The sequence below is a fragment of the Clarias gariepinus genome, chromosome 13, assembly GCF_024256425.1.
Source record: "Clarias gariepinus isolate MV-2021 ecotype Netherlands chromosome 13, CGAR_prim_01v2, whole genome shotgun sequence".
Taxonomy (NCBI): domain Eukaryota; kingdom Metazoa; phylum Chordata; class Actinopteri; order Siluriformes; family Clariidae; genus Clarias; species Clarias gariepinus.
Genome location: NC_071112.1, coordinates 15,146,038 through 15,257,533, shown reverse-complemented (window position 1 = coordinate 15,257,533; position 111,496 = coordinate 15,146,038). Strand labels below are relative to the sequence as shown.

Sequence of the window (111,496 nt, the reverse complement as noted above, 5' to 3'; positions counted from 1 at the left end):
AGAAGCTTTTCAAAGCTCATAGTGCATATATTGCATTACTTACAAAAACCTACCGCTTAAATCAGTGTTTCAAAAATGGCCGCATTTGTATTCAGCTCCAGGTACAATAAACAAAGCTGACATTTAGTAATTGATGAAGCGCAGAGCACGCCTGGGGTTTTTAAAGGAGGTGATAAATAGTGTCGGGAGAGGCTGTCTTACCTCCTTAACTCTGATTCTGAATGTGCCTACCACCCTTGCATTACACCATCTCATATTTTATTTCTTTCATTCACTTCAATCTTTGTTTTGCTGAGCAAAGACAGGACATCTTACCCAGGCATCAATATTTATGTGTAGCCTTTGTTAATGTAATGCGCTAGCCACAAATGTTACAAGCTGAAGTACTTACTGAAATTAAATGTGTAGATCCACAGCTGAAAAGTTAATAATGTCTGACTAGTTGCAGGAACACTGCGACATTATTAGATAAAGTTATATTAGATATTTTGTTGGCCACATCTGAAGCCCAATCTGTGAGATACATTGAGATGACCTTTAGAGCTAATTTGGAATTATGGATTTAATTACTAGGCTATGGACCATTTGATGACACTAGATTCTCCAGAGCTAGAAGGTCGCCATAACAATTGATACTGGCTACCATTGTTTGTGTGTGTGTATGTGTGTATGTGTTTGAGAGAGAGAGAGAGAGAGAGAGAGAGAGAGAGAATGTGATTTTGATTTGGCACCAGCAAACAGTCAGTTGCGGTCAGCCCTAATAATTATCATATAATCAACATTATAAATAATAAACATAATACTTTTATGATTTAGACTCAAATCTATTTTGCCTTTCTCCTCTTTGAATGCATAGATGCAAAAGCCTTGATTTAGTTTAGTGGGAGCATCAAGTTTGGCAAGTCACATATTTCCAATGTTATATCTACAGTAATACACTGACTTAAAAAAATCTACTTTTTGTAAACTGTACTTAAAAAAATACTAATTATGGTAATTAATCGTAATATGCCATTTAAAAATTCAAGAGCTAGTATTCAGTGTAATTATTTTGTAGTGCAAATAATATGAATTCTCAGATATATCCTGTCAATTCATTTGAGAACAGATGAGGTGCATAGTGCAGCCACTTTGCATTTTCAGTGAAAAAATGTACTGTTAATTTTTGTACCCAGCAAAGCTTACAGAAAAAGAGGGGCACTGAAGGAAGATGAGCTCTTATAACTAAGAGAAACAAAAAAGACTACTATTAGCCAGGCTTAACAAGCACAAACATCATTAGCAAATTTATTAATAAAGCAATTCAATACTTGACAGTAACAGATGTCAAGAAAAAAAATGATTTAAATGATTATATGCTATATTGGTTAATATGTTTTTTTTTCTTTTTGAAGTCACATAATATGCTTATGTTATCACAGTAGAAAAAAATCCATTGATAGGATAATCTGGTCATTCACTACATTTAGCTAGTCAGCCATATTGCCACATCATTTTTCTGAGCGTACACCTGATCAACTGAAGCAACCATGGATCATAACACTGCTTCCAGAAGTTTGTACAGTTGGCACTTATTCATGATGGCTGCATCAATTCATGTGCTTCCTTTCTTACCCTGATGCTCTGGAATATGATTAATCTGGACTCATCAGATCACATGACCATTTTCCATTCCTCCAGAGTCCAGTCTTTATGCTCCCTAGAAAATTAAAGCCCTTTTTTCTAAAAAGCCTTACTGTTATGTCCGAATTTTGTAAGTTCTCACTGCATCGTGCACATGCACTGTGTGGACACACCTTTTTCATGGGCTATCTTTGGACATCAGGCTGTAACTCTGCTCTTATCAGGTGAGTGTGACATGATAACAGTGAGAAAAAGTGATTATTTTGGCAACCTACTATCTTACTTATCCAATTTCTTCCTCTTGGGCATGGTGTGCAGCAATTTTATTTCTTCTATGGCGTGCTGCCAGATTCAGGTCCTTAAGCGCATTATCAGCTTCCAGCCACGAAATCTTCAGTATAGGCACTACCCCTTTGTTAGGGTACACCTCTGTTTGTTGTGGTTTCTAAAAGTTGCATTAGTATATGGGGCTAAACCATAAACATGTGGAGCTCTTTATGTTTTCCACATCTTCCCAGCTGGTACTGAAGAGGACCACTGCTACGCTATTATTTCAGACGGTGTTTTCATCCCAGCACTGGATAAGATGTATTCGCATAAGGAGTAGTTGCAGCACTAATATTTTCATTTATGTACAATTTTATTTTTTCTCATTTAAAGGTGTTCTCTGTTGGACCTGGTGGACCTGGCCAGTGAAACCATTCCTAAAAGAAGCTGATTCGTAAAAGAATATGCTTTTTATTTTTGAACAAGGAGTCAACATTGGGTCAGTGGGCTCCCGTCAGCAGATGATGTGGAAATATAGAATCTAGCCTCTGATTGTGCAGTTCCAGCCACCAGCCTTCCTTGCTTTTGTACTGTATAGGCATTCTCTGTGCAAACATAATTTTCTGTACGGCTTAGCTAGAGACTGACTGTGGTTTTAAAATCTGTTGATCTTGAAACCTAGTATCAGGCATCAGATTTTGTTCATAGAATAGTACATGAATAAAGAATGAATAAAGATTATGATTTAAGACACAATGTTGGTTTGAGGATGCTGTTATGTCTTAAACAAAAGCAAATAAAAAAAAGCCACAAAAATTACAGTTTATGTTTTTTTGTTTTGTTTACTTTTTATGGTTCTTTAAAGTTCCTAAAATGTTTCTATAACTTGCATATTAATATACATAAACATATGACTATGATTAAATATTTATTACGTTAAGATATAACTGAATTAGGTAGCATTTAGGGGCAGTGTGAAGTTTTCTGTCTCTGTTGTGATCTGTATTTGATCCCCTGTATAAGAACCCCCCCCCCGCCCCCCCCCCACACACACACACTTCTTTTAACATACAGCTTGGCTGAATCACATCTAATTGATTGCAAGACCAGCTCCATAATTATGATTTTTTTTATTTAATAAAAATGAAAGGTTAATCAGTCTCTTCAAAATGTTGCTGCATTGAAAATAATAACTCATTCAGAGCCTTGAATTTCTTTAGTCTCATAAGAAAAATGCAAGTAAATATCAACCAAAGGAAACAAAAACAATCACCACATTTAATATATTCTTAATGTAGCTGTTCGTGATGCTTATTTCCTATTTGAGTGGCGTATTCAAGTAAATTCTGTGATATTTTATTTTTCTTAAATTGCTTTTTGCCAGGATTTGACAAGGAATATTAAGCAATGTAAATATAAAAATTCTATGTGCTAATAATGGTTTAATGCAGCCCACTGTTCACACAGCAAACACTGAGTCAGAAGGAAACAAGGAGGCTCTAAAATGTAATTAAACGTTCAGTTCTAATCTTCACAGGATTGATAGATGCTATGAATAGCTCTGGGAGGAAACTGTGGCTCACTTCTTCTATCTTCTTCTCTTCTAATGCTGATGAAGAAATTATCATAGTAGCAGTATCACTATCGAACAAGGTTAAATTCATATAGTTTCTAGAAATCATATCTTTTTTTACACACATTGTCAGAACTTGACCTTACTGAAACACTGGTTTGTTTTTCCAACAAACACACTGTCCTGAGTAGTGTTTTTATAGTATATAACTAAAAGCTATTGCCGGTATTCAATTTGCAACAGATAATTAGAAAACAAGCTTCATCAAGAATAGCTAAAAACTAAACTTCTTCATCTAGTATTTTGTATGACCTCCATGATTTGTAAGGACTGCACCAAGTCTTTTAGGCATGAAATGAACAAGTTGGTAACAAATTGCAACATTTATCCTTCTCAATTCTTTAAGAACTTACTTTTTTAGTTGCTGGATAGAGACTGATGCTTAACTTGTCACTTCAGAATACACCATAGGTGTTCGATTGGATTCAGATCAGGAGACATACTTTGCCAATGAATTACTTTCACCCTGTTCTTCTTCAGAAATGCAACAGTGGCCGTAGATGTGTGTTTTGGAACATAGACATGTTGGGAAAGTGCATGGCGATCAAGGGCACAAAGTGATGGTAACATCTTATCTTTCAATATAGAGCAGTACATCTGTGAATTCCATCCTGATTTCATCAATGAAATGCAGCTCCCCAACGCCAGCATCACTCATGCAACTCCTCACCTTTGCAAAACCATACAGTTCCAAAAACATTTATCTTGACCTCATCCCTCCAGGGTACCAGTAGTCTTCTTTTTTAGCATGGGCCCTGTCAAATTATAAAGCTTTTTTTCTGCCTGGCCTTCAGGAGAGGCTTCCTTCACGGACAACACCCATGCATGCCATTCCTCTGCAGTGTATACTGTATTGTGACATTTGAAAACAATCACCCCAGTTTGACTTTCTACTTTTTTAGCTAACTGCAGTTAACTTGCATGGTGATGTACTTCAACACTTCTCATCAGAAGACGCTCCTGCCGAGGTGTTAACTTCCGTGGATGGCCTGGATGTCTCTGTTAGATGTTTTTTGGTCTTTTTTTTCACTTTTGCTACAGTATTCTGACTGAAAAGTAAAGCTTTCCTGATATTCTTTTAACCATCACCTGTCTTGCGTAAAGAAATTATTGTCCATCTTAGTCCATCTCTTGTGACATTTCTCTTCCATGTTGACAGCATGATATGGGAATGGGTATTCTTTGCAAAGTGACACCCTTGGAAAATAAGTATTTAGTCACCTACAAACAAGCAAGATTTCGGGCTCTCACAAACCTGTAACTTTATCTTTAAGTGGCTTTGGAGGAGAAAGAATGCTGAGTTGCATCCAAAGAACATCATACCTACTGTGAAGCATGGGGGTGAAAACATCATGCTTTGGGGCTGTTTTTCTGCAAAGGGGCCAAGACGACTGATCCATGTAAAGGAAAGAAAGAATGGAGCCATGTATCGTAAGATTTTGAGTGAAAACCTCCTTTCATCAGCAAAGGCATTAATGATGAAACGTGGCTGGGTCTTTCAGCATGACAATTATCCAAACCACACGGCTGACTGAATATTTTTTTAACCCACTGTAGTGCTTAGCATAAACGAGTACACTGCTTTCATTCTTTGTGGCATAGATTCAACAAGGTTCCTGGAAATATTCCTTAGTGATTTTGGTCCATATTAACATGATAGTGAAATGTTGGCTTGCATACATTTTTGTTCCCCAGTTTAATGCTGTTAATGTATACTGTACCTTCTGTCCCCAGAGCATTGTTGTAGTACTCAATTTGCAGCACATTTTGAGGTCAAATTGAAAAAGGTATTAGAATGTATCATATGTCACATGAACATGCATTTTAAATGAAACTGCAGAAAACACCCACTGTACTGTTATCTAGTAAATGTTTCTTGTGGGTACGATGGTGATAAGCAGCCTGGGGACGGGATAAGCTTCCATGGCAGAGTGAATTAATGAGAAAACATTTGGAAACGCCCCAATTTGTCATGTTACATGAGGAAAGTCACTGCTGCCTGAAATTAAATGTATTCTCATTAAGATGCTCTTGTTAATACAAGCATGCACAATGTGCAGCTACAGAAATCTACTGGCCCATGAAAGCAGGTCATTATCTATAAATGTTTAAGCAGGTAAGTAAAAAATACTTATAAAGCACATTTACAACAGCTTTTGTTAATGAAAGTCCTGTACAAGTTACTGTTCAAATCTTTAGCCAGTAACATATGTGGACATAAAGTCAGAAGTTTACATTGTTACCTAAGTAACAATTTCTGATATTTATTCTTAGTAAACATTCTCTGTTCTATGTCAGTTAGGACCACTACTTTGCGGATATAATCAGGTCCATAAACTTTGGAATAAAGATGAGTTCTTTTGGCATTTGGCCTCTGTACACCACACATTGAATTTGAAATGAAACCCTTAAGAAGTAAGCGAACCATTCAGGAAGTATAGCTATTTTCATGTACGCACCATTTTGGCTGCTCATTAATAATAAATAATAAATAATAAAACAAACATAATTATATACTTAAGGATTGCCTTTAATGCTAAAATGCAAATCATTTGCAGTCAAAGACTGCCCAAAGTCTGGAACCCATGGACATGACCAAATGTTGAATTTTCTCCCTCAAGATGCTTTAAAAGGCTTTTACTAAAGGCCTACAGTTTTATCTTCAGTAAGTAAAAAGCATGCTCTATTTGGTTAAAAGCAGGTGACTGACTTGACCAATGAAGAATATCTAATGTACTTTCTTTGCCTTAGATAGCTTTCACTGTATGTGTTAACTCATTATCCATCTGCAATATAAAGTGGCATCTTATCATGGTTGCTGCATTTACCTCCAGAATTCATCCTGCTAGTTTTATCAGCAATCAGGTCATCAAAAAAAAAAAAAAAACACACCAGTGAATCAGTTCCACTGGTAGCCATACATACTTATGCCATACCGTTACTGTCGCCATCTTTGACAAATGATGTGACATATGCTTTTGATCATGAGCTGTTCCTTCTTTTCTCTGTACTTTTATCCTCCCATCATTTTTGTACAAGTATGTAGCAAAGTCTAGTCTGGCCTTTCTGTTCTTGAGCATTGCTAGGGGTTTGAACCTTGCGGTGTGATGTATATTAACATTTAAAAAACTGTCTCTTGTAGACTTTGACACTGACACATCTACCTACTCATGAGTGTTTTTGGCTTAACTAGATGTTTTATTTGTCTTCCATAGTATTTGAGGGATTTTGCTGTTGCAGAGCTTTCCAGTTAATTTATTTTTCAAGAATGTTCCAAACTATTGTATTGGCCAATCTCAATAGTTTTGCTATCTCTCTGATGGGTTTACTTTGTTTTAGTTTTTGTCAAAATAATGATGGCCTTCTTCATTTGCATAGGCATCTCATGTTGAAAGCTTAAATGAACAGCTGCCAAATGCAAATATAACACTCAGAGCCTCCAGACCTTTTATCTGCTTGATTAAATAGCTTCTCAGCTATTTGTTCCATTATTTATGAGCCTCACAAATGGGTGTGTGTATGTAAATATCTGTAAATACTGAATGGTAAATGGCACACTCCTTGAATTAAAGCTGAAAATCTTGACTTCGCTCACGTTTTGAGTGGTTCATTTAAAATACAATGTGTAAATAGAGCAAATAGGCCAAAAGCCAAAACAAAATTTACAAAACAAAATGTAAGTTAGGTTGTGCATGACTGTAGACACTTTTATATATTTTTCATACAGTATCTTTACTGTTGTCTAGAATTTATTTGTACTTTTTTTCACCAAAGTACACGTCTCCTCCCTGAGCAGTATGATGGCTGCATAGTTCTATGGATTTTAATACTTGCATACTACTCTTAGTAAAATTATATTGGTATCTTTAGGCATTTGGAAATTGTTTCGAAGTATAAAGTATGGAGGCCCACATTTTTTTTACTGCGGCGTTCCCATGATGTAAAAGAGTCATTGAGTTTGAAGATAGGCCTTAAAAAACATCAAGAGGTAAACCTCCAGTTGACTCAAACCATGTCAACTAGCCTATCAGATACTTGATTACATGATTTAGTTTTTTATGAAATTTTCCATTCTGTTTAAAGGCACGGTCAACTGAGTGTATGTAAACGTTTGACCCCCTGGAATTGTTAATCTGGTGAAATATAAGCAAATTAATCAATTTGTAAAAAAAAATGTTGAAAAACTACTTTTGTCATCCATAAAGTAAACTAAAATTAAGGAACACTGGGAATAATTAAAAAGAAACCCTCATCATCATTTTTATTAGAATTCAAATATAATAATAAACAATGTACAGGCAAATCTTTAACTATTAGAAAGGCGGCACATTTTGTGCTGAATGAAGAATGAAGCAATCATGATTTGATTGCAGTGGAGATTTTTAGCTTTAATTCATGGGGTTTAACAAGAATATTGCATTAACCCTTTAGGAATTATAGCCATTCATTAAACAGTTTGTCCATTTTTAAAGGCTCAGAAGTAACTGGACAAAGTAGCGTAATCATAAATATTGCAATTAATACTAATTTAATACTTGAATGCAAAATGTGCATCCAATAACAGGTTGAAGTCTGGAACCCACACACATATCATCAAATGCTATTTCTTTTCTTGATATGCTTTGCAGGGCTTTATGTTGTTTGTGGGTATTTCTGCCCAGGCTAGTAAATCCTTCTGTTTAGTTTGTCCTTATTAAGTGATGAAGACTAGCATGAGGTCATAAAGGTCCTTTAGGTAAACTGCCCGTATTTAAATTCAGGAATGCTTCTCTTGCTTGTTAACTTTGACTTTAATACAACTACCTTCTACAAAATGCTCTTGACTTGGATGAATGTTGTGAAGGGGTAATTCTGCAATTATCTACTTTATGTATTTTCTGGCCCTTAAAGCTTTTTGGTGTTGCTGAGCTCACCAGTGCATTATTCTTTCAACCAAATTGTTGATTAGGTCACTTTTAAAGTTTCTGCTCTCTTCAATTCTTCAAATGTTCTATTTCCCTAAATTTGTGACAAAATATATAAGAAATAGGCTACAACTTCCCATCAAAATGATTATCACTTAATTGTCCAAAATAGACAGATTTTGTATAAAGAAAATACTTAATTCCTTAATAATCAATGCAATTTCTTTAAAACCGTTAAATAAAGCTAAAAGTCTGCCCTTCAATCATATTTCATAATCAAATCATATTCATTTGTGGTCACTGTTAACTGTTATATTGGTTTTCATGACTGTTATTTTAAAGAATATTTTCTTTAAGTAGACCTTCTTAATGGTCTTCTTGTGTGAGTGCTGTTCATTAAATGTCACCATATTTTATTCATGTGTTGTAGGCATTGGAAGTGACAGTGCAGCGTGTAACTCTAATTAGCTTTGTTACGGCGTAATGGGCTTGGACAGGTCTGGTCACAGATACTCCTTTTCTTTTAAACAGCACAGCTGCTGAGGCAAAAATACCATCAAAACTGTTATCAATTCCACAGGCAGAGACATGAATTAAGGTGTGACAGCTGGTCAACCATTAACACATTTAAACATGCAAAGACACACTTACAATCACATTGAAGTGACATCAAAAGTTCAATATCAAATTTTCATACTGTAAATCTAATGTTTTACCTGGGTTTTATAGCTCACTCAACTATTTAATGGATTACATGTAAATGTTTCTGCAGGTTGTATATTGAGCTATGATGCTGACACTACTCTGTAAAAACCCCAACTAGATAAATGTTGAATGAATTAATATTGTATTGTTGGCCCAACTTTATACAGTGGTATAAAGACTCCAGGTAACATTGTGTTAAAAACTTTGGAGAGAAAAACTGAATAAACTAAAAATATCAAGATGAGTCAGCAATTTCCCCTCACTGATTTAGAAGACTCCTCCCCTTCCCCACCAGATTGATGTTATCAAACTGCACTAAAGGGGTGAAGATGGCTGTTTTGTGGATTCTTAACTTTGGGTTATAAGCTAAAAATAAGCTGATCAGTTTAAATGTAACCAGTGATATTATTATTTTAGGTTGAACCCCACATAACTCTCTCCTTGTCTTTCTGTACGGAAGAACTCGCTGCCTAGCGTACAAAGAATTCTTTGTCTAATTCTTTTTTTGGTCAGCCAAATACACTTCCTGTTCGGTAATTGGATAGTAAATCACAGTTCAACCTGCACTGCTACAAGAGAAGCTCGACAAGATGTGGGTCGATACCTCCACAACTTCCCGGATTACTACTGTACCTATCTGACAGTTGGACCACAGTTTGTAAGGCTGTGGGGTTGCATGTCTGAAAAAGAGGTCAGCAGTACCGGAGCACTGCAGGGGACAGTACTTTCTGCTTTTTTTTTAACTTTATACACTTCGGCCTTTCAGTAGATCTCTGAAACCTGCCATTTGAAAAAAGTTTTCAGATGACTCTGCGGTTGTGGGTGTGTTAATGGTGGTCAGGAATCAGGGTACAGAGGCCTAGTGGAGAGTTTTGGGAATTGGTGCAAGAGGAACCACCTCATCCTGAATGTAAGCAAAACCAAGGAGATGGGTTTTGGTTACATTCTTGGTCTCAGGAGGATCAAGTCTACACCAAGCACAGTTTACATTCTGGGTGAGGAGATGGGGATGGTGGAGAACTACAGATACAGTATCTTGGAGTTCACATATATATAATAATTATACAATGTGATTTTCTGGATTTTATTTTTCCCCCCTTTTTTGTCTCTCATAGTTGAGGTATACCTATAATGAAAATTACAGGCCTCTCCCATCTTTTTAATTCTTACTTATACAAAAAATAACATTACAATGAACCATGCATTCAAATACTGTATTAGGAGCTCATGTTCATAACAACCCCTTAAAAATAACTAAAAATAACAGTTGCCTCAAATGCCAAATCATCCAGATAAATGCCTTTATTTAATTGCAACTCCATTTAGTAATGCATTAACATCTCATTGTTAGCTTTCAAACAGCTCTGTCAGAGCCCATTTCCATCATTTCACGCTGGCTTTTAGACTGTAAATATGTGCCTCATGCAGAATACATTTATCAGGCATTGTTCCAGGTAAAGGTTTGTTAATGTCAGATGCATTTTGCCGTTGCATTAACTTGTGTTCTGTTCTGTTCTTCCTCACAGATATACCTAGCAGACTGTAACTTAGCCCACTAACATCATGCTTTTTACACATGGGCAGACTGCTGTGCAGATATTATTTGGATGGTGGAGCATTCTCATGTGATGAGTTGATACAAGTGTAGCCGGTTGTGTTGTGTAGCCCAATTGAGTAAAAATAAAATAATTAAATAAAAATATCAGGTTAATGATGAACCAGTGGGCAGAGCCACAGTCAGTAAATTATATACTTACGTATGTATATAAGAATGGGAAGTTTTTATTATACTAAATGGACCATGAAAATTAGATGACTTTAACAGAGTGAACTGATTGTATACACACGGCTCACTACAGACACTTTGTGTCCATGCATGTGCTATGACTAAGCCACCCAGGCACTTCCACCTACACATTTGATCATGCTGACTATACTGACATCATTCATTTTACAGTCACGGAGGAATCTCAGCTTCTGTGCACTTTCTGCTCATACAGTGGAATCAGTTCCTTTATTAACCAGCAATGAGGGCTATTGCAATATCACAGCAATAAAACTGACACCTATTGTGGTTAAACAACTTTTAGTATTTTTCCAAGCTGCATCTGTACCGCTTTTTCATGGTGTTTCAAGTCTCTCTGTAGATTCTCTTAACTTTCAACAAAAGCGACAAATATATGCTAATCCAAAAGACAAATAAAGAATACAAAACCCCCAAAAAGTTAGGAAACTGTCACGGTTACTGTGACAGTTTCCTAAACTGTCTTAGTTTAACCCCTTGCCTTAGCGTAGCTCTTGTTTAGTTAAGCTATTGTACTGTTTAGATCCTGTTTTGCTTAGCCTTTGGTTTCTCTTGGACCCCGTGTTGCTGTCCCTTTTTTACCTTATGTGAGTGTTTTTTCTGTCTTCCTTTATTAAAAGACCTTTTCCCACCTGATCACCTCTTTCGCTATATGTTTCTCAAAGCCCACACACAGCACCCGTTACAGAATGCCAGACCCAAAAAGTAGTATAGCGGAGGGGCCTCCCCTGGAATTGTTTTTTTTTTGGGGGGGGCGGGCTATAATCGTGACGTCGGGGCAAGCATGGTGGCCGGCTTGCCTTCCAACAGAACAGCGTGGAGCACGCAGGGACGATGCCCTGCAGTGCTCAGCAGCGAGAGACTGGAGAGGGCGAGCGAGCAACGCAGCACGACTGGAGAGGCTCAAGGTTGGCTATACGACGCGTGCCCCCACAGACACAGGACGACGGAACCAGGGGTAAGGAAAAACCCCAGTCGGTGTGCTGGCAAAAGGGGCACGGCGTGGAGCACCAACAGCAGAAGCGAGTGCTCCAACAGCTGGCTGGAGAGCTCATCCAGCAGGTCAATGCATGCCGGGCAAGCAACGATCATGATAGCATGCAAACCCTGCTGGAGTTGGGTGCACGGCTCCAGGACCAGCTCGTTTAGCTTGACCGTTCAGGTCCAGAATCTCCAGTCAGCCTCAGAAGAGGCTCCAGAGAGCCCGGTGGAGGGCTGCAGTAACCCCGACAAGTATGAGCCTAATCCACCTCTGTCCAGCTTCGGCAACCTTCCTCCTCTGCCCTACTTCGCCGACCTCGACGACGGCGAACCTTAGCCCGACGTCGACATTAAACTCCCGTATCTGCCCTGCCTCGTTGACGCCGAGCTGCCGCCTCCGCCGCTTGACCTCGATGACGAGGTGCTCCTCGCCCCGCCGACCGGCTTCGGCGACGACCCAGCTCCAGTGCTCCTCGCTCCGCCGACCGGACTTGGCGACGACCCAGTTCCTGTGCTCCTCGCTCCGCCGACCGGATTCGGCGATGACCCAGCCCCAATGCCCGCCCTGCCGCCCTGATCTTCTGCTGCAACCTTTCAGTCGGGTGGGCCGACACCGGACCTTGGGGAGGTTGCCCTGGACCACCATTTGGCGCTCTGGGGTAGCGCCTTTGCAGGAGGGGTTAATGTCACGGTTAGCCACCAGAGGGCGCCATGCTCCCGGACTCCATTTTGTTTTCTTTTGTGTTTCCTTGTCCTTGAACTCCATTTCTCCAGAGTGCACCTCGGTCAGGTGATGGGAGCACACCTGAACCGAGGTAAGCTAATTAGTTTAGTCTCTCAGTTTAGTTTCCTTTGTCTGGCATCTGTTGTGTTAGCTTGCTGTCAAGTTAAGTGGGTGTTATGTTTCCATGCTCTTGGTGTCATGCCACTCCCCTAGCTCCTGGTTTGTGTTCTTGGTTTAGTTTTGTTTATGTACTGTCATGTTTTGTTCCTAGTTTGTGATGTTATCGCCTAGCCTGTGCTTAGCCTAGCCTGGGTTTTGCCTAGCCATGTGTTAGCAGCTAGCTATGTGTGTCTCCAAGTCATGTCTAGCACTTAATCTTGTTTAACCCCTTGCCTTGGTTTAACCCCTTGCCTTGGTTTAACCCCTTGCCTTGGTTTAAGTCCTTGCCTTAGCGTAGCTCTTGTTTAGTTATTGTACTGTTTAGATCCTGTTTTGCTTAGCCTTTGGTTTCTCTTGGACCCCATGTTGCTGTCCCTTATTTACCTTATGTGAGTGTTTGTTCTGTCTTTTCCCACCTGATCACCTCTTTGCTATATGTTACTCAAAGCCCACACACAGCACCCGTTACTGAAACTGGCATAAATTTCAAAAAGTTTATCTTTAATAATGAAAGGTAAAAAACAAAAGATAATTTATGAGATAGAGTATGGCAAGAATAATAGTGTGGGTTACAGTGACCAGCTAAGATCAAGTGTGTTCATAATTAAGCAATGAGGATCCTAATCATTAATCTGGCACATAACTGCTCATAATGTCCCCTCTACTTAACATTTTGATTTCATTTATGGCACAGGTTTAACTTTAGGCAAATACAGAAGAATTGGCAATGTTTAATTACATTCTGTGTGTTCATAGTCAAGCAATAATGATCCTAAGTCTCTGTCAAGACAACCTATGACAATCCCTACACATAAATATTTTCTACACAAGAAATAATTAGCTACCATATATTGTTATGGTGACTCTTTTCCTGTTCCTTGTAACTTTATTTTCCTGCCACAATGGCATTCAAACCCCCAAATGAAATGCACAGCATCCAGCATTTCAATAGTGACTTCACTTCCTGCCTTTCATGGCCATTTCCTTAAGGAAGCATCTGGCACCGGCTCACAGAAAAGATAATCAGTAAGAATATACAGAATACAGTTTCTATTCGATATATAACATTGCTTTATGTATCATGAGATGTATTTTACAAGCATACTGAAGTCAATCAACATTCATGTGAAACTGTTTATGTTAAGTACATGATGTGATCTGAACATTACTGGTGCAGTTGACAGAACTCTAGCGTAACAAATCCTCTGGTCTCCACAGTCCATCCTGTTTCAGATAGGCATACCGGGTGTTTTAAATGTGAATTCTTCTAAATATCCTCTTAAGGAAAAGCAGTAAAATCATCTGTTTCTTTGTTGAAGTCAAGGCTTATCTGACCTCTGGCAGTGCACACTATTTGATCCTTTCAGTTCGCTCTTTTTTTTATTTCATCCTTCATTTTTCTGTAGGTGTGTGTCTGTGGGAGCAAGTCATAAAAGCTTTGTTTAGGTGACCAGCTAATTTCTTTTAGCTTTGCTATTGTTTTGCTTCAGCACCACCTCCACCCATGAGGAAGTGGAGAGCTCTATCAAGATCCAAACACATTTCCTGTGCGTGTTGTCTTGGGTGGACCTCATAAGTTGGCTAAGAAAACTGGTTGTTAGGTAATGAGTCAGTCAGAGCTTGGACACTGAAAGCGTCCACTGCAGATGAACAGACGGCAGAAAGGGAACCATGGACTATCTGTCTGGATTATGTTTTGTTAACTTTTTGACGGTTGTCTTCGGCATTCCGGATTCTACTCAGCGCTACTCTGTAAACTTGGACAACCATACATTTCATGAGGCTGAGAAATTATGTGGAAGGGATGGCTTTCTGGCTAACATACCAGATCAGGAAGCAATTGTAAAGATTCTTAAACTCATTGAGCACAAAGGAGACAGAAAGTCTACTCTCTTCTGGATTGGACTAAAAAAGGAAAAGGAAAAGTGTGTTCAGGAAAATCTTCCACTTAAGGGTTTCTACTGGACTATAGATAACAGCACTGAATATGCTCTTAATAAATGGAAAGAAGAAACAAGTGCTACTTGCACAAATGCACTTTGTGGACTTCTTTCTGTAGAGTATGGAGGCTCTACCATAGACAGCTGGGGATTAACTGCTAAGCCCTGCAGTAAGCCATTTCCCTATATTTGCAAACATAAAGGAGTAAATGTCACTGCATGTCCTTCTCGACCAAATATATTAGGGCACTATGACATTATGCAAAAAGAGAATGATCCTTATACACTTAAGATTTCTTGCAGTGGCACAGACAGTTACACGCTGACCTGTTCAAGGGACACTGGTCAATGGAAACTGGTAGGTGGAACAGAGACAGACATACACAAACTTTGTCTTGCATGTGAAAATGTCTACAAAAACAATCGTGATGGAAAGTGTAAGAATGTAGATGAATGTCAGCAATCCAATAACTGTAAATTCCATTGCTTCAATACAGAAGGCTCATACACCTGTATGTGTGCGGACGAGATGAAAAAAATTTACTCGCAATTATGCAAGAAATCAAACACCACCCTTTTCAGGTCAACCACTGACGCTACTAACCATGTCCAGGAAAAAACAACTTCCTCTTTCATGGACAAGAAACCTCTTCCTTCATCTCAACCAGCTGTTGACAATACTACTGAAAGTGGGGTTACTATTGATGAAAGCACTGGAGACCTGCCAAATATAATCATCCCTCTAATTATAGCTTTGCTGATCTTTGTGGTACTGGTTGTGATTATTGTGGCTATCGTGAAATTCTTCCTCATAAGAAGGGCGAGGAAACGAGCAAAGAAAAGAGCAGCCTTGAAAGAATCTGTTGCTCTGAATGGAGCAGACTCGATGGAAAAAGTAAATGAATAATCTGCTTGGCAAATATTTTGACTGAAATGTCTCATTTTAAGACAGACACATCTTTCCGTTCACATTTTCTCTGTATCTCTACAGTTTCTATCCATATCTCAACATACTAGCTGAATAGCTATTATAAATAGCTGCTTTAGTGTATGAATAAGTGTGTGTGTGTGTGTTGTGTGTGTGTGTGTTCCTTACTCAGCCCCAGTATTACCAGGCTTTAGAATCACAGCCACCCTTACTAGGATTAAATGACTGACGAAGATGAACAAATTAACAAAAGGAAATATTGTAAAAGAACTCAGTGGCAGAACCTGAAAGGTGCTAAATATGTATATTCAATGTCATTTTTGTATATTATGTTATATTACCAGTTCTGTTTAATGATTACTTTTATTTTTTTAATCTGAAAATCATGATTTTATTTTTTGTTGACATTTTATATGATAGGTGTAATTTGCAGGAGATTTGAGCTGTGAATGAATGTTTGTATAGAAGTTCTTAGGTCTTGCAATGGTGATTACATTTTTTTAAGTTTGAAATTTTACAGAATAAACACGCTAGAGAAATGCCACAAATAAGCTGACATACTCTTTTTCCTGCATATATTTGCATTATGGCACAGCAGGCAAAAAATGAACAAAATTAAACAGACCTTGCAGATTCATGCACGGGCTACTGGCACTACCACAAATTGTATTAACCCCCAGTGTGCATGCAGACTAACCATCAGGTCACCTCTTAAGAGGTCTTCAGGTTGTCTTCAAGCAGACTTTGGAATAAGGAATTTAGGAAATTTGTCCTGAAGGTATCTGGTGTGTTAACAATTTTGTGGCTTTAATGGGTTCTGAAGATGTCATCAGTAGGCCTTTACTCCTGATGATGTCCTGCTGTCCTACCTTTGCCTATTGAGATCTGCAGGAAACACATCCACTATGAATGTCATACTAAGCATTACGTTTTGAGATTGTTTTGGTATAGCATTTACTTTGTGACAAGAGAGCCTCTGCAACTTTTAACAAGATCCAACAGAAAAAAGAGAATGGCTTCAAGAAACCTGTGATCTAGCATGCATAAAATAACTGCAAATTACTTATCATTATTCATTATTAGTGTTTTAATAGAAATGTTCCAGTTTTGAGAATCACATGTTTCAAACACCAGGCTGAAATTTACATGAGTTTAAAATCTAATACAGTCACAAGATTTCAGGGTCAACATCAGTATGTCTACAGGAATAAGCCTGGTTTAGGAATAAGACTGACAGCGTCAAAAAGATTCATAATCGAATTCTAATAAATAAATGAATGAATGAAGAATAAATAAATAAATAAATACTGTGGCTCAGTTGTTAGCACTGTCACCTCACACCCCTGGGTTGTGGGTTTGAATCTCACCGCTTGGCATGGAGTTTGCCTGTTCTCCCAGAGCTTTGATTTCCTCCTGGTATTCCTGGTTCTCCTCACAGTCCGAAAGCATGAGCTGTAGGCTGCTTGGTGATCCCAAATTGCCTGTAGTGAGTGATCGTGTGTGTGTGCACCTGTGCCCTGTGATGGGTTGGCACCCCATCCAGGATGCAATTTGTCCCTGAGTTCCCTGGGATAGGCTCCCGTCCCAAGCAACCCTACACATGATAAGCAGTATATGTACAAAATAAAATAAACAAACCAAGAAACAAACAAATATTGACTCGACATACATTCCACTGACCATGGCAACGACATTTGTGTGTGTGTGTGTGTGTGTGTGTTAACCGTTCAAGTCACCAAATTGCTACAGTGTTGTAGTTCTGGACGTGCACGTGCCGTTCCTGTACGCGCTGTCCGACTCCATGTTGTCGGGCTGAAACTCGTCCACACTGTAACCCCGACTTTTCAGCGCAGTGGCATAGTAATCGATCGGCTCCTCGGCGGCGCTGTCCACCCACCTGAGGCATAAAATCCTCTGGAAGGAGCGTTTGAAATTGTCCGATAGGAAGCCGTAGAGGATGGGATTGGCGCAACTGTTGGCATAACCCAGAATCACTGCCAGCTGACTGAACGTGGCGTTGTGGCGCTCCTCGAACACGTTCACGAGCTGCACGACGTGAAATGGCATCCAGCAGATCACGAACACCGTGACAACCATCATGACCATCAGCGTGATCTTCCTCTCGGACTTTTTGCGCTGTTGCCAGCCCGCTTTCAGTGCCACCACTCTTAGCTTCGCTATGATCAGGACGTAGCACATGCATATGGCCAGCACGGGGAAAAGGAAGCCCATGAGAAAGGCGTAAATCACGAACACTGCCATCCACCGACGCTGCGGCTCGGGCATCTGCATGTTACAGGCGACCGAGCCGTCCGAGTTTGGGGTGGAAGTGGAAAATATGATAATGGGCAAAATGACCAGGATCGAAAACATCCACACGCCCAAGTTGACCATCTTGGCAATTGTAGGTCTCCTATACCGGGCCGCTTTAATGGGGTGCACTACGGCAATGTACCGGTCGATACTTAAAACGGTTAAGCAGTAGATGCTGGTGAACATATTGATGGCGTCCACGCTTAAAACCAGGCGGCACAAGAACGAGCCGAACGGCCAGTGGCGAAGCAGCGAGGATGTCACCAGGAAGGGCACACTGAGCATCAGAAGCTCGTCCGCAATGGCCAAGTTCAAAATGTAAATGTTTGTAGCAGTTTTCATCTTGGCATACCTGAAAATGACATAAATGACCATGGAGTTGCCACAGAGTCCGACCAGGCACACGACAGAGTAGATGAAGGAGATAAGGATCGCACTGCCGTGAGCTTCACCGTGCGTTTGGTTGCCAGATGAATTGGAGAAGAAGTCGTCTTCCAGGTGCGTCAGTGTGCTGTTGTCCAGCATGCTGATACTGAAGATAGTCTCCAGGTGCGGATGACAGCAGTGTGCGTGCGTGTGTGTGTCAGAGAGAGGGAAAGACCTCAGCGCATCTCTGGTCGCATTGTGTCTGAGTGCAGAAGGCGCATCTTCACTGTAGTCCTCTCTCGCCGCAGCGCGCGCGCACCAGCCCCAGCACCCGCCGCCGTGCAGAGAGAGTTCTTCTCTCCCCACACACACCGGCTCAGATCCCGACGTGACTCGCTGCAAAATGACGTTGATTTGGAAAACGACTCTCTCAGAACAATGCGTTACTTCTGACGTCAGACAACTTTCCTCCCATTGCTTTCTGGGGTTAATTAATGCCACTTGAAATAGTAGCTGCACCTCAAACTGGAGAGCTCACTCCCTGCGCAGGGCATCTTACTGCAAAAGCCTAACTAGTGCATTTAATAGCAAATGTGTTCAAACTGTTTTACATTGTATCCCACATTTTTTTTATCACTATTGCCCAGAGCCAAATCTGTATTGCTTGGAGTCTTATGTAGACTATTAATATAACATTTTAATGAAAATAAGTCACCAGTCATTTGATTTCAGATTTTAGGGATTGTACTGCCTTCACACACACACACACACACCATTCAGAAACGATTCCTTAAATTCAATTTGAGTTGTGTTGAATTAACGCTTAGAGTGTTAAAATAACACCCAGCAGTGTTTGTTTCAGTGGGCCACAAATAGACGCAAAGTGCTAAAGCAACACTTGGGATTTTACTGTAATTGTGCTGCATTGGAGCTGAAGTTGTATTTGAAACTCTGGTTACTGTAGATTTGAAACACGTGCCCATTTCTGGCACCATCTAGTGTTGGCGCACATACCAGATGAGCTCAAAGGTGTTTTGTCGCACTTAGATGAACAGGAAACAGATGCATGAATGTAAAGCAGGCTTTGAGAGTACAGATAGAGTATATCCAAGTAGTTTAAGACTTTCAACCCTAACATGTGTTAATCTTAGACTATTTTCTTTGGAAATGTTTGTGCAGCAAGAAATTATGCTCCATGTATGCTGTTAAAACATACATTTGTTTAAAATAACCAATCCTTAAAATGGTTTCTTGGATCTATAATAATAATAATAATAATAATAATAATAACGTCCTAACAGGTCATACAAAATAGGAATAAATACAATAGTCAGCTCTGGCTTCTAATGGTCACAATTGTTATTTACCATCCCTAGTTGGACTACAGAGGTTCCTAGATAATAAGAAAAAGAAAAAGAAGAAGAAGACCAATAAGCATCACTGCGGTTGGAAGCACACCTACATAAATATGTCTTTGTATGAAAAACCATTAAGATTTTCATTAACTGTAACTAAGGAGCCAAACATGTTTTAGTATGACAATGGCTTGTGTACAATGTGAGGTCCATCAAAAGTTTTGATGCCAACTGCACCCCAGACCTCCTAACTGAACATTAGTGCCTAACTCCATTAATGGACCTACTCAAGTGGTTAAATGATCAAATCCCCAGAGGTATGCTGAAAAATCTAGTGGAAAGCGTTCACAGAAAAGCGGAGGTTATTATGGCAGCAAAGCATGAGCTAAATCTGGATGTTCAGCATGCACATATGGGTAAGGTAGTGAAGTGTCTACAAACCTTTTACCATATGCTGTAGAATACTATACAGAATAAACTGAATCTGTCAAATAAATTGAAATTTCTTTAAATAGTGGTCAATAGATAAATACAAGTTTTGAATACAGTAGTTGAGATAGTATTCTCTATATAGTACAGTATTTTACTCAAATAATACAGTTATAAAAAAGAAAACAAAGCCTATACAGCACAGCCAATCTAAAACGAAAAATAATAACAAACAGTATGTACTGTGCTGGAGAGGCGTATTCCACTGTACAAATGCTTTTAAGGGTGCTACATTGTCTATATTTCTCAATGACCACACACAAGAGTATCATCATGCTGATGCTGAAGAGCTCATAAGATTATTATTCGGATTATATTCTACTCTTTTCATCATCAAAGAGTATGAGAGTGTATAATGGAGATAGAATGAATTACTACCATTGTCATATCTGAAAAGCTTTGTATCCCTGTTTGGTTGTTCCCTATTGAGATGTTTATGAAGTGAAATACATAACTGTGCTGTTAACTGCCCTCTTTCCCTAATTTGAGAGCAAGTGCTGTAGTGGAAAATAGCATGCTTTTCAAATCATGGAGAAGGACAAGAAGTATCATTTAAAGCACATTTGCCTTTCCAATTTCCATAAATTACCACCATCCTGACAGTACACTTACAAATGTGGCTTGCCATGAATCTTTAATTCAAGACTGTTTGTGTGTGTGTATAAAGAAAAGTAATACAGTATATCTAGTAAAAATGTTAAGATAAATGTCTCACTAATAATGTGTAGTTTATAATCAAAGCAAAATATTGTGGGTTTAAAAATGGTGGCGTGTGAAATGAGTATAAGGAGAACCGAACTATTCATACAGCACCACCTGTTTATTAATATTACTGGGTTAAATCATGCATATTACAGGGAAAATTCTTTGAAATAAAGTCATTTAAAGCAGTTCATGTTATGTCTCTGAACAAATGCTCTAGAAATCTAGCAATGTGTTTATTCTGTAACCATAGCAACCATCTGCCTCTTATTTTGCCCAGAAGAATAAGGAAGGTCTTGGTTACATGAGCTGCAACATGTTTTAATTTTATTTATAGTATTGTGTCCTATAAACAAGGTATTCTTAGAAGGTTAAGATTAATAAAACCCCAGTTAGAAAAAACAACAACCCACTAGTCGATCTCCCCAATAAACAGTATGTCCAATTAACACTTTTTAGCAAAGTTTCTTTGTATTATACACACAGAATATACACTCTTTATGTAGCATTTAGGAACACATTTCTCATGCCTCACATCATTCAGAGAAAACTGATTATTTAAATGATGTAAAGATAATTTGTAAATAAAGTTACATTTCCCTTATACATATATTTGAGACAACCTGTATATTATTAAAAGTGGCACAAAAAAATAAACAGGGGAAAAAAACAATAGAATCCTATGTACTATATTGCTCTTAAGTGCATCAAGTCAACTGTGAATGTTTGATTGGTCTGAAATATGAGATTATGGTAAAAATATTTTTTGTAACTCACTTTGTGTAAAAATCCTAAATACTTATTTGTGATACTTAAGGGAGTATTGCAGATATCACGTTATACTGAAGTAGACAAGAGATGATTGTGGGTTGAGTCAGATTTGTCCAGCTCATCCCTGGGCAATGTCTGAGTCATCACTGGAGTCCTGTTCAACAGTCTGTAAGTACTACTTGTATACCTGAGCCAATTTCATTCACCCATATCAGGAAAGAAGAAAAAAAAGAGCACTGCAGTATTCTTTTCTATATACATAATGTTCAGTCCAGTGACAACATTTGGTGCATGTGGCAGAGATCCAGATGATCCAAAACTATAGAACAACATCACCTGCCTGTGGCAGTGATGCCTACCTTCCACATGTGCTGAACAACTTTACCTGCTCAGTTTGAGGAGCAGAATATCCTGGTTGTGAATGTTGTGGTTTCAAAATTTCAAGCCTCTCAGAAAATGCCTCCCAACTTTCAACAAATTATTTAAAAAATTCCAAGGCAAAAAAAATCCCTATGTACACTTTGGGTTGAGAAGAAGCAAAACCAAATTTTATTAAAAGCAACCACATGCTGACCCACAAGACAAAATCAAAAATAAAAATAAAAGACCCTGAAAAAAAAATCTGAACTTGTCAGAAAGTAGTTTGTGACATGTCAATGCCCCAAAAAGTGCATCCACTTCCTTTTTCCAGCATGAATTTATATATCTAAAAAACACTTTGTTGCTTCTCCACTTTTTCTTTGCCTGAACCACTTTTATTAATTATTTTTCATATATATTATATTTATTTAGCTCCTCAATTATTATGTTATATACTGTACAGTACAAGCCCACTTTGTTCCTGACTTTTCTTCTCTCAATCTCATAATTATTCACATATGGGTTGTCTTCTCGAGCTAGGCCATGTCTTTTGCTAAGACCCAATTGTTTTTGATGGATGATGGTAAGATTCTCTTCTTGACCAGATTCTCTCTGGCATTCTATCAGATCACTTCATGTTGCTCCAATTTTTCTTCTAACCTTAATCAACAATGTATAAGTACTTTAGGTGTGTGATTTCTCTTTTATTACCCTGTGGTGTGCCTTTTATGCTTTATGAATTACTGGAGTATAACTAAGTCTACTAATCAGCAATGCTCAACATGAAAATGACATTTTGTTCTCTGGTTATGTTATCACCAGTTCTGATTCTATTATGTAATATGTGTATAGTATTTTGCATATTTAACTGTCAAGGTTAAAAGGTCAATAGGTCAGACATCATTATATTCTATTATACCCCTTAATATGCTTATGATATTATTATTATATTTACATTTAGGCATTTGGCAGACGCTCTTATCCAGAGGGACTTACATTTTTATCTCATTATACATCTGAGCAGTTGAGGGTTAAGGGCCTTGCTCAAGGGCCCAACAGTGGCAACTTGATGGTCGTGGGGTTTGAACCTGGGATCTTCCGAACCGTAGTCCAATGCCTTAACCACTGAGCTACCCCTGGCCCATCTTTGACCCATTATTATATCAAGAAATATCACTGCTAACTCTATTTTCTACTTCATGTCTTTTTTGGTCCTTAAACTGGTTCTTTTTGTTGAGAACTCTTTTACTTTACTATTATTCTGGAGGATGGTCCTAACAGGTTTACTTATTTTGCTGATCCTGAGCCCTATCAGTCTTAATCACCTTAATCCCATCTCACCTGTGCTTATGATAACATACATATTATTGATGAGTGATTCGATCATAATTTGTCTGCTGTAATTACATCATCTCACTCACGTTTGAAAAGGAGGAAGTTCGTCCATCTGTGAATCTGTTCCTGTTTTGTGCTCGGCCCCTCAGTTCTGAGAAGATGTCATCACTCACTCATTGTTCATACCTCTTAATCCTGTATACAAGGTCGCAGGGGGGCTTGGAGCCTATCCCAGGAAATTTAGGGCACGAGGCGGGGCTCACTCATTCACACACTACAAGCAATTTGGGAACGCCAATTAACCCAATTTGCATGTCTTTGGACTGTGGAAGGAAACTGGAGCACTTGGAGGAAACCCACTGAGCAAAGGGAGAACATGCATACTCCAAGCACGCAGAGGCGGGAATCGAACCTGGCCAAGAATCAAACCTGGAACCTGGTGGTGCAAGACGACAGCGCTAACCACTAAGTTATGGTGCCTTTCTGAGAAGATCCATCCCTATCAGCTTATATCATCATATAATGTTAGTAACTGCTTAATACTAGGTAAGTAAACACGGTTAGTAATATTAGTGCATGTTAAGACTCATTAGTCTCTTAGTATGTTATCTCTATCTCAGATTAACTGATATGCTTCTGCACCCTAGTTCCCTATTCCCTTACACTGCGGGTACCTACGCAAAGTTTTTCACGCTTGTTTGTGGATTGATCAAAATATATATGATATATAATTGAAGCATAATATAATTTTCAATACAATTTTCTACATTAAGGGAAACCAATTAGGTGCACAGCATCATCTCACAGAAGGCTGCTGGATCAGACTTCAACCCGAGAGTGCTCAGAGGATGTGCAGATAAGTTAAACATAATACTTCTTCAATGTCTTCCTGACCATACCAACATGCTTCAAGCACACCGTAACCATCGTCCCTCATCTGGCACTGAACAAAAAGAATGCATACATTTAAATGCTGTCCTAAGATTCAGTTCAACAAAACCATTCCTCAGCAACAGATTAAAAAGCTGAGCATCTCTACTTCCTGCAAAGGAAAAAAAATAATCACATTTCACTTTTAAGAACATCCTGAGCAGCTGTATACAGTACTTCCGGGTTCGGAAAATGCATCCTCTCCAAATGCAAGACCCTGAAGTGGATAGAGGTGGCAGCTGAGAAGATTATTAGGGTCTTTCATCCCTCCATCATGGCCATTTACACCACATGCTGCATCCACAAAGCTATCAGAACTGTGAATGACCACTCGTCACCACCATCACCACCCTCTTGCCTTTGTGAAATATGGTCCCGGAGCAATTAGGCCCACAGAGTCAGGCTGCATGATAGTTTCTTCCACCAAGCCATCAGGTCATATACAGGTGCTGGGCTGACACCAACCCACAAACGCACACCTGAACACTATTCTACCCCTTTCTCTTTTCACCATTTCACCTTTATCTACTACACTATTGTACACTTTATATATATATATATATATATATATATATATATATATATATATATATATAATTATAAAATTATATATATATAATTTTAATTTTCTCCAGATTTTTTCCCTATTTTTATTCATGTCTAATTCTTCCCTGTCACTAGGAGCTCCCACATTAAGCTACTACACCTCAGTCGGGAGGGCCAAAGATGATCACGTGTTTCCTCCGAACCACGTGACATGACTAACCTTTTTTTTTTTTTTTTACTGCTTGCTCACGCACCATTGGGAGCGGCGTAACACACTCGGAGGGCAGCGCTATCCGCTCCATCCGCTTGCAGACGCCCCTGGTTGGCTGTGAAGCCGTGATGAATGTGGGAGCACTAAGTACCTCTCATCCCTCCCCTGAGAGAGCTCGGCCAATCAGCTCTCCGGCTGCAAGAGGTTACAGGAACTTGCGATCTCCGGATGATAAGGTGAGCACTTTACCACTGCGCCACTCGGAGGCCTCTTGTACACTTATTTTAAAAAATGTTGCTAAAACATTGTAAAAAAAATACATGTATCGCGTGTGTTAGAAGAAATTGTACTGTCGTTCGCTGTTAGCAGGCATTTGCACATGTGCACTTTATGTAGTCCTATGTTCTAGAAAAATGTACTTTTGTTCAGACTCATGTTATTTTGTGTTGTTTTATGTAGGACCATGGGGGAACAATGTTTTAGTTCAATTTGTGTTGTATAAGCTGTACATGGTTAAAATGGCATCAGCTAAATTACCATAAACAATAACAGGTACACATGGATTTGCCTGTTCAAACTGACTGTAAAGGGGGGGGGGGGATGTCAAGAGAAAAAACAGCTCTCTGATAGTGTGACATGACCCTGCCATGAGCTGGTAGAGAAAGTGAGAATGAGCATGAAGTTGGTCTAAGGGCTGCACTACAAAGTAAAGCTAAAGATAGAGAAATCAACAGATATCAAGCTGCCAAACACAGCCATTTACTGATATTAGATTGTGCTAAGTGCCTAAAGTGGAGTTTAATAGACTGGCAACACATCCAGAGTGTAATACTGCCTCACACTCAGGCTCTGGCTTGAGCATTGCTTTGACTAGGATAAATTTGTTGCTGAAAACATCAGATTTAATATCTGATAGCATATTTAAAAAAATATATGAAAGTAATTTTACTCGGTTATTAGCTGACTGCCATGCTTTGGTTTTTTTTCTTTTAATGTGTCAAATTATACTTAACATTTGTTGATTAATTTTCTGAAAGGATTTTTTATCTCAAAATTTTTTACAATTATTTATTTTTTATTTATATTTATTCTTGCTTGCTATTTACAGTAGAACCTTGAACTGCGAGTAACTTTGTCTGCGAGTGTTTTGCAAGATGAGCTAAACGAGCGACACGTGATTACAACTGATCCAATGGTTCTTCTCTCTCACACACTACGGGATTATGGGTAATCATCTTCAATGCTCAGTCTCAGTGTGCCTGCATCACTTGTATAGTCAACATCCATGTGCATGTACTGTTTATTATAACATTGTAACCACATGTGTGTGTGCGCGCGTAAAGCAAAATCAAGTGTCATTAGAGAGGTTCCTTGTTAAAGATCCAGTTTCTCTGTCACAAAGCACTGATTCCGTTAGTGTGTGTGTGCACGTAAGTGTCATTAGAGCGGTTCCTTGTTAAAGAAGTTTTCCAACAGAGAAGTGCTTCCGTTAGTGTGTATGCATGTGTATTTGTGCGCGCATGCACGGGTGTGTGTGTGTGTGTCGTCCTACATAGTAGGCATCTCTCTCCTCTCGCCTTCACACATACACACACACACACACTAACGAAAACACGATTTTTTCAAATGTAAAGTGCAGGTTACATTTTTTTTCACTTTACATCAGTGATTCCATTAGCTTCATTAGAGATGTTCCTTGTTAAGGAGGTTACTTGACAGAGCAGTGTTTTCATTAGTTTGTGTGTGTGTTTGTGCAGAAATACTGCTCCGTCAGGATTTGTTTCAAAGGTAAAGTGCAGGTTTGTTTTATTTTTACTTTATATTTTGTATGAATTATTTTTATATGAATATTTTTAGGTTGTGGAATGAATAATCTGAGTTTTCATTATTTCTTATAGAGGAAATTTGCTTTGATATATGAGTGTTTTGATATACAAGCATGCTTCCAGAACGAATTATGCTCACAATCCAAGGTTTCACTGTAGCTCAAGTCGGACATTGAATAACGTTGCCAACCAAAGTTAACTTTAGCCTAAAATAAATGTAAAAGACTAATTTCAGTAGTTTGAAGTTTGTTTTACAGAACCCAATTGTATGCCTTCAACTAATAAACATGTGTCACTACTTTGAGGACCAACATGCACACATTCTGGGAAGAAAGTCAAACTGTATCAGAACTTCTATGCCAAACCGCTTCAAGATTTGACCCTGGGGCTTTGAGGTGATAATGATGCCCACTACCACACCATGCTATCATGGCTGGATAACATGGTTGATGAAATGCATGAATGGTTGCATAGTGGCCTAGTGGTTAGCAATGTGGCCTTGCAAATGCAGGGTTGAGAGTTTGATTTCTGTCTCGGGGGTATGTGCACAGTCCAATGTCCTGCTATTTCACTTCTTAGGCTTTGCTTACACATAACCAGGCCCCTACATGGTCTGCATATAAACCTTATCTGCATTGCACAAAGACCTGTGTCATATCACACAGACCACTACAAGTGTGAACTGTAATACGCTAAACTGCAATTGATACTCAAAACGAATTAGAAGTGATTTGATCAGTTTAATTAGAACTGTAAATGAATAGTCAGAGCAGTGCTCCACTATGTGCAGGGCAATTCATTTTGAATGTCTCTCAGGTTGAAATTGATGTTATCTCCCCATAAGTGACACATTTTTCATTGGCAGAATGTCTGCTCAAGGCATATATTAAAGGTCTAATAAATCTGATAAGGATGTTGATGTCTATCTTCTGCAGTAACAGAGCAAGATTTTAATTTTAAGCTTCCAAGATAGAATACCATGCTCATGTCAATGTACCAAGGTCCTTACATTTTAATCCGAGGATATAGCTTTTGTTTAAAAAAAAAACTGACCTTGCCTTCTACATACATATAAATCATGTACAGTCATGTTTAAAAGTTAGTACTCCCTCTCTTAAGCCCATGTGTTTTTGTGTAAAAAACATAATAAAAATAATCTGATTGTAGTGGGTATTTGCAAATACAACCTCAGATAAACAACATATACTGTACATTTTCTCCCCTGTGCAATTCTTTCTTTATCAAAAATGATGCCAAAAAGTTAAAAAAAAAAAAAACACATGAGCAATACTAATTACCCCCTTACTGCTTCCAAAAGATTTAAGAGGATTCACGTTGCAACTGGGTGCTGCTAATCATCAGCGCTTGTTAAATTAATCATCAGCAAATCTGCAGACCTATAAAAAAAAAAAAACAGAAGTTTTGGCAGTTTCTTGGACTGGAGCATTCAGGTGTGTATTAACCCAATGCCAAAAAAGAAAGACATAGGAAATGGTCTTTGAGACACAATTGTTGCTGCATATCAATCTGGAAAGTGTTCAGAAACCATTTCCAAACTATTTGGAGTTCATCATTCTACAGTGAGAAAGATTATTTGCAAGTGAAAAACAAAGCTTTTGTTATGTTTTTACACAAAACACATAAGCTTAAGAGCATTAGAAAGAAGGGGTACTTCAATAATTATATTTTATTAAAGTAAATTACCTATGAAAACAGTGATAGCCTTCCAATTGCTTCAAAAGATACAATAACATTATTTCTGTATACTTTGTGCCACATCATGTCCTTAATATGTTAAACCTAGTTCCAAAAACATGACAAAACGATCATTAAAACCTATTTTGCACTCCATATTGGTGGTGCACATATCAGACCGAGAAATATGTTTGCATTCTTAGATCCATACTGATTTCTTTCATTACTAAGCAATGAATTCAGGCAGACCAAGCAGGCTATTGAGAAATGCCTCCTAACATGCACCATGCATGCAGGTCATATTGAATTGTGCTGTTAGTCATTCTGATAGCAGGCTGATTATAGCTGCTCTATATCCATGTTGGAATTCTTGTGCCTTTGAAATGGTGATCAGTTGCTGACACTGAATGGATCGTGAATGCACTGAAGGCCGCACATTGCGAATAGATTATGTTCTTATTAGAATAACAAAATGCAGAGTTCGAAAAGAACATCACTATTAATCAAGTGTTATTCAAACAATTTGTATGCAGCATTCTAGGCCTCAGGCTCTGTAAGTCTTTTCACTGCATTTATAAGGGACTATGGGAAGCAATAAAAATTTGTAAAGAGAAGACAGAAGACACATTTAAATTGTTTTTAGCAGTTTCACAGTATCACAGTCACATCCTGCCTCCTGAGCATGTGGCGAATCTCTTCATTGTTCATTAACGCTGTTTCAAAGCATTTTTGAACACAGACATGTGTTTCCTAATACATCAGTTCTGCCGCCTCAAAATTGCAAGGTTTTGGATTCAATAATGAGCTTGTGTCTTAGCATATGAGTTTGCTGGTTTTCCGAAACATGTCCATACAGATGGTAGATGGTCTACAGCACAAACATATATTTACTGTATGTCAGTAACCAATTTTCTTTAAACACAGAGTGTATTTTTAATATTTATATATACTTTTATTATGTTTTGTATATATATTTATTTTTTATTATGATGTTTATCTGTATATAGTTTTTGAACTAACATTTTTAAGTTTTTGTAAAAGAGAGATTCTGGAAGCAACACAAGGAATCATTTTCAAGCATTAATTGGCCACTAATTTATCCGAAAATCGCGAGTTCGATTCTCTTGCAACCGGAGGTCTAGAAAGAGCTGATTGGCCGTACTCTTTCAGAGGGGAGTGATGAGAGGTCCTTATTACCGCCCTACAGCCAATCAGGGGCGTCTGAAAGCTCACGCAAGCGGAAGGAGTGGATAGCGCTGTCCTCCGAGTGTGTTACGCCGCTCCCAATGGTGCATGAGCAAGCAGTTCGAAAAGATGTGGTTGGCTGGCGTAATGTGGTTCGGAGGAAACAGTCCTCAGCCCTTCCGACTGAGGGGTAGTAGCCTTAATGTGTCTGTGTGGTTGGGGGTGTTTAGGACATGGCATGAGTTTGTCAAAACAATATCATGATAAAAGTGCTGCATAATGAAAGCTAAAGGCAATGCAAATTATTACAGGGTGCAACTTTAACATCAAATGGCATGGATAACATATTTACAGTTGTAAGAGACAGTCAAATCACTGTCTCTTGCTGACAATGATAGGAATGATAAAGGAATATTCAATGTGGATATGTTCCAGAATCCATTAAGTTAAGCTTTATTTTAAAACATATACAGTACATAGCATTATATATGCATACAGCATTTTAAATTACTTAGTAAATGTATAAAATGTCACAGTTATTCCATAAATGTTGTGTACCTTAATGTGTTTTTTCCTGATAGGATAAGAATGGGAGGGGCAGGCTGAGTGCTGCCACCAGGAAGTCAATGGCATTGGCAACATTCTACAGGAAATACTGGATGTCTGCCTGTTGGAACAAAAACAAGCCTAGAACTGCATTCTGGACAAAACAGTGTCCAACATAGAGTAAAGATTGCCAAAGTCCTCCATTAATGTATAGTAGCAAACAGCAATCATATCATAAAAGTTTGTGCAGAGAATCAAAGAGTGTATCCAAAGTTTCAGATATATTTTACCCCGTTATTATTTCTCTTTTGTGGCATATGGGATGAGGGCTTTGTTCTCTAGGGTCCAGGTTTGATTGCTCAATCAGGTTTATGTGAGTGTTTTCACCGTGCTTTGTGGGTTTCCTGTGGGTACTCCGGTTTCCTCCCACAGTCCAAAAACATGCAGATTAGAATAACTGGCATTTCCAAATTGCCCATAGTGTGTGAGTGAGCATGTGAGTGTGTGGACTGCCATCCAGGATGTACCCCGCCACCTGCCCCCCGCCCCACGACCCAGTATACAAGATAAAATGGTATAGATAATGAGACAATTAGACGATGAAGCAGATAATAAAGATATTTAGAGGCAGTTTGTTGTTAAACTCTGGAGGAGGATGCAGGCGACACGCCAGCAGTGAATCAGTTCCTTTATTGCTCTATGTTGCATATTGTATTCTAATGTTTGCCAGGTGATAAGATTAAAAATTATACTTTCATGAAGGAGATTTAGGTTTCATAGAGAGGTGTTTATGAAGCAGATTTACCAGGATTTCATTAGCACATTAAATTATGATTAGGATGATTTAAGGATTTATGTTGACGATAGAAATAAATTATTTGTCCCTGCTTATGATTATAACATTTTTCACGCCTAAAAATCAATTATATAAGGAGCAATAATATGTAGTAACAGCTTACTTTGTAATAAGCCCTGGCTTGGCATTTAGATCTTATTATGTACACTGCCCTTTTAGCATTACTTAATTTTTTTATAACATTATAAATCCTGTCCATCTGTATCTGCCACAAGATACTGATCACATAAAGTGCAGACTTTATAAATAACAAAACTGGAAAATGCTGCACATAATACAACACATATTTTAGCTACCATCCTTTAGAAAAGAAAAGCACCCGTAGAGTACACTTAGTTTCAGTCCAGTTTTTTATGTATAAACAAATCATTTGATACCATACTTTCAGAAACAGAGTGAAGATTATTTTAATTGGTTCTGTCATTTCTCACTTTGTATTCTGTGTCGAAACGTTCAAACCAAACTGATGTGTATAGATCACTGTGCATACAGGGTTCATGTATTTCTTGTCTGATGTACATCAGCACATAAAGTCTCATACTGTCTCATATAATTAATTAAGGTGACATGCACCTTCATCTGTGATAAGTGAGACAAAAAAAAGTAATTCAAAGTGATTGAAAGTCCACTGTCACAACTTTAAATCAAGCCCCACAACGAAGACACCATCCTGTTTAGATTGAACCAAATGAGAGAGAGTAATTTGGTATTCCCATTTTTGGTTGCTTACATTTACTATGCATCATCACTCAGAGAGACAATAATCACGTACTGTTCCAAGGATTTCAAAGAGAAATGTAGCCAACTAAAAAGACACTTGTCTTCCCCTCATAGCCTAAAGGAGTGCATTATACAGTTTCTGTATGGCTTCCCAACCCACCACAAAATAATTATCTACTTTATCCTCTTTCAGCTGCTAAAAATAAATCTGTAGCTTATCAGGCAATCTATGACCCAGCTTCTGCTGAATTCTTTTTATAAATGTATGGTGAGTTGTTGCTAATGCCTTCTCTCTCTTTCGCTCTCTCTCTCTCTCTCTCTCTCTCTCTCAGTAAAAAAAACCAGGCAAAAGATCAGCGTAGAACATAGCCATCAGTAAAGGAGTGACATGGCACTGAGTGGCACAAATGTTAAAAACAGGGTGCAGTTTAGTGTGCTGAGGCAATATCCATCCAAAGCAGCTATTTTCAATACCTTTAAAACCAGAACCACTGTGCAGTTCAGCAACACTTTCATTAGGACATGCACACAGATTTGACTTTGAAATTAATAAAAAATAAAAAATAAAGCAAAATGCATTTCAAAATAATGCAGTTTGTTGTTTAATTCCCTGTCACATATACTCAGCAAAAAAAGAAACGTCCCTTTTTTAGGACTGTGTATTTCAACAATAATGTATTTCAAGTAAAAATCCAAATAACTTTACAGATCTTCATTGTAAAGGGTTTAAACAATGTTTTCCATGCATGTTCAATTAACCACAATCAATTAATTAACATGCACCTGTGGAATGGTCGTTAAGACCTTAACAGCTTACAGAAAGTAGGCATTTAAGGTTTTAGTTCTAAAAAACGCAGGACACTAAAGAGACTTGTCTACCGACTGTGAAAAACACCCAAAGAAAGATGCTCAGGGTCCCTGCTCATCTGCGTGAACGTGCATTAGGCATGCTGCAGGGAGGCATGAGGACTGCTGATGTGGCTAGGGCAATAAATCGCCATGTCCGCACTGTGAGACGCCTAAGACAGCGCTACAGAGAGACAGGAAGGACAGCTGATCATCCTCGCAGTGGAAGACCACGTGTAACAACACCTGCACAGGATCGGTACATCCGAATATCACACCTGCGTGACAGGTACAGGATGGCCACAACAACTGCCCGAATCACACCAGGAACACACAATCCCTCCATCAGTGCTCAGACTGTCCGCAATAGGCAGTCCATGAGGAGGAGATGCACTGCAGTACTTCAAGCAGCTGGTGGCCACACCAGATACTGACTGGTACTTTTCATTTTGAGCCTCCCTTCATTCAGGGACACATTGTGAAACATTTTTAGTTTAAGTCTTATGGTGTTGACTCTTTTAGTGTTCATACAAATATTTACACATTAAGTTTACTGAAAATAAAATCTGTTTAAAGTCAGAGGCGGTTTCTTTTTTTGCTGAGTATATATAAATATTGGGCTCTTCTACTGCACAGTTTTAGCACACTTCCTTCACCTGATTAGCCATTTATGAAGTCTTTCAGGGACTGTGTGCCTAAAGTGCTAGAAACCCTGAAATTAAAGAGTCCTGAAATCTATTCTGCTCTACAGAGTATGACAAATCACTTTCCCCTGCATTGCACAGGCTTGCTAAATGCAATTACTGTATATAAAAATGTATGTGTCTCTGATGCCACCTAGTGACCTGATAGAACCCACACCACAGAGACAATAACTATTATAATAAAAAGAAATGACTTATTTTAGTATTTGTATTTTTTTATAAACATAATACAGGTCATTATTATTTAAAATTTGCTCAAAATAAGGTTTTCACAATATAATGGTTATAGATTACTGACCCTTCATGTACAGTATGTCCACCAGGGGTAGACAAAGTACTGAGAATTTATACTTAAGCAAATATAAAGCGCTTAATTATATAAATCTTACTCAAATACAAATTGGAAGTCAAATGCAGTCTAAATGTACCCAATAATTAAAAAAGCAACTTTTTAACTGAGGAAAATTAATTTATATGCTAAATCTGTACAATTAGTTTCTTTAAAATGTCGTTGTGCTTGAAAAAAAAAAACATCTTTTAATTTCAGCATATTTGTAATTTTTACAAGTAACAAAGATTTTTGACTTGCTGCCTATCCATGTTAGGTACTAATCTATGTTAGTCCAACCTAAAACAGCATACTTTGGTTACATAACTGCAGTAAATGTTATCAAATTAGCTAACCTTACCTCAACATGCTTTTACTAATTATATGGAGCTCATGCCTTCTATGAGGCCTCATTTTGCACTATTCTTTGGTTACTCTATCATATTGTAACGTTTTTCTGGCTAGAGGATTTCATGGCACCGCATGAAGGTTCTTTTCACACCCATGTGCCCTATCTTCTACATCCATCAGAAAAGCTTGTAGGAAAGTGGAATGTCCTGAAGTGTCTTGAAACTGGACTGCACAGCAAAACCTTCAGCAACGGATCAACTTACAGCAGATAACACAACATACGGTCATATACATTTTGACAGTACCCTGTATCATTTTAAGAATGTGTCTGTCATATTAAAGTAAATGATGTATCTTCTAAAATGATCTGTGGCAATTGAACCATCTGGTTTGTGTCTGCATTAGCTATAAACAATGTTTTTTAAATCTTTCTTTGGTAAAGGTGAAGATAGCAATTGTTTGCTCTGCACATTTCCTATGGTACCAAGTCTTGGCATCATGGATAATCTAGAAAGATCTCTGGAAAGATCTCTAATCTGGAAAGGGAAGTTGTAAAGCCTCAGGATTAGGCCAAAAAGTGGTGAAAATATTGCGTTGTGCATCTTAGTGTGAGACTGGATATCCAGGTACCTGAATGCTGGCCTCTGTTGGTAAAACTGAGAAGCTGCGATGTGCATCATTGACCTAACAGAACAAAGTGGTGCAGAAATACAGAAATGATGGGATCATATAATCTTTCACCAGTCACATGTACATTAGAACAATAAAGGGTACTGACTGCAAATTATTTAATGTACGTCCATGCTTTTACGTATGGATAGTGAAACTGAAGCACAGTGTGCTTCCAGAGAAACAGGATGTTTCATACTGAAATAACTCATCAGCTATGCAAACAAAGTGCTTCTGATGTTTTGGGCCATAAAGCCAGTTGGTATTGGAAATTTATATTCATTAATACTATCAAACTTCAGAGAGTTCGATCTGACAACTGCTGTTGTTGCTTTACTAGTCTCTGGACTATGGCTAAGCTGATGATTTATTTGTCTGTTTACACAAATTGACTGCTTCATAACTCCTAACCACTGTTTGAACTGGAGACAGGGCAGGGTGAAACTGCGCCTACCTCTGTGTGTGGGCTCATTGTGCAGGTCAGGCAGGAGAGGACCCGTCACCTCGTCCTGCTCCACTGACAGCAACAAATTTATCTATTTTCTTTGGCATGTCACAGATTTATCACCTCTATATGGCATGGATAAGCCTCAGTGACAGACCTGGAAGGTCATGCCAGAGTCATCGACCCTGCTTTCTCTGAAAAGAAGCATTCCTAAGCTGTGAATGGCAACTTCTAACCCATTCTCTATCCATCTAACTTAGAGGCAGTTTGCCCTCATTTAAAACCTCTCAGCTGCATCCAACAGTGAATTTTTCAATGACACTTTGCAAACTGAAAGAAGCTAGTCATTAAAAGGCACTCGTTTTAGAGATAATTTCTTGAGAAAGGGGAGTGGAGTCCAGTTCTTCAGTTGCAGGTAGTAAATCCTGGCATGATTTGAATGAGTAAATTACTGAGAGGAGAGTAAGTAAGGTTGCAGGCTCCAGGCTGACGGGGCACTTAGTTGAAGGGGGAGGTGAAGGGTAATTACTTGCTGTGTCAGTGCCTGTTAAATGGCCCCGAGGGAGATGATGACAACCTAATCATTACCTCAGGTGCCTAAAAATGAGACTTCATCTGAGCCAGAGGCCTCTCTATGCACTGTCAGTGGAGGGACAAGAAATATGACATACTGTTAAATGTAGAGTTATAAAGAACACATGGGTTTAAGCTATATGGTAAAGCACATAGAGTTTCTTGTTTTAATACCATTTTATCATTATTGCCAAAAACCAAATGATGCAGAAAAAAAAAGTAACTAAGGAAACCTAAAACTTTTTTAACCGGTCAATTTCAGATACTACTGGGGTACAAATAAGTGTTTTATGGGCACATTTGAAGGGTGAAATGTGTTAATACTATAGATAGAAGGATAAGCTTTTCAAACAAATTTAGTCTAGGATTCTCAAATAAAATAATTTAGAACATCATGAATTCACTAAACATTAAAATCACATACACATGCAATGGAATGGTGACTTAGTGGTTAGCATTGTCGCCTTGCACATCCAGGGTCCAGGGTTGACTCCTGCCTTGGGTTTGCTTGCATGGATTTTGCATGTTCTCCCCGTGCTTGCTGGGTTTCCTTCAGGTGCTCTGGAGGCTAAGTTTAGGTGTTCCCAAATTGGAACTGGTATGTGAGTGTACAGTATGTGTGTATGTCTGTGTGCCCGGCATTCAGGATGTACCCTGCCTCATGCCCTAAGTCTCCTGGGATAGGCTCTGTACACAGGATAAAGCGGTATAGATGATGATTGAGTGATTAACTTATACATATATAATTTTAAACATATTTTTAATAATAAAAAAGCTAATATAGAATGTTCAGAACATTTTAGTGGGAAAAAAGTATTGACATTCTTTAAGAAAATAAGCATATTAAACAGAAAATTTAACTCTCTGTAGGTTTTCACAATGTACATCTTTCTCCTAAAGTTGCAAACATCTGTAGATGTTTCCCCGATTTTCATCTCTGTTCTGTTTTTTTTTTTTATTTAATGTGAAACATTTTTATGGTTTGTCATGGTCTATGTTACTCTTAATGATGTTGTATTTCAATTTCTATTATTTAGAAACTTTTTAATTTTAAGTGAAATCTTATTTTTTTTTTAAAAAGGATAGATATAATGAAAAACGCACCCATCAAGCATGGTGCACACCATACAAGCCACCACAAGCAGTGTTATGATCTGGGGTTGCTTTATTTTGTCAGACGTAGGCTCAGCAGTTAGTTGAAGTTAGTTGGCTATCTGAATGTACTGAATGACCAGGTCATCCCTTTAATATATTTTTTCCTAGCTTGATGGTACAAGCTTATTTCAGTATGACAATGTAAAAACTAGTCTGATTTAAAATGTGATTTGTATAATTATAATTTTCACATGAGTTGCCACCACTGAGTGTTAACCTTAATCCCACAGAAAGTCTTGGAGGAGACTTTACAGAGAGGTTCAACTCTTACCTCATCAATACAAAATATTTGTGGAAAATTACTGCCACTCTGGGAAATAAATAAATGTTACGGGGTTGCATAACATTTTGAAAACTATGCAATGGTAAAAACATGACATAATCAAAAAAAATTACATTAGACTCTGGGACTTTTAGTTGGCATGGCATTTTTTTATGTTTGGAAATGTGCATTAGAATTAGAGTTTGACAAAATAAAACAAACTGCTGCGTTGCCTTTTGGCCCATTTTTTCTCTGACAATGGTCATTACCAATGTGATTATTAATATTTGAAATAACATAAGTATTTTTAGATATGTTTATTTTTATTTAAAGATGCACTTTAAGGCAGTAAACTGTGGTTTAGTGGTTAGCACTGTTGTCTTGCACTTCCTGGGTTCAATTCCTGCCTCGGGTCTGTGTGCATGGAGTTTACACGTTCGCCCCATATTCTGTAGGTTTCCTCTAGGTAATCTTGTTTTCTCCCACAGACACATATTAGACTAACCAAAATTGGGCATAGTCTGTGAATGTGTGTGTGAGTGTGTGTTTATGTGTGGGCCCATTGATGGGTTAGCACTCCATCCATGCCTTGTGCTTTAAGTGTCCTGGAATAGGGTCCAGGCCCCCCACAACCCTGTATACAGGACAAAGCAGTACAGATGATGATGTCAGTAGTAACTCAAAATATACCATGTAATATAAGTGGATTTTGCGTTTTGTATTCCACCAATCAAAATTTGACCCGTAGATATTTTGCTTTATTTAAATAACGAATATAATTTTAAAAAGTTCAGCAGTAAAGGTGAACATATATTAACTGATAAATTGCAAAGGGTAATTTATTCACACTAATTTCCAAACATTTAAGAATTCCAATAAATATAAAACCTTTTCAGTACTTAGGCCTACAGTTCCTGTAAGAAATATTTGGATCGTGTGATTTTCGCATGATTTTCTTCTCTTTTTAAGCGCTCCTAATTACCCCAGAAGCTGTAAAGAAAGAAGAAATCCATATTCCACTTTTTCTCTTTTAACATTATTAGCGTCTCTTGGGCTCCCTCTGGTGGTCAGAATAGTGACCGCTATTAAATAGGTGAACGGGGATGCAAATGTAATTTTTGAAAAGTTATGCTGATGAGGTCTTAAAGGATTTTGTTTTCTTCTGATGCATAATTGTATTGGTTGACACATTGCACATGATCTGTAAAGTAGTTTTACAATGTTATAGGTTTTGGAGTTTTTCGATCAATTAAATTTGGTACAAAATAATCAGTGAAAAGTTATCCATAATATAGCAAAAATAAGAGGCGTTTGTAGGCAGTGGTAGTGCTGTTTGCAGGACACTGGTTGTACTTTATAACTAGCATTGTTAGCTGTTGAAACAATTAAGCAAAAGAGAAAAGTTGTCAGTTTTAAAGATTTCCCATGTGGAGTTCTAGAAAGGAAAAGGAAAAGGGTGACAGAGCAAACAATTCCTTTATCTTTATTCCCTGGGTCCATGACCTATCCTGGGAACACAGGGAGCAAGACAGGTAAACTGGTAAACTCAAAGAAAATCCATGTGGCTATCCTGTGCCAATCATAGGAAGAATCACACGATCTAAATTCAACATACGTTTGACATTATGTGTTTGAGGTGAACCGCCCAAAGAATAAACAGAAACACCTGTCTTAAAGTCCTGCCAGCAGAAGGCAAGATAAAAGTAAGGCACGTATCAGCCTTCAGGATGTCCTTTTTAAATGCCTGGTACATGCAGTCAGGTACTAAACAGGACTTATTAACTAAATGTTTGCCCAATGCGTGTGAACGCAAGCAAAATATTAAATAATATTATTGTTAATATTTTTTAAACGTTCTATCAATACCCACATATCCTATGTAGTTATTTAAATAGATAGATAGATAGATAGATAGATAGATAGATAGATAGATAGATAGATGTTTATATATAGGGTTGGTGGGTGTAGGGTCTGTTCTCGTGCCATCAGCCATCTGTGACAAATACTCCCTCTGTAAACGCAGAATACTACCCTCGAGATGTGTCCGCCGTTTCAGTGGCAGTTTTTTTACAGGGTTGGGTTGCCGTCTCGACGCACGATTGTATCTGAGCAGTTGAGTTGGAGGTAAAGGACCTTCCTCGAGGGCCCAACAGTGACAGCCCGGCGCCACTGGTGCTTGAACCGGGGACTTTCTGATCAACAGTCCAACACCTTAACCACCGACATCATCTTTAGGATGCTTACAATTGCAGCATTTGATTATTTTGTGAATATAATCCAACCGTTCGTATAAGAATGAAATATTTAACATAATTTATGAGACATTGGGACACACCCAAGAATTTCCAGTGGCTCTCCATGTATATGGAAAACTGTTCATAATATATGCGCTTCTTCTTATGGTCACGTGATAGTATCAACGATGGTGCGACTACTGGCATCTTTAGAGGAAACATAAAACTACACATTGCAGCCATAATTCAATTCGCTTTAGTTTATTTTTTTAAAAGGCATAAAGTTCATATACATTTTAAGCCCCTCTGTATGTTTCATTAACGGTATACTGACCGCGTATGGTAACAACATTAATCAGTTACAGATAGTCTGCTGTTAGACTCATTTAGCGTTAATTTACATGCTCTATGGTATAGGTAGTTTTTTTGTGAGCCACCCACATTTTAACGTCGCGATTTAAACTGTTTTCCCAACGCCGGCGCAGGATACATAGGTAGGGTAATGCTCAAAAAATGCAACTAATCTACAGTCATAGCCTTGCGTAAACAATCATTTTTTAAACCTCTATGCACGAACTCGCGCTGCAAAAAGCTCTAGTCTCAAACCTTCAGAATTGTCCTGCAAAGGCATGTGTGTCATTAAATAGATTTTTAAAATAATTATTATTAACAATTGTTTTATTTATTGATGGAAATCTACAAATATGCTCCTTTTACTTTCGTTAATTGTAGCCTATATGATGCTGTCAAAATATGACGCATAGGCCTATACGTACTGTATAAACAAATGCAAAAACGTGTATACACTACATAAAATCATTTAACAAAAATGGCTTATGTTAACAATAATTGCAGTTTATAATAAATTAAATATTATGTATATGCAAATAAGACATAAAATGTCACTGTTTCAATTTGAACCACTTAATGAAGTCATTTAATACAAATTAATTACAGAAAACTGTTTTATTCACGGCTCACAGCTTTTTTTTTCGTTTTTAAACCTCTCTCTCTGCCTTAAAAAAACAACGTTTATCTCTGCTTCAATATTCCTTTCGTTTGGCCCCGTGAAAAATCGATTTGTGCTGCAATTACGTTAGAGATCACTCGGGGATAATCCGATGTTAGTGGCTGATCAGTGTTGTTATTCGCTCATTAACAGGTGTACAGTTAGAAGTGCACATGGATTTCTCCGTGCGCGTGCGGGTGGGGAGGGAGTGTGCTGCACGAGCTCTTTCAACTTTATCCTGTATAGGTCACGCGAAATTACCCTCAGTCACATAAAGCACTGAGCATAGTACTGAAGTGCATGTTTATTTTGTTCATTATTTTATTTATTATATACTATAACAAGATCGTTACATAAATGAAATACAGTACAGATGTTAATTAAAATAGTCTACATTCTTACGTTATAATTAATCTCATTTTGGTCTATGCTTATGCAGTTTCTGCTTTTTATTTCTCCTTCTAGAATTTATGTTGATGCATTTTATATTGTTATCAACTTAATCAACGATTTCTATCGAAACTGGGCAAGAACTGTTTTGGTCTAAGTGGAGAAAGAGGAATAGGCAAATGAGCGCGTGTCAGTGGGCTGTCCCGCTCTCTACGTAACAGCGAGGGGAAGATCTACCGCGCACTCAAGTCACCGCGCTCGCGACTGTTTCTCACTTTATCCAACAACGTCGCGCAAAAACCCGTCAGCACTGACTGCATGCACACCGTCTGCTCGAACAATCAGTGAACACCCAGGTCTGAGTCCTGCATGTTGACGACCTGCACATTTCCACCGTAATGCTGGGCGCAGTGAAAATGGAAGGACACGAAACTCCTGACTGGAGTAGCTATTACACTGATGCACAGGAGGTACGTGCGATTAGTATTGTGTGAACTGCGTATTTTAGTGTGGGTGATGAGAAATAGTTTTAAAACTTTAAATTTACAACAGTCATGCAAGAAATTGACAAAGGTCTACGGGGCAGTGGAGAATATAAGCGAGGGTTTTTTTCTTGACCACATGCTCAGGATTACTTGTATCCCTAAAAATTGCAATGTTGTTGATTAATCTGAAGGTAATGCTAGATGAGGTCGGCTGTCCCGCGTGGTGGCGGTAGTGTTCCCGCTGCGCATTACTGCTTAATGCAATCACTGGAAATGTGCTCGGCTGAAGTGTACTTAAATAGAATTTCAAGTAAATGTATATAGACATCCTGAAATATATAAAAATTTATATAGCTTTATATAAAAATCTGAAACTTATTTTAAACCTTTAAAAAATATTTGAAGCACATTTAAACATCACTGACTGAATAATACTAAATATTAAGTTTTTTATAATGAATTGTAAATAATGTATAATAATATAATCTTTTGAATAGTTTTGTTTATTTATTTATTTATTTACTTATTTTACTTAATACATTAAAAAAATTTTTTTTAAATAAAAATCCTGGTGTAGGCCTGGTAATGGTAGGCTATTTTTTCTGATACTTTTTTATTGGTCATCATGCTTGTTTAGTGTCAAGCTATTTTTCTTTTCCTTTTTTGTCTGTGTGAGGAAACAATATTCAGAGTATACGTAGACAAATATTGAATAATGTTCGTGTGAAATAGCCTATATAAGCGTTTGCGCTTGTGTTTTCGTCATACATGCGCTGATTTTTGTACAACCTGTGACAAATTAACAATCTCAAAATTGTCTACTAAATAATAGGATACTAATAATAATAATAATAATAATAATAATGTGTGCGTTTTGTTTTGTTTCAGGTGTATTCGCCCATGACGAACAGCAGCATGAATGCTGGATTGACTTCTATGAACAGTATGAACAGTTATATGAGTATGTCCACCACTGGGAATATGACTTCCAGTTCTTTTAACATGTCCTATGCGAACCCTGCTCTCGGCGCTGGACTAAGCCCAGGAACTATGGCGGGGATGCAGTCGAGCGCAAGCAGCGCAATGAACGGAATGGGCGGCGGGGTCTCGACCATGGGCACCGCGCTTAGTCCAACCAATATGAATGCAATTTCAGCTCAGCACACGTCTATGAACGCACTAAACCCGTACTCAAGCATCAGTCCCACTCTGAGCCCTATGACATACGGTCAGCCTAACCTTAACAGAGCACGGGACAACAAGACTTTCAGAAGAAGTTATCCGCACGCTAAGCCTCCTTACTCTTACATATCACTTATTACTATGGCTATCCAGCAGTCACCCAGCAAGATGCTCACGCTTAGTGAGATCTATCAGTGGATAATGGATCTTTTTCCATATTACCGTCAAAACCAACAAAGGTGGCAAAACTCCATCAGACATTCGCTGTCTTTCAATGACTGCTTTGTCAAAGTGTCTAGGTCACCAGATAAGCCGGGAAAAGGCTCTTACTGGACCCTGCATCCTGACTCTGGAAATATGTTTGAGAATGGCTGTTACCTCCGCAGACAGAAGCGTTTCAAATGTGATAAAAAGCTTGTCGGAAGTAAAGGGCCTGATGGAAGGAAGGAGCAGAACGGGTCAGGCTCGCCGTCAAGTGACAGCACAAACACAAAGACCGGGCCCGTGGACTCCAACTCAAAAAACAGCGCAAACCAGTCAAGTCCTCAGAGCTTGGACCACAGAAATGGCAGTAGCAACACTGAACTGAAGAGCAGTGGCCCACAGATAGGCCTCCACCCCGTGGCCAACTCAGCCACGGCTCTCTCCTCTCTCTCTTTGCCCCCACACTCTATGGCCCACGAGTCTCAGCTGCACCTAAAGGGAGACCCCCATTACTCTTTCAACCACCCGTTTTCCATCAATAATTTAATGTCCTCCTCGGAGCAACAACACAAACTGGACTTGAAAGCATATGAACAAGCGTTGCAATATTCATCTTATGGCTCAGGTATGTCTTCCAGCCTGCCTCTCGGCAGTGCTTCTATGGCCGGAAGAGCGAGCATGGACCCCTCGGCTTTAGAGGCGTCTTACTACCAAGGTGTGTATTCAAGGCCAGTTCTTAACACTTCTTAGTTTGGTCTTATAATTTACTGCACTCAACAATTGCGGACAGATAAACTTTATTTTATTTTTGCATGCACCCTGTGCATTAAGGACTGTTGCTTTAAAGTATAATAATGTGTAATGTAATGTGTATAATAAAATATTGTAAAGAGTTTCCTTGAATGAGTGTATTACCCACCTATAAATAATTGCTAGTGTATTTAAAACGAGTTTGAGCTTGTAAAATAATGTACTCCCCCAAACCAATATGTCCTATGTGTTACAATGTGTACAAATGAAGGTCAGTTATGGTCTTGTGGAATGTGTGCTGCAGCTAAAAAGCAAAGTTAACTGTCTGTTGCAGATGTATTTGGATGTTGTCATTTTACTTGTTCTCTTTTGGGTTTTTATTTACCTCGTTTGATGAAAACATTTTAATCCCAAACTTGTACTGAAATAAGTTAATCAAACGTGAAAATGAATTGCGAATAAAACATGGTATTTCCTAATTACGCCAGTTAGTGTTTCGTTGCATGTTTATGTTAAGAAGCTCCTGGATAATTTGGCAAAATATATTTGGAGCATTCGGAGACGCTGGGTTTATTATCTTGAGGGTTAAGGAAATTATGGGGGCATTTTTTAACCTTCATGTACCGTTTCATTTAAAAAATATATATTTAATTATTATTGTCTGTTTAATAGTTGTGTTTTATTTTTATTTTTATCCTTCTTCTTAAGGGTTCAGATACCAAGGCTCAGTTTTTTTTTCATTAGGAATATGCGGCAAATAATAGCAAGTGCAAGGACCATTTTTCACATCTCAAAATAGATTAGAATAAATATATAACTATAGTAAGTCAACATTATTTACAAACCAATAATCAAATTAAAATAAAATGACAGTATAGCTGTTAAAGCATTTCTTTAATTATGTTTTTGTACACAGAAGTGCATATTAGCCGAATCTGTGTGGTTTGACTTTGTGTTGGTAAAAGACCAAGAGAAAATCCAAGTCTAACACAAGCGCAGCCTCAAAGCTTCTCCTCATAAAAGCTCTGCTCGCTCTTTAAATGGGATTTTTTAACAATATCATAGGGAGGCCAATCATCTTTTTGTCAAGCGTAACCTACATGACGGGCGCGTGAACCTGAACAGATTTTACTTTGATCGTGGTATTTTGTAGTCTCGCATTTTGGCTGACTAACCATGAAATTAGTTTAATCATCGTGCAACAGACCCTGATGCGTAAACAGAGTGGAAATTTTGATTTACACGCCAAAATGAAGCGGAGAAAGCGGCATAGTGCTTCGTTACCGAACGAGAAATAGTTTACACATATAAACACCATAGTGATTTTTTTTAAGCCAGGGTTCAAGCATTTACTAATCATACATTTTTACATGTCAAAACAATCACTTACCCAGAGCACTTAAATTTAAAATACCCCGGTGTCTTTGTTGATAAACCAATCTTAAATTAAAGGTTATAAAGATATTAAGCCATTGCTGATAAGCTCCCGAGAGCCATAGAGATCTGAACTATACAAAATACTTTGAAGCAGAACAAGATAAAACCAGAACAATGGCGAAGAATGAAATTAAAGTGATGCGCTGTAATGGACCGATAAGACGGGATAATAGTGTTTCAAGTGGCTTAAAATTCTCAAATGGAATGGAATGAGTTAGATGAAAAAAGCGATTTTGCACATTTATAACATATGAAACAACTCCGGAATTATTTTTTTTAAGTGTGTAATTTAATTATATTAAGTACGGCCACATACATGTCACCAACCACTGCTTTCCTAATAACTCCAATAACTAAAGCAATGACAAGACAAACGTGTTCTAACAATCAACAGTCATTTTTGTACATTTCTTCATTTTAGGTCATTTAGATAATCTTTGTAATTGTTGTTGGCTCCCGACACTACGCAACCATATAACGTATTCAGCAAATTGTACATTTATTTCATACATGCATGTTGTTGTTATCAGACGAGGAAGATTAAATTAAGCGCTCGATTGCAGCTTGCTTCATTAAAATAAAATGTTCCATATAGTAAAATTTACATTTTACCTTTTTGAATCATATTTATTTAGGGGTTTTCTATGATAAAATATCAGTTGCCATAAATGTTTTTGCTGCATTAAATTTTGTTTCGATAAGAAGGGGAAAATAAATTGTGTTGTTTTCCCTAAACATTTCAGAAAAGCGCGTAAACAACACTTTTGAAAGTGTTTTTGAAGTGAAAAGTTACTCAACGCTCAATAAGCTTGACATAAAATGTTGTTTTTATTATAGCCCATGTTTGTGTTGTGGTCAACTGAGCAGACTCCAGCCTATATCCTGCTGCGACATTAAAACAAAATTGTCACTGAGACAATTTTTTTGAAGAAGATAAGCTTTGCTTTTATAGATTTTAGTTATTCCGTATTTCGAGCAAGATGCATTGTAAATTGTATAATAATAATAATTATTATTATTATAATAATAACCAATAATAATGATGATGATGATTATTATTATTATTATTAAAACAGGTAGTAGCAGTAGGCTAATAGTTTTATTATCCTTTATTTAAAATTTAATTTAAATTGCCATACTTTTCAAAATTTGTAATATTCAATTATTCCTATCTTTCTTCCTCCATACGCACTCGGTAAAGGAGATCAGGCTTTATTAATGCGTAACATATGTTATCAGCGGGCAGTGTTCAGGACGGAGAGTTCAGTACCGCCTTGTTTTCCAACTCATGTGGCATTTCTCGTTCCCCCATCAAAAGCTGTGGAGCTTTCTTCAGCCTTATGGACAAAAAATTGGGCGACAATGCGCAGGGCCCTTTCCTTCAGAAGCGACCATCAGCGGGTCTCCCCGTAGACCTTTCTTCTCCGTCTTTTCATTCTTAGTTTAGAAAGCCACTACAGGGCCAAGGCGCTTCTAATACCTTTTGATGGGGATTGAATTAATTATCTCCAATAACACAATTGTGCTTGGCCAACGAAAAGAGCAAAGCATTACCCCTCCAGAATCACACACAAAATGAAAGAAGCTTTCAAAGGCGAGGGAGAAGAGGGAGAGATCCTATCCGAAATCAGCTTTAGAAGCAGCTGGTTTTCCATTACATTTTATACTGGAGAAGTTTATTAGGGCTTTGTGGCCCCCTAATATGCATCAGCCATGTCAGGTTGGTGGTCTCCTCGCTGGCGTTTATAAGATCTGTATATTCAATGTCCATTGGTCAGGCAAAATTCACTAAATTATGTAATTGTATTTTTTTATGTAAAATTATAATTCATTTATTTTACTTCCACAGGCCATGTAAAAATATTACAAAAGTGTTTTAAACAGTGTTTAAGGCTAACGCTAAATTGCGTACGCAATGCAAAGGGCCTGTGCAAGTTTGAGAAGGGCATCAGTGACTCACAGCACATCATCATCAGATTCATCAGATTTCGTTGCGCACCTCCAAATAAAATGACACACACACACACACACACACACACACACACAAATACAGATTGTATTTGATCGTTTGTCCTACTGCAATTGAGCCAGTGTTTTAATTTCAGGTAAGTAATGGATGGCAGATTATAAGTGACCTGCGATGTCTGACTAAGAAGAGGAGGTGGGATTATAAAGAGAAAGGCTTGAAATATTTCGTGTCGTTATAGCAACGGGATCAGTCAGTCTTTTCTCTGAGGGTCATTCAGCATAGGCTGTCGAAACACGGTTTTAATTAAAGCGTATAAAAACTTGTTTTGTAGTCCGGTCATCATAATACCGATTTTTGGGAGGATAATCGGGATTGCGTTTAGTTCTACTCCAGTAAACACTGGCGCGATCCTGAGCACAGAGACCCAGCACTGTGCTCCTGTCTCACATCACTGCAGTATTCAAAATAAACACCGCAGGAAAAATGTTCTAAGTTTCTGTTTGCATCAAAGGAAAACGAAATTTTGGACAGTTTAGTAAGCTGAGAGGGAGAGCTGTAGTGGAGGGATGGGTGAGATCCGGAGCGGGAACTCGCGGCTTGCACGGAGTCTCCGAGCGCGCGCGTCCCAGCATCAGGAGAAAAGAGGAATAGGAGCTTCACACACCTCACTCGGGCCATGCAGCATGTTTCTGAGGACATAATCGATCATGCTCAAAAACACACACGAGCTCCTGCGACTCGGGCCACCTCAGATGAAGGACCGAGAGGACTGAGGAGGATCTTGTCAATATCAGGAATGTAAACCATCTCGACAGAATTGTTTAGTAAATCAGTTTTCGATAGGAGTCGAGGGATCTCTTTGGTCTGCATATCTTTGTTAATGATCACTATGGCCATGCAGAACAGAATCTGTTTATTTTTAAATGAACGAAAACTCAGCGTTTTTAGGTTATCAATAATATTAATTTTTATTCTCAAAAGTCTGGTCTAATAAAGAGTAGTCAGTGACAGTGGCTTCAGATACGCATCACATGTGCCATGTCTGTCTATAAGAGAGTTTATAATTAGCGCAACATGAACATACAAAAAAAGTGAGGCTAAACAAAAATTATTTCAATTATTATTATTATTATCATTACGTATGGGTTATAATTTACGTAGATAATTTACAACAGATCAGTAAAATCATATGTAACAGTGTTGTATAAACTCCACCAGGTATTTTAATTCAGCGTTTATCACGGATCGCATAAAAAAATGTCTGCTATATCTTTTAATAAAACTATGTACTATGTCTGCTAATAAAAAACGATAAGGGATCTACTCCTGTTTTAGTTTGACAAAAAATAAAACTGGCTGATTTGTTTTTAAGATAATGCCAATAACCTCATCTGACTAAAATTTATCATCACAAGGCTGAACTTGACACTCAAAAAACAATGTTTTCAATTGCATGAAATAAAACAACCAACCAAAAAAAAAGCACTATATTATATTATATAATATTATAAATCATTACATCATTCATTGTCTTGAAAACAAGGTCCCTTTATTTACTGGTACAGAAAAAATACCTTGGTACAGCTCATACAAATGGCATAAATGTAAATATTAACCCGAAAACCATTTATACACAAAACAGGCCAGAAAAAACATTTTTGATGACCTCATCTGTGATATGTATTCATTTTATCGCATTAAATATCCATGTCCATTAAACGTACCTAGATGCTCGGACACTGCTCAAATCAATACATTAAATAAAATAAACAATTCAAAACAAGGATTGGGATAAAATGGCTGACTAAAGCAGCATTAATCGCAGACTGTAACAGTGAAAAAGTGTATATGGAGGTTATGAGAAGGGAGTGAAGGGCTGAGGGTAAGAGAAAGCATCACTTCCAGCCCATGTTTGCCCACGAAGGGCTTCAGTTGTTTGCTCAGAGTTAAACACAGCAGCCTGGTCACCAGATGTGGCCGTCTGCTCCAGTTGCTCATCGACCAGTCAGATCACAGTACGGACACTGCCAGTGCCCACCTTCTTTCTCAAGACGTCTACCAACCGTTCTAGCCTGCAGTGAGAGAAAATGAGGAAAGAGACAGAGAGAATGATAGTGAGGGTAAAAGATGAAGAAAATCTAAACAGGCTTGATGTTCTTATATTCTTGATGTTTAAATAGTCTTCATTTCTGACCTCAGTAATAAAGGAGATTAGTCAGGTTAGTGCCATTACTGTTTCCTTTGGTTCAGCTGTCTTAACAATAAAAATATATATACTATGTTTACCAACAGAAAAAACTTGGAATTTCACAGGTTTTCCTATAGTGAATAATGTCCTAACTACAGGACATTCATAAAGTTTGTTCTAATTTCAATTAAACTGCTTTATTTGAGGTGTTTAGTGAGGGTGGTTCAAGTCTGCCCCTTAGGACAATAGGAGTTTGCCGAATGTTAAAATTACACAAGAGTTAAATTTCCAAATAACATGGCATTCACTAAAAAAACAATTCTGTGTTAAGTACATCAATCTTAATAAAAAAGCAATTTTGACATCAAATATTGGGCACAAGAACATAAAAAAATTATTAATTATATGTGGGAAACAAATACATATTTTCATGCAATAAGTTGTATTAGCAAAATTAATAAATATATTTTTCGGTAGAAAATAAACACTCTCAGAGGTCAGATGTCAGTTTCACATTTGTTAGTTCATAGGTTTTTAACAAAATATTCTTCAGTAAAAATAGCTTACAAATTTACTTATCAAGAAGCCAAATTCAGTACCTATAAAGATTTCTGCCAGGCAGACTAACGTCTAAACACAAGCAAAGTGTTAGTGTAGCAAACTAATAAAATTCGCAGTGTTTGAGCATGGCTACTCAGGTTGCTCTTGCTTATCGCAGAGCATATGGGAGTGGTCCGACTCTTGTATCTTTAGCAGAGTACACCTGTTTTCTCCACCCAAAAGATTTCAGCATCGTTCCAGGCACTGCCCCATGTACACGCACAGACAATTAAAACATAAACATGGAATGTAAAATCAACTTGGGATGGCACTAAACAGGACGAAAACAATAATATTCATAAAAAGTCACTTTGGCTAAAGGTGAAACCTGTACCAGATGCACAAATACAATAAATAAGTAGCAATAAAGAAACTAGATTTATTCCTTTTCATTACTGCTTTCCATCATACGCCATGTGCATACCTAACTAACGCTTTTGTCATGCACCCATCCTTTTTCTCACTTGGTGCAGTTTTTTCTAAATTAAATAAGCCTTTTTGTCATGTTTACAGAATTAGCAGGTCAGCAGCAGAATGTCCAAGGTTTGCTGGTATGATAGCTGGGATTTGGAAACACTGTTTACACCAAGTGGCCAATAAAACCCAAGCACACACGTTGGGCACAAGCCAAAAAAAAACTTAAATCCTCTTTAAGAATTCAGAGATGCAAAAACCAACAATTACAACTTCAAAAAAGCCTGAGCAAACAGTCACCTTGCATAAACACAAAACAACTCTGTATTGTCTGCAGAGTGAGAAAACGTATCCTGAAAATTGTGGAAAGTGTCCTATTTGGTAAATAAATTCTAATTTTGAGTTCCACAAACCTAAATTAAGAAGCCTTAACAGTAAGAGCTGAACTGTACAGTGGGTCAAGAGGGCATCACAAACTTCATTGAACATGAAAAGCAAGTAAAGCTGAGCTAGCTTATCGACGAAGCATACTGTAAATCAGACTCTGACAACAACAACAACAACAACAATAATAATAATAATAATAATTATTATTATTATTAATTTTAAAGCAAAAACGTATAAGAAAGCAAAAACAAAATATATAGCAATGAGGATTCAGTAGTTTTAGGTTAAGGATAAGAAGGTTGTGTGCTCAAATGCCAACATTTCTCAGATGCCAGTTTTAGCCTCTTAAGCTAAATGTTAAATTGTTCCACTTGAATGAATAAACGTAATGATCATTTAACTAAAAGAGATACATCCAAAACTAAAAATAATTTCCATACTAATAGGGTTACGAACAACTTAGGTTAAACTGTGGAGTGCTAAATTATTGGGACGGAGTTAAGAGATAGAACTCCTCCACACGCTCATCCCAGGCCTTTGTCCAATTCCTGCTCCTGTCAGACAGGAAAACATCATGATGTGTAGCCCATCCACTCTAGCATTCACAATGTTTTGTGCACACTGGGATGCTTTTCTTCTCACTACAGATGTAAAGAGTGTTTATATGAGTACTAGATCCTTCCTGGCAGCTCACACCAATATGGCTATTTTCCTCTCTGATCGTCTAGACATTTCCACCCACAAAAAGCTTGCTCACTCACTGTTTTCTGTTTTTCCACACCATTCTGTGTATTTTAAGAAACAGTTGTGTGTGAAACCCCAAGCAGAACAGCACCATCAGAAATATTCAAACTAGCAACTTTGGAACCAATAACCATGCCACGGTTAAAGACACAGGAATCACAGTTTTCCTCATATTCTGATGCTTGATGTAAATATTAAAGGTACCGCTTGACCTGTATTTGCATGATTTAATGCCATCTGACAGGCTGACTGGATAACTGCATAACTGAGCAGGTTTAAAGAAGTCCCTAATGAAGCAGAAGGTGAGTGTATTTTTATTTAGTCTTTTCCAATGAAATAACAAAACAACAAAAAGATACAAAAATAAATTATAAAAACGGTCACGGTCATTAATAATGCTGGTTAAGGTTATAAAATGATCTTCTATTTTGAGTCACTGGATTCTGACAAGATCTCAAGATATTCTCAGCATTTTCAGGATTGTGGTTTAATTATCATAACACAAACATCATATTGCTTATGCTTACACAGCAGCCTGATGAGACATGGCAGCCACAGCCCACTTATGGAGTAGCCAGTCGATGAAAAGGGTCTTTATACGTTTCTCATGGTCAAGTTTGATTCGGCCATCAGACTTTTAGCTCATCCCCTCCATCAATGGAGCCCGTCAGGCCAACACTCTGGTGCCACATTCTGGGTCTGAGCAGTGCTTCCTTCCCCAGCATATGTGCTGCCTCAGCCCCGCATTCTTGTCACCACCGTGCGATAAGGCCCACGTCAGAGCTGCTTCCTACAGCCGCCCAGACTTCACTGACTGCAGCATATCCATCAGCATGTCATCTAGCGCTCAGGTGTGAGCAGGTCATATCCCCCACCCTGAGCCACTGTCTGCCCTGCACACTTATGCTGCTGCTTCTGTCTGTCTCTGTTCCTCCTCACATCCTGTAAAATATGTAACTTTCTCCTTTCTCATAGCTGTACCCCCTCCCAGCCTCAGGCCTCTACTTTTGCCAACAAAACTATAGTTGGCGAATAAAAGTGGAGTCTGATCCAGAGTGTGGCCACTACAGAGCGTCTGGCAAAGAGAAGGCTTAAGCTGAGATGCTGGCACAGATTCAGAATTCAGTTAAATGAATAACATGACGGTTCTCAGAATGTGAGGAACTCGCTTGTTTCTGCTTCCAGTAATATGGCACAACACAGTGGTGAGACAGATGTTCTCTTTACAGCAGTAACTGTGATTCACACATAGTTGAACCTTGCACTGTGGACATGGCTGGGTCATTCCTCTAAATCAGTGTGTAAATGCAAACAGGCAAATAGTGTAGGCACCCACACTGGACTAAGCACTATGAAAGTAAAATACTCGGTAAAAGCACAAAATGCTCAATAAAGTCAGATAGCAGCCTGTACATCATAATTTAAACATGAACAGTTTTCTTATGGCACACACTAATAAAGCATTATAACATAAGCCATCTATATATACTAGGAAAAAAAAACATATTTTACCTATTGAAAAATTAACACAAGCTCTTCAGAAATCAAAAACCAACATTAGCGGTGGGCACGGCTGAGTATGTCAGGGGTCTAAAGTCTCACATTAGTGAGCAGAATGTGTGTGATGTTGCCACAGAGTAAAAGAGCCATTTCAGAGCCCCCCTGTTTAAACACAACGCAAAGTTCTCTCTTTTTCAGGCTTCTCATGCTGATGCTGGGTGATGGGGGTTCTCTTAGGGTTTTGAGCACCCCTCAGCTTTGCATCCCCACCCCCCAGTTCGTTAATTCATCGTGTAAATAGATCAGCAGTCCAAGCCATGTTTGCTTTTCGCGGGGAGCCCCGGTGTGAGAGAGAAGTGAGAGGAGTGAGAGAGAGAGAAAGGGAGAGAGAGAAAAAGAGATGGGTGTGTGTGTGTGGGGGGGGGGATTCACAGAGCAATTTCACAGAGGCTAGCTGTAGTCGTGTATGTTGACACCATAGCATTAGTGCAAGGCATTACAGTGGACTGCAAAATATGCATTTAAAAAAAATATTTCCCAATAAATCGCATTTTATAACCTTGATTAACTAAAGAACCCCGAAAACAGTATTTAACAAACAGCTGCTCAAAAAAGAATGAATAGAAATAAAAATAAACAGATGTGTTTTATAACAGTACCTCTAAAAGTATAATCCCAGGTCTATATTGTTTAATAGTTAGGGGTTTAAATAGCAGTTAGTTGACAATGATATAAGACAAAAACAAATAGAGTTCATAAAATGGATTACTTAAAAAAGAAAAGTAAATTTTCTGATATGGTGAAGCTTTAAGTAGAGAGACATTTGTGAAACATTTATTGAAGGACTCTCGTGTGTTGATGCTCCGTAAGCATGTTAGTATATTTTCTGCCTTTACGTGTACAGTACAGATGAGGGGACAAACTTGTGTTTCCACTTTTTCCATCAAAACAACAGGCATGGTGTGTGTGTGTGTTTTTTTTTTACTTCAAAAGGCAGAAGGAGAAATGCGGGTAAAGGAATGACAGTTCATAGCTTATATAACGCCAGTCATGACAGAAACTAACTTGTCTTGTAAATGTTCCAAAGCATTAAATTTTACAATAAATGGTTAAAAGTATGGTGAATAATTCTTTAACAAATTAATAACGTGTAAGAATTTCTGTGGTAACAAAGGAATAAAGAAAAGGCATCAGAACCAACCATCATTGTAAAGTAATCAATCTGCTTTTAGGTGTCAATTATCATGACCCAATGGTAGCTGTAATCTGTCTGTACTTAATGCATATATTTCACTGTTATATCACAAATGATTAAACTTATTCTGACCTTATCTGAACAAAGCCAAAATGTTATGGTTGTTCTATCGGTTGTACTCACTTGTGCACTTTTTCATTGGCCTCTCTTTCAGACTCCCGGGTCACTCGGAGTTGAGTCTGAGCGCTTTGTAGCTCTAAGGTGAGCTGCTGCACACGGCTCAGCAGATTCTGTGACCGGGGTGTGCTGTTGTCCTTAGCACAGGTGGGAGAGGACAAGCAAGGGGTCTCCTTCTTACTAGACTCATCTGTTCTGTCCTGCTGTGCGCTGAAACAAAAATCAAGCTCTAATGTAGAAGAATCACACTGATGCTTTAGAATATTCATTATTCATCTATAACTTACTCAAACACTTAGGATGCTGATAATCAGAGAAAAACGTAACCAGAAAGGGTTAAAACAATGGAAACTGTTGTACCAGTGATTGATGTACAGTTGTTAGCGACAGTCAGATAGACAGACTGAGTGGAAATAGACAAACAGAAACTGTTACAGGCCATGTTTTCATCCAAATACCAGTCTACCAGTAGAGTGCTACACTATATTTTCAAAAAATATCATCAAATAAGCACTGTTAAATTTATTTATCTGAGCACCAAGGGTTTGCCTATTGCATTTTTCACAGCAGCACATATTCCAGTGGCCAATATCATACTAAAGTTCCTCACACAAACACACAACTTGACCCATACAGTGAGATCATGCTCCTAGTTTATCTGCAGGTGAGAAATGGTAACTCTGTATAAACACTGTGAGCCAACTGACATATCTAATATTGAAACAGAAGGTCGGTACATGAGACAATATCTGGGGGTAATAATGCAGCAGAATGGCAATGGAATACATTATAGTTTAGCCTGCATCACTGTGCTAAAGCACTCGCACTCCGAATTTCACATAGGCAATTGTGAATGAGATATGAAGAAAAGAGAGAGGGAGGGGGGAGAAAGAAAGAGAGAGATAGAAAAATTGGCCTAGCTGACATAGCAATTCAATTTATATGAGGCTCTCTCAGGGAAAACACACCAACTTCGTGCTTGGACAGAGACTAATAATAGTTCATAAAACAGCTAAAACCCTTTGGACTCAGTACATTCTCCCTGCATTAAAAGTCACTAATCGTCCCTCAGTTGTTTGGAATAAATAACCGAAATGCAAGGAGTAGTTCAAAGGAAAAGATCATGCATGAAATAAGATGAATAGCCTGCTGATTTCACGTCAGGCATATAAATAACACGTGGTACCCCTGTCTGTTACAGGTCTTAGAGGTTTTTTATTATGCGTTATATGTCAATAATAACCTGGGCAGGTGGAAGACCCAAAGCAAACAAAAAACATCATCATATAATACACCTAATAATGGGACAGTCAGACAACAATATGACCTAAACCTTTTTTTTCTGCTTCTACTACAGAGGAGGGCTGCTTGTGGTTTTCCTGGCAGAATGAAGCTGGATTGATTGCCACAGATCTGTGTCATTTAGCCTCGACATTGTGTGTGTTTTTGCCTTAATGTCATATTACTCATTCTGTCCTCTTGTCCTTCTAATTAGTTTCAGAGAGGTTTCCATGTCATGCTTCTCCTTTCCTTTTTTTTTTTTTTTCAAAGCAAGAAGCAATCAATTCCGATGTGATATTGATAGCCAAGGAAGTGATGTAAAGTTGTGTGCTTTGTTTAATTAAATGCAAACATATTGGGTACGAAGGTCCAATGACAGTGACAAACAAGGGCAAAGAAGCAATGCCTACGATGGATTATCTTATCTTATCCTCCCCCCCAACTCTCACCCACAAACATGTACACTCAACTCAGTGTCCTCTCAAATCCAGCCCCCTTTCTGAGTACTTTATGAGAAGCCATTAAATGTAATTTAATAAATAATCCTGAAATGGTCCCAAACCTTTTTGGTTTAGTAGCACTACAAAATAGTAGCAGCACAAACAAAAACTGTTCACTTAGGACCAGACAAGACAAAAAAACAAAAAACAGACTGGGCTCTTATGCTCTCCTGCTTGGCACAGAGCTTCTACACGTTTTACATTCATCTTCAAAATGAAGCTTGTTTATTAATACCTATAGGAAATCTTCAGACAACCAATAGGATATACAAAAGTCTAAACATGAGGTGGTAAACTGCAAACAAGTAAAACAAAAAATAGCTTGGGATAGTACACCACATTTCAGTTCCTGAGAATTAATGTAGAAATCAGCAGGCCAGTTTATACAGCTCCTGTTTTGTTCTTATCTTTGATATGTCATTGTGTGCCTGTCTACACCTGCCCTGGGTTTAATGGCTTGTGTGTTGCTGTAGTTTCTATATGGACCAGCAGACATCAGGTCTAGCACTATGTAAAACATTAACCAGAATCATAAGATAACTAATCAAAGGGGCCGGATCCCAATGAACCTGCCTCTATGACTGTGAAAAGAGGTTAAATATTAACACCAGCGCAACATGGTATCAAAAAGAATATGTAAAATAGCCTTTCAACAGAGAAACACCTGCGGCAAACTTTCTACCCCAGAAAGGCAAGTGCAAGAAGAGTGAAAGAGACCTCTTAAAGTGCAGGTAACCCCAGCAACCTACACTACAACCACACCTCATTTTCACCCCCTCCTCATCAGCCGTATTTCCCCACCAACATCTCCTGGGTATAAGCCATGATGTTTTCTCATATAACCAATTTCAACTCACCACCACTACCAGTGGTCTCCCTCCACTATTATACAGCGACCGAGCGTTTTAGACAGGAAAAAGCAGGGGCACTGCTGTGAGTTTTGAATTAGCGTCCTGGTATTTTTCTCCTCGGTGAAGGTCGCTTGCTGAGAGGCATTCTAGAAAATCCACAAAATATATTTTGTTGCACAGAATGGAAAAGAAAACAAATCCAGACATATACTGAGACCCAAACCCTGTTTTTGTACTACAGTATGTCTCTGGCATACACAAAATGAAAATACTTCCCTTAGCAAAACTACCCAGGCTAGCAAAGCAGGTTGGTGTGTAATGATGTGTGAACACTATGCCATGTGTTTGAGCATTCTTAGATCCTTTCTTGAGATTTGGCATTCCTTTCAAATGGGGGAGGACATTAAAATAGACTGTTTAATGCCTAATTAAAAAAAAGGCCCATAATACAGAATCTGTATGGTGGCCAAATAATTCTAATGCCACAGCGTGTATGTAGTTGTGGCAGCTGAGCTAAGGTGTTGACAGGGAGGGGTGTTGCCCTCAGTGATGATGACTGATCTCAGGGGAGATGGACCGTATGGGGACCAGGGTGTTAATCCATGTCCAGCCCAGCTCTGACTCCCTCTGCTCCTGGATTACACTCAAACAAAGCACCTTATATTTACATAAAGCTTGACCTCCTCAACACAGCATGTCCAGTGACAATGCTTTAAACCAAACTGGCTGCACAAAATCACCTCAATGTTGTTCCTAACAGTAGAGTTTTGGGTAAAACAGATTGAGGTGCCAAAGCCCAAGGTTCACAGCACTGACATTCCATCTTGCGAGCACTCATCTATTCGCTGGCCTTTCATCTGACTTGGACTGTCTGTTATCCTAAAAGGCACAATGGAGCTGGCCAGGCAATCCTGAGAGCAAACATATCTTCTGGCCTTTGTTAGGTTTGGAGAATTCTCCCATTAAAGGTTCAGCCCCAAAGCCACATTGATAGGGAAAGGGAGCAGGATTGAACCCCGTCTCACACAATACAGATTGTGTGGGCGAATACAATGTCCGCCTTCTCATCTTCTAGCACTGATGGCGTACGGGAACTGCTAGAGGGTGTGCTTTAAATGCCATGAGCAGTCACATCTTTGCAAATGCATACACAGTGGGGAAAAAAAACAAAAACAAAAAAGGATCCTTGACTTAGAAGGATGTGTATCTTATTAGAACAGGATACAGCTTCCCAAACCAGAAGGACCAGTTCATGAGCCAAATGTCTTTATCCTTTTCAGACTTCAACTGACTGAAAGAAAAAAAAAAAAAAGAAAAAAAAGTACAGTATATGAAAGTACTTAGATGTAGTGAATCGGTGCCAAAACAATCTAAGAAAAGGAGCTAGTGGTCAATGCCATACAAAGTTCCAGGGTAAAGCAATAATAATCCCTGCCCTTTAAATTTCCACAGTCTGCAAAATAACATGGGAAAGCATCGCAATGGAAGCAAAATTGATCAGCAGAACATCTTCAAATTCACTTCACTTATTCGAATAGTGAATTTCCATGGCAATGATTAACCTTACCTATTTTCAGATTTTTTTCACACCAAGGCACACATTGATTATGAAAGCTAGTTTTAGTATTTATTATCTGTTTTTAGACTGTGCTGCTGAGCTGGCTCAATAAATGTTTCTTGCCTGCTTTAATAAGATGATCGGTGATGATAGGAGTTGGCATATAGAGTTCTTTATTAAGAAGTTAAAATGGAGAGCACTTCATGGGCAAACTCTTTCAGAGAGTGTGAAAAACCGAGGGAGGGCAAAAGAATGAGCTGGCAGCAGAGAGAGAGAGAGAGAGAGAGAGAGAGGCTGCACACGGAACAGTAAACAAACAAAAACCCAGAATAAAAGAGCAAAGTGTACAACAAGGAGAACTTATTGGTATATGTAGTTTGATATGTACATATATAGTTTTTTAAGTATTATATCCTGTTGATCTGACTTTAAAATCCAGTGTTAAAAATTCTATTTAGACTGAAAAAAAAACCCAGACATTACAAAGTTCTTAGGTTAAGCTTGGCTCTTATCTTATAACTTGTGTTTGTGGAATTAGCTGAGGTCTGCCAGATAACTAATGCAAACCAGGGCATGAAGTAAAGAAATCATGCTTGGAGCTGAGTGTTTGCTATTTGAGAACTGTAATATGTGTGGGAGTGGGGGGATGATTGCGTGTGTGTGGTGAGGATGGATGACCCACCTGTGGCACCTGCGCAGGGCCTGAAGCTCCTCCTCCAGTTTGTGCCCAAGTTCCACTGCCATATCCCTCTCTCTCTGCACAGCCTCCAGCTCTGCCTGAATCTACACACAGAGCAGTGTGGGTTTGTTTTAAAACTATACACAAGAATATCAAAGTAATGACATTATGAGATATTTATTAGTAAGCTAGTTGTTTTATCATAAAATGATAAAGTGACAATTCTTATTATTTACACCAGTTCGAAGCGTGATTGAAAATTTAATCCGTTTCTTTTAACCACCGTCAGTGTTGATAATGCCGCTTTATGGACTGTAATTCGATTACACACATGCACCTCTCTTATCTCAACTGCCAGTTTTAATTGCTCATTGAGAATTGACAGTGGAACTCAGCTGTGCTACCTCAGCTGCCAAACTCTTTCCCCATGTATCTCCCTCTCTCTCACACACACACACACACACTCATTCATTCTCTTCCTCTCATTCGCACACGGTGAGGAACTCACTCCAAGGGGGATCTAATTCACTCTATTGTCTTCCCATTCAGCACCTACTCAGAGACAGCATGTTGGGTGACACAGGCTGCAGGGGAGGCTGGGTAAACACTGTCCCCTGCTTAAACCTGACCAGTACTAAAGCTCCTGCTAATGACCAGCCGTTGAAACAGATCCATTGTTGGTCTCACCCTCCCAACAGCTGGGAGCGCAGGAACAGACAATGGAGGTTGTCTAAACAAACACAACAACCTGCCCTACTGTAAATGCCTGCGATTGACTATCTCTATGATGAGAGGAAGAGAGGGAGGGGAGTAAAAGAAAGGAAGATACAGAGCTTGAGACAAATGAAGTTGAAGAGGTCAAAAATACAACAACAAAAAAAGACCACTTAGAAAGGCTATGTTGCTGAATGACAGTGTTGTAAATGTGTTTTATTGTTTTGGTGAGAGTGAAGAGTTGAGAGAGAAATTTCCCCTGTGTTATAGAAGAGGTGAATGGGATTTTCTGTGCCTTATCTTCAGACTAAAGGAGGACTGTATTACTCTGCACACTTGGAGTGACAACACACTGGGCTTAACCTGCAATCCTATTGCGTACAGATTTCCCCATTAGGATTTCAGCATTCAAATAATTATAGTCAATGTTTAAAAGCCTTAGCCCGTGCTGTAGTTAACTAAAGCATTTTATTTACGGAAAAAAGAAACATGGCCAATCATCGGTATAAATTTTTTTATTAAAAATCTTATTTTAAAGTAGTTTTATTAATACCATATATAAAATCTTAATTACACTCCCAGGTTTTATTTTCAAAATACCAAAGGCAACGTGTGTTGCAGAATGATTGCTGTATGGTGAGCGCTATAAACACCTTTGCCCTAAGTGCTTGCAGCTTCTGCCACTGCAGCCCAATCATTCTAATTACTGGAGTGCAGGTCTCACAAGTCAAAGAGAACATCAAAAAGACGCTAACCTCTAAAGTCAATATGTACTTTTCTCCAACAGTGAGCGGAGCTCAACTTCAAAGCCGGATTCTTTTAATCATATGTATTTTATCAGCATTCATTATAATATTATCCAAATGAGGTCCACAGAGTGGTGTTTTAACCTGGAGAGATTACTTTGTGTAAAGGAGAGTGGCTGCCTTGACCTTTAGGAGAGACTGCTGGGTAGGGCAGTGCTGGGCAGAGCATGGCCTTTCGGCCCCAGTGGGGAGAGTCAGCAGTGACACACACACACACACACACACACACACACACATCATGTATGCTGCACTCTGACAGCAAACTGGCTTCATTGCTTATTTACTAATCAATTATACCATCAGATTTCTGCATTACAGTTTGAAAACATTCACTCTACATTTATTTTAAAATACACAATACTTAATAAAGACAGAATCACCTGATAAAGAGAATTCCCTCACTGAGACAAGAAGCCTCCACTCTTCGTTGTCAGAGCCAGCATACAGAAGAGCTGGCATACCTGGTCTAATACTCATGTATTAGTTACTGCGCAGGAATGTGGACAGACTCTGTGATGTGCCTGTTGCTCTAAATCTGAATCTTCCAATTTTCAAGATTTTACCCATCAGCATGAACCTGGATTGTGTCAAATATGATAAATTAACTAACCACAAGTTCAATTTAAAATCTTAATTTAAATTTAAAAAACAAAAAAAATGCACACTGTTAATTTTATATATTATTGCAAATTAGTTTGAACAGCAATATGATTTTGCATTTTGAGCTTAACCCTGCCATCTTTCAATCTGACTGTAAAAAATGTGTCCCTATATGATCACACATTCATCATGATACAAATTTTCATTTAATTACGTGTTCAGGAACATTTAAAAAAAAAAAAAAAAAAAAATTGGAACACAGAATTTCTTTGTGTTAACTTTGTGTAATCATTCATTTATTCATTCATTTTCTATACTGCTTATCCTGTACAGGGTCATGGGGGCCTGGAGCCTATCCCAGGAGACTTTGGGCACGAATACACACAAACTGAAGTACCTGTAGAAAACCCACCAAACACCCCCCCCCAGCTTTGCCATTTGCATGTGCACACTGATGGGCCAAAGGCTGGTCAGAGATCAGACGGAAAATAAGGGCACGAATTACACAAGTGTCCTTTAATGTAAAAAGAATCACAAGTCGTATTATTAATTTTACAATTTAAATAAAGCTATTTAAAAGAATACCATTTAAATTGGAGTGCTGGATCTTTGAGGGGTCAGAGGAAGCAGCAATAGTGGTTTAGTGTGTTAGCAGCTTGGGAACCCGGGACAGGCTTGTGTGATCACTGTGTGGCCGTCACTGCTCTGAGAGAAAAGCTGCAGAGCAAACACAGGTGGTTCAGGGCAAGGGCAAAGCCCTCAACAACAGCCTGCTTCTACTGACCTCCGCATCCACTTCAAGCCCATTCTCAACCCCCACAACGGCACTCCACCCTACGCATTTAGAGCTCCCTTAAACCTCTCTCTCACAGACACACACATGCACGCACACACTTTATATCTATTTGGTAAAGGTCTCCGAAATGGCTGCCGAACAGGTTCTTGCAAAGGTAAGGCAGAGATGAAACAGGAGATAATTGAGCGAATAGCCTCAGGTTTTCTCCAACTGAAACTCAAAGTGACAATTTCTTGGCCAGTAACTTGCTTACTTTGCGAAATATAGCGTAATAATATCCTGCTTTTTTTATTCCTTGTTCCATAATTACCAAAAAAAAGAAAAAAAATATAGTTAACAGTGTTAACCATATGAGTGACAGTTTAAAACCTACCTCTTAATATTCATCCTGAATAAATCTCTTAAAGCTTATGTGCTCCAAATTTGATATAAAGATTTTTGAATAGGGGTTTTGTACAACATTTTCTATGCTACTCTGACTTTTTTTTTTTTTTTAAGTAAAATGTCAGTCGATAAGCAGAAGTCCTGCTCATTTTTAAATTGTTTTGTGGATATGTTCCTAGCACTGTTGAGTAATTTTTCGACAGCTGTTCCCATTTCATTTTAAATTAAAACCCCGCTCTGTAATCCCAAGAGTGAGTCTGTAATTAAGGGGATTTAAAGAAAAACCAAGTGCTACATTAATAACAAAATTTAATATATTTCCAAATAATCCATTCTTCTACCCACCATAATTGTAAATCAGAACATACAGTACCAGAAGTCCTTGGAAAGCTTTGACCAAAGACTCAAACTGGACTTTGTTCATGAATATTTTCATTAATTTTCATTTATGTTTAGTAATTTAGTAGTCACTACTATTCTAATAAAAATTCGGGAAAAAAATGTAATATTGGAGTTTTTAATTGACTAATACCATTACATTGTCAAAAAAGACATACGTCTATTTACCAAATAACATAATCTACAGATTCAAATACAGTTATTCATATGTAAACAATGATTTGAATACATGAAAAAATTACACCATAAATAATGTCTATGATACATTATTAAATCAATACAATTACAGTATTAAAATTAAACTCAATACATAGGTAAAACAACTAACAGTCTAAAAGTCTATTTAACATATGAGGAGTTAAAGTGAAATGGGTGCACACGGGGCAGTGGCCCAGGTTGTGGCCCTGACACTGCTCCCCTGGTGAAATGTCCTCTCTCACTCTCTCAGCGTGTGTTTACTCAGCTCTATCTAATGACGGCCCTTTTACAGCACTCTGCATTTAACTCAAGGGCTCTGGCTGCATCAGATAAATACAGCAAATCAAACAGGGCTGTGTTTGCCCTACTCCTCCCTGACAGACACGTAGCGAGGCACTGCAGCTCGCGGAGTGCCCCTGTCACCTTAAAACCCATGGGTAACACCACCACTATGGTCCAGCTCTACATCAATACAAGTTAATAAATGATAGGTCTGATTAGTTAATGGGCTGATGATTGAAGGTAGTCAGTGTAGGGGGTTAATCTGGGTTGAAAGTGCATATTTTAAGCATATAGAGAGCAGAAGCTGTCATTAGTTGTGAATGTTTATGTTTGTTTGTTTTTTTTACCTTGTGCACTCTTTCCTGATTTTTTGTCATGTTCAAGGGGTAGGTGTTGTTGGTCTGGCTCATCTCTTTGGTGTGAAGAACTTCTTGCTCCAGACGCTTGCACTGGAGAGAGAGGAAGATTCAGACACTAAGACTAATGATTGTAATAATTGAACCAGGTTCAATTCATCCGAACAACTTATACAGAGGGAGGAAAAAAAATCAGCAATTCTCCTTCTCTGATGATATTTCTTCAGCACAATTTCTCATCCTCATTTTTCTTAATTCAGGCTGAAGCTTCTTTCTGGACCGATCACAGACCCATACATGCATGCATGGACAAAGAAAAGGTCAAACTCAATGCGTTGTTCATATTTATTCCAGATCTGGCCTTTTTATTTACCCACTGTTTGTATTTTGAGTAAAATAAATAAACTTTGCACCCTGTACACAATTTATACGCCATTATTATTTAACATACAGAGCTGAACTAATATTTACAATGTGCCTTGCAGTCTCAGTAAGAGCATGTTGCAGTGAAACAGCGTGTAACTAAAGCTGTTCAATGAGAGGTGAAATCTCAGCAGGATACTAGCCCTCAGACTTAGTTGTTATTACATTTACTGTAAAGCACACACCACTGATATTACTCTCCCTGTATGTAATCCTTAGAGAAACACATTCATTTGTTGTGTATTTCAAAATAATATTTAAGAAAACGGTGTTACAAGAAAATAATCACCATTTACGATATGGATGTGATTGGTAAAATATTTAGCTACACCATCCATATATTAGCGCAAAACAGTTATACATAATGAGCAACAATATTTACCACACGTGAAATTCCACCACAAAACATTCTGCTCAATCGGCTCTTTGCTTACACAGCATTAGGATTAAAGCAGCACTGACAGACAGTCAGACTGACTAAGCAACAGACAGTATAAACACTGTGATGCGACAGCTCCTCGCTGAGTATTATTCTAAGTCTAGTTGTTTTAGACCAATCCATATGTGCTCTTCTCCATGTGCACATACCAAGACCGAAGGACACTTACTAGGAATGTAAACCATCCTTGCTGCCTGACAAGTCCCAGTGTTTCGGCATCCAGCTGCCACAAAGCCCAGTGTCCATGCAAACAAGCCTTTCAGCCACCGAGCCCACTCCCGGCCCTTTCCTCTGCAGACTAAAATAATACCACATACAGCCAGACAAAACACACAGCTCCTCTTTAGTGTCAGCTTGAGTTATGGCTCTCAGGGAACAGATGTTTTTTGGGGGAAACGTATTTAAATCAGAATGCACCTCTGTTCTGATGCAAAGACCTATCCTGCTGCTAGTCCCCCAAAAATAGCCATGGTCCAGGGAAATGAGGCATACAAGCAGACACATTAACCATGTTAGGCTCGTGAATTTTTACCTCCATGAATCAGTCAGTCAGATGTTTCAGAATCACTGAATTTCAACCTAAGATTGCAGTCAGTATAAGGACATTATATGATATCATAATCATTATATGATTTCAAGAACATTCAGAATGGCCTAAATCATCTAGAGAGGCGATTTCATTTCCTCTTTTACTTTAGCATCAGCACTCTATCAATACCAGGAGAAATTCAATAAGCGTATCAGGCACAGGGACGTAACGAAGCACATCTTATTCTGAGCATTCACTTCAAGGATAGGAGGGAAGTGAGAATAAGATTTATTTCTTCCAACACTTATCCAGCTTTTCATATTCCAGCAGGCCGGAGGGATGCGGCGGCCCTCTGCCTGCTGCCGACAGCTAATCCCTGCGAGATGAAGAGAGGGATGGGAGAAGCGGCAGGGGAGACAGAAATCCTTAAGGATAGAGAGGGGACCCATCTCTGCCTTAGTTGGATTAGGCCAGCGTTTGCAACATACTTCTAAAATTGCCCTGTAGATGGGTTTTGGCCTTGCAGAAAAATCAGGATGCAATTTCACAGAAATCTCAAAAAGGTGGGGGATTGCACTAATAAAGTGGTAGGTTTTGGATGTTAGACAGGTTACACATTGCCTTGCATTTGCACTAAAAAGGTTAACCCTGCTTAGGCAGTCCACTATTTTCTCCAAGTTCTATTTCATTCCATACACTGGCACTCATAATATGAGGTTCACTTATCCCTAAATGGAGTATGCAATAAGAAGAAACAGTTTATATAAAAGCATAAACCCACCCTGTATGTAGAATGTAGTGAATTTATGCTAAAAGACTGGATATGGAGAAATAGCAGTGAAGTTTAATAGAGTTTGGTCTATATAAGATTTTTTAAAATAGTTTTCTGATGTGCCAGACTCTGTAATCATCCATATGTAAGTTTCTATAAACAGCAAGAGGATGCATGCTAAAACAGAGATGGCTTTTTTTTTGTGGAAGTGTCAAAGCAGCACAGTATTAGACTCAGCCTGCTGTGTTGTCTTCCTTCTCCATGTGTTATATGCCTGCCTTTCTATGTTGTATCCAGGCAGGTCTTCCACTAGGAATTCTCCAGAAAGCACCCAATAATAAAAAATTTCTTTTTGCAGAAAAACAAAGGAATATGGTTCAGCCTTTGGTCTGTAACCAATTACACACAGGTATTTATTAACCATGATGAGATTTTTTCTCATGTTGGTTTAAACTATTATAATAATTTAGTGAAATAAATAAGTAAATCAAGATATTTGGGGACTCAGCGTACCTCATTTTAGGGCACTTAATGTTGCTAAACTTGACCAATAGAAGCAACCGGATATCATAACACTACTCTTACAGGCTTGTAAAATAGACACTAGGCATGATGGGCACGCATCGCTTTATCCGCCCCTCTTCTTCCCCTGATGCACCCATCACTTGGGAACTTTTTCAACTTTTCCAATTTTGAAACAATAGTCCATGCCTTATGCTCCTTAGTAAATTGAAGCCTTTTTTTCCGATTAGCCTCACTAATAAGTTTTTTTTTTATGGGTACACCACAGTTTGGTCCCAAATAATCAAGTTTACTTCACATTGTGCGTGTGGAAATGATCTTACTTTCATTGTTAAATATAGTTGTGAGTTGTTTTGATTTCATGTGTTTAAGTGACACTTGTTCAGAATGTTTTTCCGACCAGAATTCTTCCTTGAAGATGATGGTTTTCCAATATTCTTCCAGGTTTTAATTCTACATTTTAATAGTTCTAATCTCAATCTTAGCTGTTTTCTTTGCTTGATGCAGGGCAATCATTTTTTTCCGCATAACGGCTTGGTCAAATCCAGGTGTCAATTTTTGGCAGCGTATCTCTTATTCCCCCGCCCCATAAAAACCACTCTCTCACAATTTGAGATCATAACACTGTCTCCAGAGGATTGTACAGCACTATGCATGATGAGTGCATCGCCTCATTTGATTTCCCAATTTATTTTATACTGCGAATTCACTAAGAATTTAGGTTTTAAAAACTTACAAAATAAACTTAAAAAAAAAAGAAGTTTTAAACACCCCCCCCCTTTTTTTTTTTTTTTTTTTTAGATATTTATAAGATTACAGCTAATCATAAATAGGACAAATCCAGGTGAGATTATCCACTGAATCAACAATCAAACAACAGTCTTGACAGTCAAACTGTCATTGGGAAGTGCAAATCACAATTTACAAGTTGCCATCTCTTTGTACATTTTTGTTTGGAGAATACTTGAATACTCCACTACATTATGACTTACAGTATGAGTGACTTTTCACAATAATAGTAACTGTCCAAAAACAGATACTTTCTTCCTACCTCACCAACAAAGGAGCGAACTGTTTAGTACCCTTTCTTCTAAGACTGCAAGATAATAGTGATAGTGACTTTTAATAAACACTCACAAATATCAATGTTTACTGTCTCTTAAAAATAATCTAATGGAAAATACATAACGAAAATCAAACATTTAGCATCAGAAGAAATGAGCCTGATTATTCAAACAATAAAATTGAATTTTATATGACATTATATAATCTGGTCAATAACCAACCTAGAATTGCGAACAAATACACTGGCCCACGTCTGAACTTTGCAATGAAGTAAAATATCTGGATGTCAATATTTGGCTACGTGCTTGTTTGTTTTCATTTGATTGAAATATGTGTGTACGAATGGTATATCAAATATTTGAGGTTATGCAGCAATATTTGTCACTACATGTGAATTAGGTGCTTGCAGTGTTGATTCTTAAATCAGGGCCAGATGAGTGAATAAACTTCATAGGCACTATAACTGTTTGTAAGATACCTTTTGATAACTAGTTAATACAGCACAAAGGTGTTAAAATGCAGTAGGAATAGTAAATAGTCAATATTTATATAAAGGTGTTTGATCATCTTCTGTGGTCGAAAGGTTGCAGGGTTAGTACATGACAAGTGTGTGTGAAGTCTTGGGAACTGAAGTGTGTTAAGGCTGACCCTGATTGGAGCGTGAGGTGTGTGTTGACTGCGATACCGATTCCTACCTTGGTTAAGGCATTATCTCGCTCTTCTATGACAGCTTTCATCTCCTCAGAGGTGATCTTGGAGCGGCGCTCCCTGGCCCTCTGAATGCGCTCCATGATGGCCATGCCACTTTGCTCAATGCTCAAGGCAGAATCCGCACTGCTAACCCTGTTCAGCAACTCATCAAGGTCCTAACACATGCACATAGACACACACATTTTTATATATATATTATCCATAAAAGGAACTATTAAGTAGCTAATTATATTATGAAATATTCTAACTCTAATCCTAACCTCAGTAACCAAATGAAAAACTGTTATTTGTATTAGTTTTTAAAGAAAACATCCAATTTTTGTAAAACTGCCAAACCAACTGTCCCCAAAAGGTTTCCAACACATACACACTTGATTATTAACAAAAGGAGACAAACTTCACAGCAGGGCAAAAAATATATTTATTCATTTGTAGGGTTTTATTGGGAAGAGCAAAATAGAAGACCGAGATCATGTTCATGTTTATTCTATGCTAACAATAGTCATTGATTCTTATTAAAAGGTTTCTTATGTCAAACTTTAAACAAAGAATTACATTTAAATTTGATTTCAGCTTTCTAAGCAGCGTTTCCAATCCTTTGTTTCTTAAGGTTGTTTTCTCATATAACACACTCTCACTATAATGGTAGAGAGAAAAATTGTAAGACCACATGAAATTCTCCAAAGGGCTTACCATGTCAGTTTCTTCTGAGTTAATATTCTCCAGCCTGGAGAAGAAGGGTGCAAGGCAGAGAGGGGGGAGATAGGAGTGAGAGAAAGACAGAAATGAAATGTAGTGAGCTTCCATCAGTTTCCTTTCCTGCACTTGGCAAAATGAGATCACTTCCTAAAGCCAGTAATTGCATTCTGTTGGTTTTTCTGTGTGGTGCAGAAGACACTCCGGCATATTAAAAGTGCCACCAGCCCCTGCTATTATTTCACAATAATGCCCATTCTGCTCAGCACAGACAGTGAACTGTTAAGATATTAATGTTTACTACACTATATGACCACAGGGATCAAATGTTCATATGTGCAGAAAGAAAGTCGAGACGTAATAGGACTGAACTATTTAGAACCTTCTGGTACAGAGCATTTGAAAAGGTAAAGACGATGTTAATTATCCAGCCCAGGGCCCACTAAATCACAACTTTAAAATATTGATTTATCTCCTATGTTTATGAGATGCCCGGTGTGCAACCTACAGCACTACTAGAAAACCCCAGTCATTTATTAAACCTATTTCAATGTAACATAAGCATTTTTTTTTAACATGCATCAACTAAGAAATACATATAAAGGAAACATCAAGATTATGTCTGCTTTCAAAACATAATAAATTTCCTAAGAAACAGCAGTAATCCTCCTGGTTACGTGGTTCTCTCCTTTGAGAGTAAATCGGATTGTTCCAGACCTTCACTGGCAGAAAAACAACAACCACTCATATCATTTACAAAGGCATTACACGGATCACCTCCCATTATAAAGGTACATACTCATTCACACGCGGACCCTGCAGTGACCTGTGAAAATAAGATTTTAAAATGTGCCTTCCCATTCCCATTCTCAAAGATTCCCAATGATAATGGGATTCTACATGCTTGGCTATCAATTACCATTTCTAGGGGGAGGCCGATATGGGCACTGCAATTCTGCTTTGAGAAAGATGTTTGCATAATTAGATTTTGAAGCGTGCTCTGGTGTTTAAAGGAGTGACAGAAAAAAGCATTTTATGCTACTCAATTACTGCTGCCTATTGAGTGACATGAGGAATCATAATGGAATCATCATTAAATCATGAGTGTGGGTGATGTATTAAGTACAGTAGTACACAATTAATAAAAATAAATACTTACCTGTAGGTGTGGGGTGGAATATACCTACTGAACATGCCAATCTTATAAACCCCGAAGTAAAATTATAATTACTTCCAAGTGATTAGATTATATTTAGTACTCTCTCTTATCTATCGCTATCGCTTACAGGTGCACAAATCAGCTTTAAGCTTTAAACGGTCCCATTATTTAAGAATAGCATTCTCACCCTATAACTACATGCACCTGCAAACTAGACAAACAGATAAAGATCATCACATTAATTAGGGCAGTCAAGGCAGGGTGTTAACGGTAAATATCTGCTGAGCTGAAGGACTTGATTGATTTCCTATGCAGTGCAACTTTTGACTGACAAGCCAGCACCAGGGTGAAGGGACTCTTATGAAATGTCACACCAGTCTGATATATTTCCAAACCAGTCGATATTGGATTTTTCTCTCTTCACCCTTCTCAACCCTGAGTCCATTCATCCACCTTGTCCTGCAACAGCAGGAACAAAGCAGCCTCCCATAGGGCTAACAAGTAAACCCACACCCTGGGTGCAGTTCACAAAGCCCTAAAGCGCCAGTACAGAAGGCCTGAAAATTTTAGATTGGTTTGTAACACGGGGTTGAAGTTAAAGGCATAATGGAAATCCTCTTGTACATTTTATAGCTGCTTCTGGGTCTTTTCCATCACTCACCTATCTTAATATAAGACTAAATAAAAAGCCAATCAGTGGTTTAATAGGACAATATAACATCAATTTGTTTTATATATTCGAAAATATTTTCATAATGAAAATTGTCGCTTCATAAGTGAATCAGGAAACTGCATGGATGCCAGTCCTCTTTGGAGACTCAACAGGCTGAAAAAACTATTTAAATATGGGGAAATACATACCCAACCCTGATATCCTCTAGGAAGAATCTAAAGTGACTAAATGGCTTGCATGAATCAAGATAATATAAGAACATACTCAAGTGCTGTCTCTTGAAGCTTCTTGGCTCGGAGAAGAGCCTCATCCCGCTCCTCATTAGCTAGCCGCAGTCTGGCCATGACAGCCTGGTCCCTCTCCCTCTGAGCTTTATAAATCTCCTCCACTAATGCTAAGAGAGATTGAGACAGAAAGAAGTCAGACAGGGAGCGAGAGAGAGAGAGAGTATAAGAGTGTGATGGGTGGTTATTACTTTTGTATTGCCAAAACCAGCGTTTCAGCTGCACAATAACAAGGCTAAGCTCCTCGGGAAAAAGGTTATTGCTACTGAAACACTGTGGCAAAGGTATTAATAACTATAAGTGAGCCTCATTTCGAGATGGCTGCCTCTGCTCAGGTTTGACACACGTGTGCCCAGAGTAATAAAAACAGCAGCTGTGATGTACCTTCGCAGTCAGAGTTATGTCCAGGAGTGGCATTCTATAAGGAAAATTTCAGCATCAAAACACCCTGGTTTACCACTACTTTAAAAGGGAGAGCAAGCAATTACACATGGCTCATGTCAAGAACCATCTCATACTACTCGTACACAGGAGAGATGTACGGTTTGTGAGCAGAGGGCCTCAGTACCAGGCTGGTACATTGAGAAATACATGGAAAGCAATTCGTGTGCCGAAAAATTTTAATTTCAAAAGTAAACTTGTATTCAGGATCCTTATATTTAACTTGTCTAAATATATAGAATTAATACATTTGACCTAACCCTAATGTCTGAACTATCTATCTTTTAAGGTTTAAATTGGGAGAAAAATGTAAGGTCTAAGGACAAGCATAAATCATGCTTTGTGCCATCACACTATCTTTAACTTGTTTTTAAATCTCACCGAAAGTAGCATGGACACCCATTAACATCTAATTCTCCTCTTTCTGTTGGCTTAATGATAAACAGGCAGCCTCCAGCTAAGTCAAGCCAAAGTTCAGTAAGTAAATCAATATTGCATTTTGGTCGAATTTGCTCTTTAAATACTGCCTTCATAAACCATGCAAATGGTGTTAAAATGAACTACATGAATGCTCATATGATTAATAAAAAACAATTTGTTGCCTAAGGCTCTACATATCTTGTGTTTATTAAAGTTTGATAAACAGCTTTCTGGATGGTTTAAAAGAACAGTTTCAAATATATGTTTAGCAAAGATAAACAGCAAGAAATTCCATTAAAATAATTTGTGACAATGTGGTGTGATAGCTGTGTGTACGCATAATAAATGACCAGAAAACTTTCACCTGTTAAAGTGAAAGTTTTCTGATCTCTTTGCCTCATTGACAGAACCAGGAACACAATACAACCACCAACAATGCAAGAATGCTTCTCTCCTCCTAAATCACACAGGCTTAGAAATATCAGACAAAATTTAAACAAAAATGCTGTTTGTGTTTGGAGGTCTGTTGGTAAACACTGTGGTTCTTCAGCTGGGTCAAAGTCTCATTCTGCATCACTGCTTTCCTCCATACCTGCAGCCCTCTCACACGCTTGGGCCCCAAGTTTCTCTTCCTGAAGCTGGTTGTCCAATCGCATGGTCTCAAGCTCCTTCTCCTTCAGGGCCAGCTTGTCCTGGAGCTACACACACAGTTACACACACAGTTACACACACAGTTACACACACAGTTACACACACACATACCAGACACAGTTACACACACACACATACCAGACACAGTTACACACACACACATACCAGACACAGTTACACACACAGTTACACACACACATACCAGACACAGTTACACACACAGTTACACACACACATACCAGACACAGTTACACACACAGTTACACACACATACCAGACACAGTTACACACACAGTTACACACACACATACCAGACACAGTTACACACACAGTTACACACACACATACCAGACACAGTTACACACACAGTTACACACACACACATACCAGACACAGTTACACACACAGTTACACACACACACATACACACACAGTTACACACAGTTACACACACCAGACACACACACACCAGACACACACACACCAGACACACACACACCAGACACACACACACCAGACACACACACACACCAGACACACACACACACCAGACACACACACACACCAGACACACACACAGTCACACACACAGTTACACACACACAGACACCAGACACACACACACAGACACCAGACACACACACACAGACACCAGACACACACAGACACACACACACAGACACCAGACACAGACAGACACCAGACACACACAGACACCAGACACACACGCACACCAGACACACACGCACACCAGACACACACACAGTCACACACACAGTTACACACACACAGACACCAGACACACACACACAGACACCAGACACACACAGACACACACACACACACACACAGACACCAGACACACACAGACACCAGACACACACAGACACCAGACACACACACCAGACACACACACACACCAGACACACATACACCAGACACACACACAGTCACACACACAGTCACACACACAGTTACACACACACAGACACCAGACACACACACAGACAGACACCAGACACACACAGACACACACACACAGACACCAGACACACACAGACACCAGACACACACAGACACCAGACACAGACACCAGACACAGACAGACACCAGACACACACGCACACCAGACACACACGCACACCAGACACACACGCACACCAGACACACACGCACACCAGACACACACGCACACCAGACACACACACAGTTACACACACACAGACACCAGACACACACACACAGACACCAGACACACACAGACACACACACACACACACACACAGACACCAGACACACACAGACACCAGACACACACAGACACCAGACACACACACCAGACACACACACACACCAGACACACATACACCAGACACACACACAGTCACACACACAGTCACACACACAGTTTCACACACACAGACACCAGACACACACACACAGACACCAGACACACACAGACACACACACACAGACACCAGACACACACAGACACCAGACACACACAGACACCAGACACACACACCAGACACACACGCACACCAGACACACACGCACACCACACACACACCACACACATGACACACACACACGCACACCACACACGACACACACACACGCACACCAGACACACACACACCAGACACACACACACACCAGACACACACACACGCACACCAGACACACACACACCAGACACACACACGCACACCAGACACACACACACTAGACACACACGCACACCAGACACACAACAGACACACACTAGACACACACGCACACCAGACACACACACACGCACAACAGACACACACGCACACCAGACACACGCACACCAGACACACGCACACCAGACACACGCACACACGCACACCAGGCACACACACACACACGCACACCAGACACACACACACACCAGACACACACACACACACACCAGACACACACACACACCAGACACACACCAGACACACACACACACACCAGACACACACACACACACACACACACCAGACACACACACAGTCACACACACACACCAGACACCCACACAGTCACACACACACACCAGACACCAGACACACACACACACACACACACACACAGACACACAGACACCAGACACACAACAGACACACACGCACACCAGACACACACACACGCACACCAGACACACACGCACAACAGACACACACGCACAACAGACACACACGCACAACAGACACACACGCACACACGCACACACGCACACCAGACACACGCACACACGACACACACACGCACACCAGACACACACACGCACACCAGACACACAACAGACACACACCAGACACACGCACACCAGACACACACCAGACACACGCACACCAGACACACGCACACACGCACACCAGACACACACACACACACCAGACACACACACACACACACCAGACACACACCAGACACACACACACACCAGACACACACACACACACACACCAGACACACACACAGTCACACACACACACCAGACACCCACACAGTCACACACAAACACCAGACACCAGACACCAGACACACACACACACACACACACAGACACACAGACACACAACAGACACACACGCACACCAGACACACAACAGACACACACGCACACCAGACACACACACACGCACAACAGACACACACGCACACCAGACACACGCACACACGCACACCAGACACACACACACACACACAAGACACACACACACACACACCAGACACACACACAGTCACACACACAGTTACACACACACAGACACCAGACACACACACACAGACACCAGACACACACAGACACACAGACACACAGACACCAGACACACAGACACCAGACACACACAGACACCAGACACACACACCAGACACACACACACACACACACAAGACACACACACGCACACACGCACACCAGACACACACACGCACACACCAGACACACACACGCACACACGACAGACACACACGCACACACGACAGACACACACGCACACACGACAGACACACACGCACACACGACAGACGCACACACACACGACAGACACACACACGACAGACACACACACGACAGACACACACACGACAGACACACACACACACACGACAGACGCACACGACAGACACACACGCACACGACAGACAGACAGACACACAATCTCACACACACACACACAACAGACAGACAGACAGACACACACACACACGACAGACACACACGCACACACGACAGACACACACGCACACACGACAGACACACACGCACACACACGACAGACACACACACACGACAGACACACACACACGACAGACACACACACACGACAGACACACACACGACAGACACACACACACACACACACGACAGACACACACACACACACACGACAGACACACACACACACACACGACAGACACACACACACACACACACACACACGACAGACACACCCACACGACAGACACACACACACGACAGACACACACACACACACACACGACAGACACACACACACACACACACGACAGACACACACACACACACAATCTCACACACACACACACACAATCTCACACACACACACACACAATCTCACACACACACACACACAATCTCACACACACACACACACACGACAGACACACACACACACACACACACGACAGACACACACACACACACACGACACACACACACACACACACACACACGACAGACACACCCACACGACAGACACACACACACGACAGACACACACACACACACGACAGACACACACACACACACACACACACACAATCTCACACACACACACACAACAGACAGACCGACAGACACACGCGCGCGCGACAGACACACACGACAGACAGACACACAATCTCACACACACACACACAACAGACAGACAGACAGACACACACACACACGACAGACACACATGCACACACGACAGACACACACGCACACGACAGACACACACGCACACGACAGACACACACGCACACGACAGACACACACGCACACGACAGACACACACGCACACACACGACAGACACACACACACGACAGACACACACACACGACAGACACACACACACGACAGACACACACACACACACACACCAGACACACACACAGTCACACACACACACCAGACACCCACACAGTCACACACACACACCAGACACCAGACACACACACACACACACAGACACACAGACACACAACAGACACACACGCACACCAGACACACACACACGCACACCAGACACACACACACGCACACCAGACACACACACACGCACACCAGACACACACACACGCACAACAGACACACAGCACACCAGACACACGCACACCAGACACACGCACACACGCACACCAGACACACACACACACGCACACCAGACACACACACACACACGCACACCAGACACACACACACACACACGCACACCAGACACACACACACACGCACACCAGACACACACACACACACACACACACCAGACACACACACACACACACACACACACCAGACACACACACACACACACACACCAGACACACACACACACCAGACAGACACACACACACACACCAGACACCCACACAGTCACACACAGACACACAGACACCAGACACGCACACCAGACACGCACACCAGACACGCACACCAGACACACACACACGCACACCAGACACACACACACGCACACCAGACACGCACACCAGACACACACACACACGCACACCAGACACACACACACACGCACACCAGACACACACACACACGCACACCAGACACACACACACACGCACACCAGACACACACACACACACACACACACACACACACACACGACACACACACAGTTACACACACACACCAGACACACACACAGTCACACACACAGTTACACACACACAGACACCAGACACACACACACAGACACCAGACACACACAGACACACACACACAGACACCAGACACACACAGACACCAGACACACACACCAGACACACACAGACACCAGACACACACAGACACCAGACACACACACCAGACACACACGCACACCAGACACACACCACACACACACACGCACACCACACACACACACGCACACCAGACACACACACACGCACACCAGACACACACACACGCACACCAGACACACACACACGCACACCAGACACACACACACGCACACCAGACACACACACACGCACACCAGACACACACACACGCACACCAGACACACACACACGCACACCAGACACACACACACGCACACCAGACACACAACAGACACACACGCACACCAGACACACAACAGACACACACGCACACCAGACACACACACACGCACAACAGACACACACGCACACCAGACACACGTACACCAGACACACGCACACACGCACACCAGACACACACACACACACGCACACCAGACACACACACACACACGCACACCAGACACACACACACACACACGCACACCAGACACACACACACACGCACACCAGACACACACACACACACGCACACCAGACACACACACACACCAGACACACACACACACACGCACACCAGACACACACACACACCAGACACACACACACCAGACACACACACACACCAGACACACACACACACACAAACCAGACACACACACGCACACCAGACACACAACAGACACACACGCACAACAGACACACACGCACACCAGACACACGCACACCAGACACACGCACACCAGACACACGCACACCAGACACACGCACACACGCACACCAGACACACGCACACACACACACAAGACACACACACACACACCAGACACACACACAGTCACACACACAGTTACACACACACAGACACCAGACACACACACACAGACACCAGACACACACAGACACACACACACAGACACCAGACACACACACCAGACACACACACCAGACACACACGCACACCAGACACACACGCACACCAGACACACACACACACACACACACACGCACACAAGACACACACACACGCACACACGACAGACACACACGCACACGACAGACACACACGCACACGACAGACACACACGCACACACACGACAGACACACACACACGACAGACACACACACACGACAGACACACACACACACACACACGACAGACACACACACACACACACGACAGACACACACACACACACGACAGACACACCCACACGACAGACACACACACACGACAGACACACACACACACACGACAGACACACACACACACACACAATCTCACACACACACACACACAATCTCACACACACACACACACAATCTCACACACACACACACACACAATCTCACACACACACACACACACACGACAGACACACACACACACACACGACAGACACACACACACACACACACGACAGACACACCCACACGACAGACACACACACACGACAGACACACACACACACGACAGACACACACACACACACGACAGACACACACACACACACACACACACACACAACAGACAGACCGACAGACACACACACGCGCGCGCGCGCGCGCGACAGACACACACACGCGCGCGCGCGCGCGCGACAGACACACACACACGCGCGACAGACACACACGACAGACAGACACACAATCTCACACACACACACACAACAGACAGACCGACAGACACACACACACGCGCGCGCGAGCGACACACACACACGCGCGCGAGCGACACACACACACGCGCGCGAGCGACAGACACACACGCGCGCGAGCGACAGACACACACGCGCGCGAGCGACAGACACACACGCGCGCGAGCGACAGACACACGCGCGCGAGCGACAGACACACGCGCGCGAGCGACACACACACACACACACACGACAGACACACACACACACACACGACAGACACACACACACGACAGACACACACACACACACACGACAGACACACACACACACACGACAGACACACACACACACACGACAGACACACACGCACACACGACAGACGCACACACACACGACAGACACACACACGACAGACACACACACGACAGACACACACACGACAGACACACACACGACAGACACACACACGACAGACACACACGCACACGACAGACAGACAGACACACAATCTCACACACACACACACAACAGACAGACAGACAGACACACACACACACGACAGACACACACGCACACACGACAGACACACACGCACACGACACACACACACGCACACACACGACAGACACACACACACGACAGACACACACACACGACAGACACACACACACGACAGACACACACACGACAGACACACACACACACACACACGACAGACACACACACACACACACGACAGACACACACACACACACGACAGACACACACACACACACACACGACAGACACACCCACACGACAGACACACACACACACACGACAGACACACACACACACACGACAGACACACACACACACACACACGACAGACACACACACACACACAATCTCACACACACACACACACAATCTCACACACACACACACACAATCTCACACACACACACACACAATCTCACACACACACACACACACGACAGACACACACACACACACACACGACAGACACACACACACACACACGACAGACACACACACACACACACACGACAGACACACCCACACACACACACACCACAGACACACCCACACGACAGACACACACACACGACAGACACACACACACACACGACAGACACACACACACACACACACACACACAATCTCACACACACACACACAACAGACAGACCGACAGACACACGCGCGCGCGCGCGACAGACACACGCGCGCGCGCGCGACAGACACACACGACAGACAGACACACAATCTCACACACACACACACAACAGACAGACAGACAGACACACACACACACGACAGACACACATGCACACACGACAGACACACACGCACACGACAGACACACACGCACACGACAGACACACACGCACACACACACACGACAGACACACACACACGACAGACACACACACACGACAGACACACACACACGACAGACACACACACACGACAGACACACACACACGACAGACACACACACACACACACACCAGACACACACACAGTCACACACACACACCAGACACCCACACAGTCACACACACACACCAGACACCAGACACCAGACACACACACACACACAGACACACAGACACACAACAGACACACACGCACACCAGACACACACACACGCACACCAGACACACACACACGCACACCAGACACACACACACGCACACCAGACACACACACACGCACAACAGACACACACGCACACCAGACACACGCACACCAGACACACGCACACACGCACACCAGACACACACACACACGCACACCAGACACACACACACACACGCACACCAGACACACACACACACACACACACACCAGACACACACACACACGCACACCAGACACACACACACACACACCACACCAGACACACACACACACACACACACACCAGACACACACACACACACACACACCAGACACACACACACACACACACACCAGACACACACAGTTACACACACACAGACACCAGACACACACACACACACACACACAGACACCAGACACACACAGACACCAGACACACACAGACACCAGACACACACACCAGACACACACAGACACCAGACACACACAGACACCAGACACACACACACCAGACACACACCACACACACCAGACACACACCACACACACACGCACACCACACACACACACGCACACGCACACCAGACACACACACACGCACACCAGACACACACACACGCACACCAGACACACACACACGCACACCAGACACACACACACGCACACCAGACACACACACACGCACACCAGACACACACACACGCACACCAGACACACACACACGCACACCAGACACACACACACGCACACCAGACACACACACACGCACACCAGACACACACACACGCACACCAGACACACACACACGCACACCAGACACACACACGCACACCAGACACACAACAGACACACACGCACACCAGACACAAAACAGACACACACGCACACCAGACACACACACACGCACAACAGACACACACGCACACCAGACACACGCACACCAGACACACGCACACACGCACACCAGACACACACACACACACGCACACCAGACACACACACACACACGCACACCAGACACACACACACACACACGCACACCAGACACACACACACACGCACACCAGACACACACACACACACGCACACCAGACACACACACACACCAGACACACACACACCAGACACACACACACACCAGACACACACACACACACACACCAGACACACACACGCACACCAGACACACAACAGACACACACGCACAACAGACACACACGCACACCAGACACACGCACACCAGACACACGCACACCAGACACACGCACACCAGACACACGCACACACGCACACCAGACACACGCACACACACACACAAGACACACACACACACACCAGACACACACACAGTCACACACACACAGTTACACACACACAGACACCAGACACACACACACAGACACCAGACACACACAGACACACACACACAGACACCAGACACACACACCAGACACACACAGACACCAGACACACACACCAGACACACACACGCACACCAGACACACACGCACACCAGACACACACACACACACACACACGCACACAAGACACACACACACGCACACACGACAGACACACACGCACACGACAGACACACACGCACACGACAGACACACACGCACACGACAGACACACACGCACACGACAGACACACACGCACACACACGACAGACACACACACACACACACGACAGACACACACACACACACGACAGACACACCCACACGACAGACACACACACACACACGACAGACACACACACACAATCTCACACACACACACACACAATCTCACACACACACACACACACAATCTCACACACACACACACACACAATCTCACACACACACACACACACGACAGACACACACACACACACACGACAGACACACACACACACACACGACAGACACACACACACACACACACGACAGACACACCCACACGACAGACACACACACACGACAGACACACACACACACACGACAGACACACACACACACACGACAGACACACACACACACACACACACACAATCTCACACACACACACACAACAGACAGACCGACAGACACACACACGCGCGCACGCGCGCGCGACAGACACACACACGCGCGCACGCGCGCGCGACAGACACACACACGCGCGCGCGCGACAGACACACACGACAGACAGACACACAATCTCACACACACACACACAACAGACAGACCGACAGACACACACACACGCGCGCGAGCGACACACACCCGCGCGCGAGCGACACACACACCCGCGCGCGAGCGACACACACACACGCGCGCGAGCGACACACACACCCGCGCGCGAGCGACAGACACACACGCGCGCGAGCGACAGACACACACGCGCGCGAGCGACAGACACACACGCGCGCGAGCGACAGACACACACGCGCGCGAGCGACAGACACACACGCGCGCGAGCGACAGACACACACGCGCGCGAGCGACAGACACACACGCGCGCGAGCGACACACACACGCGCGCGAGCGACACACACACGCGCGCGAGCGACACACACACACACACACACGACAGACACACACACACACACACACGACAGACACACACACACACACACACGACAGACACACACACACACACGACAGACACACACACACACACACGACAGACACACACACACACACGACAGACACACACACACACACGACAGACACACACACACACACGACAGACACACACGACAGACACACACGACAGAGGCGCACAACCGACACACACGACAGAGGCGCACAACCGACACACACGACAGAGGCGCACAACCGACACACACGACAGAGGCGCACAACCGACACACACGACAGAGGCGCACAACCGACACACACGACAGAGGCGCACAACCGACACACACGACAGAGGCGCACAACCGACACACACGACAGAGGCGCACAACCGACACACACGACAGAGGCACACAACTGACACACACGACAGAGGCACACAACTGACACACACGACAGAGGCACACAACCGACACACACAACCGACACACACAACCGACACAAAGAGGATTGTTACCTCCATTCAGAAACGATACAGTATGAAGTAGTGTTTTGGTATTTCTGTCTAGTGTCTCTTTAACAAAGTGATTTCTATATAACCTTTCAGATTGTTCCTGTTTGCTCGGTGATTGCAGCACTAGCCTTTCTGGCAAATTGTTTTTCGATCACTAATAAAATAGAGCAACCGCTCTGTAGTGGTGATAAATCTGAATCGAACAGTGATAAGTTTCTAAATTATAGATTTAAGCCCCGATCTTAAATATTTACTTCTCAGTTTGTTTTTGTCCCAACTCCCCATTTTATACACAAGTAGACGAGCCTGGAACTCTCAAAGAACTCTCTCACATCTCTGCCAGTGATAACACTCTCAAGACATGTTCCTGCCTCTCTGTCAGGAGTCACAGCTACTTGCAAACCCAGGACATCAATTAAAGTTGTGTCAGTGTCTCTCCAGTCCGGCCCACTATGGGAGATGAGCAGATGAGCAAAGATAGATACGGTGACGGCAGCTGGACACAACAAAGACCTGCACGACACCTGGCAATTCTGGCAAAAATAAAATAAAAATCTAATTGTTTGCATGCATTTAAGTTATCTACAGCTGGAACATTCCCAGGCAATGTGTCAATGATTTTGTATTGTAGTTGTATTTTCTGGTAAGATCCATGGAAGTAGTGATAATATTAGTGCACACTGAAATAGCAGTACGTGTGTGCTGTACAACACATACAGTGTTCTTCAGTTAATTTCTTAACCAACAGAAGAATATGGCAGAGAAGAAGAAATTGCTTACTGTAGGTTTTATGCTTGCATATTCTACCTAATACAGTCTTTTCTCAAGCTGTCTACATCCTGGTCTACAGGCAAACCTTTTTGGTTGTCAGTGCAGACATATGTGTGTAAATACATTAAATAACCTGAACATCCAAGTGATTTTATAAAGGGGCGTTTAACTTTAAATCACAGTTATGAGAGTAAAAACTCCCTTTATTTCTCTATATAATCCCCTGCTACACTAATGCACTTATCTCAGGAAGTAAGTGCTTGGAGACCATCAAGGTAGAAAGTTTTCTCAGTATGCTGAAGCCATGAGCAGACTGCCTGCTTCACATCTGAAACCCTGGCATCCCAGGAACTCCTTTAATGGTCCAAATATTTTATCTTCTAATAAAACATGTCTATTCTGAATGGAAGTGGTGCCTTCAAGGATGATAATGTCACGATCAACATATTACAAGAGTTCCTTGCATGAATTGTGAGATTAGGATGAAAATGTTCACCAGACCCTGATGATGGGTGAGATCTCCATCTCCACTACCAACATCATTAATTTGGGAAATAAGTAATTATACTAGTAATTAATATTTATTTATTTAGTCACTCATCTGTATATACACGTTTTATCAAAAAAAAAGTAAACAGCCTTTAGAAACATTAAAAACTCTGACTACTGTAAAATGCATAGTATTACCTTTTTATTTAGGTCTCGGAGTGAGTCCAGCTCCTTTAACAGGAATGAAATGTTCTTCTCTTTATCCAGGAACGGGACTTGCCTTTTGAAGTCATGACTAAGTTTGGAATTCCCATTGCCCTCACCTGTTATTCTTCTGAAAAAGACAAAAGTTCATTAGAAACGGTCTTATTAAACTTCCATCCGGGCAACACAAATGAATCAGTCACAGTCTGACATGCAATTATCAAATACACAAGGGATGCAATTTCAAACTTTCAAGAATATTACCATCTTATTTACTTTCGAGATATTACGCAAATCATACAGTTGACCTTTAAGCTAATATTAAAGTATCACTGTGGTGCATAGGCAGGTAAATTACTTCCCTCTTTTAAACCACAAATTTGATTCCGTTCTTATTAAAAAGATACTGAAAATGCAATGGTTCCTATACTGATCAAAAATGTTCACTTTGTGGACTATTTATAACCACCTCACAATGGACATGGCCTACTGGAAACATATTTTAGGAACAAACTCTAATGCTGTGTTAATTGTAAAAGGTCAGATAGGTGAAGTCTTAAAGATGCGTCTTGTTGACAATTCAGGAACTAAAATTTTTGCATTTACACCTTTCTAAAGACCATCATGATAAGCCGGCGATCACAAAGTATCTTTAATCCTTAAATTTGCTCCCAGTGGTTTAGCTTCACCTATCCATACAATTGTATGCAATAAAAAATATAATATTTTCGTTTCTTCCTGCACATTATGCTGACCTGGGTCCTGTTGGCTCAGGTGTAATGCAGGGTGATTTGCTGACAGGCACGTAGGCCGTCTCCTCTCTGTCCAGGCTTAGCTGTGAGGGGGATCTTTGGGGGGACAACATCACCTCCTCTATATTTCTAACTGATGCTGGTAGGGGAGGTGGTGGTGGTGGAGAGGATCCACGCACTGGTTCTTCTCTTGCCCTGGGAGAGTCAGGACCTGGGTAAGAAGAAGCAAATGTATTATAATAACACTAAAAGCTTTATTCAGACCAGAAACAAATCGTTTTCTCTTGTTCTCTGAATAAAGGAGCAACTGAATTGATCGCACTGATTTGTGAAAAGTGTCACCCATAAAATAGCAAAAGTATGCAGAGAGAAACGTCATGCCACAATGTAACACGCAAGACTCTCATTCTTCTGGTTTGAGAATTAGGTCTGACAGCTGAAAAGCAGCTCTGTTGGTTTTTGGCTGCTTTGCGTCAGCTCTCCAAAAAGGAAACTGGATCTGGTCATCTTTCACGAGGGAATGTGGCGGGCCAGGGCTGAATGACTGGCAGCAAGGGGAAGCATGCTCCTCTGTCAATGTTTCTGTAGCGCTCAGGGCCAGAGTCACAGGCTAGGAGACAAACACAGAGGCCTGTCTCGCTGGCAGCCTTTCTGAGGATACGCTTTGTTCGCCTGCTGAGGGCTGGCCCTCTCGCTTACTCTCTCACCGACTCTGCACCAAAACCTCGCACTATTCACACTCCATCAAAATCACTAGAGCAGCCATTAACACATCTATGTTATTGATGCTTAGTATAATCATCCAATCATGGTAGAATATGATTAGGTCTGATGTTAGGAAAAATGGAGTGAAAAAGTGTTACGACCTTAAATTGATAAGAGATTCATTTTTAGTTATTTTTGCTGTGAGTCAATTTTAAAAACGAATGCCCAGGGTCAAGTGCTACACGAAGAATAAAAAGAAGAAGAAAGGGAAAGAAAAAGAACAAAAAAAAAACGCCTCTCCTGTGATTATAAAATATACATAAATCATTTCAACATCAATGCAATTCAAATTGAGTCATATTCAAACACCGACTACTTAAAGCGCATCACTGCTTCAAAAGCGCAGTCTAGAAAAAGAGAAAGGGGAAAAAGGGGGTGTCCTCTATGTTAATAAATGCAATGTGATGCAGGAGTCACAGCCTTGCAACCACGATGTCCAAAAAGCTCCAGCTTAGCAGCCACAATTATTTAGCGAAAGGTCAGGTTTTGAAGTCGAGATCAGGGAGGTCTGCCTCGTAGCTTTGTTGCTAGGGCTCTGGTCTCAGGATTGCTGGAGACAGTTATTAGTATTCTCTGTAAGACTCACCAGTGCAAACACCAAATTCAGCCATGAATAATAATGCCAAACACACTTATATAAGCCCTTTGTCACATGGCAAATATGCGACTTCTCGATACATTGTTCCTTAACCTGGGTTACTTCTTTAATTTTATTCCCCCTCTCTCAAAACGTAGCTGAGCTGCAACCAAGTACGAGTGTGTTTAAAGTAGCATTTCCTCACAAATGGGAGAACAGGCATTTAATCTAACAGTGCAGAAGAGCAAAGTTATTTCCTGTGGGAACTCGCCAAAGGGAAATTTTAAATAAACCGAGAACAAAGAAATAATTATATTTTGTGTATTACAAACTGTCATTACGCTGCTGCATCTCATAAAAGACATAATTTCCTTATTATCCGTAAATGAATTTTTTTTTTCACAAATTAACAATTAATTAAAAAACAATTACTAATAAAAACAATTAACCAAGAAATAATAATTACAAATTTCCAAGCATTATTCCAGTTTCTGTCCTAGTGGTTATTAAAAATCTGTGTGGTGAGTAGCAGCTAGAAGTGGTTTAGCAAGAGTCCAAATGTATATTTGAGCAGAGTGTCAGAATAAATTTGCGCATCGGGAGCGTTTGGTGAAGGGTGGGTAAATACGTGTTGTCATTCCAACCAGTTTATCTAAATAGTGGCTCTGCCATAGTATTATGGCCTAAGCAAAGTTATTAGACGACAGACTGACACAGTGGTTGAAGGTGATTTACACTTGTAAATAAATGTTTATGCACGGCATGGAACAGCACGCGGGCAAACAAGGAGGCTCTTTTTGAAATCTTGAGCCATTTGTTCAAAACAGACAAATGCTTTAGTGGGAGAGAGCGAAAAAAAAAAAAGTTGTGGAGTGGCATATTTATTCAAACGCACAATAGAATAGAATAATATGTGAAATAGATAATGTTATGTTATCGACCATAAATACTAATCATTTGCATTTTACATATTTAACTTTACATGGAAAAATACTTTTTAGTTTATTGAATGGAAATTTTATTTATTTATTTATTTATTTTTTACAGAAATTGTCTCCTGAAAATGAAATACCTTTAAGCTTTTTCTCCGGAGCTGCGGTCTCCAGTGCAGCTTGAGCGATATCTGGGTGGTTGACCTCACCACAGAACCTGATAAGAAAAGACGATGAGTAAGACGACACAGATAGCATGACATAATATGGAGCATTTACTTTCTAGACATGTTGTACTTGAACAGAGGATGTAGGATATTGATAAAATGGACATCGTTCTCAATGCTTTGATGGACTTGCTCCTGGTTTTCAAAGCCCCGAGCAAAGGTAGTACATGAAGTAAAGATCAGATCTAAGGTGTGAATGAGTAAGCGAGAGAGTTCAAGGCCAGGGTGCGTACAGCCAACAGACCCCATCACGCTTCACTATAGTCAAAATCCGCAACAGAAAAATCCTCAGGTCAGTAAAAGCCATGTGATTTATTATTTTTTTTATAGGTTATGATCTACCATATATAGCACACACAGGGTAATTTTAATAACATAAAATCTCATTAAACTACAATGGTTCAAATTATGTTCATATATGTTGCATGTCTAATTGTTTACTACTATTTTGACTATCGGTGACATGAAATTACTGACTAGCCACAAGTCACCAAGTAACCTCAGAGACACTGTACACATAAAACTGAATTGTAAACAACTAAATATGAAAGAAAAGCAAATGCAAATTCTACAATAATTGCAAAACTCAATATTACACTTTATGATACGCCGTTATTTCCCTTATGTGCAGCACACATACATCCTTACAACAGAAACAATTTGCATTCAGTTTTAAAATGAACAAACCTAACTAGCAGCTGTTTTTTTTTTTGTTTTGTTTTTTTAACTCTGTAACATGACTTTGGATTTAGAAAACATCTCTGCAAAGATGTTATTACAACAGATGATCACTGGCAGCAATGTACACTGATAAACATTCCCACATATTAAAAACCCATCCTTAATTGTCGCATGTGGGAGAAAGCCATTGACAAACAATGTAAAATGAGCAGAGAAGCATCTTTACCCAGGTTGTGGTGTGGTCTCTGAACAATGGCGCTTTATAGGGGACGGCAGCCTTTGTTTCAGTTCCTCATTGACTTTGGGATTAGCTGGAAATATATAGAAGGTATGATTAATTTCTGCGAGGAGGGAAAAAAAAATGCTTTTCATCACATGCACTCAGTCAGGCTCTTTCCATTAGACTTAGAAAGGTTAGTATTAATTATAGCCTGTCAATATGATCTCAGGGGTGCTAGGTGGAAAGCGATCTTTAATAACTCCTGGAGCATAGACAGCACAACAAGACAGGCGGCTTTAATTTGCAGAGTAAAATTGTGCTCCAAGACTTTGCTTTATCCCCTCCACTGTGTACCAGAGCTCTACCTAACAGTTTATGAAGGACTAATGAACGAGAGCAATTAACAAATCGTAATCCCATCATGCAATGGTTTTAATGCTTTTAGCTATCTGGAAAGTAAATAGACGTTTAATACAGCTCAAGCCATATCAGATCCTTGTTAGGAACCGCCAATTAAACTTCAGCTTCTAAGGTATAATTAAATGACGCGGGATAATTTAGTTCCATAAATGCAAGTTAATTCATAAGCAAGCAACAAATAGGCAGGAGGCAATTAGAGGCATGACTGACATTCAGAGATAGAGTCTGTTGCGATGTGCTGCCACATGCAGTGGGACAGGGCTACCCTCTAGTGGTAGAGCCAAAGACAAAAAGCTAATTAGACCTTAAAACAAAGCTGAGCAGTGAACCCTTGCATTAACACAATACACCAATATTCAGTACTGACACATAATCACACGGAATGTCATCTTATTTATGTGACCAGCTGCAGTCAACTGCGACATGAGCTCATCGATTTCCCAAGAAGGACTACATATAGCTACATACCAACAGCAGCACTTCATTTGAACTGGATAGTGTTCCAGAAACTATTTTGACAATGGTATAAAACAAATAGAATTCGATCACTTGTTTAAAGGGGAAAAATACATAGAATGAATAGACAGAGATAGGCGGCAAATGATAGGGAGAGATAAACAGACAAAAAAAAAAGAGAAAAAAAAGAGGGGTGGGCACTTTTGGGAGGTTGGGTGCTAGACAGGGGGGTGACCCCCGGGGCAGATGCCAGTGGAACGTTATCCCTGTGTTGTAAGCCAGCACACACTGCTCTCACACTTTTCAGCTCAGACACAGTCAGGCGTGAACGGACAACTGGCTTTTTGTGCGAGACACCACGGGGCTCCATTAATCTCAGTGATAGACTCTGGGCAGGAGCTGGCTCTGTGCACAGAAGTTTCAGACATAGGGGAGGAGGAGAGTTTTTAGCTAGTAGGTATGGCTGAGCAGTCTCGTAATCCTTTATCACAAACATGAGAAAGTAGCTTTTGAAAAGAGAAAGGAAAAATAAAACCGAGCACACAAACACGACCTTTCGATAGTCTCGTAATTTTCAGCGAGGCACACTGCAAAGACCTTGGAAAAGGGCGCTTTACCAAATAAATTTGGATTGATTCACTGATTGACGCTGTTTCCTCAGAGAATTACCTGGGAGGAACTTAATGAAACTGCTATTCTGCAATAAACCAATACCGGGAAAATAAAAAAGAGCTCCCTTTTATTTAATGAAAGTTTAAACCGAGTCGACTGTAACAGAGGCCCGCTTCCTTTGAAGAGTTTCTGATGGCTTTCCAGATGGTGAATTAGCATCACATCTACATTTCTACATAATATGTAGCTTCCTCATGACAGATTAATGAGCTATTAGCATTAGCGCACACACAGAGCGCTACGGAAAGACGCTTTCATAAGAAAGCGTTTTCAACGTGTTATGAGTACATTAGGTTTGTGATGCAGACTTTCAGTTCCATGAGTTAAACGCTCATGCATTTAAAACTGGCTCTATATTTAACTTTGATATGTCGGTCCATTACACGTAATAGCAATTCAAAATGTTTGCACACCCCTAACATCTTGCTATAATGAATAAATAATTAGCTATAGCAATAATTATCTATAGAAACACATTTTATATGTAGAAAAAAAAAAATCAGGGTAAATGAGTTAATCAAAAAACTATTTAAACTTTTCACATTTGTCCTCTACTGTCTCCCTGTGATATTCATTTTCTTGCCTTGTAGACTTTAAGCTAATTGCCTCTGTGGGCTACTTATTATTCATGTACAATTATTGCAGCGTAATGTCCTTAAATCCTTTTAAATGACCATTCATGAATTGCATTCATTGAAATTGCCTTTGATGTCTGTCAGAGATTAAATTCTTCAAAAAGAAACGTCTAAGCCCAATTACAATCGACCAATACAGGATTTTGCATTCGGTCTAATATAAACTAAATTTCATTAATTTTTTAAGCTATTTTAATACATTTCTACAGCAGAAAAAGTTTTTAGATTCCCCAGTCTGTCATTTGTATTCCAGCTGACTTTATGAATATTAATAACCATGTTATCCTGATTAAATGGGCTTCACACAAAATCCCCATGAATCCACAAGCTCAGGCTTCTCATCTTACCAATTCTGTATGAATTTTGATACGGACATTAATCTGGAGAGAAACCTAAAGCAGGTTTAATTGTACACCGTGCCTGTACTTTACGACCACAACAGAGTCATGATTTGAGAAAAATGAACAGACACTTTGCAGGGTGTGTATAAGGCACTGCATGAACCTGTCTCGTCTTGAATTAAAAGCTGCTACTGTCATGATGTCTCTTATGGCCAAAACACATCAATCAGCCAGCTAGAGTACAAGCATTGCACGTCTGTCTGATTAAAAGATACACTAACTACTTACCATACTGTCTATAACATTAACCTACTAGTTAGCATACTGTACATAAGAGTCAAATTTAACATAACCTGACACCCGCACGAAAAGTTAAATGAATGGACAAAAATAGAAAGATAAAAACATATAATTATCTTTCTTCCTTGTTTATCTGCATGGGTCATTCAACACATGACATATATACCTGAAACGGCATAAACAACCTTTCTAAAATTTAAAGATTTATTAAGATTTACTAAGATTAGAAACATCGTATTAAATATTACTGGTAATTATATCCCAAATCGTAGGTTCAAGTCTTGACAAAAAGTCTTTCAATAATATATACAGGCTACACTTGGTTTAGACAATTTATAGGACAAAAGTAGAATGACCTTTTTGTAATTTTGTGATGGATCTTTTAAACATCTATGCGTTACCTTTTAGACACTTCTCACTTCATTCAACTGTCAAAGCATGAAAAGAAAATGAGGAACACTTGCCAAGTTGTAATCTAAATGATAAATGTTGTTCAAGTCGAGCTGATGATTAACCAGTTCTGAAATATATAAGGATAAAATCTAAGGTAGAAAAATAAAAGAATCGCTACTGAAAAGTCAGTCAAGATGCAAACCTATTTTAAACAAGTTAAAAATATTTAATTTATTCAAGCGAAAGTTGCATTGCAGCAGATATTAGTAATCTTTACACACTTTTCTACATTAGTCTTGATATCAGACTATTTTTTGTCAGTTTTTTTTTTTATTGTTCCAATAATATAAGAAATAACCAAGTCCTTCACAAGTTTATAATAAAGAGCTCTAACTTCATGTCAGCTGTGTGATTGAGTGTATGGCCCTTTGTTTCCTGAATGATCGGAATTTCTAATAGGCAGATTGTGCTCTACGGCTTGCAGAAACGGACTTATAGGCCTAAACTCATTCTGAGAGCAGGCGTGGTGGTAATTGAATTGAGATTGGGAAAAATGAGGAAGCAGTGCTGTCTCAGATCCCCCTGATGGATCCGGCCTCGGTCGCGTCTAACAAGCCGAGATTCGTTGATCCCCAGGTATTAAGAGGGGAGGCGCAATGACCTGCCAAATCTAGAAGGATGAGTGCCTCATTTTCCTGTGTTCCAGCTAATTTGGGTATGGGAAAGCCATGAGCTGCAAGGAGAGGGCAAGAACTTCCAACTCTTGCCTTCACTCTACAGTATGACCGCACAGAGATTGTTTCGTGAAGCCAAGCCACCCTGTAATAGATTCTCTGAAAGCAAGATGTTAGCATTCCATGTTAAACATATTAGTCCAGTAGTATTGCATTTTAAAACAAACGGCAGCAACTCTTTGATGAATAATAAGCTGATATACAAGTGATTTAAATGAATAGAATTTTACTGTGTATGAAAATGAATAGACGTCCAACATTCACAGTTAAATGGCAGATCGCTAATATTCAAGATTGAGTCTTCTATTGTACCTGGACATTTCGTATACAAATTTTCCTACAGTGTACAGATTAATAAAACCAGATTTTACTTAATAATTAAATTGTCTCCTTAAAATTCAAAACAAGAGAAGGTATGCACTATACATTTTTAAACAATGTTCAAAATTGGTTTTAAACTAATTATTACATATTTTAATAAGTAAAAAAAAAAACTTTAGTATTCTGGAAAACAAAAACTAAGGGTGGTGAAAATTGAAGCATCAAACCGATTATAGAATGACAATTATTTTTCTTGTTTTAAGCACCATACTATTTACTGCTGAGCATTTTAGTACTGAATAATGTACAAGTAATTTAGCTAATGTTTGTAGCTTGAAACACAAGGCTGATTCAGGCAGATCACTTTGACAAATACTGTTTCTATATATTTCTTTTATGTCAATAGTGAATATTTTTAGAGACTCTGTACTTTGCTGAAGGTAACCTCAAAATTGGCTCGGTAAATACTGGCTAAGCTGAGATTTGCATTGGCTAACATTTGGGAGGAAGAGGGAGAAGTTATTTGAAGATGAGCTTAATGCACTGAGTAAAAGGAGAAAACAGGGGGAGAAAGGTTTCGCTCATATTTCAAGGGAATATACTGTAACGTTATTGAAGCAGAAGCGGGGCGATGAAGATCTTTATACTGATCAGGTGTCTTATTCATAAATGCTTCTCTTACCGCAGAGATTTGAATATGGAAAAAGTATTTTATTAAAACTTAGATTTTAATAGTTTGAACACTTTTTAAACTATTATTTAAAATCTCAATTACACCACTTAATAAAGATAATACAGTACATTGTGGGAAATAAGATTTCCAAAAATGTGAGCCGTTTATTACATTTTTAACATTAAAGCATATTTAATAGCAGGATTTCCTTCATGTGCTTAATTACTAAAATGTATTACTTGATAAGTAACCTGACTCCAACTGGCCTTGTTCAGTCATGATCACTTTGTGACTTTCCCTCAAAGCTTTGATTTATATGTTGATCACTGCACCACCCAAAAAAAAATCCTTTTTATGTTATAAAAAAACATTCCAAGACCAAAGCATGAGGTTAAAAGCATTTTAACCTGAGTTTATAAAACTACGCAAAACAAAGACACATTGTGGTAAGTAAGGTTGTGAAACTAGCGCAAAGTGGCGACACAAGCCATGAAGCTGCTATTAGTCATCTCAGAGACGCCAAGCTGGAGAGGTGGGGCTTGGGGACGGAGTCAACTCGAGGTCAGCTGTCTTATGAGAGACGCTTGGATCAGGAGTTTCACCCTCTCACCTTCTTGCTGTTTCTACTCTCCTTATGCAACAGTTTCGGTGAGTCTGTTACACAGGCGTAAAATAGCTTTCAAATAACACTCAAACGCTCAGAACACCTGACCAAGATGGAAACAAGAGTTAATGCACCCTTTAGTCAGATCAAAATCTTACACATAAACCAACTGTAAATATAAAATGTAAGCTCAGTTCTTCAGGGAAAAAAAACAAAAAAAAAGGAAAGGAAAAAAAAGGTAAAACAGTCAAATGGTTACAACTCCAGTTTTATTGCTGTGCATGCCACTTCGCCTTGAGCCCAACACTAAAACACACACATAGCTAGTGGTGTGAGAATCCTCGGCAAACACATCTACCTTTGTTCTGAAAATCCTTTCTCCAACACGCACCGCAAAGTTGAACTTTCGTGATGTGCCGAAGTGCCGAATCCAAACAGAGCTTTTCTCTCTCTCTCTCTCCCTCATTTTTTTTCTTCCACAAGGATGAATGATGCTTGTGCTTTGACCTGTCCTTCAGGCAACCTAAACCTTAAAAAGCAGGGCACTGAAGTGCCACAGCTCAAGAGTCAACACTCTAGAAAATTCCAGCAATCTCTTTCTAAACATAGAGAAAAAAAACACAGAAATAATGAGCTTCATCACAAAAAGAGCAGTATTCTATTAGACTTTCTCTACAGCTGGTGGTATTGTGGGAGGTTAGGGCATGTAGGTGGTATGTGTGTTTATAACAGAAGTACATCTTTGCAAATATTTAGTGAGAAGCTGATACACAATTGAATGGATATATAAGGGTATACTCTTTTAAGAAACAAGTTTATCTAAATAATTTCTACAGGCACACATGCAGGTATGTTTTTCTTCAAGAGCAAGCTCAACTAAAACTCTTACAAAAAGACCACTGCAGGACTTACATTTTGACAATTTAACATTTTTATAATAAACATAATATTTATAGAAATATATGGCTGCAGTGACCTGATTGTAACTGGATGGATTCTGTATATAATAATTATTATATATAAATATCTTCCAATCTGATTCCAGGCCACATTTTTAATGTATGCAGCAAATGCATGAGATGTTGACTGAGGAATTCATGCAGCTTAGTTAGAATTATTACTTCTCACCATTAGCTAAAAGAACATAAATAGGATGAATTCAAAACACTGCCTTTTTAATTATTCAAATAAAACATTAAAAATAAAAAAGGTAAATAATCTGAATCCATATTCCTCAATAATCAATAGCTCATATTTCAATGTTTTTAATATATTTGCTCTTTGCAGTTGAACAAGTCACGGCTAAAAATGTCCCTAAAACCTGAAAAAGACACCATGGCATGAGAGTGTGTTTGAGAGGTGGAATGTGTTGAAGGATTGAGGGGAGGCCAGGGCAACAGGACCAGGCACTCAGTCCTCATTACCACTTGATGTTTGAACACAGGCCACAGGAGAGACCGTTTGAATTGCTCCCTGTTCAAACAGTTCCCAAGCATCTGTGGTTCACACCAAAGCTGGGCCTGTTTGTTTTCCTCTCTGCTTCATGGACCATCACTAGGTCTCCTGGAATCTCGGAACTGGGTGGCAGCCTAGTTTGCATCGTGTGGGCGTCGGTTCAACCAAACGTAGAACGGAAATGTGAGTTGGGACAGAAATGCATCTGTTAAACGTTGCAGCAAAATAACTGCGTTTCTTAAAAAGGAAATTGTTAATTCCTTCAAATATTAACCTTGTTAACAGGAAACCAAGTACATCTATAGTACCTGGAACTTATTCTTATTTCATAAAAAGGTTTTTAATGTGAACTATATTTTTGCCAGGTGGGGCGATTTAAAAAAGAATAATAATTAAAAAAAAGGACTGATTTAGTCACAAATACACAGTCTGACAGACAGTTTGTGTGAAGAGTCTTTGGTGGCAGATCATAGTAAGCAGCCTTGCCCACCCTGGGTCTATTCCTTAAACCAACACACAGAGACAAAAGGAGACAGAGCCTATGGAATCCCTCGATCTGTGTGCATGCAATTCTGCCTCGCTGGACCACCCACTTAGGCAGAGGGTGAGCCTATTAGGCCACACGGCACTCAATTCCAGGGATTTTGAACTTCAATAGGACCCACATGGAAGCTGCGAAACTGGCCACAAACGCACCTCCTGCCCTCCTAGGATGTGAAGCACGATGCGCAATCAGGGTGGGCGGCTGGCTGGGGAAAAAAGACAGAATACCGCACTATGGTTGTGACGCACCACCACAAGCTGCCGTTGTCGGAACACAAGCAATACAACTAAACAGTATATTTCCTGCCTGGGAGGCTGGTGCACAGGGAACGGGACCAAAGGTTATGTCAAAGGTCGATCCACCTGCTAAGAACAAAGCATGTTGAGACTGTAGCTTTTATCTTCACCCTCCTTGTGAGGAACAGCAATTCAAACCTTGTTTGTTATTATGGACATGTGTGCGCGTGTGCGCGCACTGAATTTGGACTGCAAAGAACAATTTAACCGAGCAAGAAAACAACCTGTAGCCAGACCACAGATCAGTTGTAATAACACAACCCTGCCCAGGGTGGTAAGCTTATCCCAAACAACAGTGGACAAATAAACACAGCAGGGATACAGAATGTAAAATAACACGTTCAAACACCATTTCTCATGCAGAAAACTTAATTCTGGATTAAAGTTGCAAATATAAAAGAATTATCTCGGAGCTGTACGAGATTTATGAAAATGCTTTTATGCAAAACTGATTACTTGCCATATTAAGCAACAAAATGTTACCAATTTAGTTAATAAATGGAGTTTAAAAACTTTTTTACTTTTCATTGAAAATATTCAACACAGTGATGTCCTGGGCATCCATTATTACACAAAAGTATATTTTTTTTTAGCAGGAAAAAAAAATTAAAATAAAATGTTTATCACGCACACGCACACTCTATCAGTCAAAAGTTTGGACATGCATTCTAATACCATGGTCTTTCCTGATTTATATTTCTCTCTACCTCGTAAAATAATGCTGAAGACAAATTGTTTCTTGTTTTGTTTTTTTCCAGCAAACAAATAGAAATCAAACTTTATGATTTAAGATAATAAACTACAAATTGATCAGCTCTAATTTTTCTACTCATTCTTTTCCAACTACAGAAATCTAGTGGCTCTGACTCAGAAATAAGTAAGTAAAATGTACCCAAATTCATGTCGGCATTGGTATTAAAGGAAAATTCTGGTCTTGTGACACATAACACTATATCGAACATGACAAAAGCCTAACAGATATCACACTTTTCGACATCTTTCATCAGCTTGAATGTTTCTGTACCAGCAGTTGTTAAACTGGCTCTTCACCCAACATAGTTTTCTAAATTTAAAGCATTTTTATTTTTTTTGGATGTTTGCCAGAATTCGGTCACAGAGGCATCCAACAGTGTTTTGCCAGCCCACTACAAATTAACCTCATGATACACTATTGTCAGTGTAATAAGTAACCAACATGACATTTTTTGTAATTGTGTCCAGCTTCCCTCCTTATCTATGTTGCTATATTTCTTCATAATAATTTCAGAAACTTATTTTATCCCAAAAACTAAAAATATCTTAAATATAGTCAATGTTATCTATTTAAAAAAAAAAAAAAAAACACTCCCAAACCTACCTAATGTTAAAACCTATTCTTAGGCATTTTCTTCTATTCAGCCTTGAAATAGTCTTGCTTTACAGGCAATTTTGCTAATTTTAATCAATTTCTAGAAAGACGCAACACTTTACAGCCAGTATATCAAGTAAATGTACAAAAAAACCTGTAAAAAATGTTTACATATAGGTTTAAAAATATGTTAATCTTATAATAGAAAAGATTTGATAAATATGACTTCAAGGTATTTCCACTTGTTTAGATAAAATTTGTTGCAGTAAATATAAAAGGTCTGAGTGTTTTGTATGCACTTTGTTATCAAAACCTCAGCAAAACTAAATATGGTGACAGACATTATCTATAGTGAAAATAGTTTGTCCAAAAAGCTACAAGGCAATAATTTTTATTTTGTATATTAATTTATTGTCCATAACATCCAATCATAGATTTTAACTCTTTTTTTTTTTTCCTGGGGAATAATTTTATGCTCAAGGATTTGACACAAGCTGAAAATATTTCTTATTTTATGAAGAATTAATTACATACTGACAATGTCAAAGTCTAGTCGCTCACAAAATGCTGCCTGCATAGCCCTAATTGAAAACGTTAAAGCCCATACACTTTGCTTTATGTATAAAAATAAATAAATAAGTAAATAAATTTACAACAGATAAGAGTAGCTCAGCTGAAATGGTTTCATGTTTCAAAAGCTGAGAAACCCTTAACAAAGAAATGAACTAAGCTTTTCTAAAGTATGGCATAAAAATTCCTGTGTATGCATGTGTATAATGAAATTTGCATGCAAACTGTAATTAAAATGTTAACAGTTCAGATGCGGTGCACTTAATTAATCCCCAACCCCCCACTAGCACACTTGTAGAAGTGGGCAGGCAGCCGTGTCTGCAGGTGCTTACTTGCACGCGCAACTTTTCATCTGAAGCCTCAGGTGTCAGGATATGTGCTAAGTAAGATCCTGTTTCAGGTGCTGGCCTCCACCCATCTCTAGGATGCACCACTTTAGGTCACATTGCACCAGGATGTCACAGGCTATCGGTAAAACGGCAAGCGAAGCATTACATCAAAAGCAAACACATACAACACCGCAGGACACGGGCTGAAGGTCACAGAGCAAACATCAGGCTTCACAAGACACACTCAAGACTGCCAACGCATACAAGACACTCATGTGAGCACTATCTCTTTATCTAGATGTAGTTTTAGTCTTAATTAAAATGGAGCCAACAACCTAACACCTGCCACCTGGTTTTCAGTAAGACACGATCGCCCCCCCTTCCTTTTTTTTTTTTTTAATAAAGTAGTGACTTTTTTAGCCGGGATATTATTGATGATATTTAAATTTTGCAAAAAAAAATGAGAAAGATGCTCCAGATGGTATCCCAAAACACTGGCCATGTAGCAGCAATGCAGCTCGGACAGTGCATGCTAGTTAGATCATTATTAGAATATAATACATTATTATATTGTTTCTCGTTTATATTTATCCTCCTTCTTCGTCAATAAGCTAATAATGTCATATCTTATTTGTTATTACTACTACAAATCAAAACTTATGCACAGAAATATAGTGTGACTTAAGGGTATACTAATTTTTTAAATACCCTGTACTTTACATCCACCAACTCCAACTAGGCTCACTATTCAGTCAGTACATTTGAGGGGCAAAACCCAGTCAGAGAAACGTCATTTGAAATGGTAATGCTGCCCTCTTGTGGCAATATCAAAGCCTGCATTCAGTTGAAAGGCAGGTTCCAATATGTTGTTGGATTTATGACACTCTTTCAAAGCGCTTAGCCTGACTATACAGTGTACAGACTATTAGTGACTACCAGTCATTAGCCAGTCTACTACCACCCATTATCATTTACAGCATGTATTGATAATAATGTCCTGACTGCAATTTCACTCTGTTCATTCAAACTGTATGCCAGTACATCGTTAGTGTCTTTGCAGTCAGGCCATACTACAGTATTTAGTAAGTATTTAGTTGTGCATTATGTGGTTTGGGACTGCTATTTTTCAACGTGCATTAGATTGGCACCGACAACCATGAGGAAATTAATCTACTTTATGTGATGGAGGAGGAGAAGAAGAAGAATCTATATTTTTCACACATATTCACACCAAAAGTGAAAGTCTTTTCCTCATATACAATGCAGGGTCACCCATGATATGGTGCCCCTGGAGGGGAGCAAGAGAGTTAAGGGGTCTTGCTTAAGGGCCCCAACAGTGGCAACTTGCAATGCTGGGACTTGAACCTCCAACCTTGTGATCAATAATCCAGATTCACCACTGTCCCACGCAGCACGACAATACAACAGACAACTCATAGAATTTTAAAATATACCTTTGTACATATCAACAAGTGAATCTTTTAGCTCTTGTTTGAGCTTCCATGACGTCTGATGGTTTTCCTCCTCGCCCTCTGAGCAGCTCTCCCTGAATCAATGAAAACACAACATTAGAATCTTGATCATACTATTTTAAAAACTATTCAGAGTTTAAATTTGCTTGGAAACTTTTTTAATCTAGTATTGTATCATGTAGATGCATACAGGATACATACATACAGGCTTCAATGTCTCAAAGGGCTGGATATTAGACTATCTTCAATTTATTCAACTATACTCCGTCAACTCCAGAATTAAAAAGTTCATAAAACTCCCTTCATAAAAAGGTATAAATGCTTTCACTCTGTAGCATGTTATATTTTGAACAAATAAATATGGCTCAAGCTTTTAGCAAACAAACAAACATTTGGAACAATGTGTTTTGGAACATTTTTGTTTTAAGTAACAAATGATCAGAATAACTCAGATTTCAAAAGAAATGTGCCCCTTCCCCAAATTTGGTAGAGCCTTTGCTTGTGAGAATGACCTCCATCAGCCTGTGGTATTTAACCCAAATTTTACATTTACTGCATTTGGCAGACGCCTTTACCAAAAGTGACATTTTTTATCTTTATTTATTATTACTACTTATTATTTATCGAGACATATAGTCAGCCCATGCTATTCAAGGCACTATTAGTCAGAGAACCTTAAAGTGAACATTACAGAGCTCTCAGTATCTCATGCATACACTCACTCATTGTCTACCGCTTTATCCTGTATAAAAGGGTCCAGGGGAAGACAGGGTGCCATTGCATCACAGGGCATACATACATGCACACACACAGACTCTCATTCACACACAATGGGCTATTTGGGAATGCAAATTAGCCTAATTTGCATGTTTTTGGACTGTGGGAGGAAACCGAAGCATCCGGAGGAATCCCCCTGGGCACGTGGAGAACCTGCAAACAGACGCTGGAACCTGAAGGTAAAAAGCGACAGTGCTAACCATCGCCCTAGAGCATACAAATTCACCACAATGTGAAAATGCATTAAGTGATTAACGTGCCCTCAATATGTATTGTTTTTCTTTCCGTGACCACTCCATGGCTCGGCAGTGTGAGATTAGCTTGAAAGTTTCTTTTAACTTTTTGGTCTGTGAAGGAGTGATGGAAAGTTTGAATCATTTTAGTGACTCGGTTCTTTGAATCTCGTTCATCAAAATTAATGAATCTTTTTTTTAATCATTTAATTAATTTTGTTCTTTTGATCAGAAATAAAATAAAATGACGTATTTTCAATAAAAAGACTCCCAATAGATCTACATACAGTAATGAAAATATTACAATGCAGCTAAGGACATATTATAATAAACAGAATGAGTAGCTCACCTCTCACATCTTCCAGTCTGAGTCGTTCGTTCTTTTAAATCTATTGCACCGCATAGCGTCTATAGGAGTCACGTGACAAAAGAACGAACGACTTGGGACTTGAAGATTCGTTAAGAACCGTTCAATTCTGTTTCCTGTGTACTGCGTTGCATAGCATCTATGAGAGTCACGTGACAAAAGAACAAAGGACTTGGACTAGAAGAGTCATTAAGAAAGAATTGCTCAATTCTGTTTCCTGTATATAACCTACGAAGACATTGCATTGATTTGCGCATGCGCGCCCAGTAGAAAATAGACAAATCACTCTCCAAAACTACTCGTTCTTCTGAGTCACGTTAAAGATTCGTTTAAAAAGTCATTCATTAACGACCCATTACTACTGTGAAGACTATTGGACATGAAGTTTAACCCTGCAGTTTCCTTGTGTTGAGAATAATATGCTAAAAATATTTTACATATTAAATTCTCTTTAGAAACTTTTTCCTTTTTAAACAAAATAATAATGCTTTGTGCAAATACTGTGGCATATTCCAAAAGGGCAACACCAAGCACACACCAGGCTTACACGCAGAACAGAGGGAGCATGGCCCCACAGCGAGATTAAACACTGACACAGATTTATGGAAGAACCTTGCTACAGTATATAATTACCAGGTACAGTGGATGTGTTTATGTGTTGGTAAATTACTATCTGTGCTGGACACTGCCCCTACAGGACTGGAGTTGAAGAGCCTTGGATATATGGATATTGTTTGTTGTTCTGTTACATGACAAGTTTCTTACATGAAGATGTTCCAGGGTTTTTCTGTTAAAATGTTCAGGTATTGAATGGATTATTTGACTGACCTTAACAGTGAAAGCAAACCAGTCCCAAAGCATCAAAGACACGTCATTCTTTGTATGCAGAATTATTATATCCTCCTGATGCACACAAACTGTAGGACGTTTTAGGGTTAAATTAACCTTTTTAGCAAAATTCAATTTTTATTTATACAGTGGTACCACAGCATACGAACAAAATATGAAATTTTATGGAAAGAAATTTCATGAAAAGTTATGAAATTTGCCAAAAGAACTAAAATTTCATCAGCAATCAAAGCATTTTTGGCAAACGAACCGAGCCGAACTTAACGCCAAATAAGTTGCATGTACGTCCAGAACCATTCAAAACGTGTTTGCAATAATCAAAGAACCAAAAAATCAAAGCAAGCTTACATATTTTGTTGTAGATTTATTTATTTTTTTGTATTTTTTGCAAGATTTAAAACCATGGATCATGGACCATGAATGTTAGCAAGGTCGATAGCAAGAAAAAAACTTTGTGTCCTTTTAAGGAAGCCGGTGCCTAGAAGAATCATAAATTAAGGTTAAGTGAGGTGTCGATTATAAGATGTCTACTTATTTCATATTTTAATTAATTTACATGATTACATAATTTTTATAAGCAAAAATATTATTATGAGTTTTGGATTATTATTATATATGAGTGTTGGAAATTTTTTTATTTTTGTGTAATTTATATAACAAGGTGCCACTGTATTTAAAATTAGGATGTGCGTGTATAAACAAAAAAACTTGATTTTTTTTGTGTCATGTTTTCATGTTGGTACTGACCAGGACTTAAAGGCATATCCTCTTTGACATATCCTTAATAAAACTGGTAGAATATGGGACCTTTAAAACAATGTTCACAGTGTTGTTGAGTGTTAAATCTTATGGTAATATCTGATCTCATAACAAACATTTTAGTTTCCAGTATATGACTCAAAGGCTCTAAAAAAAATTTTACATTGTATGTGTGGAATGTATCCACTTCTTGAACTTGACATTTTTTAAAGTAAAACTTTAATGACTAAGTGATAATTGACATGTTTTCTTTTTCACACAGAATTCTTCTAATATCGGTTGTTACGATTTGTAGAGGGTAAGGACAGCAGGTTAATGAGGACAGTATAATTTATTGAAACAGCACACACAGCAGTTTTACTGTAGTTTTTACTGATAAATGAAAGTCAAAAGAAAATGTTACTATGCCCTTGCAAATGAAACTACATGAAAAAGTAAATTGAGTTATTCCTTCTGAAATTTTAAAGCTCATCTAAGACGCATATGAATTTGAGGTAATTCTCGTTGGTATCTTTTAAAGGAATCGTGCATTTAGTACAAATTTAACTCCTCTTTTTCCAAGGTTAAACATATGGCTATACAGCTCGTTCCTGGTTAGCCATATTTCTAGTTCTGTTCTTAGCATGCACAGTTATCTGGATTATACAAATGGACATTTCCAGTATACAAAAGTTGCCTGGGTGTGCAAAGAGAACATGCAACTTAGCGTGTTTCATGGAATTTTTAACAATTAAAAATTTAAAAAAAAATGATTTTTTTAAAGAAAATTAAAAGATTTCCATTATTCAGAATTGAAAAATTATAATTCCCTCAGAATGGAAATAACTAATCATCGACTATAATCAATATCCACAACTCGCTTCAATGTGTGTTTAGAGTTATTATTCAAGTTTCAACCATAAGGTTGATGATTTGAGGTTATGCTTAAACATTAAGATAATCCTCCTCCTTTGTTTTTTATATCCACACTGTTCAATGTCACTGACAGCAAAACAACCACAAAGCATGATGCTATCAATACCATGCTTAACAGCCGCTACAGTGCTCTCCGCTTTGGCCACATTTACTTCGATGTAAAGCTTGCTTAAATCTAGTTAGTGGCACTGGTGTTCTAGCAGCTTCCAGTTCTTGGCATGACTGTGCCTTGGAGGTTCCCGAGTTGATCCTGACCATTCAAACCAAGGTACTCTCAGCTGAGGATGACAGTTTCTGTTTTCTTCCTAACCTTGGCAAAGTGACTATACCTAAGTTTTTGGCAACTGCAGTTGTTTAGAAATGGCTCTAAGGGCATTCCTAAAATCTACCATTCTTTTCTCAGATCAGGACCAGTATTTACTAAGCAACTCAGAATCACTTGTAAGAATTCGCTCATTAGGACTGAAAATATTTCTACCACAGAGTAGGACATAAAAGTTATTTCACACAAGGAAAGTGTGTGACATCACTTTTTACGACACTGAGAGCTGCTGCACCTTCTAGTGGGTGTTGTAGTATAAAAGAAAAGCAAAATGGTAAATCAGCAGCAGTGGTGCAAGAGCTTTATGGACACAGACAAAACTTATAGATGTTTGACGCGTCTGCATGACATTACCTTAATCAGACTGCTCCAATCACAAATGATTAAAGCCCCTATAATAGAGCAGTGTAGGACTGTCATAATCTGATCAAGATGATTTCAAAAATAAAAGCAAAACTGGAAAGAGGATGAGAGCATTTTGTTTGTGGCTGTAAAACATAAGTAAAATTCTATTCTAAAGATAAAAAGTGTGTGGAGTGCAATTTGTGAAAGCATAAAAACCATACACCATCTTAATGAAGTAATGAAGTGGTGCTTATAATGGAGAATCTAAAACAGTTGTGTACACTCAAATAATTTAACATAAGCACATAAAATGTACATGTAAATATGATTATTTTAATGTGCGAATGGAGCTTGTCTTTCGTTGATTTCACACTGCATGGTGGGGAAATGTTTAAACCTGCACATGCTCTGCGGTGCTGTAGAGTTTAATTTATTATTTCCGACTATTTGTTTTTTAATTGGACAGACGAATCTCTGTATATTTGCTTTATGATTGGACAGAGAAGCTACCAGCTATAGTCAATCCTGAACCCCTAACAGAAAGCTGAGATGCCATTGGTTTTAGCAAATTAAGACTTTTTTAGATTTTATATATAAATTGACACACACATTTTGACACGATCACGCTCCGACACGACAACGTTCCCGACACGACCACTTCTTGGACAAATAACTCTTACATTTTGTTACCTAGAGGTGTGTTTGGGGTCACTGTACTATTGGTAAACAAATGATGGTCACCATGCTGGTTAAGTGTGCCCTCAATTATAACCAAGTCGCCAACAGTGTCCAGCGTAAAGCAGCCCCACACCATCACACCTTCTCCTCCACCATGCTCCTTGGTGGGAACCACATATTTAAGAACCATCTGTTAACCTCTTTATGTCTAAGAAACACATGGCAGTAAGAATGCAAAATCTTACATTTGGACTCATTAGACTAAAGGACAATTTTCCACTGACCTAATGTCCATTTCTATGTTTCTTGGCACAAGCAAGTCTGTTCTGTTTGTTGTTCTTCCGAAGTAATGATTTCTTGGCCGCAATTTGACAATGAAGGCCTGACTTATGCTGTCTCCTCTCAACAGTGGAAGTTTAAATATGTCTGCTGCTTGAACTCTGAGAAGCATTTATGTCATTATCGTGGTATTCCTCTCCTGGGAAGCCCCCAATGTGAGCAAGATTCATCATAGCGTTTGATGGTTTTATGCAAATATATGGCTTTCTACAGGAATAGTAATACTATTAATGGGGTCATTGACAATGATCTAAGCACATTTAAAAGGCAAAAAATGTAAGAAATTAACACTTGACAAGGCAGACCTTTTTAATAAAAAAAAAACATTACATGTGACTAAGTCAAGAATCTGATGAAAGAGTGCCATGATGTGCCAAACCTATAAAAAAGTCAAGATGCACCAGGCAATCAGCCAGTGAATTGGGACTGGCTGGATTGGCTACTGAACAGGTACTGTATTGGCTGTTTTTAGCTTGATCAGCCATTTATTTTTTAAGTGAAAAAACTCATGTTATAAGGAATAGGCTACAACTACTCAATGTTCAATTCAGTTGTGAAGCTGTTGAATAAAGCTAAGGTATAACATTTTTTTCTAAGGTTCAAGCTTTTAAATTGTAACAAAATTAGAAAAAAAAATGTAACATTGATTTATAAAATCATAATACTTATACATACAGGTCATGTACACATGTTTTATGTAATTATTTGTCCACCTAGGAACCTCTGTAGTCCAACTAGGGTCTGTGGAGGTCAATAGTGATTACCACTCTATTTAATCCTATTTCACGACTGTGGTAGGAGCCCCGGTCAACATTTGAACATGTATTCATACACTACAGGCAATTTGGGAACCAAAGGTAGCCTAATCCACATGTCTTTGGATGGTGAAAGGAAACCGTACTACTTGAAGGAAACCCACCAAGCAAACAGACCCTGAGGCAAAACCGGGATCGAGGAGGTGCAAGGTATATATATATATATATATATATATATATAAATATATATATATATATATATATATCTGTCACATACATATGCACACACTGTATGTGTGTGTGTGTGTATATACACACACACATACATACTGTGTGTATATGTATGTGACAGAATACAATATATAAAACAAGCTCTTACACACACTCTCTCTCTCATACACACACACACTCTCTCTCTCATACACACACACACTCACCTTCTCGCACACAGCTCATTCTCCAAGCTTGAAATTTTATGCTTTGCTCTCTGGATTGCTGTTTTAACCTCGTGTGCCATGCTGTGACAATTCATACAGTATGTTAGACCTGCCACCACGTCGCTAGTGTTACTGGACCATCAGACGTGTTCTATGCGGCGTCTCCGCTTACACTTGCAATGCAATGAAACTTGATACAAGACAACAAACTCCTCGGATGAGGCGCTGACACACATACACACACACGCACCTTGAAATTTTAAAAGTTAGTCGAATTAGTTAGTCTTCGTCTAAATATTGCAAGAAAAGCAAAAAAATGTTGTATGTAAACTCATTAGCATGCTAGCTCACAATGCTGTTTATTTCGAGCTTACTGACCCTTTTTACTGGTTTTCCTAAGTGAAAGAGTGGAAGCTAATCAGACTAGCGCACTTTTACATTTCAAAACACGGTATTCCAGGTCATTAAATGAACGGTAAAGTTGACATAGCACTAGCTGTCACGTATATACTAAATGAACATGGCATAGACTTACCGCAGAACCCAAGAGGAAAGATGAAGACTTTCTTTGTCTGTGCTACTTTACAAGAAGTTACTGAAGTTGTATTTTCTCTAGCTACAGTCGGCACAGAGCCGCTGCATTTTACAGCCCAGGAGAAACAGTGAAGGAAGTTAGAAAAGAAAACTTTTACGCATTTTGTCCACCAGAGGCCAGACACAGACAGCTGAAATTACTTAAGACCAGCAAATACTGTACTTATCATCTCTTCAAGAGTATGTACTCATTTGACAAGTAAAACAGGAGGAAATAGTCTCCATACTTTAAAAAAACAACATCAAAACACTGAAAGCACAGCCTTCTGATTACTGACTTTGCATCTTAAAGATCTATTTGATTTATAAAGAATCACAGTAAATGTGTTATCGGTTTAATTACTGAGTGTTGAATTATTAAATTGTTTACTTACAAAAAGTTTTTTTTTATAACAGGACAATTTCACCCTACGTAGAGAGCCCCACTGGTGACTCTGGAGGACAAAACCCACGACTTACTAAGGCGTGGGAACAAAATAGTATAATGCATGGCAACGAGATAGCATGTTGTGGAAACGAGATACCATGTTGTGGCCACAATTTAATAACGCATGGAGATGAGACAGTATAATGTTTGACCATGAAAATATTGTGGCCTCAACTTAATAATGCATGAAGACAAGATAGTATAATGCATGACCATAAGATACTATGTTGTGGCCTCAACTTAATAATGTGTGGAGACGAGATAGCTTAAAGCATGGTCACAAGTTACTGTGTTGTGGCCACAATTTTATAACGTGCGGAGATAAAATAGTTGAATGTGTTGGCTGCTAGAATGTTGTGACCACAACTTATTAACATGTGGAGACAAGATAGTATGTTGTGGCCACATAATACTATGTCATTGCCTCAACTTAACAATGTGTGGAGAAGAGAAAGTTAAATGGGTGGTCATGAGATACTATTGTGAATAATGTATGTAGAAAATATTACCACATGTTCTTATGTCATGGCCACAACATTGTATCTTGTGGCATACTTTATACTACAGTATTTTGTTTACACCTTAGTAAGTTGTGGTCGCAGGATATTTGTTCCCCCAATGTCATCAGAGGTACTCTGTATCACCCAAATAAGTAAAAGAACAAATAAATTTTAATATGCAACCTTTATGTACATTTCTGAAAGTCATATTTAGTCACGTGATTATTGATTGTTATAATATTTAAGGTAGAAACATGGTTGATGCAGAGTTGAAAAGAGACATCAGTTAAACAGTAACAAGTTCTACAAAGAGTAGATAGTGACATTCATTTTGTACTTTTACCCAAAAACAACTATTTCATGTCTTATTTTAAGTTGTCAATATGGGAAAATTTAAGATGGGATGAAAAATTCAATAAGAAAAGACAGATGCGTTTTTACCCAGCTAACACAAAACGCCAACCTTACATCCACCCTCTTAATTTTTTTGTAGGGGTGTGTGTGTGTGTGCGTGGTGCGATAGATGGATTCCTCTCCTCTGTCTTGTGTTTATGCTTACAGAACAGTTTTTAAGACAGAAGGGTCAAACTGGATCCTAAAAGGGCTTCAGCTTGGTTGAAATGAAAACCTGCACCCACATTGCTCTTTGTAGATCCAGTTTTACACCCCTGATCTAGATCCGCTGTACAATTAATAGTTTAATTGTAGTAGTTTAAATAGACTAGTTCCGCTAGTTACAATTAATCTAAAAATAAATGAATCACTGAATGGAAAAACACTTTTACTTTTGATTAATTTGTTAACATTTTTTTTTTAATAAAATTTAGGGATTTAGAGATTTTGGAGTCTAAAGTAAACTCCAGTTTAAAAAAATGATTTAATTCCAAACACAACATTAAGTTGTCTAGATGCTTTAACTTTAATTTTTTTATTTTCTGATAGGGCTTATACCTATCCATTATAGTACATGGGTATACTTGGGCACAATTTTTATAGATTTTTTTTTGTAAACAATATCATATTTTTCTCAACATGAACATGTAGGGATTCTGTCCTATAATCATTATCACTGGGCCAGGGGTAGCCCAGTGGTTAAGGCATTGGACTACGGTTTGGAAGATCCCAGGTTCAAACCCCACAACCACTAAGTTGCCACTGTTGGGCCCTTGAGCAAGGCTCTTAACCCTCAACTGCTCAGATGTATAATGTGAAGATAAAAATGTATGTCGATCTGGATAAGAGAGTCTGCCAAATGTAAATTATATTGTGCCACCCTTTTAGTTCAAATCTTTGTGCTATTCCCAATCCATGCGTGAAATCAGAACACACTATAAGCAGGAAAATTTGTAATAAAAATGCCTAAATAACTAGCAAAATTAAAAGATTATGGCATTGTAGCATCTCTAAACTCACATAGAGACATACTGTACTGGGTTGTAGGCAAATTGATCCATACAGTATTTAGATGTGCAAGATGAAATTAACAAGAATAATAGACTTTGTTTTTTTTTAATATAATTTTTTATTGATTTTGCCATAAGATACGTTTTAGCATTTTTTCCAGAGACATTATAAGGATGTTTGTGGTTATATTAATCTTTTGGATCTTGTTGGTTTATTATTATTAGAGTGCATTAGTTTCGATTGTACATTTGGGGAAAGACAAAAATGGGCAGGGATTATTATATGAGTAAGTAATGTAAGGTTTCATTCAGTTTCCATTCCTTCCTGTGGCTTTTAAATTACTGATGTAACTGTAGCAGCACAGTGGTTTTGTGGTTAGGGTTCCTGCTCGAGCTTAAGGATTCAGCTCTGAGCTCGGGTTGCTGTCTCTGTGGAATTTCTGTCCACATGCAAGCCATGCATAGGTTTCCTCCTGGTTTCTTGATTTCCTTCAGAAAGCATACCAGTAGATGTGCATGCATGTGTAAACTATAGTACATACATATAGTATCATACTATACTATAACATTACTGTGGTACTTCATATATTACAATTGTAGGCACCATACGACTTTATAGACTACCAGGGTTTGTACTATGGCACGTCAGTGGGTACTGTGGTAGTACTATTGTTTGTACCACAATACTTTGATGAATGTCATGGTTTGTATTGGGTACCACAGTTCCTACAGGTTAGCGGGTATCTAATATGAAATGTTTGTACTACCTACTGTGGGATTCAACATATACTATGGTTAATTAATGCTACATACATACAGTGGTCAACTACTACTTCTATATAAATATTACCATTATAGTACAAAAACAAAAATAACTTGTTTGTTTGTGAACCCTGGTACGTGTTCCATAGTACCATATTATAGTACATAGTAGAACCATGTACCATACTATAGAACATTACCTGTTGTACCAAGACCAGAA

The 111,496-nt window shown here is 39.5% G+C and overlaps 4 protein-coding genes across 6 annotated transcripts; 2 read left to right on the top strand and 2 right to left on the bottom strand.

Annotated features, from left to right (window-relative positions):
- The first annotated feature begins 14,331 nt into the window (after positions 1-14,331).
- On the top strand, positions 14,332-16,975 carry clec14a (C-type lectin domain containing 14A). The gene has a single exon (XM_053510076.1). It carries the CDS (start codon positions 14,472-14,474, stop codon positions 15,645-15,647), a length of 1,176 nt encoding a protein of 391 aa, XP_053366051.1. The 5' UTR covers positions 14,332-14,471; the 3' UTR covers positions 15,648-16,975.
- Positions 16,976-17,103: 128 nt separating this feature from the next.
- On the bottom strand, positions 17,104-19,045 carry sstr1a (somatostatin receptor 1a). The gene has a single exon (XM_053510077.1). It carries the CDS (start codon positions 18,504-18,506, stop codon positions 17,412-17,414), a length of 1,095 nt encoding a protein of 364 aa, XP_053366052.1. The 5' UTR covers positions 18,507-19,045; the 3' UTR covers positions 17,104-17,411.
- Positions 19,046-41,107: 22,062 nt separating this feature from the next.
- Positions 41,108-44,057, top strand: foxa1 (forkhead box A1). The gene is made up of 2 exons (XM_053510058.1): positions 41,108-41,310; positions 42,214-44,057. Exons 1-2 carry the CDS (start codon positions 41,239-41,241, stop codon positions 43,459-43,461), a joined length of 1,320 nt encoding a protein of 439 aa, XP_053366033.1. The 5' UTR covers positions 41,108-41,238; the 3' UTR covers positions 43,462-44,057.
- A 4,337-nt stretch (positions 44,058-48,394) lies between these two features.
- Positions 48,395-108,236, bottom strand: mipol1 (mirror-image polydactyly 1). 3 transcript variants are annotated; one of them, XM_053510549.1, is made up of 14 exons: positions 108,126-108,236; positions 100,797-100,888; positions 89,258-89,342; positions 88,264-88,340; positions 85,853-86,060; positions 85,092-85,227; positions 72,203-72,308; positions 70,730-70,859; positions 68,631-68,664; positions 67,922-68,092; positions 63,468-63,569; positions 58,945-59,045; positions 54,079-54,282; positions 48,395-48,939 (listed from the first exon to the last, which is right to left on the bottom strand). In XM_053510549.1, the coding sequence occupies exons 2-14, from the start codon at positions 100,804-100,806 to the stop codon at positions 48,873-48,875; spliced, it is 1,431 nt and encodes a 476-aa protein (XP_053366524.1). In that variant the 5' UTR covers positions 100,807-100,888; positions 108,126-108,236; the 3' UTR covers positions 48,395-48,872. The 3 variants fall into 3 exon arrangements, with proteins under 3 accessions (XP_053366524.1, XP_053366525.1, XP_053366526.1); XM_053510550.1 differs by having other exon boundaries at positions 63,468-63,563; XM_053510551.1 differs by lacking the exon at positions 89,258-89,342.
- Positions 108,237-111,496: the final 3,260 nt, after the last annotated feature.

Coding starts and splice junctions, on each gene's coding strand:
- foxa1 (XM_053510058.1), top strand. CDS start 41,239: ATGCTGGGCGCAGTGAAAATGGAAGGACACGAAACTCCTGACTGGAGT. Junction 41,311..42,213: donor ATTACACTGATGCACAGGAG/GTACGTGCGATT, acceptor GTTTTGTTTCAG/GTGTATTCGCCCATGACGAA.
- mipol1 (XM_053510549.1), bottom strand. Junction 88,341..89,257: donor GAGACCACACCACAACCTGG/GTAAAGATGCTT, acceptor TTTTCTTATCAG/GTTCTGTGGTGAGGTCAACC. Junction 48,940..54,078: donor GCCAATGAAAAAGTGCACAA/GTGAGTACAACC, acceptor CTCTCACTGCAG/GCTAGAACGGTTGGTAGACG.
- clec14a (XM_053510076.1), top strand. CDS start 14,472: ATGGACTATCTGTCTGGATTATGTTTTGTTAACTTTTTGACGGTTGTC.
- sstr1a (XM_053510077.1), bottom strand. CDS start 18,506: ATGCTGGACAACAGCACACTGACGCACCTGGAAGACGACTTCTTCTCC.